Source organism: Monodelphis domestica, chromosome 7 (genome assembly GCF_027887165.1).
Source record: "Monodelphis domestica isolate mMonDom1 chromosome 7, mMonDom1.pri, whole genome shotgun sequence".
NCBI classification, from domain to species: Eukaryota; Metazoa; Chordata; class Mammalia; order Didelphimorphia; family Didelphidae; genus Monodelphis; species Monodelphis domestica.
In genome coordinates this window covers 52,564,810-52,708,988 of record NC_077233.1, presented here as the reverse complement: position 1 = coordinate 52,708,988, position 144,179 = coordinate 52,564,810, and the positions used below count along the sequence as shown (strand labels likewise).

The 144,179-nt window shown below is 40.6% G+C and overlaps 4 protein-coding genes and 1 long non-coding RNA gene across 6 annotated transcripts in view; 2 read left to right on the top strand and 3 right to left on the bottom strand.

Annotated features, from left to right (window-relative positions):
- Positions 1 to 3,818, top strand: part of GHRL (ghrelin and obestatin prepropeptide) — a 6,518-nt gene extending 2,700 nt beyond the window's left edge. Inside the window, exons 3-4 of the mRNA XM_007500225.3 lie at positions 605 to 713; positions 3,656 to 3,818. Coding sequence (XP_007500287.1) covers positions 605 to 713; positions 3,656 to 3,675 — 129 coding nt within the window. The 3' untranslated portion in view covers positions 3,676 to 3,818. The remainder of the gene's footprint in view (positions 1 to 604; positions 714 to 3,655) is intronic.
- Positions 3,819 to 5,290: 1,472 nt separating this feature from the next.
- On the top strand, positions 5,291 to 26,279 carry LOC130455452 (uncharacterized). Its single transcript, XR_008913424.1, has 3 exons — positions 5,291 to 5,360; positions 9,245 to 9,336; positions 25,946 to 26,279. It is a non-coding gene; the product is annotated as an uncharacterized LOC130455452 (long non-coding RNA).
- TATDN2 (TatD DNase domain containing 2) lies at positions 7,032 to 36,871 on the bottom strand. 2 transcript variants are annotated; one of them, XM_007500218.3, is made up of 7 exons: positions 36,606 to 36,871; positions 35,329 to 35,799; positions 31,527 to 31,946; positions 25,074 to 25,946; positions 10,930 to 11,057; positions 9,758 to 9,941; positions 7,032 to 9,286 (listed from the first exon to the last, which is right to left on the bottom strand). In XM_007500218.3, the coding sequence occupies exons 1-7, from the start codon at positions 36,792 to 36,794 to the stop codon at positions 9,146 to 9,148; spliced, it is 2,406 nt and encodes an 801-aa protein (XP_007500280.1). In that variant the 5' UTR covers positions 36,795 to 36,871; the 3' UTR covers positions 7,032 to 9,145. The 2 variants fall into 2 exon arrangements, with proteins under 2 accessions (XP_007500280.1, XP_007500283.1); XM_007500221.3 differs by lacking the exon at positions 36,606 to 36,871 and adding an exon at positions 36,499 to 36,587.
- A 30,814-nt stretch (positions 36,872 to 67,685) lies between these two features.
- Positions 67,686 to 125,251, bottom strand: IRAK2 (interleukin 1 receptor associated kinase 2). Its single transcript, XM_007500217.3, has 13 exons — positions 124,791 to 125,251; positions 115,416 to 115,598; positions 93,675 to 93,827; positions 91,080 to 91,183; positions 88,274 to 88,468; positions 88,085 to 88,149; positions 85,764 to 85,878; positions 82,591 to 82,700; positions 81,505 to 81,700; positions 76,381 to 76,443; positions 74,145 to 74,345; positions 71,513 to 71,804; positions 67,686 to 69,383 (listed from the first exon to the last, which is right to left on the bottom strand). Exons 1-13 carry the CDS (start codon positions 124,936 to 124,938, stop codon positions 69,262 to 69,264), a joined length of 1,947 nt encoding a protein of 648 aa, XP_007500279.2. The 5' UTR covers positions 124,939 to 125,251; the 3' UTR covers positions 67,686 to 69,261.
- A 7,661-nt stretch (positions 125,252 to 132,912) lies between these two features.
- Positions 132,913 to 142,149, bottom strand: VHL (von Hippel-Lindau tumor suppressor). Its single transcript, XM_001375572.5, has 3 exons — positions 140,908 to 142,149; positions 137,420 to 137,542; positions 132,913 to 135,274 (listed from the first exon to the last, which is right to left on the bottom strand). The coding sequence occupies exons 1-3, from the start codon at positions 141,080 to 141,082 to the stop codon at positions 135,096 to 135,098; spliced, it is 477 nt and encodes a 158-aa protein (XP_001375609.2). The 5' UTR covers positions 141,083 to 142,149; the 3' UTR covers positions 132,913 to 135,095.
- Between the last annotated feature and the right edge of the window lie 2,030 nt (positions 142,150 to 144,179).

Sequence of the window (144,179 nt, the reverse complement as noted above, 5' to 3'; positions counted from 1 at the left end):
GAGGAGAGTGGTCAGACCAGATGATCTCTTTCGGCCCCTTCTGGTTAGCTCTAAAAATGATTCCATTCAGGAAATATTTATTAAATGCCTGCCATGTACAAGACATTGTGCTATTCACTTGTTATACAAAAATGGAAATGAATTAGCTCCTGCCTTTGAAGAGTTTATAAGCTACGGGAGGAGAGAGTTTGGAGGTAGCAGATATAGATCTATACAAACAAGCACAGGACAAGGAAAATTGGGAGACAGAAAACTAATGGCTGGAGAGATCAGGGAGGGCTCCAAGGAGGAGGTGGTATTTTAATTCAGGCTTCAAGGAAGACAGAGATTGTAAGAAGTATAAATGAAAAGGGAGGATTATGAGGTATGCTACCAGGCAGGGGATCAGGGAAGAGCTTGGAACCCAAAGACAAACTTGGATCAAGGATGAGGCCAACACTTGCCAGCATCAATTACTGGTGTTAGTGCTAATCAATGACTGCTGTGTCCCTGGGCCATATTCCCTTCTCCAATAAGCATGATCTTGGGAAGAATCTGAGTGGAGGTACGTCTCTATGCTGAAACCTTCCTAAAAGAAACATTTGTTTCCGTCTCCTTTCCTTAGTTCAACGCTCCCTTTGACATTGGGATTAAAGTGGCTGAGGCTCAGTATCAGCAATATGGTCATGCCCTGGAAAAGGTCCTACAGGAGATCCTTTTGGAAGAGAACCAAGGTAATTACTTAAACATAGGATAATAATAATAATAATAAACACTTTCCAGCTGGATGACCCTGGACAAGTCACTTAACCCCCATTGCCTAGCCTTTACCATTATTCTGCCTTGGAACCAATACTTAGTATTGATTCTGAGATGAAAAATAAGTGTTTTTAAAATAATAATAATAATGACAACTAGAACTTCTTTGGGCTTTATATTATCTCATTTGATCCCAAGATTTTGAGCCAGAGGGAATCCTAGAAAGGTTCAAGTTCAACTCCCTCAGGTCAAGCTATCTGGGAAGATAATAGAAACCCTTGGTCATTCATTTAAACATTAAAATGGATATTTATTAAGTTCCTACTGAGTTGGGAACACTGGGCTAGCCTCAGGGCAAGATATAGGGTTAGGGAAGACATCTTCCTTTCTTTCTTGAAGCTTATGGGTCAGTGGGGAGATCAGAGAAGATGAAGGAGAAAGGAGAAAGAAGAGACTGGCCAATGAGGAGCCCCCTTCTGGCAGTTCATGATGGTGGAATGAAGGGGATCAACTCTATTATAGAAGAGTGTTCACCAATATTGAGAGCTGGGCCCTCAGTGGCCAGATCCCCATTACCCACAGAAAATTATGGTGTATATTACCTAACAAATACATTAGGGAAGGGCAAAAGGCTCTATCAAGTCTGCAAAGGGGAGTCATTATTGATCAGGGGAAATAGGAGAAAATTACCTGAAAAAAAAAAGGGCATAGGAGTCGGGTTTTAAAGGAAAGCAAAGGGGGCAGCTGGGTGGCTCAGTGGATGGAGAGCCAGGTCTAGAGATGGGAGGTCCTAGGTTCGAATCTGGCCTCAGACACTGCCTAGCTGTGTGCCCCTGGGCAAGTCACTTAACCCTTTACCACTCTTCTGCCTTGGAGCCAATACACAGTATTGACACTAAGATGGAAGGTAATTAAATTAATTAATTTTAAAAAATAAAGGAAAGCAAAGAATTCAACAGGCAAACATGGGCTGAGAGGCTACTTGGCATAGGCAACAGTGTGAGCAAGGGGAAAAGGAGGATGTCCAAGGTGTGCTGGGTTCAGAGTAGACTACATAGTTTAATTGAGCTGGAGAAGAGTGCAAGGGAGACAGTATAATGAAATAAGGCCAGGAAAGTAAGGTGCCCTGAGTCTAGGCAAGTACTCCAGTGCCAAGCAGGAATCTTAGCTGAATTTTCCAGGGTCCACTGAGATGAGGGTCTTGTAGAGAAGACTCACTCTCATCCAAGGTAGCCAAGCCTTCCTTAAGGATCAAATGAGGCTGGGTATGTAAAGTGCTGTCTATATGGCTAAACCATTAAGCTTCCTTTGGTGGGGAAGGGGGGAGAGGGAGGAGGGGTCTCCTTTTAAGGACGTTTGAGCCAGGTGTAGCTCTCACCAAAACTCTCAAGTAGGAAATCTTGTTGTTTGGAACTCCCCTTCTCCTTGTTGCCAGTTTCTTTGGTCCCAGACTTTCAGCACCTTGGCCAGGTCTGGTGTGATGCATCTCAAGCTTCTCCCTCGTAAGGGTGCCTATGCCATGACTGCATGGGGAACTTTTTTAGAGGAAATCCCCCATATCTGTCTGTGTGATCCATGGTGATCATCTCTGAGTTCCCTGGAGACCACATAACCTTCCCCCATCCCTGGAGGAGACTGGAGTAGCTAGAGGGAAGTAGGGAAGAAAGAGGGGATGGGATTGGACTCTCCCACTGCCAGCAGAGGGCACATTCTCCCGATAATTCCTCATTCCTGCCACCTCCAACCCCAACTGTATCAATACCAATCTCTGATCTGACTTTATTCTTTGCCTTCTGTTATATCATTTTCTCCTTACAACATCCCAGTGAGATAGGAAGGGAGGGAATGGGATTATTTCCTTTTATAGGAAACTGAGGCTAGCTTCTCAGTGATTGCTACCAAATGCTCCAATTTAACCTTTAGTCAGACTGAGTCCATTGGGGTGGGGTGGGGGTGGGGTATTTAATTATGATAAGAATTGATGAGGTTAGCAGCAGGAGAGGTCGGATGGAAGAGTAGATTCGGAGCCAGGAAGGCTCCCAACTCCCACCCAAATTGGCAGACTAAGAGCTCTAAGCAAATCTCTAACTGTAAATGGCAACTGTAATTGGTAAGTTTCCCCAACCTGGAGTTCCTTTACCAATAAATGGCATGTCCAGTTCTTATTATTTTAAAAAGCCTCCATTATTTATGTAAACACTCATGATACTTAGCATTCACAAAACTATAATCCAAAGCCAATTGAATTGTTCTTAATTCGCTTTACCCCTTCCTGCCCAATTTTAGGAACTTTTGTTGTTCATTAGCACTCCGGAATGATAAAGCAAAGTCCATCCTCTCACTCAGTGCAAGAATCCCCTCTACAACATCCCCAATGGCTACCCATCCAATACTCCTTCTCCACCCCAATGTGTCCAGTAAGACCTTCACTACTTTGCTAAGCAACCAGATGATGGTTGAAAGCACTTTGGATTATGTGAATGTAAGAGGCAATTAATACCATTCTCTAGACTTCTCAGCCTGATTCAACAGAGGTGCTGGCTTCGGCGGCCAGATGGGGCAATAGAGAGAAGGCTGGACTTGGAGTCTAAAAGATAAGAGTTCAAATTTGATGAGGAATTCCAATCCCACCTATAATGCTCAATAGGAGTCTGATCTTGAAAAAATCACTTAAGCTCTCCTAATATTCGTTTCCTCATATGTAAAGTGGGAATAATAATAGTACCTTCCTCAAGGGTTGTTGTGAGGATCAAATGAGATGATGTATAAGGTAATTTTCAAACCTTACAGCATTCTAAATGCTAGCAATCACTGAGAACAGAAGCTGTGCCATTTTGTTTTTTGTAATGGCATCAACGAGCAGAATTACACATGGGGATTTTTATTTGATCTAATCTACTTTTTCTTTCTTTTTCAGGACCTACAGGGGGGAAATGACACTCTGGAGAGATGACCGCACACATTTTTCTAAGCAACATGCATCATTTCTAGTCTTGCTTTCAGATTAGCTTCCCTGACAACTTCCTCTATTTGTGAATTATATGCCAGGGAATGAAATAAAAATTCCCATTGCAGACCAAGACCTCAAAAAGGAATTTATTTCATGACAGATAAGTACTCTGTTACATTCTTGGGAAAGAATTTGGGCTCTGGCCAATAGCAACAAAAAGACACATTCCATGGCCAGGGGGGTATGCACATTCAGTGAAAACCAGATAAAATTCATATTCTTTAAAACTGACAAACTAAGGATTGGTGGGATTCTTTTAAATATTAGAGCTCTCCCCAGATGCTTGTTTCTAGATAATGGCAAGCCACAGCTGAGAGAAACAGAAAGTTCAGAGGTCACAGACCACAATAGATGACTACGAAATACTTTGGAAGTCCATGAGAAAAAAGAAAAAAAAAACCTAGCTCACTGCACTTTCCTTTTCTCTCTATATTTTCTCTGTATCTATATCTTCTGGTTGGCATTGCAATCCATACTGAGGTTTTTTTTATATTGAACTTGATGGCCAGTGAGCTTTGCTGTTCAATAGCCACATGGGGGATTGGATTTTAAGGGAACAATGAGTATGTGTCCCCTCTCTATACCTCCTCCTGGTATCCTAGCTCTCTTCCTAAATGTACTGCAAAGAGCACTGGACTTGGGAGCAAGGAAAGACATGGGTTTGAATCCCAGTTCCTACACTTACTACTAGTGGGAGCCTGCCCAAGATTTTTCACCCTGATTAATTAGCTTCAGTTGTGTTCCATGGGGATGGTGACGCAGTACAGAAAATTGAGTAGAGACAGACTTAGACTCATGAAGATTTAGACTGAAATCCTCTGTTTGCTGTATACAAACCTGGTGATCAGAGACAGCCATGTGCCTGCATTGCTCCAGGCAACTCTCAAAATAATAAATTATGGATCAGTTAGGAGTTTCCATTCCTTCCAAAGGAAGCAGTCTAAACCCTCCCCAGATTAAAAAAAGGGGGGGGGTATTGCTTGATCTGCTTTCACAGGATTATGAGAGACAACACATCCTTAGCCTTTAAACACTCTATGAATGGGATTAGCAACATAGACCTTCCGCCATATGCATAGATCAAGTGGTATGATTTCAGGGAGTGGAAAATATCCTCCCTATTAATAGGATATTGCCTATTTGACCCTCTAACTTAAGGACCTCATCACAGTTCTTAAAAAAAAAAGGCATCCTTGAAAGTGTCTGCATTGACACCTCAATATTAGTATCACAGGGGGTAATAGGTTGGGGGGGGGGGACCAGACTACAATAAATAACCAATGAGGAACACAGTAGGACCTGTATCAAAGAGGTCATCAAGAGATTATTCAATAGGAGAAAAGATGGGAGACTTGTGGGAAGGGCAGTGAATGTCCATTCTGGACGGTGAAGAAGGCCTCTAGCATGTTGGCCCCATGTGCTGCACTTTGGGGAGGACATGGACAGTCACCATAGCACTGACACCAATATGGCTGGTTTGCAATCTGACTTTGGATGGAACTTCCAAATTAATGACATCATAATCCAGTTGAGTGAGTTAATCAAGAATTGAAGAAAAGATTTGTAAGGAACAGAGGCAAAAGGGAAGAGCGGACCACCAAGGGAGAAAAAGGTTTGTTTTGTTTTGTTTTAAAACCCATCTTCAGACTTAGAATCAATACCAAGTATTGGTTCCAAGGGAAAAAAGCGGTAAGGGCTAGGCAATTGGGGTAAAGTGGCTCACCTAACATTTTATCATAAAATAAGGTTGTTACATAATTCCCATTGCTTAGCCCTTATTGCTCCTCTGACTTGGACCCAAAACACGGTGTTGATTTAAGATGGAAAGTGAGTTTTTAAAAAATAAAATTAGGTTGTAGACTCAATTATCTCTAAGGGCCCTTCCAGCTTTGACACTGCTGTCAATGACATACCAATAATTCCAAGCATCTTTTCTCAATGTCTTTCCCATGCTTCCCAGGAGGCACCAACAGGGCTACAAATACTTTTGTACAAAATATCTTCCATTAACATCAGCACTGGTAGAAAAGAGCATTATGTGGGTAAAAATGGAAGCTATGTTTTTGTCCATTTCTTCTATTTCAGATAGATGTGAATCAATACAATTTGGACAGGTGTCTAGGGAGGATTACCTTTAATGCATTACTATTCTAAGGCAAATTATGGTTAATGCTTATCTTCCATACTCAAATTTGGCTAAAATTTCAATAAGGATGTGCTGTAGTCTTATTTCAGCAATTTAAATGAGATACAAAAAGAAAGGGCAGCATCCACTTTTCCTTCCTGTGTATGTCCTGGCAATTCACTTAACCTCTTGACTAGTTTCCTCCTCTAAAAGTGAAAGGTTTGGACAATTTTCGAGAGTGGGAGTTCTTAATTTGAGGTCTGTGAACTTAAAAAAAAATCTTTGTAGCTATTTAAACATAATTGTGTGAAGATAGGCTAGGGAAGAGTTAATTCTATTTTTAAATTAATCAACACAAACTGAAAACACCCCTACTTAAAACTAAGTAGGGGAGGTCCAGCAAGCCACTTACTAAAGTTGGTGACAACTCCAAAAGCAAATGACCACCTCCTGGGCAGTGCTAAGCAAATTTAAAGACTGAAATCGGCTCCCATAAAGTGGAAGAAGGGCCAGGAAGTGAAGTGGAAGAAGGGCTGTAAAAGTCCTGAACTTCCTGTCCAAGGGGGTCTTCGGCCTGAAGGATCCTGGACTGGGACTATGGCTTGGAGATATGACTTGGGACTTGGACCTGAAACTCTGGCTCTTGGACTGCTTCTGGTAAGACTGCTCCTGTATCTTCTCCTTTGGAGCTTCACTTGGGTGAGTGAGCGGACACTCCTTTCCTGGCTTCTAGAGAGATTAGTTCCAGAGAGGCCTTCCCCTCTCAGAAGCCATGTGGGTAAAACTCCTGTTTAATTCACCACCAGGTCCTCTGGCTGAGTATTAACAAACCCTCCAGAGCTGACCCAGGGACCAGAGCAACATTTAGGGTGATAGGCTAGACATCTTCTCTATCCTTTTTTTTTTTCATATATTTAGTCAAACCCTAAATTTTAATTCCTTACAATTGGTTCTTTTTGTAGTTGTAGGTATATTATTTTATGCATGTTCAATAGATTTCACAAGACTGCCCAAGTATTAAGAACTCCTGCTCTAAAGGTTCTTTCCAGTTCTAAATTTTGTGACATTCTATATCATCTATTCCATTCAGCACATCACTTATTCTATTCTACACATCACTTATACAACAATTGAAACAAACATGGAAAACAAGAAAGATATATCTCAAGGATCACTTTATTTTCAGAAAGAGTGAACCAGGAAACTCAGTGGATATTTTGGTGGCACAGAATTGCCTTTCCAAAAGCTGGATTGAAAATAATACCAATTATCTTCAACCTCAAATAACTGATTGACACTCTGAACAGGATTTATAAAATAATAATCAGGAAGACTACATAGCACCTTTCCCTCAAGGGGGAAATGCATGGGATTGCAAACTTCCATTCATTTCATTGTTTTAATCCTCTCAACCAGAAATAGTTCATTTCAGTTCTAGGCAGCAATTCACTTACAATGCTAACTAGAAGGTGAAACAGTGAGTTCACATCTGGTGATTAGGATTTAATATTTGCAGTTCACTTGGGTGACAATAAAAGCACTTTCAAATGGAGTTAGCTAGCTCCCATATCCTGTGTAAGAGAGCAGGACTGCCTTTAATTTTCCTCAGGAGAAAAGTGCGGCAGAGAGCAGTTAATGAATGGTGCAGCAAGCTGGCAGACCTGTCCACAGGACCCAAGTCTTCTGACAGTGCCAAATACACCAGACTGCAACGTCACATACACAGGATGGAAAATATCAGATATGATTTAAAAGGAAAAAAAAACATTTTTAGCTCACAAGAACACCTATCTTCTGAGACATCAGAAATCAAGTGAAGGCTAGATATTTGCAACTAAGATGAACTTATCTCTAAGAAACAGTGTGCTCAGGCCAGCTCATCTGTAAGGTGAAGGAGAGTTTAGATCAAAGATCCTTCTAAATATAGAGAACATGACTCAACCCTCAAGAATTTTAACTCTAGGGAGCCTGTTACGAATACACTCTAAATGAACACCAAACAGCAGGGCCAGACACAGTACAGAACACAGAATCACACCATCACTGGCCCAGCAGGCTCACAGTCTAACACCGAGAGGGAAGAGATACCGACACAAGGAAAAAGCTGAAGGAGATAGTCAGGGACAGAATGGGCTTCAGGATGTCTGCCATGCTTTCAAAGACAGCAGCAGGGCTTTTTGTTTTACATGGGAAAAACGCCTGAAGACACAAACATTTGGAGGAGTTACGCACCACTAAACTCAAGGAGAACAAAATACAGTTGCCACAGAGAGACATGGAAGCTGGATTTGGTCTCCGGTCCAATGGTCCAAGAAAAGAGTGAGAAGTGGGCAAGTAGAAGCCAGGGCAATCCAAAGGGAGGCCAAATGGCCGGCATTAGGGGGAGGGAACACAACCATTTTCAAATTTACCCAAAAGCAGCCCTTGGGTTTCTTGTGGGTAAGAGAGATGCCCTTCCTCCTGTGCAAAGCCTCTGTGACGTGTCCTCCTCCTGCACTGGATATCTACCAGTCAACATAATCACGCCTGGCCATCTGTGCGCCTCTGCACTGCCTAGTGATTGGGCCGAACACGGCACCTCGAACACTAGGAAGGCCAAAAGCGGCGTCTGATCCGAGGACAATCTCAATGGCTTTTCAATATAATTAGTATGAGAACACAAATCTCTAAATACAGAGTTATTTTCCTACAGAAAGATGTTCCTATTTAGGTGTGTTTTAAAGAGAAAAGTAGTGACATTACCCATACACTCCTGCTTTAGAAGATGACTTTATTGAAAAGCTTTATGCTGCTTAAACCACACTACAGTGTGTGGAGATCCAGTCCAGCAACCTTCTCTGCACCCTCTGCTGGAAATTCTCCTGAGCCCCCCACTTGCCTTCCCCTCAGGCACATTCTGGCTAGCAAGCTAGCTTCCGCTTCTCCTCCACTCAGGAGCTAAGGGCCGAGGAGGAGACTTCTAGGAAGACTCCCCTCCCTCTTCTACCACCCCATAGCAGGTTCTGCAGACCCCTCACAGTCCAGGCACGCTCGCGCTGGAATCTCAGGGGGCTGTGGTCAGGGCACTCGGTGGATCTCCCTGAAAGGTGCGAGGGAAATAGGAAGAAGGTTGTAAGCCACTGAAGTTCACCTCAAGGCAAATCTGGCTTAAACGGTAATCCTATGTTTACATTCTCTGCACTGGAAAAAAATGCAGTCAAAATTTTAGAAAATACAATTTGATGTCGATTTATGGCCTTTTCTAAGAAAAAACCCAAACGTCCCTCTTTCCCTTAAAGACTGTAAAGGCGGCTGGTATTCTGTCGCAGGGTGGCCAGGGTCTGGGAGAGTGGCTGATCTTTGACCTTAGCAATCTCTCGAACTGTGTGTAGGGCCAGACCCGGATGGGCGTACTGGCAAAGGCTCTTGGGAACCTGGAAGACAACGAGGGTTAGAACGACCATTTGTTTTCTGAATGATTCAGGTAACACAAAACTCCCACCCGCCCCCATCCCCAGCCAGACCCCTTCCCCAGCCAGGATCTCTTGGGATTGCCCTGTAGAGACCCCTTTACCTGCGGCTGCAGGGAGAGTCCTAGGTCATGTGGGGCTCTGGGTGAGAGGCAGGGTCCCATGTTTCCTTGGACTACCCTTTACAGGGTAGGACTTTGCACTGCCTGCAGCAGGAGGTGGGTGGAAGGGAAGAGAGTGGTTGCCCTTCATCTTCTCCTCCCCCTAGGCCTTTTGGTTCTGCAGAGCAACAAAAAGGAGAAATCTGCAAGGTCCCTGAGGGGGGTCCTGAGAAGTCACCTGGGCTCTCTCTGCTGCCCCTGTGGGGCACGACCACTCTCCGACCCCTCCGCCCCCACGAAGGCCCCAGCCCATGTCCCTCATGGAGGCCCTCACCTGACGAGGGAGGAAGTAGGGAGCGTCCGTTTCCACAATGATCCTCTCCAAGGGGATCTGCTTCAAGGCTTCCCTGACTTCCCAGGCGGAAGAATAGGTCACGAGGGCTGTGAATCCCACAGAGAGGTTGGGAAAGTGCTTCAACAGGGGCTCGATGACCGAATAGCTGCCAGTGAAGCAGTGCCTTTGGGAGAAAGAAAGAAAAATGCCAGTCACTCTTCTCTCCTGGTCACTTCCTCCATGTCCAACAAGGCTGTCAGAGAAGGGAAGGGCAAATGGCAGAGGGGATGCAAAGGCCCCCCACAGCAGGCACTTAGCACTGGCTCACATCCCTCCATACTTCCTCCTTTCCTCTCTGCCCTTCCTCATTCTTCTCTAGTTACACTTTAGGTCTGTTCACAGCACCCACAAGGGCTCAGAGCCTCACTTGGCTCTGTCTCTCTAACCAGCATCACCCCTACTAGGTGGAGGAAACATTTGGGGGCTAGTCTCACGGCTCCTTAGCCCTCTTTGCCCCAGAGCAAAGGCCGATCGAAATCTGAGCCTCCAGCTGCAGCTCCCTCTTCTAATTATGTTACCAAAGTAAGTCTTCCAAAAAAAAAAAAAAAGGGTTAAAACCAATCCAGATTGGGGTGCCTTTCTCCAGAAAGCAACCATACAAAAATCACTGCCAGGACCATCTGTGACTCAAAGTTCTGGGCATTTTACCCTCTACACAAGAGAACTCTGCTCAGACCTAGAAGATACTTTCTCACTTTCTCTTGATAGTAACTTGCAAAGATTGAATAAGGTGTCCTCCCTCCCTCCTTTTCTGGCTTTGTTCCTGTAGAGATAATCTTGGACCTTTGTCTTACCAAAATTAACTTTTGAAAAGGGGAATTGAATTTCTGACTCAAAAACAGTTGACAGAAAAAGAAATATTTTTTCAGTTCCCTTCAAACATACTAAAAAGTTTCCATTGAGAATTAACTCCTCCCAACTGTGCCACAGATGTAATGCTCAGGACTGAATCATTCATTCTGCAGGCTGATTCCTTAGACTTGCCCCAAGTTCTGAAACATTCGAAAACTCCCAGGGTTCCAAGGAGAATCTTGATGTGAAGTTTCCCAATTTCAGGGCTGCTACCCTGTTAGCTGTAGCATAGTCCCAGTGTTCCTAATGTTATTTATTACCTATGGATTTTATAATCAGTAGGAACAAATTTCTTCATGATTGAGAGTAAATCTTCATCTGCTTCTCGGCAGTGTATCACTAAAGGTTTCTTCAAAGCCACAGCCAATTGCAACTGCCTTTCAAATACCTGAAGGATTAAATCATGACAGAGAAGTTATTTAGGGAAAATGGTCCATCCAGCACAAATAAAATTTTGAAAAATAAATCAATTACAGCTTTCCAATATAGCAAGGACTATAATGTATTGATTGCTAATCAGATTTTAGTTCCTCTCATTAAAAAAAATTGATACAATACACAAAATGTACACACATCTATTTTAATAAAAATTTTAGTACTTAAAACCTACAGGACCTATTTCTTTTTTTTTTAATCCTTTCCTTCTGTCTTAGAATCAATATTATGTATTGGTTCTAAGGCAGAAAAATGAGTAAGGGCTAGACAATGAGGGTTAAGTGACTTGTCCAGGATCACATAGCTAGGAAGTATCTGAGGCCAGATTTGAATCCAAGCTGTCCCAGGTCCACGCCTGGCTCTATCCACTAAGCCACCTTGTTGCCCCCAAGACCTGCTTCAAAGGATGAAGCTCAAGAGCTTGAAAGAAACATCTGTCAACGTGGAATCTAGTTAACACATCCTAAGGGGCCGCTAGGTGGTTCAGTGTATAAAGAGGCAGACCTAGAGAAGGAAGGTCCTGGGTTTAAATCTGGCCTCAGACACTTCCTAGCTGTGTGACCCTGGGCAAGTGACTTAGCCCCCATTGCCTAGCCCTTACCACTTTTCTGCCTTGGAACCAATACATAATAAGACAGAAGGCGAGGGGGTTTAAAAAAAGAGAAACATCCTAAAATTAAGAACAAATTAATAAATTATAATTAATATAAATATTATTAATATGTTATATACTATAACCTACATACATGATATAATAATTACTATATTAATTAAATAATTAAATAAGAATGGTTGGGATATGGCTAAATAAACTTTAATATATTAATGTACATACAAAGAAGTCAAAGAAAAATATAAACTGATATAGAGGGAAGTAAACAGTTAACAGGGGGGGAAAGGACACAATAAGTATGACAATGCAATGCATAACACACACACACACACACAAATTAAACCAAACATTCTGTCATTAGAATAACCAAGCTTAGCACCAGCAAAAAGACAAGAAAATACACAAGTTCTTTGTAATGGAGGGGAAGGGGAATCTAGGAGTAAGGGACATTTCATACAGTCAGATCACATTTGTTAGTTGACTTTGCAGAACTACCTTTCCTCTCCCTTTTTATTCTTCTTTAAAAGAGACTGAACTACCAAAGTATTACTTTACAAGCCTAGAGTCAGAGGCAGAATTGATATATTTAATTAAGCCCCTACCATGTACCAGGCCCTGTGCTAAACATTGAAATGTAGAAGACAGTCCAGCCCTCAAGAAACTTGAAATCTAATGGAGACAACACATAGGAAGAAGCTGAAAAGGGGGATGGGAAAGGGTATGCAGCGAGAGCAGGATGAAGTCCTGAAGCTGAGTGGGTGGTCTAAGGAGGTGTAAGTTACAGAGCTGATAACATCTTGAAACCATAAAGTTCAGTAAAACATCCAAGGAGGAAATGGTGAGATGAAATGCCCCTGCTTCCTTCCTCAAACAGAATCTGGGAGGAACTCTTGGATGAACATTCCCTCCCAACTCCTACCCTCCTCTCCAAAAATGAGGGAGGGCCTCCTAGGGGAGGAAAGTGCTAAGGGGGTATAAGTTTCTGGAGATCATGAAGCCCATGAAAGCAGCCTGGTGGAAAATGAATAAATAACAACAAAAAGAAAGAAAGAAAAAATAGTAACCAAATTCATCTGAAGGAACAAAAGGTCAAGATTGCCAGGAAATGATGAAAAAAGTGGGCAGGAATGTCAGACTTCAAAGTGAGAGTTCAAACAAAGCAGTAATCATCAAAACAATTTGGTACTATTTAAAAATAATGAGATTGATTAATAAAATATAAAATGTATATTATAAGGAACCCAAAGACCCCACTTTAGGAGTAAGGATTCACTATTTGACAAAAACTGCTGAGAAAACTGTTTTTCCAAAAACTATACAATGGTCTGACAAATTAGATTTAAAACAACATATACCAAGATGTCACATCATAAACAAATGGATTTATTTGCATTTTAGTGATCTATGGTTAAGGAAAGAGGTCATGACCAAATAAGGAACAGAGAGGATTAGAGAAGATAAAATTTATAATTTTGATTAAATAAAATTTAAAAGCTTTTTGCCAAATATATCTATACAGCTAGGATTATAAAGAAAAGAACTAATTGGGGAAAAGAAATCTTTGTGGCAAGTTTCTCTGATAAAGGTTTTGCTTTCAAAAAGCTGATTTAAATTTTCAGAAGAGTTATTTCCCTAATTCATAAATGGTAAGCAAATATGAAGAGGCAGTTTTTTGGGGGAGAGGGAGGTAAGAAATGCAAGCTATTTATGGCCACATGAGAAAATTCTCTGTATCACCAATAATTGTGACAAAATACAAATTATAGCAACTTTTAAGATTTCATCTCACAACTATCTGATTGGCAAAGTTAAAGAAAATAAAAATATTAGAGAGGCTTCAGGAAAATAGGTATATTGATTGGTAGAACAGTAAAGTAGATCAGCCCTTCTGGAAAGCAATTTGGAACTCTGCCCAAAAAGTTATTAATTGTGTATACTCCTTTGCATATACATATTATTACTAGTTCTGTATCCCAAGGAGATCAAAGAAAGGAAAAAGCTTTATGTATGCCAAAACACTGACAGGAGTTTTCTTGTAATAGCAAAGAACTAGAAGATAAAGGACGCTCCTAATCTGAGGAAAGGCAAAACAAATGATATGTGAGTGAAATGGAATACTATGATGCTGTAAGAAATGAAAGAAGACAGTTTTAGAGAAGACTTGTATTGGATTGATCTCATGAAGTAAGCAGAACTAGAAAAATAATTTATACTACAACATCAAAATTGCAGAAAATGAACCATTCTGAAAAACTTTTTAAAACTAACTAAACAAAAAAAATGATCAATGATGATGGACTCTACTGATTTCTTGCCAGAGAGGTAATAAACTCTAGTGTGGAATGAAATAGAGTTTGGATACAGCCAATATGGGAAATTATTTTGCTTCAACATACTTTGTTATGAGGGTTTTAATTTACCTTTTTTTCTCTAGGTGGAGGAAGGTGAAAAAAGAAAAAAATTAAAAACTTTTAATTGAAAAATATGTCTCTGAGTAGAGGAAGGATGTATCTGGAAATGAAAGTGGGGATGATCCAATGAACATTTATTAAGTGCACACTGTGTGCCAGGCACTATGCTTCGTGCTAGGGATACAATGAATAATTTTAACAGACAGTTCCTACAAGGGAGGAAGAAAGATGGCAGAGTAGGACATGAGACTGCCTGCTCTCCAGACTCTTCCACAAAACAATCAGAAATAACTTCGTAGAATCCGTGCTAAAAGTAGCAAAAAACAGAAAAGAGTAGAGAGTAAAGCAGAGCAACCAGGGATAACTTGAAAGACAGATCTCTGATCTCCCTGGCCTTAGTATCATCTGGTGGTGCAGTGAGGAAACAAGCCAACAGCCCTGTGGGCAGCACAGGCAGCCTCACTTTGTCTACTTGGCCTGGGAATCGGTGGTAGTAGTAGAGTAGGCAGGCAGAGAGCCCTGGGAGCACCTGTGTGGACTGTGGCCTTGGCTCCAGAGGTCCCCATTCACCCCTGCTGGGGACAGAATGATGAACAGGGAAGGACTTCAAGGACCTGTCCTAGCTCTGTCCCAGCAGGAGTGGAAGAGCAAAGAGGGGGCACACACAAGTAAGTGTGGTTGCTGAGAGGCTAGGACCCTGCTGGCCTTGGTCACTCACAGGAAAGTAGAGTCATTGGTTGCCATCTTGGGGGTGCAAGCTGTCTGCCTACAGTTGGGGGGAGGGGTTGCTCCAGTTGGAACACCTAAAGGCCAATCACACACTGGGGCTTGAGTGGGAGGAGGAGCAGGAGCTACACCTGGCCCTGGAGCATAGAAACTGAAAGAACTAAGTAAGGTCCAGGAAATAAACACAAAAAATCCTGAAATTTGAAGCATCACCTTCCCATACCTTGGGAACAGAGCCCAACTTAAACATATTATGCCTATTGGTTTGGCAGATAAAGTTTGAAAAAAAAAGGAGTAAACCAAAATGAAAGAACCCAATTTTAGTGAGCTATTATGGGGACAAAGAAGACCTGGGTTCAAATTCAGATGACAACAAAGTAAATAAGCCTACTTCCAAAACAATAAAGGACCAAATGGTCATTAGTCCAAAAAGAGGTTTTGAAAGAACTTCAAAAAAATTTCAAAAATGAAAGAGGTTGAGAAAAAACTAGGAAAAAAATAAGAGCAATGCAAGAAAACTACAAAAGACATCCAACTGGAAAAGGAGATCCAGAAACTCATGGAAGAAAATAATTCATTATGAATTAGAATTGGACAGAGGGAAAGCTAATTACTTTCTTAAGGCAACAAGATATTTAAAAAAACAAAATCAAAAGAATGAAATAGAAAAGAATATGAAACATCTTATTACACCAACAAAAGACCTAGAAAAAAGATTGAGGAGAGAAAATATTCTAAGGATTGTCAGACTACCAGAAAGTTAAGGTCAAAAAAAAGAGTTTAGACACCATACTTAGAAATCATTAAGGAAAATTGCCCAGAAATTCTAGAACAAGAAGGTAAAATAGATATTGAAAAAAATCCACTGATCACCACCACAGAGAACCTAAGATGAAAATGCACAAGAACACCATTGCTAAGTTCCATAACTCTCAGGTTAAGGAGAAAATAATACCAGCAACAACAAAAAAAGAAGCAATTTAAATACTATGGAACTACAGTCGGAATAACACAGTCAGTAGCTTCAACATTAAAAGAATAGACATGAAATACAATATTCTGAAGAGCAAAGAAACTAAGCTTATAACCAAAAATAACAAACCCAGGAAAGCTGGGAAAAATTTGGCTTTTAACAAACTAAATCAGTCTCAAATATTCTTGGGGAAAAAATCCAGAACTCAGTAGAAAACCAGATCTACAAGAATTATAGGAAGGTAAATTTGAAAGACCAATTACAAGGGACCTGACAAAGTCAAACTTTATTTCTTATATAGGAAATGTTATCTATAACTCTTAAGAATACCATAACAAGTTCATATGTAGATAGAAAATTTTAGGTCAAGTTGAATATAATGGAGTGAGGGAGAAATAATCACAAAATAGGATAGGAAGAGGTAAAATGAAGTAATTATTTCATATTAAGAGAGGTATGTGGGGAAGAACTATTACCGAGCAGGGGAGGAAGGACTGGAGTCTATCCTTATCAGGTAAAAGAGGGAACAATAAACAAGCAAAGAAATAAGAGAGTGAGTGAGTGTGAGTGTGTGTGTGAGTGTGTGAGTGTGTGTGAGTGTGTGTTTGTGTGTGTGTAACTAAAAAGGTAAAAGTCTTCTTAATATCCAAAGAAAAAGGAAGATGAGAGGATAAGGGAGTGTCTCAGAGTCCCCTTAAAGAATTAAAGGACTAAGAGAAGGGAGTGCAAATTAAGAGAAAAGAGGGCAAGGAGATAAGAAGAGGGAGGGATTTCTAAAAGAAAATACATATCAAGAAATAAAAGGGCAAGATGAGATAAAGGGAGATTTCTCAGCACAGGACAAGGGAGAGATTTTTAGAAGGGAATTCATATCAAGAAATAAAAAGGGCAGCATGGGGAATAAAGAAGGGACTTTAAGGGACAAGGGAGGTCCACTTAGAAGGGTGGGTTAATTTAGAACTAGAAGGGCAAGGGGCAAGGACAAGGGAAAGGTTCTAAAAGGGGCACAAATTGGAGAGATAGTGGACAGAAGAAATTAGACTTATAAGGAAGAATACAGAAAAAGAAGAGGAAGAAAGATATAAACAGTGAGGAACAAGAGAGTGGAAGGAAATACACAACTAGTATTTGAACACTAATGGTAACGAATTCATCCATAAAATGGAAACAGCAGAATGGAATAAAAACCAAAACCTGGCAATATGTTGTTTATAAGAAGAACACTTAAAAATTAGAGGCACACATAGAGTAAAAATAAAGGGCTAGAGCAGAAAATACTATGTCTCCGCAGCTACAAAAAAAGCAGGGGTAGCAATTATGATCTCTGACAAAGTTAAAGCTAAAATAGATATAATCAAAACAGATAAATAGGGAAACTATATTATGTTAAAAGGGACTATAGATAATGAATCAGTCAATATTAAACCTATATGTACCAAATGTTCAAAAATCCAAATTTTTAAAGGAAAAGCTAAGTGAGTTACAAATAGAAATAGATAACAAAACAATAATAGTGGAGGACTTCAATTTTCCCCTCTCAGAATCAGATAAATCTAATAAAAAAATAAATAAGAAAAGTCAAGAAGATGAATAGACTCTTAGATAAGTTATATATAATTAATTAAATAGGAATAAAAAGGAGTATACCTTCTTCTCATCAGTACGTGGTACTTTACAAATCTTGATCATATATTAGAGCACAAAAATATTATACTTAAGTATAGGAAAGCAGAAATGTTGAATGTGTCCTTTTCTGACCATAATTCAATAAAAATTACATATAACATACCATGAAAACACAGAGTAAAAATTTACTGGAGACTACATAACTTAAAAAACAAGTGAGTTAAAGAACAAGTCATAAAAATAATAATTTCATTAAAGAGAATGGTAATAATGAGACAACATACCAAAATCTGTGGGATACAATAAAAATGATAGAGGAAAATTTCTATCTCTAAATGCTTACATTAATAAAGAACATCTCGATGAATTAGGAAGGCACTTTAAAAAACTAGAAAAATAATAAATTAAAAATCCCTAACTAAACACCACCAAATTAGACATCCTAAAATTTAAAGGCAAGATCAATAAAACTGAATGTAAGAAAACCAATTAATTTTCTTTTTGGACATAGCTATTGTAAGAATGTATTTCCCTTAGACAAGCATATTTATTATAATTTATGATATATTTATAAGAAATCATATGTATTTTTTCCAAAAAGTTTTTAGTGTTCCAAATGTTTAAACAACCAAAAAAGAAGATTTCTTCATATCTACATAATAATACCATCTACAAGTGTCCTTACCCTTCCCACATCTCAAAAGATAACATCAGGGAGGTCAACATGTTCATATAAATTAAGTCTTTCATGTTTTACTTTTCTGTTCTGTTTCTGGAGGTAACATTCTCAGTTTATTCTTCCAGCATTAGTTCTGTAGCTATATAATGTTCTCCTGGTTCTACTCATTTCACTGTTCACTATCTCATATAGTTCATTATATGCTTTTTTTTGTATCAGTCTATTCATCATTTCTTATCACACAAGAGTATTCCATCACAATCATATACCACAATGTGTTCAGCCATTCCCCAGCTGATAACATCTCATTTCTAATTCTTTGCCACCAAAAAGGGAGCTGCTATAAATATTTGGCAACATATTGGTTCTTTTCTTCTTTCTCTGATCTTCTTGAGAATAATGGTATTGGTGGACCTAGAGCCACACACAGTTTTCATAACTGTCTGGGTGTAATTCCAAATCGCTCTCCAAAATGGTCGGATCAATTCACAGATCCACCAATGGTGTCCTCATTTTTCCACATCCGGTCCAACATTTGTCACTCTGCCCTTTTGTCATTTTAGCCAGTATGGTGGGTATGAGGTGATATCTCTGGGTTGTCTTGGTCTGCATTTCTCTAATCAGTAGCAATTTGGAGCATTTTCTCATATACCAACATATAGCTTTGATTTCTTCATCTGAAAATTGCCTGTTCACATCTATTGCCCATTTATCACTTGGGGGAATGACTCTTATTCTTAAAAATTTGACAAAGTTCACTAAATATTTTAGATATGAGATCTCTGAGAAAAAAACATTGAATTAATAAAAAAAAATCTAGGGATTGATTGGGGGGAATCAACAAAATAAACTATTGATTAATATGATTTTTAAAAAAGAAAGAAAACCAAATCACTAACATTATAAAGAAAAAAAGTGACTATATACCACCAATGAAAATGAAATTAAAGCAATTACTGGAGTTATTTTGTTCACTGATGTGCCAACAAATTTAAAAATGGAAGTGAAATGGAAGAATACTTATAAAACTATAAACTGCCTAGAGTATCAGAAGATAAAATAGAATACCTAAATAAACCTATTTTAGAAAAAGAAATTGAATAGGCCATAAATGAACTTCCTTTTAAAAAAGCATCAGGACCAGATAGATTCACAATTAAATTCTACCAAACAGTTAAAGATCAACTAATTCCAATATTAAATAAATTATCTGAAATAATAATAAAGAAGTTTTACCAAACTCCTTATGAAACAAATATGATAATACCTAAACCAGGAAAAGTAAAAAGCAGAGAAAAAAAATTATAGACCAATTTCATTAATGAGTATGGGATACAAAAATACTAAATACTAGCTAGGAGACTACAACAATACATCAGAAAGATTACACATTGTGACCAAATAGGATTTATACCAGGAATGCAGAGATGATTTAATATAAGGGAAACTATCATCATAACTGATCATATTAGTAATAAAAATCATATGATAATATAGAGGAAAAGTCTCTGACAAAATACAACACTCATTCCTATTAAAACCAATGGAAAGCACAGGTTTGAGTTTTTCTTAAAATGATACAAAATGGGGGCAGCTAGATGGCTCAGTGGATAGAGAGACAGGCCTGGGGCAGGAAGTCTTGGGTTTAAATGTGACCTCAGACACTTCACTTCCTACCTCTGGGCAAGTCTCTTAACCCCCATTGCCTAGCCCTTGCCATTCTTCTGCCTTGGAACCAAAACACAGTACTGATTCTAAGACATAGAGTAAGGTTTAAAAAAAAAAAAGATATGAAGCATCTGCCTTAAGACCATTAGTTTTTATTTGTAACAGGGCTGAGCTATAAGATCAGGAATGAAATAAGGATGCCCATTATCACCAATATTATTTAACACTGTTATCAGAAACACTAGAAATCACAATAAGAAAAAGAAATTGAAAGAATCAGAAAGGGCAAAGAAGTAATAAAACTATCTCATTTTACAGACAATATGATAGTATATAAGAAAAATCCTAGAGATTCAACTACAAAGTTAGTTAAAACTATCAATAAGTTTAATAAAATAAACCTACATAAATCATTGACATTTTAATATATTTCTAAACTCTTGCAAGAAGAGATAGAAAGAGATACTCCATTTAAAATGACCACAGATAGAATAAGATACCTGAGAGTAATACCTGCCAAAACAAATCCAGGAACTACATGAATATAAATACAAAAAACTTTTTACACAAAAACAGTCATCTCTAATTATTTGGAAAAATATCAATTGCTCATGAATGGTCAAAGTCAATATCATTAAAATGACAATTCTACCTCAACAAATCTTTTTTTAAAAAGATATTTCATTTTATCAATTACTTGTAATAACAATCTTCCACATAAGTTTTCTGAAGTTATAAGATCCAAACTGTCTTCCTCCCTCTCTTCTCTCCCCACTCCTGGAGATGGTAAGCAATTTGATCTTACATGTATTATCATGCAATTTTTATCACTGTTGTAAAAAAAATAGCCATATAAAACTAAACCCCCAAAATAAAAACACAACTAATGTGAAGAATCATAAGCTTTGATCTGCATTCTAGCTCCAACAGTTCTTTCACTGGAGGTGGATAACATTCTCCACCCTTCGGAATTGTCCTGGATCATTGTATTGCTGAGAGTAACTACAATGTCCTGATCATCATACAATACTGTTGTTGTTGTGTTCAATATTCTGGTTCTGCCTATTTTACACTGCATCAGTTCATGTAGGTTTTTCCAGTTCTTTCTGAAATCATCCTGTTCATCATTCTTTGCAACACAATCGTGTTCCATCACCAACATTTACCACAACTTGTTCAGTCATTCCCCAGTTGACAGACATTCTCTCAATTTCCCATTCTTTGCCACCACAAAGAGCTGCTATAAATGTTTGTAGAAGTCTGTCCTTCCCTCTTTTTTAAAAAATCTCTTTTGTATATAGACCTAGTAGTAATATTCCTGGATCAAAGAGTATGAACAGTTTTATATCCCTTTGGACATTAATCTTTTTCAATGCTTTTTCAATGCTCTCCCAATCAAATTACTAAAAAGCATCTTATTGATCTAGAAAAAAATAATAAAATTTGGAAGAACAAATGATCAAGAATATCAAAAGCATTCATTTTAAAATGTAAATGAAGGTCTAGCAGTACTAGATTATGGTGGGTCAGTGGAACTGAAGAGACATGCAACAAACAGCCTTGTATTTGACAAAGGCAAAGATCCAGGCTATTGGTGGAAATTGCTGGGGTGGCTGAAAAGTAGTTTGGCTGAGACTAGGTATAGACCAATATCCTGTACCATTCACTAGTATAAAATCAAGGTAGATATGTGATCTATACATAAAAGGAGATCATGGACAGATCGGAAGAACAGGGAACACACTGCCTATCAGATTTATGTATAAGAGAAAAATTTATGAATAGGAAGGAAATGGAAAACACTGTACATTAAATTTAAAAGGTTTTGTACAAATACATGTTGCCAGGATTGGAGGGAAAGCAGAAAACTGAGAAGAAACTCTCCTGGACAGTCTCTCAGATAGAGGTCTTATATCTGAAGTATATAGAGAACTTTGTCAGATTTATGGAAGAGGAAGCCATCCCCCAGGTAGAGGATGGGCAGGGATGTGAACAAATGGGAGAATCGGGGCCATGTGTGGTTATGGGGTGTGGGGGAGGGAAGGGGGGGAAGAAATGCTCCAGATTGCTACTGACTGGGTAAATGCAAACCAAGGCAGTTCTGGGGTATCATCTCACACTCTTCAGAAGAGCAAGAACGGATGGGCGGGATAATGTTGGAGTGGATGTAGAAAGGTAAGGACACCAGTGCAGTGTTGGTGGAACTGTAGGCTGGGCTGGAGATCTGTTTGTAATTGCACCTTTGGACCCAGTGGTGCCACTGCTGGAACTGTTTCCTGGGGAGAAGTGGGGGGGAAAAGGGGAATCTCTATGTTCCAGAGCATTTGTAGCAGCTCTCTTTGTAGTGGAGGCAAACTGGAGGTCGAGGGGATTTAAAAAAAAAAAAAAACAGTTCCCGCCCTCAAAAAGCTGACAAACTAATGAGGAGAGGCAAGAGCAGAAAAGAAGAGGAAGGGGGAGGATCATCGGTGAGCAGATCAGGAGTCCAGGCAAGAATCTTACTCTGTGGAGTTAAAACCAGGAAGGGCAGCAGATGCAGAATGGAGGGAGCCAGGAAGTCCAGTTTCTGACCTTTATAAAGAACAGTATTGGGAGGAGTTTGGTGTGCTGCCCTCAGGCCTCTGATCAGAGAGACAAAGGCTGAGGGAGATGATGTCAGGCTAAACTGAAGTTGGCAGTAGGATGGTGCTGAGATTAGAAGTGGATGAGCTTACTTTAGGAAGGGCATCTTGTTCCATGGAGCTGAACCAGGGAGAGTAGCAGATGCAGAGAAGCATGATTATTAAAAAAAAAGGTATCCATTTTTTAAAGAACAAAAGAATGTAGCCATTCTCCAATAGATAAATGACTGAAGGATATGAACAAACAGTTCTCAGAAGAATTGCAAATTATTACAACCAGATGAACAAACGCTCCAAATTGCTAATAAGAGAAATACAAATCAAAACAATACTTCATACCCCTACAATTTGGCAATAGTACACTATTGGTAGAACTGTAAAATAGTATGACAATTTTTTTGGAATTATGCAAGTAAAGTGACTAAAACATCTATACCCTTTGAACTAGACTCCAGTATACCCCACTGGGCTTATATCCCTAGGAAGCCATTAATAAGAAGAGATCCCTATATATTCCAAAATACTTATAACAGCACTTTTTGTGGTCTCAAAGAACTGGAAATGAAGTAGGTGGCCATTAATTGGTAAATGGCTGAACAAACTGAGGCACATGAATGTAATGGGAATTAAGAAAGTATGAATGTGGTGAATCCAGAAAAGCATGGAAAGATAAGATAAGATAAGATAAGATAAGATAGATATAGATATAGATATAGATATGAACTGATGCAGAATGGAGAAAAAACAATATACACAATGACTACAACAACATAAAATGGAAAGAACCATACACCCCCCCAAAAAAGTTAATGTAACAAAAATTATAATTTTTAATTATAAAGTCCAAGCAGGACTTGGATGAAGGGATATGAGAAGACTCCCTCAACCTACTCTTTAATGGAGGTGGAAGACCCCATTATTGCACATATTTTCAGACTTCTTCAATATATTGATCAACTGAACTAATTTTTTTCCTCTTTAAAAAATACTTTTTATATATAGGACACCTCTCTGGGAGGGGAAGGGATGCATGGGATACTATATGATTTAAGAAACAGAAAACAAAAAAATTTTTTTAAAGAACAAGGGCATTAAAGTATGGTATAAAGGAAAAAACACTGAACTGAGGAAGAGTTCTCTTCCCAGTTGTCACCAATCTCAAGCAAATCACTCCATACTCTGATTTTGTTTCATCATATGTACAATCTGGCAAGCAGTGAGGTGCAATAATATATGTAAATAAATAAAGCTGGCATTTCTAATGTGCCTATTAAGTGCCAAGCATTGTGCTAAATGCATTTTTACAAATATTATTTCATTTGATCCTCACAAAAACCCTGGGAAGTAGGTGTAATTATTATCCCTGTTTTACAGTTGAGAAAATTGAGGGAAGTCAAGCAACTTGTCCAGAGTCACAGAGCTAATAAGGGTATGAAACTAAATTTGAATTCAGATCTTCCTGACTCCAAGTGTTGTGCTCTATCCACTGTGCCACCTCAATGCCTCAGAGGAAAGAGAAAAGTACAGGCTCAAATTCTGCCTCAGCTTCCTCATCTGTAAAATAGGAATAATAATACCCATAACACTTCACAGTATTGCTGTCAAGACACAATGACATATGAGATGTAAAGCACTTGGCAAATATTAATATGCTATAAACATATCAGTTATTACTATTATAAGAAGCAAACTGGACTAAATCTTAAAGGGACTCTTCCAGCTCTGTAATGGGCTACAAGCAGACTACTTCCACATAAAAACAGTCATTTTAAGTACTGAAAGTGTTGATAGTTTTCTTAAAGAATTGTAAATAAAGAGTAACTTTCAGCAATTTAATTAAGGTAATAGCTCATCCTCCAAAGAAAAATATATATGATTAGCTTTTTCAAATAGTTTGCCAGGTCTCTAATGAATAAAACTTTGAGCTAATATCAGTTTAGAGCATAACTTAAATCACCAACTGCCTATCCCTTAGTGCTCTTCTGTCTTGGAAATGACCCGAGACAGAAGGCAAGGGTTAAAAAAAGTATATAATTTTGAGGTCACGTGTGTTGTACGCATCATCCTCTTATCTGTGTAATTAGAATCTGCTCCCTAGGACTCCAATTCCCAGCATCCCACTTTCACTCTCTCATCACATCCTTGCGTTTTTAGAGATAAAGTGTGTGTGTGCCCCGCCTCTCTCTCTTCTCCCACTAACATGGTCAAGGAAAGCTTATCTTTGCTCAGGCTTCTACTTCCTCTACTTCAAATGATTATTAATAAATCTTATAAAATAAAATACTTGGAGTTTTTAGATATTAATTTTAACCTTACATACCCAATGTCTTTTCTCCCCAAAGGAAACAGGCAGCTAGCATGGTAATATGAGTGAATGCACAACATCAAAACGGTTTTTAAGGTTGGGAACTAAACTCCAGAGGCAGTGGGGTCTAGTGGGAGAAGCGCTGAATTTGGTGTCAGAAAAAGGGCCTGGCTTTGAATTTGTGATTAGCAACACAACCAGCTCTGTAGCATGGGGATCTGTAACCAACCTATCCTAGGGTGGGTGGTTGTGCCCATTTTAGAACACTAGATAAAAATATCTCGGCTATTATCATCACAGTTGGGTACAGGCTTACTAAAATGAAGGGGTGGGGAAGCACCTCTTACCTTGCGCTGATCTGAGACAGGAGAAGTACATTTATAAGAATAATCCAGTCCCATTTCTCCAAAGGCAACAGCCTTGGGATGCCTCAAAGCCTGAAGGAGGTTTCTTTCTTGACGTTCATTGTAGTATCGGGAAAAATGAGGGTGACAACCAAATGCCCCCCAGACAAGGTCCTCCTTCAACAAATCCTCCCATAGGTAATCCGTCAGGGTACGGGGGTCACAGAAGTCAGAGATGCAACCTTGGAATTCTTTTGGGAAGGAGCTGCTATAAATCTTTCTAAACTTAGAAAAAGTGCCCTGGAAAGACAACTTGGAATAAAGCATGTCCAAGTGACAGTGTGTGTCAATGAAGCCCACTGAACCTTGACTCCCCCTGATTCCCCTGTATGAGGAACTCAACGTGTGCTCTCGAGAAAAGCGAGGCACCTCTTCACGGAATGTTCTTTTCTCTCCCACCTTTTCTTCTTCCCACATCTGAGAGGAAGGAAGGGAGGAGGGCTTTTTGCCTGCCAACATTTCCAAGTCTTTGGAGGTATTCCTGGGGCTGCTGTTATTAGACTCAGCAGATCGATCACTGGGTTGGTTCCTATTACTGCCCACGATGTTCGAAGCATCCCCAATGCTGTTGGTGGTGGGATAACAGAAAGGCTTGGGACTGCTGGTCCAGTAACTGGCATAATCCCGCCAAGGGCTGCCATACAAGTGAGCTGGGTACATGACATAATCAGTAGTGGATGGAGAAGGCTCGGAAACCACAGAGATGTTCAAAGAAACAGAATCCTCTTGGGAGAACCTGACAGTGGAAATATCTTCCATGTCTGACCAGTCACTTTCTGAGGAAGGATTTTCCATCATCATTTCCCTCTCTTTAGGCTGTGGAAAGACAAGAAAAATAATCATGAATGCAATGAATTCCCTTTCGTGCAAGAAGAAGGCAGGTGCTTTGTAACTGGTCACCAAGTCCCCCTCGTGCAACGGAAGAACACGGCTGTCCCTGGCAATTCCCCAACAGCTGGCTCAGAATGAAGTTTGAACTTTGCACTCATGGCGCAAGCGGCACTAACTGGTAGGACCTGGAATTAAACCTGTTATCCAGGTCCGGACTAGTGCCAGGCTTGCTACAAATGAGGGGCCTTTCCTACTATCCTTTTGGGTGGTAACTCTTTTCAGAGGGTGACAAAAACAATAAATGCCATGCAAACTAAACTGAGTTTTGCTTAAAAGGTCCTGAAAGTGAGGGCAGTTAGATGGTTCACTGGATGGAAAGTCAGGCTTGGTGATAGAGTGGTCCTGGGTTCAAATATGATCTCAGATGCTTCCTCGTTAAGTGACCCTGATCAAGTCACCTAACCCCAATTGCCTAGCCCTTACTGCTCTTCTGCCTAGGAAAGATTCTATGACAGGAGGTAAGAGTTTAAAAAAAAAAAGACAATGTATCTTTGGTGAATACTGTTTCCCTGATGTGACTAAGTAAACCTCCTTTCGTTAAGTGTTAGAGTTTGACACGGGTCTCATTTGTCAGTCAATAAATATTAAGTTCCTTGTATATGCCAGGCATGGCATTAAAGGAGCTCAGAGCCTAATGGAGGAGACAACATGTAAGGGCAACATGTACACCAAATATTTACAAGGCTATATAGGAAACAGCCAGGGGGCTCAGTGGATCAAGAACCAGGCCTAGAGACAGGAGGTTCTGGGTTCAAATTTGACCTCAGCCACAACCTCGATGTGTGACCCTGGGCAAGTTACTTAACCCCTCACCATTGCCTAGCCATTACTGCTCTTCTGCTTTAGAACCAATACACAGTACTGATTCTAAGATGGAAGGTAAGGGTTAAAAAAAAAATATATATATATATATCATATACACACACAAATTGGAGATAATTTATCAACAGGGAAACCAATGGAATTAAGAGAGCTCAGGAAAGGTTTCCTATAGAAAGTGGAATTTATGTTTTTTCCACTTTTTTCAGTTATATGTAGAAACAATTTGTAACTATTATGTTCTGACATTTTAGAATTCAGATTTCTCTCCCTGCCTCCCCTCTCCCCAGTCCCAGACAGCGATATCAGCTTCAACACAATAGAAGGTGGGATTTTAAGTGGGGCTGGAAGGAAGCCGGGGCAGGAGATGGGGAGGAAGAGCGTTCTCTGCCTGGGAAAGCCGGGAGCCCAGGGTCCCTGGAACAGGGCAGATATGGGGAGGGGACCAGAGTGTCCTGGGATATGACAGGAGCCGCTGAGCAGGACGCAGGGGGATGGTCGGGCTCAGGAGCGGAGCGCAGGAGAGCTATCAGGGCCAGGCAGACCAGCAGGCTCCTGCTGTCCTCTGGGGAGAGCAGATACAAGTCTGCACCAGAATGGGCGGAGGGTCAGCGGAGAGATTGGGGTGGGGAGGAGAATGCAAGAGATGCTCCACCCAGATCACAGGCTGGCCGGGGCAGCGAAGCATCCCGGGAGTGTCCTCTGCAGTAATGGAGAGGTGTACAAGGAGGGAGGGTTTAGGGGAAAGATGCTGAGGCCAAACGTGGCCCCCGGGCCTTCGGAATCTCCAACTTCACCTAGCACACAGGCCCGCCTCAGGCTTGGCCTCCAGCAGGGCGTCAGAGACTAGCCAGGCTCACTGAAGCAGCAGGACCCCCTGGCCCAGAGAGGCCCGTCCAAATGCTGCCAGCACTCTCCCCTGGAACCACCAAGGAGAAAGTCCAGGACAACAATCTAAGAGCCTGGGGAGAGTGACGGGAGTCCAGACCGGCAGACTCTCCTGCTAGGTGGGCTCCAACAGCCGGGGAAAATCATGGTGGATAAGGGACCCGCCTGCCCCAACAGCCATAAACAGGCCTGTAAGCCCAAGAGCCCCAGGAGAAGGCTCACCAATCCCCCCAGAAAGCCAAACCAAAAAACCTACCAGACCTTTAAAACTTTTACTGATGAGTATTTTTTTAATTACTCTGTCCTCACTCCCCATGTCTGCTTCAATCCCTTCACACATAGCCACAGAGTCTGGCCAAACCAATTCCCAGGTGACTTCTTGCATTTGAAATCAGCACCCCTCTGTTGGCCAAATTCTCAGTGCTGGCCCAGGCCAGCCCTGGCTGCCGTCATCCCAGAGACAACCCTCGGGGAAAGGGGACAAGAAGCCTGACAAATACACCTTCGGATACTGTAGCTACGGAGAGCAAAGAAACAGAAGCTCTCCTGGAGGAAATCCCTGGTGATGTCAAATAGTTCACCCTCGGGAACGAACAGGATTTTCTCCATGGAAATGGCATTAAAGAAGAAACACTTCCATCCGCTTTGCAGCTGCTGTGGCATCCTAAGAAGCACAAGACCTGTGGCGGAAATCGAGGCACTGTCTGCGCTAACCATTAGTCAGGAGAGCAGAATCCCTCCTACTGCTTAGCCTGGTGCTCTGTACATAGTAACCACTTAACGCTTTTCATTTCATTCATAACATGGAACAGAGCTGGAAAGAGTCAGGAGCCACACTCCTGCAGGCGTTCGATACCAGGCTGAGAATTCTGAATGTTCTCCTGAGGCAATAGGGGCACAGAGGGTCTTTAAGCAGAAGGGGAGCTCCATCGGTTCTATGTTTTAGGAACTACTGATTTGGCAGGAGGATGGACTAGAGAAGAGAAACTGGAAGTAGGAAGAGCCATGGAGAAGTCATTTTGAAAGTCTAAGGAAGCCTGGAGAGGAGGACCTGAACTATGAACAGGGGTGTGAGAGTGGAGACGAGTCTGAATCAATAAGAAGAGAGGAAAGTTGGGGCTGATTTCCAAGATTACAAACTTGGGTAGCTGGAATGATGGTGGTGGTCTTAGTGCCCTTCACACACACATAGGAAAGTTGGGGAAAGAGATGGGTGGTTCTAAAAAAATATGAGTTCCACTTTGGACACATTAAGTTTGAGTTGCCAACCAGACATCCAGGGAGAGATTTCCAGCAGGCAATTGGTTAAGTGGAGCTGCACTTTAGGAAAGATTATATAGAGAGCAGGCATATAAATTTGGGGATCACCCAGCAGAGATAACTGAACAGCATATAGTATATCTCAAGCAATAAGTCTCTATACCATAAAAAAAAATGCAATAAATAATGTTAAATTGTTACTTCCCAAAGCCTTGGAGTAATCCATCAATAAACATTCATTTAAGTGCCTACTATGTGCCAGGCATTGTGCTAAAAGCAACATATTTCTTTTAGACATAATAATACTTTACATTAATCTACCAATTCATTGTTAAGATTTTTATCCTAAGTTATTTGAGCTTTGTAACTACTATATCAGACAGACGGCAAGAATTTTCTCCATTTTTCAGATTAAAAACTGAAGTCATTGAAGAAAATGATTTGTCACACAACTATAAGTGGCAGGACTGAGGATCAAACTCAGGTTTTTGGACTCTAGAAATCAAAAAATTTTTACCTCCTCTACCAGCTATCTCTAGTCATTAATCAACCTAGCTAGCTTTACTCTAGTCAGATAGCTTAAAGAAGACTTGGGAAGAGATTAAATGTTTAACTTTAAATTGATCTCAAAGGTAAGAAAATTAAATGATCACACTTTAGTCGCAGCAACTAGAAACCTAATGAAGCTCTAAGTAGATGTCTATAGACAGGATCTCTCTGTGGCCAGATGTGTTGAAAAAGGGCGATCAATTTGCACCCTGAAGTCATAGTGGACGAGCTTAAGATTGATAAAATAATCACCATCTATATCAGTGGTGTCAAACTCAAAAAGAAACAGAGGCCACATAAAGAACCTGAGTGAAGGCAGCAAGGTGGCCCAAGTGGATTGAAAGCCAGGCCTAGAGTTGGAAGGACCTGGGTTCAAATCTGAACAAGTCACTTAACCTTAACTTCCTGGCCCTTGTAGCTTTTCTTAGAATCAATTCTAAGAGGGCCGATTAAAAAAAAAAACGAAAACTCACATATTGACTTAGTTTTAAAATGTAACCTCATCTAGGTTTTCCTGTATTTTAATTGATTTTGTTAAATATTTCCCAATTACATTGTCATCTGGTTTGAGCCAGACCTCCTCCTCGTGTCTGGAACCTCTGGTGTAAGTCATCAATCGCCCCTCTTTCTCACGTCTTCATCCATTGTAATTTGGCTTCCCTACTACCATACTAAAATGACTCTCCTCCGGGTCAAAAATGAATAAGCCTCAATGGCCTTTTCTCAGTCTCTGCAGCCTCTGACATCTTTGACTACCCTCCCTTTCCCTTCGGAATATTCTCCTCTTCTCTGCTCCCTGGTTTTGACATTGCTCTGTCATGATTGACCCACAGTTACCAGTTTCCTTTTTCAGGCTTCTCCAGGTCGTCTCCCACAGGTTGTGAGTGTAACCTGGAGCTCCATCCAGAGCCCCTTGTCTTCTCTCTCCAAGATTTCATCACCTCACATGTGTTCGGGCTCTATGCAGTTAATCCCTACAACTCTCACCTCTCAAATTCCAATGTGACCTCTCCAACTGCCTCCTGCACATTCTTCCCCAGGTGTTCTATAGGAATCTCAAACTTGCCATGTCCAAAGCAAAACTCGTTCTCTTTCCCCCAAACTCATCGCCTCTTCCTCCCTTCCCTATCTATGTCTTTCAGAGATACTTCCATCAATCTAGTCATCTGAGTTTGAAATTTAGAAATCATCCCTCTCTTCCCTCACTCTCCCTAGCCATTCAGTTACCAAGTCTTGTTGATTTGAAGGCTATAAAATCTCTTGCCCTCTATCTCCTTTTCCCCCACTCATCCTACAACCACAATAATTCAGACCCTCATCCCCCAGACTACTGCAATTGTCTCCTACCTGGCCTCCCTGCGCCCATCCTCTCCTCACCTCATTTCATTCTTCACATTGCTGTAACTTCATACTCCTAAAAAGCACAAGTCTGGCCATGTCACCACTCCACTCAAGAAACTTCAGAAGCTCCTCACTGCTTCTCAGCAAAATATAAATTATTCTATTTGGTATTTACAATTTGGCCCATCTATCTTTCCATTTTCATTACACATTATTACCCCCTCATGGGCCAAAATCCAGCCAGACTGACCAATATGCTATACCTCATACTAGAAAATTCTATCCCCCTCAGACTTAAGTCCCTGCTTGGAATGCTCTCCCCGCTCACCTCTGCCTCTTGGAACCCCTAGATCCCTTCAAGGATCAGTTCAATGGCTATCTCCTATACTAAACCTTTCCTAATTTCCCAAATTGTTAGCTTCCCTCTTTCCAAAAATACTTCCGCATTTATTGTTTTATTTATCTGTGTGCATATTGTTCCCCTCCCCAGGAAGAATGGAAGTTCCTCACAAGTTAATATTTCATTCTTATTTTTCCATTATTCTCCAAGTATAGTATGCTTGTTGAACAGAATGTATCCGACTAAAAAGACCCAATGCCATCTAATCAAAGACAAGAAAGGGAATGCACCATGTGAGTCCTACTCACCCTCTGTCCTTCTGAGTGGGGCTCTTCACTTTTTTCAATGACTGTCCTCTGGTTACTCGGAGGCTTTTCACTTGAGTCACCTTGAGCATCCCTAACACTACTGAGATTCCCTTTTTCTGCTTTATCTACCTCCTTGCTGCTTTCTGGTAGCTGCTGCTGCTTTTCCTTAACTGGAAAAGGAACCGTGACACTCCTCTTGCCAGATTCTTCTCTCTTTCTAGGGCTGGAGTCCTGGACTTGTTCTGCTTTAACAGCCTCCTTATCTTTCTTTCTGGGTATGGATTTTCCCAGAATGCCCTGAAGGGCCTTCAGGTAGATCATTGTGGACCCCTGGTCCTTGACTCTCCTCTTCATCTTCTGGGTCACCACTGCTTCCTCCATAGAATTACTCTGACTCTCAGCCTCATCCTTGGAATCAACCTGCACAACAAGGGGGGAAAAAAGGCATTTCTATCATCATAATTTATCCGTGAAGACAGTCAGGATAAGAACCATAATAATTTCCTTCTGTTAGAATGTATAGAACCATCTGAATAGAGCAATATACAAGCCGAGGTGTCAAAATGGCAGTCCCCAAAGCTCCTGAGTAGCAGAATCAGGTTAAAATGCAGTTGGGAAATGTTTAACATAAATAAATTAAAATACAGTACAACAAAATAATGGCAATTTGTGGTTTATTTTGTGGTTGTTTTTATAAATCCTTACCTTCTTTCTCTCTTAGTATCAATTCTAAGACAGAAAAGTGACATGGGTTAAGCAATACAAGTTAAATGACTTGCCCAGGATCACACAACTAGGAAACGTCTGAGATCAATTTGAAGCGAGGCCCTCCCTACTCTGTCTTTTTTTTTTTTAAGTCAATATGTGGCCCACAGGGATCCATTTCTCCTTGAGTTTGACACTAGTGTACAAGGTCAAATGTTATTAGAGCTGACTTTAAGTTCATCATTTAAAATTTTTTTTCTTCTCTAGGAGATACCCCACACTGAAATGGAATACAAAGAAAGCAAAAGAAGAGTGAGTGAAGAGAAGGGACAGGGGTTGGTAGTTATTATTACTGCCCCCATTTTACAGGTAGGTAAACTAAAGTGTAAAAAATTTAAGCAATCTGCTTATTTAAGAGGCACATAGTGGGATAGTGGACAGAGGATGAGCCTCCTGAGTTATCTCAAATCCATCCTCCTGTCCCTATTCCCACCACCTCCAGGCAATTTGAAATCTTCTCTGCTCCACACATTACACAGTTGCACCAGTTAAATCATTTGATTACAAAAATTTATCTTAAAGTATAAGTACCTCCTGGGAAGCCACCATAAGTTTTAACGGCATTGGGGGAAAGGAGAAGACAAAGCCATACAAGATCTCAAAGTTGAAAGCCTAGAAATAAGAGAATGGTGATGCCATTAATAAGCATGGAGAAATTTAGGAGAGGAAGTAGCTTTTTGGAAGACATAAAATGTCATCCACATGGAGATGTAAAATCCAACTCTGATGGCTCTTTGGATAGCTGTGTGACTCTCAGCAAGTTACTTTACTGCTCTGTATTTCAGTTTCTCCTTTGTAAAATGGAAATAATAATACTTTATCTACCTTGGTAGGTTAAAATTCATAAAAAGCTTAGAAAGAAATTTGGAATTATGTCATTAAATGACTAAAATATCCATACACTTTGACCCAGAGAATCCCAAGGAGGCTATTAATGAGAAGAAAGTCCCTTCATACACCAAATATTTGGGGGGGGGGTATATCCCACTTTTGGGGATAGTAAATAATAGTATAAAGTAAGTAGCCACAACATTAATTGAGGAAACGGTTAAACAAACTATTGTACACAAATATAATGGAATGTTATTGTACTGTAAGAAATGATAAATATGATGAATCAGAGAAGCATGAGAAGACTTACATGAACTGATACAGTGTGAAGCAGAGTCAAGAAAACAATAGACACAATAACCACAACATTGTCAATGGAAGGAACAAACGCAAAACAATTAAATGCTATAAAATTCACAGAATAAATATAGCTTCACAGAAGAGACAATAGAAAACACCCATAACTATCTCTCTGCAAAGGTAAAAAAAACTACAAATGTAGAAATTGTACATATTATCTGAGTTACGCTATTATCAGTTGTGTTGATTTCTTCCCCTCTTCTTTTCCTTTTTTGTCTTTAAAAAATATTACTTGTATGAGATGACTCTCAGAGAGGGCAACAGATACTGGAGGAAATTATGATGATATTTTTTAAAAAGACATCAATAAAAACTTTTTTTAAAATACTTATAAAATGCTTCCCTTACAAAGGAGCATCTGATGTCATGAAACTGAGAATGAGGATCATGACCTAATCTAAACAAATGAGATTTAATTCTATATATCAAAGCAGATGGTCATCAGTCAGTCAATAAACACTCATTAAGCACATATTATATATATGCTAAGCGCTGAGGATACAAAGAAAAAAGGAAAAGACAGTTCCTGACCTCAAGGCCTAATCTAAAGGGGCAAGACAAAAAACAATAAAGCGGCTTAAGGGGGCAGAGGAAGAAGAGGGTGTCTGGTGTGGGACATGTTTTAAGTCCTGCAGCCAGGTGATGCCCTGGGTCCCCTCCTTACAAGGAATGGGGAAGGGTTGAGCCAAGGGCAGGGGTTACTAAGAAAAGTATGAATTTCAAACTGATTCCACCTGGCAGGAAGATGTTTTACTAGAGATGATGATGTATAGAACAGCTCAGTAGGAAAGGATGGGGTGGCTTTCCTTAGGTTCCCTCCTTAAATGAAAGATCTGAGCAGAGGATCCAGGAGACTTGACAAGAAGAGGCTCTCAAGGATTCATGATGGCACAAAAGGTCCACCTTCCTGGTACCTGAGATTGCAGGAAATCACTTTCTATGCATTATTTTGATGACCTAAATGTGGGCATGCAGGGACTCAGAGCCAATTTAAGATTGTAAAATCAAGGTGATGGTGCTCAATCCCATCCAGATCAACTTGCACTTCTAAAGTAAGCAGTCAGGTCCCAAAGTAAGCAGTTCAGTAGGGCCTTTATATAATAATAGCTAGCATATATATATATACATATATATATATATAATTTTAAGAATTGCAAAGCACTTTATAACTATGACCTCATTTTCGCCCAACAACCACCCTGGGAGAGAGGTGTTACTATTATTCCTATTTGACAGACTCGCCATGGGTCACATCTATGATGGGAGATCAAATTTGAATTCATTTTCTTGATTCTGGCCCAACACTCCATCTACTGCCTACCTCACAAGAGAAAAAAAGGAAAGAGAACCAAATGTGAATAAACAATAGGAGGTCCTGGGTTCAAGTCTGTCCTCAGACACTTCCTAGCTGTGTGACTCTAAGCAAGTCACTTAACCCCAAGAAGGCAAAGTTGTTTTTTAACGCCCTACAAATAAACAATTGGCACTCTCCCTCCCCTCCTGTCTTGCTTCACCCCAACCCAAACTGTGTATCCAGACTGAACCACCTCCTTTCTCAACGAAAAGCCCAGCTTGCAGTAATACACAAACTTCCCTAAAAGAAAGTTGCCTCAGTTCTTATCCTGAATATTTGCAGTTACAATGCTTCAGAATCTAACATGCACGGTGCAGCTCCAGCCTCCTACATTCCCAAGTGTGTGTGACCCTGGGCCAGTCACGTTCCTCCTCCCTACCCTACCCCCAGGACGGTGAGAGGGAGAAGGAATCTGTAAAAGGCTGGGTTAATAGCACTCCACCCACCCACCCTCCGGCAGTTAGAAGCCAGCCCCGAAAGGCGGTCACTCACCTTCCGGTGGGAGGCTTCATCCTGGAAGGTCCACATTTCTCTGGCCGAGGGGCTGCCAGGGAGGGGGGGGCTTTCTAGGGAAGAGTTAAGGCCTTCCGTCCTCTGGATGAGCAGGGTGCGGCTGCTAGCCCTACCCGCACCTGAGGAATCAGAACACCTGGGTTGGCGAGTAGGGCCGGGGCACTTCCGGCCAGGTGAGGATTTGGGGGTCACCTCTTCCTTGCCTTGGGCCTCCAGGTCCGGGGGCCTGCGGGGCCCTCTCCCATGGGCAGGGTTGCCCTTGCCCGGCCGGCTGGAGCCGGGAGGTGGGGGAGGTTTAGCATTCGGAGAGGCTGGGGGAGCCCCGGAGGAGGAGGCGGCAGCGGCGGCCACAGCCTCGGGCTCCCTGCAGCTGCGCTTGTTGGGGTAGCCGTCAGAGCCGCTGCCCCATTGGTACTTGACCTTGCGCAGTTGGTCGGACGCCATGGGTACCTGCAAGTTTAACGCGGGACCAACAGGTTACCCCCTGGCCCAGGCGCCAGGAACCCGCGCAGGCGTGACCCCTGCCCCGCGGCCGGAGGGAGGATCGGGCCCGGGCTGCGCGAGCCAGCTGGGAGCGACGTCGAGCCTGACTCAGCAGCCGCAAGCCGCCGCCTCCGCCGCCGCCGCCGCCGCCGCCACGGGACGGAGAGGGACGGGCGGGCCGGAAGACTACCCCGAGCGATGGTTAGAGGGTGGCATGGGCCCGGCCCCGGGAGCCTGCAGAACAGCCTCGGGGAGGGTGGGAGGGAGCCGCCTCCCTCAGCCCGGCCTCCGGCCTCCCACGCTCCCGTCAAGGCCCTGCGCGCCGGAGCCCGCGCGTCCCTCGCCGCCCCTCGTGGCCGGGCCGCGCATGGCCAAGTCGAGGCTCTGCTTCCACGCCTCCCACCCCCCACCCCCGTCCCCACCTCCCCATCCTCTGCCCCTAGGCCAGGCGCTCACAAGAGAGCAGCCCGGCTTTCCCCAGACTCCGGCGTTCCTGCCTCTCCGTCCTCCTTCTTCATGTTCTCTCCTCCCTTCCGCCTCCCTCTCCTTTCCTCCTCCTCCCGCTTTGTGCCTTCCCCCTCGTCCCCATTTCCCCCTCGTCCCCGCTTCTCCCTCGACCCCGCTTCCCCCTGGTCCCCTCCCATGCCCGCCTTCCCCGGCTCTCACGGGCTGGGCGGCAGCAGCCCCGGAATCACCCTAGTCCGGCCCTCAGGCCTCAGGCCCGGGATTCAGCGCAGAGGGGCGGGACCCACGAGGATCCCAGGGAGGCTTACCCTATGATTGGACGTCCGGGGGCGAGGCGGGGAAGGCGAGGGCCTGGGGGAGGCAGCCGGAGGGGAGCCGCTGGAGGAGCCCAGAGGTCGAAGGAGCTGTCCAGGGCATTCCTGCACCACGGGAAGTGGGGCTAGAGCGGTGGAGCCTGCTGCCAGCCCTGCCTCCTTCCCCACGCCCCACTGCAGCATCTTCTGCCCTCCACCCCGCCCCCATCCCGCTCTGCTTTCTGCTGGGAAGGCACAGGGCCCCGCTTCTGGGCTGCTGGGCTCTGCTCTGTTCTAGGATCTGAGCTTAACCACACCCCCACCCCAACCCACCCCCTGGAAAGGATTCCTTGAAGTACCTCAAAAATAGTCTGCATTTAAATAGCACTTTAAAGCTTGCAAAAGTACTTCACACATGATTTCATTTTACCTGCACTGCAAACCAGAGAAGTGCTAAGATTAGCCCATTTAAAGATGAGGAAATGGAGGCAGGCGGGCCTTTTCAGGTTCACATAGCTAATAAAACTTCTGAGTCTGGATTTGAACTCGGGCCTTTGTGACCCTAGCTAATCTCGCCCACACTGGAGTGTTGGGGGAAAGCCTAGTACCTCTGGTGTGAGGACTAGCCCAGCCCTTTTCTGGACTGCTTTTCTCCTTTGATGCCCCCCAGCTCTCACCTGTGGCTTCAAGGAGCTGGCGCATGATCAGGCAGTCATATTCCTTTACAGTAGCTCAGCTTCGATGAGTCTGGAAGAGGGGATGAAGCTGACACTATGAAACGTTGCCTCACTTAAACCCAGTTTATTCCAGAGTCCAGAGAAGACATCACCTGCTGTTACTTTGGTCCTCTTCAAGTCTGAAGATCAATAAGCAACCAACCATGAAGTACCTTCGGTGTGCTGTAGCTCCAAAAATGAAATAAAACAGTCCCTGTACCCTGTATTCAGAGATTATATCCTAGAAAGAAACCCACTAAATCTACAGAGAGGGAAACAAAACCCAAATAAATGAAGGGACAATGAGAATCGCAGGGTTGGGGAATTGCAATGTTGGGCTTTGAACCTAGGTCCTGAATGCCAAGACGATGACTCACAGTACCATGATATCCTTTATTTAATCCCCTTCTTTCTACTCCCTGAAATTCACTTCCTTTACCTGTTGTCCAAGGGAATTCCCCTCCTTTTATTCTTCCCTAAACTTCTGCTACCTCCTTGAAATCTGGGGAGTTTTCTCTTCTGCCCTTATTTACATTCTCTGTCCCCTTCAACACCTCATCATTCCCAACCCCCCTTTCCAGAGTACATCAAGCAAACAATTTCCTTTGGGTTCCGCCTTCCTTTGTACCAGTCCAAGTGATTCAATGCCAGAGAAGAAATTAGTGTGGATTCCTTTGGTGAGCAACTGGGTCCCTGCTGAAATGATTCTGCTTCCCTTTTGGAGCAGTCTCCTTGGTGTCATGGTCTCTGGACTTGTCCCAAACAGCTCCAGTATATGAATTCTCATCCCTGAGATGCCATCTCATCTTCACTTATTCCTAATTAGTATCAAAACTAAGGATGAGGAGAACTCCAAAGAGAATTTACACTAGAAGATTCACACCTTGCTAGGAGGCAGAAGGGAGAGATGGGGTTTTCCTTGTTCCTAGGCATATACCAAACTTTACCTATTAATTGCTAATGATAATCTTATTCCCCCTCCCCCCCCATCTAACAGATGCCTTCCTCAGAGTAGGTCCTCAATAATTTTTTGTTAAATTCAATGTGCATTTTGACAGGAACCTTCTGGAGAAAATTAGTGCCTTAACTTAGGGTTGGAAAGTGTTTACTTTAGATTTTATAAGATTTTCTATTGTTCTTCCCGTCCTTCATTAGTCCTCTGCTTCATAAACTCATAAAAATGGACTTCTGTATAGTTTCTCCTGATGAGAAAGATTCTTTATATGAGAGCCATAGTTCCTAGAATGGTTGCCCAAAGTTGAACAATAAACATTCAGTATAATTGGGCACTATGCCAAGTGCTAAAGAACAAGTTAAAATGCTAAAAAAAAAAGTCCCTGCACTCAAGGAGCTTGCATTCTAATAGGGAAAACAACATGCACATAAATATGTACATACAGACTACATATATACAAGATAACGTTGTGGTAGGGGGTAGCTGCCAGGAGATGGGGAGAGTTGGGGAAAGCCTTCTGTGGAAGGTGCATTTGATCTGAGTCCTGAAAGAAGCCAGGGATGCTAAGAGGCAGAGGGGACCAAGGAGAGTATTTTAGGCATGGTTGCACAGCAATACTCAAAGGTACAGAGATTGGAGATGAACCATACTTTGTGCAGAAGGAACAACAATGCATGGAAGGGAATAAAGTATAAAAATACTGGAAAGGTAGAAAGAAATTAAGTTATGAAGAACTTTGCATGCCTAACAATGGAATTTACATTTGATCAGAAGGGATAATAAAAAATAGGGAATCGCTGGGATTTGTTAAGCAGGGAGTGACATAATGAAACCTGTACTTTAGAAATCTCACTTTGGCAAATTGGGAGGAATGAATCAGAGTATGAGAAATACTTTGATATAAGGAAACTGATTAGGAAGCTTTTGAACACTACTAAGCCAATACCATCCCTCCCTCTGAAGAAAGAGGAAAAGGATCTAAGTGTACAAAATATTTATAGCAGCTCTTTTCGTGACAGTCAAAAACTCAAGGGAGTCCTCCTATTGCAGAATAGTTAAACAAATTGTGGAATATGGATGTAATAGAATTACGTTCCAATATTGGAGCTCCGGAGAGAAACTAGAATAATAGATCTGTGAGTCTGCTACAAATAAATGATCATTGAACCCATGGGAGCTGATGAAATCAGCAAATGAGATAAAATAGAGAGGAAAGAAGAGGGCCCAAGATAAAGCTTGAGAGTACATCTACAATTAGCAGCATGCCTTGGATGAAAAGCCAACAAAGGAGAGTAAGAAGGCAGGTGGGAGAGGTAGCAATAGGAAGTACTGGTATGATAACCAGTACTGAAGAGCGTATTCAGTAGAAAAGGTTGCTGAGCAGCATAAAATGCTACAGGGGGGATCAAGAAGTATGAAGACTGAGAAAAGATCAATAGAAATAACTATTAAGAAATCATTGGTAACTTTGGAAAGCAATTTCATTTGAATGATGAAAGGGTCCTCAGAGGCCATGTAATTAAATGACTCACATTTTACAGATGAGAAAACTAAGGTTTCGTGATTTGCTAAAGTCAAAGAGGTAATACATGTCAGAAGTAAGATTTCCAACCCCTAAGTCAGGACTCTTTCCATTGTATTATGTTGAGCATGTAGATTAGTTTCCTTCTGGGGTTGGTTAGTTTGTTTTTTTTTTTTTTTTATGAATTTATATGTCTGCTGCTGGGGCAAGGAAACAACATCAATCAACCAAGATTTATTAATCACCGACTAAATGCCAAACACTGGGGACAAAGAAAAAACAGGACACAGTCCCTGCCCTCAAGGAGCTTATGGTCTCTTGGAGGAGAGCTCATGCAAACAAAAAGATATAAAGAAAGCTGCATACAAGATAAATAGGAAATAACCTGCTAAGTGAAAGCACTACAATTAAGGAGATTCCCCTAGTTTTATGTTTATTTGGGCAGTGAAAAACCTGGTTGATTCCCTCCATTTATAAGAAGTAATATTCATGAAGCCTTCATTGCCACTGCTTGAGGGTTTTGTGTTAACCCCTTTTTCTTCCTCTCTCTGGATTTCTATATTTTTGTTAATGAAAAACTACAGCATCATGTCCTTCCTCTCACCCAGGCCACAGAGACACAAAACTCTGTTATATAAGTATCAGTGGAACAGGAAATTCCCTCTTTTGGTTTCATCTACAACTTATGCCTTGGCAATCACTCCAAAAAGGAGTATGGTATTCAGATTTTCTTGTCAAAATGGGAACTTTACCCAGTGAATGTGGAGGGTCTCTAAATGTTTGATGACTTTAGTTGTACCATCCACAGGCACATAAATTCAGACAATACCTAGAATTTATCTGTGTTAATTTCTTGGGTACTTTGGAGATATTTTAGTTAAGTTGTAAACCTCAAAATTCCTTAGACTTATAAATGTTGGAAATTTCACCATTGGGATATTTCATACTTGGAAAATTTCTTACTGATAGTCTATTGGAATGGGAACCCCATTGGCATGGGAGGTTCCTCCTCTTCCCTTCTTAAGATTACTTTAGGACAGAAACCCTTTGCTGAACAATGGAAAGGACTTTGACCTATGCTTAAGCATAGAACAGGAATTTCTTTGAGTCTTGATTGATTTTAGAATTGATACAATGGAGATACTTGGAATAAATCTCCACCCTATTCAGTCCTAATAGGATTGAGTAAGGGCTGCAGCCTAGATCAAAATTTAATTATTCCAATCTCTACCCTACTCAGGTTAACAGGATTTAGAAAGGGCTGTAGCAAAGGAGTAAAGATTTAATCATTTGAAAATATGACCTTCAACAGACATGTGCAAAAGCCAGAAACCTCTGGGCGGTCCTGGGTTAAGCTAGAGCCTCCATTGGCACAGGGAAATTGATGAACAGTGATTGGTAGATGGGAGAACGGAGGGGAGGAACTTGGATGGTTTCCTTAAAGATAGGGGGTCTAAAGACTCCAAAGGGAGAAGGAGGAGTCTTGGTCGGTGTGGTTCCTGGTGGCTCTGAGAAGGCTTGCTCTGAAGGAAGCTGAAGGTGAGGGCCTCTGAGACTGTTTCTCCATTTTGGTCACGTGAGTGATAGGGACTGATCTCTTTTCTTTGCCCCAGCTATCTACGGGCTTGGGCCTTTTGGCCCAGCCTAAACAGAAGGGGTATTTAAGCCCTATTCCCTTCTCTCCCTTTTTCTCTCTCTCTATCTCTAATTCCTTTCTTACTCCTATTGTAATTAAACTCCAAAAAAGGCTGACGGCTGACTTGAGTTTTTCAATTAGGAATTACATAGCTGATTCCTTGGCGACCTTAAATTAATATATATCAGTCTTTTAAAGTGATTCCCTTGTTACAAAGTTCACCTTCCCAGAAATTACCAACAAACTAATAATCCTTTTTAGGAAGGCAATATATTTACCAGACAACTCTAACAATGAGAATACTACTTCCTTCCTGTTTGCACATCACACCACTGGCCTGGGAATTCCCTGGGTCAAGGACAACCTCCCAGTGACTTCTCCCAGGCCTTTGCTCTTGTTTTGATTTCCTTGGTACAGTGTCCTCTGGTGGTAGGAAATGAACCTGATCCTGTCCCCGATGGCTTGTATTCTTCCTTTAACTCTCTGTGTGTCTCTTTGTCTCTATTTCTCTTTTTTTTTTTTAGCTTTTGTTCCAGTTCAAATTCATTTGAATGCTGGGATTTTTATAAAATCAAGCTTATTAGGAATCTTGAATTTATGATCTTTGGAACCAAGGATTCAGATCCAGACACAAGGAATTTAAAGATAAGACTTCATCACAGGTATACATAATATTCTTTTTTTTTAACCCTTACCTTCTATCCTAACATCAATTCTACACATTGCTTCCAAGGCAAAAGAGCAGTAAGGGTTAGGCAATAGTAGTTAAATATCTTGCCTATGGTCATCCAGCTAGGGATAGATTTGATATCTGAGGATAGATTTGAACCCGGAATCTCCTATCTCTAGGTCTCACTTGCAGTCCACTGAGTCACCTAGCTGCCCCCAGGTAAATATTTTTTTTTAATTTGTCAAACAACCCCAACCTTCCAATAGAATGTAAAATCCTTGAGAGTAAGGACCATTTTTGGTTGGACACCCCCAGCTTTGGATACTGTAGGTCTAGAATTGAATGCAATTTGTGAAAAAAGGAGGCAGCCTCTCAGCCTGGTTTTTATTAGGCAGATGTAATAGCTAGAAGACTTTAGAAGTCTCTTTTGTGATCTTGCATTTTTGAAAGGTCAGGAGAACTCCAAGAGTCAAGGAACTAGAGTCCATGCCAGAAGGTTGCAAGAAGAGGAACCTGGAATGCCAGAAAGGTCTTGAGAAACAGCAATCACATTAAACTGGCAGCTGTGATGCCATTTTATGAAATTACTATTTCCATTGGCTTTGGGGCATTCAGAAGTTCCCTTTCTGGGATGAAACACTTTATAGTAAACACTTTCAATTTGGGCTCACCACCCCTGGGACTGAAGTTGTATAGAATTTAGCATATTCATGGCTTGGGGAGAGGGACTTCCCCCAAATTCAATATTTAATAAACATCTGTGTACTTTTAATCTCAATAAATAACTGATGGACCTTGAGTAGATGTACCCTTGTAAAGATAACTAATGTCAATTGGCTAAATGGTAATGGGGCTGATCACTAGGGCAATCAATAATATAAGGGAAATACTAACTATAACTGGAAATTCATTCTGGAGAGGGGAGGGGAACACACCAGAATGGGGGCTTGAGTTAATAGTATTGGAAAAGAATTTCATTCGCTGTTAAGGATTTCATGCCCAAGATTGGTAAACAATTTACATACATATATGCTGGTGTGAATGTAAATGCCATTCCTTAATATCTTTTTTTTTTTTGAAAATTTTATTTAGTCAATTTAAAATATTACTCCTTGGTTACAAGAATCATGTTCTTTCCCTCCCCTCCTCCCACCCCTTCCCATAGCCGACACACAATTCCACTGGGTTTTACATGTGTCCTTGATCAGAACCTATTTCCATGTTGTTGATATTTGCACCACATTCCCGAATATATAACTGGGCAAATGACATGAACAAACAGTTCTCAGAGGAATTGCAGTGTATTGGCAATCACATGAAAGAATGCTCCAAATCCCTAACAAGAGAAATACGAGTCAAAACTACCATAACATTCCACCTTATATCCTGAAATGGCCAACGTGATCCCCGAAATGGCAATAGTCAATGTTGGAAGGGTCGGGGAATGATAGGAACGCTAAATGGCACAACCATTTTGGAAAGCAATTTGGAATTGTGTGAATAAAATATCTAATATGTCCCAACTAGAGACTCCGTTCAATCCTACTGGGCTTATACCCCAAGGGAACCACCAAGAAGAAGAAAATCCCCACACATAAAAAGATTTATGGCAGCTCTTTTTGTGACAGCAAGAACTGGAAACAAAATAGGTGTCTGTCAATAGGGAAATGGCTAAACAAATAGTAGAACATGAATGTAATGAAATCTTACTGTGCTCCAAGAACTGATGCGTGTGATGAATACAGAAAAACATGGAAACTTGAAATGATTCAGAATAAAGTAGGCAGAGCCAATTAAGCAGACACAATAACTACAATAATAACTACACACTAAAAAGTGAATATTGCAAAGTCATAAAGAGCAAGCAGTATCAAATGAAGGGATTTGAGAGAGAAGACAAGCCACATCCACCTCCTCATGGAGGTGGGAAGTCTAGTGTTACACACTGCAGGTAGTTTTGAACATTTTCAATACTTCAATCAGTTGTGCCGATTTTTTTTTCCTCTTTAGAAAATACTATTTGTTGATCCAAGGTAATCCCAAAGGACCCATGATGGAAAATGCTATCCACCTCCAGAGATAGAAGTATTCAGTTTTTCACTTTATTCTCTTCATGGTCTTTTTCAAATATGTGTCTTCTTCCACAACATGACAAATATGGAGATATCTTTTGCATGATAATACACGCACACACACATGCACACACACACACACACAAAGCCAATATTGCTTACCATCTCAGAGGGAGAAAGAAAGGCAGGGAAAGAATCTGGGACTCAGAATGATAAAAAAAAATGAATGTCAAAAATTGGGGCAGCTGGATGGCTCAGTGGATTGAGAGTCAGGCCCAGAGATGGGAGGGCCTGGGTTCAAATCTAGCCTCAGACACTTCCTAGCTGTGTGACCCTGAGCAAGACACTTGATCCCCATTGCCTAGCCTTTACCACTCTTCTGCCTTAGAATCAATATTGAATCTAAGACAGAAGGTAAGGGTTTTTTAAAATAATGGGGAAAAAATGAAACATTGAAGGAAAAAATAAATGTACAGAAGAAAAGGAAAGCTTGAAGGAATAACAGACAAACAGGACAGCTTTGAAAGTTCTATGTTAAATGTATAAGGTGCTTAAGGGGAAAAGGAAGCTATCTGTAATAGATTTTCAGTTTCATGAAAATTATATTTTACTGTATATATAAAAATGCTCATTTTATTTAGTATTTTAAGGAATAAGCATAACATTACTTTTACTTTAAAATTAAATTCTTTAAAAAATAAATAAAATATTTTAATTTAATTCAAAAATAATAAATAAAAATAATTTTAGAGAAAAAATACTACTTATTATACAGAATGGCTCTCAAGGAGGGGAAAGGAGAGGGAGACTAGGGACAGCTATGATGATGTAAGAAACAGAAGGCATCAATAAAAACTCATTGAAGAAAAGAATCTCAACCCTTTGGTCGTAGCCCTAAAACCCTGGTAGTCTTTTTTTTTTAATTTTTTTTTAAACCCTCACCTTCTGTCTTGGAATCAATACTGTGTATTGGCTCCAAGGCAGAAGAGTGGTAAGGGCTAGGCAATGGGGGTCAAGTGACTTGCCCAGGGTCACACAGCTGGGAAGTGTCTGAGGTCAGATTTGAACCTAGGACCTCCCGTCTCTAGGGCTGGTTCTCAATCCACTGAGCTACCCAACTGCCCCCCCTCCCCCCGGTAGTCTTACTCTTAAAATTGAACTTACAAATGAGAGTGGCATTTAGTATAAGGACCCAGGAGTATCCAAAGGGCTGAATTTGTATCCCCATACCACAGAACCTGACTCAGAGTAGATTTAATAAACATCTATGGATTGATGGATCTAGAAATTGATTGTTCTATGTGAATGGATCTATTGATTTATTGTTCTATTTGGTTCAAAAAAGGCAGAAGTGGGAAATAGCTAGAAAGTACAAAGGCAAATTTAGGCTTAATATAGGAAAAACTTCCTAAGGATTGTGAGGCAATTGGATCCCCTTCACCAAAAGTCTTCAGACAAATTCTGGATGGCCACATGTTGGCTATGTTGTACAGGAGTTCTTCCTTGGACTAGATAACCTTTGAGGACCCTTCCAACCCTGAGATTCTGTGATTCTGTGACTCTACAAACATTTATCCAGCATGTACCCTGTGGCAGTATTATGTTAAAACTTGGGGGGAAGTGGGAAGTGGGATAAGTGGCTCAGTGGATAGAGAGCCAGATCTGGAGACAGGAGGTCCTCAGACATTTCCTAGCTGTGCCCTAGGCAAGTCACTTGACTCCAATTGCCTAGCCTTTACCATGTATTATTTCTATGATAAGTATGAATTTTGTGATAGAAGATAAGGATTTGGTGGTGGTGGTGGTGGTGGTGGTTGTTTTACTAAAGATCCAGGAGGAGTTAGTTCTCCACCTTCCATAATGTTACCTAATGAAATTCTGGAAACTAATCAGAATGCTTACAAATGCAGAGAGGAAAATGGCCTTCGGATTTTCCCAGGTTTCCTGGTAGAGGCTGAAATTACATGAAGGGAGAAGGAAGGAAACTCTGGAAAATAATCGGGTCCTTCCTCGCTCATGCTCTGGAATAAAAGTTATACATATTGGGCCTGTGTGTGGGCCTGTGTGCTGTGTCCTTAGCTAAACTGTGAACTCCTTGAAAGCAGGAACAGAAAGTTCTCTCTACAACACCAAGCAAGCATACTGAGTATCATGAGCATAAGAGATGCTCAGTGTATGTATGAGGGCTGAATAAATGAACCTGAGTTAAAATCTAACTCAAGGAACTGAATCACTTCTTCCTATAAACTGTTTTGCCTCATAAAACCCCCAAAAAGGGCCCCCCCCAGCCAAACCATAAATTCTCTATTTAGTGAGTGTGGTCACCTCAGATCAACAGGGAGGGAAACAGAAGGGGATTTTGTGATGTTCTCTAAACTCACCCCACCCCCTTCCTTCCTTTGCCCTGTGACTTTGTGGTGGTTTGACCCAGAGGACAGTCTGATTTTTAGTCTTGAACTCCTACTCTGAGTCACAGGGTCACACATTTAAAATTTGAAGGGAAAAGAGGAATAAAATAAATATTTATTAAACACCTACTCTGTGCCACCCACTGTACTAACTGCTTTGCAAATATTATCTCATTTGATTGTCACAACTCTAGGAGGTGAGTAATATTACGATCCCCGTTTTACAATTGAGGAAACTAAGGCAGACAAAGGTTAAGTGATTTGTCCAAGGTCACACAATTAGTAAGTATTTGGGGCTGGATTTGAACTCAGATCTTTCTGACTCCTGACTCAGCGCTATATCCATTGTGCTTCCTAGCTGCCCCCGTAGGAAGGGACCTCATACATCATTAATTCAAATCCTGTATTCTAAGATGTCAGCAATTCTGCTACCCCACTATTTTCCATAGGGTAGAATGTCCCTTGGCCAGTATACAAGAAGACGAAGATCATGAAATAGACAAAGGATGTCTTTGTGCAGCAGATCCCCCTATAACCTAGTCCCACTGAGTGGACTCCAAGAGCAACACTATAACAGACTTTCATTTCAGTCATTCAGAGCAACCTAGGGTTTGAGCTTAGCTCCTTTACATGCAGCTTCTTCTCAAAACGTTTCACTCCCTCCAGAGGCCTCTCCCTAAAGAGTGTCTGAAGCCACATGTGCCCCCTCTCTAAGGCAGAAGCCAGAAGAAGGAACTCCTCTCTCAAGCCTTTGCCAACTCTGTCCCTCCCTCGAAGAGGGCTCTCCGCCCTTGATTATATCAGCTCCTTGACCCTCTACTGACCATGCTTCCTCATCCCTAACCCTAAATGGGCCGGGCTACCTATCCCCAAACTCCCGGGAGTTATTGGGAAGCACAGAATGATAGCTAGCCTTCATCTAGTGCATTAAGATTTGCAAAGTGCTTTCCAAATATCTCATTTTATCTGCAGAACAACCCTGAAGGCAGGTGCTTTCTACATGTTCCTTCCCTTCAATGTACGAAAGGGATCTGCCCTATCGTGATTTTTTTCCTTTTTAAAACCCATACCTTCTGCCTTAGAATCGATACCACTGATTCTAAAGCAGAAGAGCAGTAAGGGCTGGGCAATGAGGGTGAAGTGACCACATAGTTAGGAAGTGTCCAAGGTCCAATTCAAACCCAGGTCCCCCCAACACCAGGATGCCCCTCACCGACCTTATCACCTACTGATGCTCCCTCTTAACCGCCGCACTTCTAAACACCAAAGTGTGGCCCACTCAGTGCAGGTGAGTGTTCAATGGGCTGGTATCCCAGGTGCCAGTTAAAGTGTTCATCTGCATACAGTTCATATACTGCTTTCTGTTAGCCTCCAGAAAAACCGCCCATAACTTTACAAGAGACTCTCCCTGTGACCTTGCACATAAGATCCTCTCTAGTGGACCTGTGTTAGTTGCCTGTCCCACCAAGAAAACACAGAGTGATCCAGTTTCAATACTGATCTAGGTGTAATGTGAAATGTGACTCAGAATTATCAGAGAATTCCATGCGTTTCCATTATTTCTGGTTTAGGAATTTCCTAACTACATCAAACAAAAATTTTACTTTTCCATGATCATATGACATGTTGAACATAGTAAGGTAAAACTTAAAATAAGTTTTCAAGCTGTAATGATTAAAATAGTGAAAGACATAAACTGTGGCAGCTAAAAGAGTTGGAGCCTTAAATTGTGACCACAGAAAATATGGTTTCAAGACAGTGTCTTGTTTTTAAATCAAATATAAGGTGGTCGCCAGGGAAAAATTCCCAATTATTAAATATACCCAAGTCAGCTGGGTTTTATAGAGGTTTTAATTCATACAAATGAGGAATTAAAGAAAGAGAGAGAGAAAGGAAATAATGAGAAAAGGGCTATATCTAGGACTAAGCCTAGGAAGAGAGGGATAAGTCAGTCTTTTATCAACTCACCACAAGATCTCTGAGAGGAAGCCCCGAGAGAGTCCTTCAAGACAGCCTTTCCCAGCCGAATCCTGAATCTGAATGACCCCAGCTCTCTCTGAGCTCCCTTTTAAAGGGAATTTTCTCCTATGTCACCTCCCCTAAGTTCTTACATCTACCAATCACAGTAGACGTTTTCCAAAGGACAGACCATTCTTAATTCACAACTAAGAAGGCTTAAATTTTTTAAGTTCACACCAGAAAACCTCTGAGTAAATTCTTACCTCTTTGCTCCTTGTAAATTCACAAGTTGCCTGACCTTTATAGGTACTTAGCACCCTTTTGTATTAGATCTAAAAATAGGCACAGCTTAAGAGCTTTTTGCCTTATTATAAGTATGGGTTTAAGTACTTTTCATTGTTCAGCAAAGAGTTTACAACTTTATCTTCCCTAAAGTATGCTTAAGTAGGGGTGGAGTAGAGTTCCCACATTCCTGGTCAAGTACCTTCACTGCCCAAATGGGGAACGGTCTTAACCAAACCTTATGAAGTAGGGTCTGAGAATTTTTAAGGTTCACAAAGCCCTTATTTCCTTTGGAGCCCTTCACCTAGCCCTTCCTTCCCTTTTCCCACTTCTTTAGTGCCCATACTGCTCACTCCCACATGCATGGAGATGGAAGATGGCTGGAGGAGAAAGAGTAGAAGTAGAAGTTTGACCAAGGCACCAGTTCTAGGCCTCAGAGTTTAGGAAAGAAAGACCATCATAAGAAAGAAGGAACAAAGGAACAAAGGTAGGCAGGCAGGCAGGAAGGAAGGGGGAAAAGGAAAAAAGGAAGGAAGGAAGGGAGGGAAGGAAGGAAGGAGGGAGGAGGGTAAAAAGGAAAGGAGGGAGGAAAGAAGGGAAGAAAGGAAGGGAGGGAGAGAGGAAGGAAGAAATGGAGGGAAATGTAGGAATTAAAATTTATGGTTCAACTAAATATATGAGAATGTGGTCTCTGATATTATAACTTGTCAAAACGACTTTCAATAGTTTTTCTTTACAAAATAGGTGGAAAGAGTGAAAGTTGAGAAATACAAAAAGAGGATAGAGAAGATATTTAGCCTATCACACTAAATATTGCTCTGGTGCTCCACTAAGCAACTCAGCCCAGCATGACTTGTTAACCCCTCAACTGGAATTAATCTCTCTCCAGAAGTCAGGAAAGGAAAGTCAGCTATTCACTAACCCAAATTCCCTCCAAGAGGCAGTTCAAGCTGAAGACAACAACCTGTGGAAAATGACTCCTGAAGCCAACCTCTAGCCCCAGAAATTCAGGACTTTTATGGTGAATTCTTGTCCCTTCCCCTCTTTGCAAGGGCCAATCACAGCTTCCAAATTGCCTAGCCTTGCTGAGGGGTGGGGGTGGGGGGTGGGGTGCCAGGGCAGTGTCTTGTGGGATCCACTTCTCATCCTCTGGAGGTGTAAACTCTTATCAAAATAATTCACAATTTCCTGACTGATTGAGTTTTTAACCACTTTAGCAAATTACTTGCAATACTCTTACTTAGTGTCTGGTGAAGTACTAAGTAGGGGTACTAAAAGAAAGTCTGATTCACACTTCACTAAGTAGGGGTACTTAAGTTAGTGTTAACTCAAAATAGACAAAGAGAATAAAGAATTCCCTTTCACAGAAGGATTGAGTAATTAAGTGCCAACTGTATGCCAGGCCCTTAGATCCTCACTTCAACCATGGGAGGTATATTTTAAGTGCTATTATTATTTCCATTTTATAGTTGAAAAAACTGATGGCAAAGATTAAATGGCTTGTCCAGTCATATGACTAGTGTCTGAAGCTGGATTTTAACTCAGGTCATCCTGACTACAGGCTCAGCCCTCTACCACTACACCAGTTAACTGTCTCCTAGGGCATGGGGAGGAAGGTCAGTCTTCCCATCCCTCACTCCCACCCCAACTTCAGCCTCTTTATTTCTTAATAGCAGATAGTCTCTAGATAGGCTCCTCTTTTTTTATCTTCTTTTTTCAAATGTAATTTTTTCAATTAACAAAATTCTATTTTTGCCCCCTGACCATCCCCCCATAATATATATAGTATATTTGTATACAATGCATGAAAAATATGTTTATAATAAATATGCTACATAATCAAGCAAAACAAATTCCTTCATTGGCCATATCCTCTGCATGTGTGTGATTCTATATACCCTGAATCGATCACCTGTCAAAAGGTGGTTTGCAGAGAGTTCATCTTTTGTCCTCTATAATTCCAGGTGGTCATTATGTTGACCAGAATTCTTAGATCTTTCAAAGTTGTCTTTTAATGTTGTAATTATTATATAAATTGTTCTCCTGGATCTGCTCACTTCATTCTGCATCAGTTCATACAAGTCTTCCCAGTTGTTAAGGGTAAAAATTAGGATTGTTGACTGAATATATTATTTTAGTGGTTGCCAGGGATTTAAATTCAATCCCAATAAAATACTCAAGTCAGTTTGGGATTTTTATGGTGGTTTAATTACAATAGTAGGAAGAAATTAAGAAGAGAGAGAGGAAAGGGTATAAGATTTCTCTGGCATAGCCTAAGCTAAGGGAAATTCAGAGACCTCAACCACAAGGCCTCCTCCAAGATTTAATCTAGCTCGGCTTCCAGTCATGAGTACTCCTCCAAGATGAGGGATCTCCTTGGAGAATAGTGCTTTAGGAGGTAAAGGAAAGGAAGAATCAGCAGCCACTCACTAAGGTCACTCAGGGAAGATGTCTCACCTAAACCATGCTACAAAGCTTCTCTCAGCAACCTCGCCGCCAAGCCACAAACACCAAACTGCCACCATGAGCTCCCAACCTCACAGAGCTGCGAAAGCTCTGAGAGAGCCCAATGTCTCTGAGAGAGCAAGAGGAGAGAGGAAGTGCCACAAAATATATAGACCGTTCTTTACATCACTTCCTGCATCTCACATGTACCAATGGTAGCTGAAGCTTGGCTTAGGACAGCCCAGGGGGTCAGTCAGTTGTTCCTGATTTGTCACTTGCTAGCACATGTCAGTCATAGGCCATCCTCCTCACAGTTAATCCTTAAGTGGGGGTGTATGCATTCCTGGTTGCTAGAATTGTAAAGACTAAGCAGGGTGGAATAAATCTAAAATTCACACAGCCTTCCCTGAATCTGAACTTCTCTGGTCCCAGTGCCCTGCCCTGCTCCCATTCTGGGTCAAACCACTTTCACTGCTATGAGTCTATATTTATCCAGCCTCAGCGCTCTAGTTAAAACAACTACAGTACCTCAGTTGGGGAGTTGCAGCAAATTGGTTCTTAGTAAGCTTTATTGTGATAGTAAGAGCTTTATTATTATGTGGCACAATGAGGGGGGGGGCAGGAAATGATAATATGGAAATTAAGGTGAGGATGTTCAACTCTACTGAAGCAAAAAACTCACCCAGCTTGAGGGAGAAGGAGTTATGTCAGGGAAAGTGCATACACAAGATTGGAGTTCAAGCAGGAAAGTTTTATACCCCAAACAGGCTGGATTGAGATCAGGTAATTGGTGCCAAATGTGGGAAGGGGCATTCCTAATCAGAGCCAGACATGATCATGGAGAAATACCAGGGAGTCACATATCAGTATCAGGTTGGGTGGGGAAAGTTTCTTTATCAGGAATAGAAATTTGGAGAGGGTTTGAGTTGGCTATCTGAGGCAGCAGGAAAAAAAGGAGTGGCTCATAGGCCACCACAGTTGTCAGGAGTTTGGTCAACTTGGAAGCTGGTGGCATTAACTGCTTGACACAGGGTTAAAAACAGATCAGAGCGGTGGAAAAACCCCAACACTGTCTGTCGTTATCTATATGCTTTATGTGCATTAGGACCAGTTAGTCAAAGTGACTTGCATATAAGAGGTGCTTAATAAGTGCTTATTAAATTGAAGTTCTGCCAATTCTACTAGCACACTATCTTACGTCTCCTCCCCATTTATTATGTCATGACCTACAATGCTTTGAGAGTCAATTTCTTATACTAGTCCCTTAGCTATTTTCCTTGCTTCCAGTCTCTCTCCTCTCTAATCTCTTCTCCTCTGAGCTAGTCTCTGGCTCACTTCTATCATATGGCAGCTAGAGCAAAGGGACTCAACCAGTAGGAGTGACCCTGAGTCCCAAGCTGCCTTTTCCAAGTTGTGTTTCTTCCCCTACACAATTAAAGCAATACATGTGCACAAGCTTAACACCAAATTTGTGAGCTCAGAAGTCCCAAGATTCTGGTTCAACAAGATAGAATTAATTTTAAGACTTCTGCACTGGAGAATGTGACCATAAACAAAAGGGGGAGACCAAGCCCTGCACAGCTGGACAGATGGCACAGACTTTGGAGGTACAGTGCAGAGCTGAGGTAAAATGCAGCAATGCTATTCAGCAGCCCCACAAATCGCTTTGTGTTCTTATGAGGTTTAAGCCTCAAACTCACAGGAAAGTATCATCATTTTAAGTTAAGTTACTAAATTCTGTTCTTTCTGCCAATACGTGTTTATAAATGTTTTATGTTTAGAGTTTCCTTTGTGTTTAGGAAATAAATGCCTGATTCATATTGAATATCCATGCCATGCGACTCCTTCCCTTAGGGAGATCCAAGACAGTAGCCAAAATCTAAACTTGAAATAAATCACCCCCAGGGTACCGGATTGAGGGTGTAAAGATTCAAGGGGTGGAAGAGGAGAAGAACCCCTCTCCTAATCAATAAAACAGATATAGCGATACTCACCAATCAACCTCCCAGGATCAAAGATTTAGAGCTTACCAGGAGCTTAGAGGTCATCTGATCCCCGTTTCTCATTTTGCAAAAAACCGAGCTCCAAAGAAGCCAACTAATTTGCCCAGATTACAAGCAGGAAGTAAATGACAGAGTATGTGACAGAGGCAGTAACTGACAAAGCTATGATTCCAACTCAGAACTCTGTCACCAAATCCAGCTTTTTTTTCCAAACCTGTGAGAAAAGTATTTTGTAATCTTAAGGCACTTTATGAATATGCTTTATATGTACTCTTATTTAGTTTTGAACAAAATTGAATCTGCTTTTTTGAAAAAAATGTCTTTCTTTCTTCCATTTATCTCCCTTCAAATATGTTCATTTTGGCTTGTCAAATAAGCCATTCAGTTCAATGTCTCTTTTTGCTATGTTTATTATAATTTTATATCATGGAATGCTGGAGCCCTCATTATTGTTAATGTTATATCTATTTCCTCTTATAATGCTATCACTTTTTTCTTTTTAATTTGATTACCATGTTATTCAAGAGGATGTATAGTCCAATAATAGACTGTATGTCTAATGCTTGAAGACTATCCCAGCTTTATTGAGAAAAACTTATCACTACTATTGGCTTTGAAACAACTCATTTGTGGCTTATCTACTATGTAATAACCTCATGAGAAAAATATAAATCAGGGGCAGCTGGATGGCTCAATGGATTGAGAGCTAGGCCTAGAGATGGGAGGTCCTGGGTTCAGATCTGACCTGGGACACTTCCTAGCTGTGTGACCTTGGGCAAGTCACTTAATCTCCATTGCCTAGCCCTTACTATTCTTCTGCCTTGGAACCAGTATTGATTCTAAGATGGAAGATAGGGATTTTTAAAAAAAAAAGTGAATCATATTATCCAAATAAATAATTTGTGGCAAAAAAGTTTATCATTATACCTTCATTATTGACTATCTATTACCATGACACATAATTTATGCCTCTATACCTTCTGATTTATATTTGACTATATATCATAACAATATCACTGCTGTTTCTAAATTAATCAAGCTGGCCGGTGCATTATAGGTGTATCTGTCTTTTAGCTTTTCATTTGTCTATCTTTTTTATATAAAATTTCTTCTTGTAAGTAACTTGTTGATTTCAATTCCCTGATCTAATCTATGTCCCTTTTTCTTTAGCAGGAAATTTAGCCCATACATGTTTATAATAATAGTGTGTGGGACATTGTCTAACATTATTCTACCCTGATTGTTCATTTCTATCAGTAGAGTAGTGTCATAGAACGGAAAAAATACTAGATGTGGAATTAGATGATTTAGCTTTAAGTTCTGGCTCTTCTATAAACCACCTTAAACAAGCTGCTTCATCTGTTGGTCTCATTTTCTTTGTTTGGAAAATGAAGGATTTGAGCTACATTAATGGTTCTCAATATTTGAGATACCTGAAAGGTCAAAACTACTTTCATAATACTACTAAGATTTTATTTGCCTATTTAAATGCTTCTCTTTCTAACTATATGAAATTACTATAAAGTGTGAGCCCTTACCTACACATGTGTATTAAGTCAGGATGCCAGCAAGTCATGTGACTAAAGAGCTGCATGGGTACCCAAAGTCCTGACTTCTGGAACAAGTTGGCAGAAGTCCCTGTGTGGCAGATGATGTGTCTGGAAGTCAGGACTCAGGACCCAGACTGTCCAATCAGAGAGCTCCAGTAGGAGTGATGTCATTGGCCTTATAAAAATGGGGACTGAACAGTAGCTTGGTCTCTTTCACTCAGGACTCTCTGGCTAGACATGAAGTTTGCTCTGCTTGAGCCTTGGTAGAGAAGCATGGCAAGGCTTGAAGACTTTTTTTAGTTAGGGCAGCCTCCTCTCTCCCTCCCTCCTTCCCTCTCTCCCTCCCTCCCTCCCTCCCTCTCTCCCTCTCTCTCTCTCTCTCTCTCTCTCTCTCTCTCTCTCTCTCCATCTTTCTCTCCCTCTCTCTCCCTCTCTGTCTCTCTCTGTCTCTGTCTCTCCCCCTCCCTCTTCCTCCCTCTCTGTCCCCTCTGTCTCTGTCTCTCCTCCTCTCCCTTTCCTTCCCACTCTTTCTCTCCCTCCCTCTCTCTTTTACTAATAAATGATTATACATTAATATATTGTTTCTAAGGAATTTTAATCATTAATATAACTACACATCTGGGTGAGGCCTGATTTTCTTCATATACTTCAACCAAAACAATATATTATAAAAGATTGAATTCAGAAGCAGATGTGAGAATCCAGTTATTTTCTATTAAGTCAAACATTAAAGAGATTTACAAATATATAAAATTCTTGTTCAACCTCAGTATAAAATCAAAAACAATGACAATCTAATTAAATCTGACAAAGCCTGACCATGAAAAATCTTTTGCTCCACACATAATTTTTTTTTTAAACCCTAACCTTCCATCTTGGAGTCAATACTGTGTATTGGCTCCAAGGCAGAAGGGTGGTAAGGGCTAGGCAATGGGGGTCAAGTGACTTGCCCAGGGTCACACAGCTGGGAAGTGTCTGAGGCCAGATTTGAACCTAGGACCTCCAGTCTCTAGGCATGACTCTGAGCCACCCAGCTGCCCCCTCTCCACATATAATTTTGATTATATTCCATAACAAAGAGTCAAATATCTTAGAGATAAGTATTTTTCCTTTGCAAAAAAAAATTCCTTATTTGTTCATCTATTTCTGTGATAACAAGTGGTTCTAAGTAGAATGTTACCCAGTAGATACGGTACTTTCAAAAAATCAAACATCCTAACTTTTCAAGGTAAAGGTAACATTTTTTACCATGGGGTAAGAAAGTAACTGCTTTTTGAAAGAAACTCATTCTGAAGAGAACTTTTTGAAAACAAAAGTTTGGAAATGTTTCCACTTTCATGTGACTTTGTTGCCCAAAAAAAATGTAAGTGTGTCACCCTGAAAAACTCTCCAATTAACACACTTGGAAATAAAATTCTCCAACTTTATAAAAACGATTTAAGTTCTTCCCAGGTAATTTGCAAAAGCAAAACAAAACAAATGACATCAAAACAGAAAGAAATTTACTAGCTAAATGTTTCTTACAAGAATTTTGGTTTGGTTTGGTTTTAAGTTTTGGAGAGATGAAGAAACCAGCAAAACGTTTACCCCCAGAAAAAAAAAAGATTTTGTTTTTGTTCTTTGTTTTAAAGAATGCATAGAAAAGAACATAAGTAAGTCCAAAGAGATTGCAAACAAGCAGAAAATCTTTGAAAGCTACATGTTGCATTTACTATAGTCTTACAAGGAAAAATAAGTTCTATCTAATAAAGATTTACAGCATTATATACAATATAACCCTTTCTTTCTATTCTATTTTCTATTTGGAAATGTTCTTTTTAAGGAAAATGATAAATGATGGAGGGGTTGCAGGAAAATTGGGACACTAATACACTGCTGGTGGAGTTGCAATCTGGCCCAACTATTCTGGAGTTCAATTTGGATCTAGGTGTGAAAGACTCTAAAACTGTGCATACCCTTTGATCCATCAATACACATTACTAAGTCTTGTAAACCTCAAATTTCCTTAGACTTATAATTGTTGAAAATTTCACCATTGGGATATTTCATACTTGGAAAATTTCTTACTGATAGTCTATTGGAATGGGAACTCCATTGGCATGGGAGGTTCCTTCTCTTCCCTTCTTAAGATTACTTTAGGACAGAAACCCTTTGCTGAACAATGGAAAGGACTTTGACCTATGCTTAAGCATAGAACAGGAATTTCTTTGAGTCTTGATTGATTTTAGAATTGATACAATGGAGATACTCCACCCTATTCAGTCCTAATAGGATTGAGTAAGGGCTGCAGCCTAGATCAAAATTTAATTACTCCAATCTCTACCATACTCAAGTTAACAGGATTTAGAAAGGGCTGTAGCAAAGGAGTATAGATTTAATCATTTGAAAATATGACCTTCAACAGACATGTGCAAAAGCCAGAAACCTTTGGGCGGTCCTGGGTTAAGCGAGAGCCTCCATTGACAGGGAAATTGATGAAGAATGATTGGTAGATGTGAGGACTGAGGGGAGGCAACTTGGATGGTGTCCTTAAAGATAGGAGGGTCTGGAGACTGGAGGGGGGGTGGAGTTTTTGGTCGGTGTGGTTCCTGGGCTCTGAGGAAGCTTGCTCTGAAGGAAGCTGAAGGTGGGGGCCTCTGAGACTGTTTCTCCATTTTGGACACGTGAGTAATAGGGACTGATCTCTTTTCTTTGCCCCAGCTATCTAAGGGCTTGGGCCTTTTGGCCCAGCCTAAACAGAAGGGGTATTTAAGCCCTATTCCCTTCTCTCCCCTTTCTCTCTCTATATATATCTCTAATTCCTTTCTTGCTCCTATTGTAATTAAACTCCAAAAAAGGCTGACGGCTGACTTGAGTTTTTCAATTAGGAATTACATAGCTGATTCCTTGGCGACCTTAAATTAATATATATCAGTCTTTTAAAGTGATTCCCTTGTAACATTGTGGCTGACCACACGGGAGTCTAAAGAATCCTCTCAATAAAACTTTTGAAATTCCTTGCCTTTTTACTATACCGTCTCACCACTTAGTCCTTTTTCTTTTTAACAAAAAACTTGGCTTAAAGACACAGCTGCTAGAACACGTGAGTATGAAAAACTTTTTCTCTTTTCTCCTTAAGTTAAATTGGAATCAGCAGTTTTTTTCTTTTTCTTCCCTTTAATCTTAAGGGACAGCTGGGTAGCTCAGCGGATTGAGAGCCAGGCCTAGAGACAGAAGGTCCTGGGTTCAAATTGGACCTCTGATACTTCCCAGCTGTGTGACTCTGATAGACAGAAAACAGCTGTTTTAAATCTCAGCAACAGGACTCTAAAGTCCTGGCTGGAAGAACTGTTTCTAAATATCCTTTCCCTTAAGGAACAACTTCCTGGATTAGAAAAAAAAAAAACCCTGTGGAAAGTTTGTTGCTTTGCCCTGCTCCCCACGTGTTTTGTGAAATTACAAAATATACATATAAAAATGAGTACTACATTCTTTGACAATTATATGGCAGCTGAAGAAGTAGGGGCATTGAGGAATGAAGGATACCTCCAAATTTTTATATTAATAGGTACTGTCATTTTTGTACTCCTCAATACTATATTTAGAGATGAAAAAAATAAAAAATATTGAGGATAAAATAAAACAAAATGAGGATAAAATAAAACAAAATGAGGATAAAATAAAACAAAATGAGGATAAAATAGAAAATATTGAGGATAAAATAGAAAATGTTGAGGATAAAATAGAAAATATTGAGGATAAAATAGAAAATATTGAGGATAAAATAGAAAAAATTGAGGATAAAATAGAAAAAATTGAGGATAAAATAGGAAATATTGAGAATAAAATAGAAAAACTTGAGGATAAAATAGGAAATATTGAGAATAAAATAGGAAATATTGAGGATAAAATGGGAGATATGGAAGATAAAATAGGAAAAATTGAGGATAAAATGCAAGCCCAATTAGAAGATCTAAAATGTTTCTTACAGGATCAATGGGCAAACACCCACTCTACCAGAAACAGACCTGTTTCTGAACCTTTGAATGAGGAAATTTCCTTCCCTGAAATAGAGATGGAAAACACCTTCCCTATAGCCCAGTTAACAGACTGCTTCTCTCGTGTAGTGCAAATCTTGTCTGAATTTAATCCCCAAAACCCTTCCCCTGCAATCCCAGCTTCTCATGTTCCTTCTCCTACAGAAAACCAAATTCCAATGCAAGGGAGATCTTGTCCTCCTAGAGAAACCTGTCCTTGTCAAACTGACCCACAGGTGCAAAATTCAACTAGAGGCCTGTTTCCTCTAAGAGAAGTACCTGAAATAGGACGAAATGGGGATGTGGTGACTTTAAGACATAGGATAGATACCATTTACTCCCCAAGAAATAAATGAATTTACACGAAATATCCCCACATATGAACAAGATCCATTTCTAGTAACAAAAAAGATGGGAGACATATTTTTTCAGTATAATCCGTCTTACAAGGACGTTGAGAGATTACTACAGGCTTTTTTAAGTGAACGTGAAAAAAATAAAATAATTGCTCATGTCAACAAAACCCGGGGGCGTAATGCAGCACATTGGCCATCTCAGGATCCCGAATGGGACTATAATAATCCTGAGGACTATCTACAACTATACCGTTGTAGAGAGGCCATCCTCACGGCCATGAAGGAATGTGCGGACAGTACAGATAAGTGGATGGAACTGGAAAAAAATAAGCAAAAGGAAAACGAAACACCCTCCAGATTTATGGACAGAATTATCGAGTTTGGGGACAGATACTTAGATTGGGACTTAAATAAAGAGAATAGTTTAAGACAAGTTAGAAGAATCTTTGTAAACAATTCTTGCAAAGTAATTAAAAATTATTTTAAAACACAATGCCCAAGATGGTCAGATATGGACCTTGAAGAATTGCGAAAAACAGCTATATATGTTTTTAAGGGAAACGAAGAAAAGGAGAAAGAGAATAATGATGACATGGAGGAAATGAAGAAAAAAATGAGATGTGTAATAGATAGGATAACTAAATTAGAAAGTGGGCATGATAATGAACCAACGACAATTGCCCCTCTCCAGAAATCCAATTATCAATCCATTACTTGCCACTTCTGTAAGAAGAAGGGCCACAAAATGATAGAATGTAGAACCTTTCTTAAGATGTTTGGAAGGAATACACAGTTTAATAATGGTTTTAGAAATAATAACTATAGAAATTATGATAATGGTTATAGAAACCAGAATTCTAGAAATTATAATAATGACTATGGAAATAACTATAATGAATATAGAAATAAGAACTTTAGAAACCAGAATTATAGAAATAGGAATTGGGAATTTAATGACAATGCTCAAATTGAAGAAAATTTTAATGATAATACTCAACAATATATGAGAAATGGCGCTCGTCCAAAAATTACTCGAGGTACTAATGACCCTCAGAGAGGTGCCCTTCAGGGGGGTGCCCAAGGAATATCCCAAACACAATGATGGTGCCCGGGGGGGGGGGCTGGGGCACAGGAATCAGAGGATACAACCTTTGATTTCCCAGACCCTGATGTCCTACTACCCGTTGTCCCTATCCACTGCCCTCCCCATACTAATGAACCCCATGTTACCTTAAAAGTGGGTAACACCTATTATGATTGTCTATTAGACACCGGAGCTTCCTGGTCTGTATTAAAGAGAACACCTGATTTACAATGTTATTCTATTGGCTCAGAGAATGTAATGGGAGTATCAGGAATAACCCAAAGAGTTAAAAGACTTCCTCCTAGAATGGTGTCTGTAGGACCCCTAGAGGTACAACACTCCTTCCTTTTGATGCCTGACTCCCCTTTAAATTTGCTGGGGAGGGACCTTCTATGCAAACTCAGAGCCACAATAACCTGCTCCCCAGATGGCTCATTATCATTAGAAGTACCAGAGGAATCTTTAAATTTACTCCCTGTACTTCTCTCGGAAAACCAGGAGGCAAAAGAACCTTCCATTTTTGAAATACCTAAAGATATACCGGAGTCTCTTTGGGCCACATCTTCTTCTGATGTAGGCTTACTTAAATCTGTTGTTCCTGTGCAGATAAAAACTAAATCTAGCCCACCTCCTTCTATCCCTCAGTATCCCCTCTCAAAGGAGGCAATTGAGGGTATTACACCAGTTATTAACTCATTAATAGAACAGGGAATAATAATCCCTTGCAAATCTGAATACAACACGCCCATCCTGCCAATTAAAAAACCAAAAAAAGGACCCGATGGCAAACACATCTATAGATTCGTACAGGATCTAAGGGCAGTGAATAACCACGTTATAAAGAGACACTCCATAGTTTCTAACATACATACTATTATTTCATCTATTCCTAGCACAGCTACATACTTTACAGTAGTAGACTTGTGTTCAGCTTTCTTTTCCATACCAATACATGAAAACTCCAGGCATATTTTTGCTTTCACCTGGAAGGGCTCACAATATACCTGGTGTCGGCTGCCACAGGGTTATGTCGAAAGTCCGAGCTTATTTGAGCAAATTTTGAGCCAAGACACAGACAATATAACATTTAAAAATAGCAAATTAATCAAATATGTAGATGATCTACTCTTGGCTTCAACAGATGCAAAAACATGGCAAGAAGATAGCAAACACCTTCTTTTGGAATTGCACAAAAGAGGACATAAAATCTCTAAGGATAAAGTTCAATGGTGTCTCCAAAAAGTAGAATATTTGGGATTCATCTTGACTGCGGTTGCTCGTTATATTTCTCCAAAACGAATTGAGAACATTCAAAAATTGCGTGCTCCTACCACTAAGAAACAGCTGAGAGCAATTTTAGGAGCAACAGGGTTTTGTAGACAATGGATTCCTTGCTATGGGGAAATCACTAAACCCCTTATAGCATTAACAAAGGATTCGGTTCCTGAACCCCTCAAATTAGAGCCTGAACACTTGTCAGCTCTAACAGATCTGAAAAAGGCTATCATGTCTGCCCCTGCTCTAGGCATCCCAGATTACAACAAGCCATTTACTTTATATGTGCATGAGCGAAGAGGAGTAGCCTCTGGTGTGTTAACTCAGACTTTGGGACCTTCTCAGCGCCCAATTGCTTATTATTCTGCCCAGCTAGACCCAGTAGCAGCAGGAGCACCACCATGCCTTAGAGGAGTAGCTGCTACAGCCTTACTAGTAACAAAAACTGTTGATTTAGTATTGGGATGTCCATTAACAATAATGTGCCCACATGAGATTGAAGCATTATTGGTAAAACATAGAACACAGGCATTCTCGGATCAGAGAATTACAAGGTATGAAATAACCTTATTAAATAGTGAAAATATTACCTTGAAACGCTGTTCAACTCTTAACCCTGCCACCTTGCTTCCAGATTTACCTACTTCAGGAGAACCACTACATAACTGTGAAACATTAGTGTCCATGGCAGAAAAGCCTCGAGATAATCTCTTGGACACTCCTTTAGACAATGCAGATCTGATTTTATTTACCGATGGTTCCTCTTTTATGAGGGATGGCATATGTTACACTGGAGCTGCCGTAGTCTCAGAATTTGCCACTGAATGGTCAGCTTCACTACCTTCTAACATTAGCGCTCAAGGAGCAGAACTCATAGCTCTAAAACAAGCTTGTATAATTGCCAAGGATAAAAAGGCAACAATTTATACGGATTCTAGATATGCTTTCGGCATTTGTCACTCAGTCGGGATGCTATGGCTCCAAAGAGGATTTTTAACCTCAGCTGGAAAATCCATAGCTAATGCAGAAATTATTAATGAAGTTCTTTCTGCTCTCAAACTGCCTAAAGCCCTAGCTGTAGTTCATTGCTCTGCCCATACAGGTGGCTCTGACCCTGTCTCTAGAGGAAATGACCGAGCAGATGCTGCTGCAAAACTAGCAGCCATAGAAGGACCTGGATTAATTTTAACATTAACAACAACTGATAATTTAAATTTATCACTCTCCTATAATGAAAAGGAAGTGGAAAAATGGAAACACAAATTTAAAGCAAAACAAATTAATGGAGTATGGGTGTCACCTGAAGGAAAACCCCTGCTCCCTAGAAGTTTCTATAACCAAATTTGCCAATCTATTCATAAAAATGGTCATTTTGGCACCCAGGGCATCGTGGACTCTGTCAAGAGAGTATGGATAGCCCCTGGTATAACTACTGTAGCCTCTAAAGTATGTTCAGCCTGCCCTATTTGCCAGGAATATAACCAACATGCATATCGTGGAAAAGCCTTTGGGGGACGTCCCCTGGCTTACACACCTTTTGAACACCTACAGATAGATTTCATAACAATGCCAAAGGCTGGACGTTATAAATTTTGTCTAGTAATTGTAGATCAACTAACCAGATGGCCGGAAGCATTTCCTACGACCCGAGCCACAGCAGATTTTGTTGCAAAGATACTTTTAAAAGAAATTATTCCTCGTTTTGGCCTACCAGCATGTATTGACTCCGATAGAGGGAGTCATTTTACCGATTCTGTCTTAAATCAAATATATTCTTGCTTGGGGATAACTCCAAAATTCCATGTTCCATATCACCCCCAGAGCTCAGGCCAAGTGGAGAGGACGAATAAAGAACTTAAGACTATGATTGGCAAATTATGCACTGAGACCCATTTAAAATGGCCTGAAATTCTCCCTCTGGCCCTATTTTATCTTAGAAGCAGGCCTAGAGGAGACTTACATATTTCACCATTTGAGATGCTTTTTGGACATCCGCCTATACAGGCTAAGCCTTTCTCCCCGGCTTATACATCGCTATTAGGGGGAGATATTACTATTGCTTCCTATATACAGGAGTTACAGCACAAACTATGTGAACTTCATGAATCCGGAGCTGCAGTACAAGCTGGACCATTAGACTTTTCTCTGCATGACCTGAACCCAGGAGATAAAGTTTATATCAAGAATTTCAAGCGAACTGGAGCAACTGAACCTTCATGGGAAGGACCATTCCAAATATTATTAACTACTCCAACATCTATAAAGATTGGAGAAAGAGACTCTTGGATTCACTGCTCACATGTGAAGAAAGCATCTTCTGCTGAGACTGATTAACTCTATCTTATCATATGAATTGTGACTCTATCTTATCATAAGAATTGGAGATAATAATCCATAGACAAATGGATGCTGGTTTTTTTTCTTTCAAGAATATATTGAATTACTGATTTTTTTTCTTATTTTTTCTTATTTCTTTTCTTTTATTTTTTATCAGAATATTTGATTTTTTTTCTCATTTTTTGTACTGAAGGTACACATAATTAATATTAATATTTTTTTCCCTGCAGTAATACAAGTTAATATATATACTCTTGCTATAATATCAATATATGCCTAAAAGCTTTAAACTATGGGAACCTGCCATTTATTGATAAAATATTATAGGACTGTGATTAATGTTTGTGTCTGATTCCAGGAAAAGGGATAAAAACAAGGAGCACAGACTAAACCTGAATAGTGCCAATAGAGCACACAAGAAATATTAAAGTGAGACTCGAGGTTGCGACGCTGAACTTATGTTTAAGTTGTAGGACTTCCTTGTATCTACACTCTTTTCGAAATACTCAAACAAGTACAAAGCTTGACTATCATGCTGGCTCCCTATATCCCTGAGGAAAAATCAGACAAGGGAATGATATTTCCCCATCAAAATAGAATTCTAATTCTTTTCTTCTTATATTATGGCAACTTCCTGTAGTCTTGGCTACAAATGGCTAAGTGAAATATTACTGCATTCTGTCCTACATACTTGTGGGATAGAAATTACTTTAAACTGGACCTATACAAGGTCTATTTTGAATTTTTCTTATGTTTTTGATTATTTTTCTATTCTTTTGATAATTGACACATATACCCCCATAACTGAACATTGCATTCTGAGCTAAACTTGATTTTTTTTTAAAATACTTACTTCAGGGGGGATTGTATTTTAATTTAAAATCTAAGAATTTTTGAATTTTTTTTGCTTGAGATTGTATTTTTATAAAAATCCAAGACTTTTGTTTAAGATTTTACTGTTATAAAAAATTCAAAGACTTTGATTTGTTTGAGAAAAGATCTTCAAGAAAGAAGCTTGAAACTTTTATATCCAGAGAATGAACTGTTGCAGAAAGATGCCAAAAACCTACACTTCATCAAGAAGATCAAGAATGAACTTTGGATGTGATTGATTGGACTGAACTTTTGATTGAACATTTATTGTAACATTTATGCCAAAAGGGACTGCCCCTAATTTGGCTTTCTGTCAATGCACCTAGCAAACATTGGTTTTGCTTTCTTTTCTTTTCTATTTCCTCTCTCACTATTCTAATTTCTCCTAGAAAATTGAATATTGTGTATATCTTTAGTTAGAAGTGAATTTAGAACTACAAAATGATTATGTTAAATGATCAATGGGGAGACTAGTCTCCCAATGATCATCAGGGGGGATTGTAAACCTCAAATTTCCTTAGACTTATAATTGTTGAAAATTTCACCATTGGGATATTTCATACTTGGAAAATTTCTTACTGATAGTCTATTGGAATGGGAACTCCATTGGCATGGGAGGTTCCTTCTCTTCCCTTCTTAAGATTACTTTAGGACAGAAACCCTTTGCTGAACAATGGAAAGGACTTTGACCTATGCTTAAGCATAGAACAGGAATTTCTTTGAGTCTTGATTGATTTTAGAATTGATACAATGGAGATACTCCACCCTATTCAGTCCTAATAGGATTGAGTAAGGGCTGCAGCCTAGATCAAAATTTAATTACTCCAATCTCTACCATACTCAAGTTAACAGGATTTAGAAAGGGCTGTAACAAAGGAGTAAAGATTTAATCATTTGAAAAATATGACCTTCAACAGACATGTGCAAAAGCCAGAAAACTCTGGGCAGTCCTGGGTTAAGCGAGAGCCTCCATTGACAGGGAAATTGATGAAGAGTGATTGGTAGATGTGAGGACTGAGGGGAGGCAACTTGGATGGTTTCCTTAAAGATAGGAGGGTCTGGAGACTGGAGGTGTGGTTGAGTTTTTGGTCGGTGTGGTTCCTGGTCTCTGAGGAAGCTTGCTCTGAAGGAAGCTGAAGGTGGGGGCCTCTGAGACTGTTTCTCCATTTTGGACACGTGAGTAATAGGGACTGATCTCTTTTCTTTGCCCCAGCTATCTAAGGGCTTGGGCCTTTTGGCCCAGCCTAAACAGAGGGGGTATTTAAGCCCTATTCCCTTCTCTCCCCTTTCTCTCTCTATATATATCTCTAATTCCTTTCTTGCTCCTATTGTAATTAAACTCCAAAAAAGGCTGACGGCTGACTTGAGTTTTTCAATTAGGAATTACATAGCTGATTCCTTGGCGACCTTAAATTAATATATATCAGTCTTTTAAAGTGATTCCCTTGTTACAGTCTGTATCTCAAAGAGATTTTTTTTTTAAAGAAAAGGACGTTTTTGTACAAAAATATTTGTTGCAGTGCTTTTTGTGGTAGCAAAGAATTGGAAATTGAGAAGTTGTCCATCAATGGGGGAATAGCTGAACAAGTTGTGGTATATGATATATAGATATATAGTATATGGAATACTATTATGCTATAACAAATAACAAGCAGGATTATTTTTCTTTTTTTTCCACTTGAGAACTCTTCCACAAAATGACTAATATGGGGAAATGTTTTACATGACTACACATATAGAATCTGTATCAGATTGCTTTCTGTCCTGGTGGGATGGGGAAAGAGCAAGGAAGGAATGGGGGTTAGAAGAATGGAGAAATTTTGAAACAAAACTTTAATAAAATAAATGTTTAAAATAGTTTTACATGTAGTAGGAGGAACCAAAATATATATATTTTTAATGAAGTAGTTTATTAGGACAATTTGCAGTGAGTTCATCGTTAACTTAAAAGCACATTACATAGATGTGCTATCACTTTCAGTACATTAGACTTTTGTGTGATGAGAAAGTGGTTACTTGCTTCCAAATCTTCTTTCTTGTCTGGTTGTGTGCTGTAGGTCCATAGGATCATGGGACTAGAGGTAGAAGGAGCTCTAAAGGTCATCTAGTCCCACCTCCTTTTTATATACAACTGAGGCCTATATAGGTTAAATGACTAGCCCAATATCACACAAGTCATAAGCACCACACGCTGGAATTGAACTCAGGTCTTGTCTCTCTACAGTTCATACCTTTCTGCTGAGAAATTCTGGCTTTCTAAAATGACTGCCTTTTCCATTCTTTCTTCCATAAAAAAGGGTCACAGGATTTTCAAGTAAGAGGGTTGTTTTTATGGATGAAATAATAGCAAATTTTACTAAGTAAAAAATAGAGCTATTCTAGGTTTTGTTTACAAGTAAAATTTTAAAAAAGGAAATACTCTTTTTAGCTAGTATTTTAAAGATCAGAACAAAAAATGAAATTCAAAAAAAAAATCCTAGATGAATTTATTTGGAAAGAAAAACCAAAAATGCTTAATTTCTATGTTGGAGTCAATACTAAGTATCAAGTACAAGGCAGAAGAGACATGAGGGCAAGGAAATTGGGGTTAAGTGGCTTGCCAGAAGTCACACATCCAGGAAGGGTCTAAGGTCACATTTGAACCCAGGACCTCCCATCTCCAGGCCTGGCACTCTATCCACTGAGCCACCTACCTGCTTCTTTAGAAGAACTTCAACAAAAATCTAATTGGTAGTTAGGACTGAAAACTGAGGGTTATGATTTAATAAGGGCAGCCAATTTCTTCCACTTCAGTCTCTTTATGAGATATCTTTTTCATCCATGGTAACCATCAAGACCACAAATCAAATGAATTAAAATTAGAACCAGCCTTTGGAATTGATGTTTCACAAAGTGCTAAACCAAGATTTTTTAAAATAATGAAACACATTCAATCATTTATATTATTAAGTATATATTTTATTTCATTACAGCTAAATCCCAAAGAATATATTCAAATATGTACCATTCGAAGTTGCAGTTATGTAAAATATAGTCACTGGTTCGAGCACCATCAAAATATTCTGTACAAGTTCAAATAATGTGACTACTGCAGAGGATTCATTTTTTACATTAGTCAAGATTTAGCTGTATATATTAAATTATCAAATTGCATTAAATTAGTAATGATTTTAGGTAGAACAAAGAGTTTTTTCCTACCATTAATTTTTTTAATTCCAAATATTTATTTTAGTTTATCTCATCTTTTTCATTGTTCTGCTTCTATTTGTTTTATGCTTCACATAATATATGAATAAAATTATACAGGTATACACTTTATAAATAAATACATATACAGTGAGTAACTCAAAAATGTTTGTCTACAGGAATGTACAATCAAAGCAATTTGGAGACCACTGTCTTAGAGAGGTATGTGGAGCACTGAGAAGGTAAGTAATTTCTCTGTGGTCATCAGTTAGCCTATATCAGGAGGCAAGATTCAAATGGGCCAAGATCATCTTGACTTCAAAGTCACCCTCCTCCCCGCTGTGCCCCAATGCCTCTCAGAGCATTATGTGTACAAATGTTGCAAAAGGCAATAAATCAGAACCCTAGAATGCACAAATTGGAAAAGACCTTAAAGATTAACAATTCTCACTCCTTGATTTTTCAGATGGAGAAACTGAGACTTAGGGTGAGGATTAGTGACTTCTTTAAGGTTCATAGATAAAAACTAGCACTCAAACCCAGAGCCTCTGACTAAAACTAAACAACACATATTCTAAAAATAAAAAATCTTTCATTAGAAAATGTAGCTTAGAAAAAGAAGAGGGGGAAAGCTTTTTCCCTCCTCTAAATCACTGATGTCCCTTGGGGGCAGAGGTAGAGGGATAAAACATAGCATGGGTCAAAGCTAATGATAAATAATAAATATTTGACTCATTTCTAGCAAAGGAGATTCAGCCTGAAAGCATTCATATCTCCCATGTAATCAGAAGCTGTGCGATGAGAGCATTGAACAATGAATGCATTCTAACACAAACTGAAAAGGCAGCATGATCGGTTTTGCCTGGCATGGATGCAAAGTTCAACAAAGTCCTGAATGTTCCAAAATCAGGGGATGCTCCGTCAGTTATTCTGCTCAGACGCTGGAGGAAGTCTTTTCAAATCAAGTCCAGGGCTATTTTTGAGGCTTAAAAGATGAGCTCTAGACTTCTGATTCACCAAGAGGCACAATGATTAGTAACAGTTAAACTCAGGCTGAAATGGACAGTGTTCTTTGCTACAGAGAACTATTCCAAGGGCTTAATAAAGTGTTTTGTAGTTTCCTTCTTCCTGCTAGGGCTCCTCCATTCTGTTTCCCTTATCTCAGGTTTAAAACTTGAAGCTCAGACTTCAGACTGTGGAAAGCTAATGGACCAGGTAGACTTTTGTCTATAAAAGTAGAGGTTTTATCTTGTCCATGAAAAGTATCCTCTCACTCGTTCTTGTGACCTGAAAGTCTTTATCCATCTGGTGTCTCCCCTGCCCGATTTATGGTTCAAAAGATCCAAATAGCTCCTTGCTGTTTAACTTTTCTTCTTCATAGAGCAAAATATTTTCCATCAATTTCTTCTTGGCATCATTGACTTCAACTTCCCAAGAAGTTTCTGTTGCTAACATCAAAGAAAAATGAATATGAGTTAGGAGCAAAAGAGAAAATATTTGCAATTTTTAGATTTGCCAGTTGTCACTCCCCCCCAACTCCAAAAGTTTCAAACATTCAAGATCACAGAATTTCAGACTGGGAAGAGACCCTGGTGGTCACTGAGTCCAACTCATTCCTAAATAAGGATTCTTCCTCCAACATCCTCATTAAGTGACCCTCCAAACTCTGCCGAAAGACCTTCTATGAAGGAAAACTCGCTACCTTCCAAGGAAGCCCATTCTACTTGGGATATTTCCTTAAAATAAGGCAAATTCTTCCTTTCTACAATTTCTGTCCATTGCTCTAATTCCATTCTTCGGGGCCAAAAAACCCAAAACTAATGTTTTTCCCACATGACAGTAATTCAACTGCTTGAAGACAGCTCCTCTGTACTCCCTCCCCTTCACCACTCCTATCTCATTAATCTTCTTTTCAAGATTAAACATCCCCACTTTCTTCAACCGGTCTCCAGGAAGCATGAACACAAGGCCATTCACCATCCTGCTTATCTTCCTCTGAATGATCTCCAGCTCATAAAGACCCTTCCTAAAATATGGTGCCCAGAACACAATATTTCAGATGTGTCTGACCGGGATGTACCCAACAGCTACCAAATTAAATACAGAATATACATTCAGCTTAAAGAATCAAAGTCATTGGGACATGATAACTGTCTTCAAATACTTGAAGGGCAAAAATAAGACCAAAAACAAATGTTTAAAGAATTGTCATGTGGAGGGCAAACTGAGATTATTCTTCTTGTTCCCAGAAGCCAGAATTAGGCAGTGTGGGTTAAAGTTGAAGAAGGAGGTAGATTTTGTCTGGATATAAGAAAAAACTTCCCAACAATTAAATCAGTCTAAAAAGAGAATGAGCTACTTCCCTAGGTAGTTTTCTGTCACTGGACAGTTTCTAATTCCTCTGGTTACTTGTATTCCACCCATACCCCAACCCAAATCACCTGGCAGCTATATTTTTAAATACATTTATGTGTGTGTGACTGTGTATTTGTTTATATGTGGGTCTATATAGTTTAATATATATTTTATTTATATATCTCCTATATACATGTATATGTATGAAATATATCCTATATATGTTATGTATCTCTATATATTTTTAAATATACATACATACAAATACACACAGGCTGTCTCAAACGTCTTAGGGTAGGTTGAAGCCTTACTAGCTTGAAATCCTAATTAGTACTGGCATCTCTACTCTTCTGACACATGTCAGACAAAAGTATTGGTTCTATCACCTTGACTAGGGTAGAAAAAGTGGTAGGCCAAAGACTTAAAAATTAAGTTGGATCTAAATGTGGGTCTAATTATTGCCTAATTTAGGTAAACCTTCCTCCTCCAGAGGAGCTACTGTTAGGGTATCCCATTTGGGCTAAGGAAAGTCTTCAAGGATGGTCTCTTTTTATCCTTGGATGCCTCCATCCTTGTTGAGGCTGAGTTTGGGGGTTTCTTTTATAATTTTACCTCTGGTAAAAATGGGAACATCATTGGGCCAGGGAAGATATTCTGGCATAATCAGCCATCAACACATTAGCAAGAATTAGTTTATCTTGTTTAACCAATTATCTAGATGATAATAAGGATACTTTCTCCAACATTCCCAATAAGTGGTTGAGATAGTGGGCCAAATAATAGTCATGTTTCATATTAGGGAAAGAAAAACAAAAAAGGTCCAGAGAATGGGAATGGTTCTATATAGAGGGATGCCCAGATGTAGTTATAATCAGCAGCCCTCAGTAGGAATGAGAGCCCTGGGTATATGTGTAAGTAAGGGAGAGAATTTAAGAGAGAAAAAAAAAGGAAGACATCAAAATGAAGAAGGAGGACTGAAATCAAACCTCATCAACCTCACCATTTTTGCTGCCTAAACACCCAACTCCTGACCTCTTGGAAACAACTCTGAAATTCTGTAACCCTCTAGCAGAAAAGTAGGCAGAATAGCAGAAATGACTTGGGGGCATGATGCAAGGTGTCAGGAGACTCTACAAACCTTCCCTCCCCCTGAATCTGGGGCCAGGGAAAGCGTGTGGTCTTGCAATGGGGAAGGAAGGGATATAGGTTTCCTTGTTCTTACCATCTTGAGGATGTGAAGGGCCAGGACCCACTGAAGAGTCAGCCTCTATGCCATTGGTCAAACACCTTCCTTCCCTATACCCTGGTTGGGGTGACGAGGACCCTGCTCCTGCCCAGAGTCCATTCTTGTCAGGTTCATCTGAGGAAGAACCTTCCACGCTAACATTATCAACATCATCAGTTTCTTCTGGGGTGTTCACTGAAGAGTTCTTCAATTCCGAATTGCCACTGGGGCTGAGGAGGCTCTGGGGGTTTCTGATTTGCCGATTCAACTCTGCCACAATAGCACACACCTGTGGGAGAGGAGATGTGTTCTCTGATCAGCTCTTCTTCTTATTTTTATTTTTATTATCATGTAAAACATACTTCCATATTGGTCACTGTCGTAAGAGCAAATTCATACAAAGCCACCAACACCCCCAAGTAAAGCCACAAATGCACTGATGTGAAAGAGGACTCCAACAGATCTTTCTCTGGAAGCAGATAGCCTTCCCCATCATAAGTAACTCTTTCAGGATGGTCCCAGATCACTGCATTGCTCAGAGAAGCCAAGTAGTCAGAGTTTGCTCAGCTCCTCTTTATAAAGGAGCACTTGTGTGAGGAAGTCAAAAGACTTGGGCTCTGATCCTAATTCTGCTGTATGTGAGCTTGGACAAGTCGTTCCATCTTCCTGATCTCCATTTCCGTATTTAAAACTGGAATTTGCCCTTTCTGATTCACAGAGCTATTATGAGGATCAAATAAGATAATGAATCTGGGGAAGGAAAAGGGCATGTCATACACATTAATGTAGCCCTGACTACATGCCAGGCACTGGGCTAAGTGTTTTGTTGTCAACTATTATCTCATTTGATGGAGCATCTAAAAGGCGAAATGGATAGAGTCAGGAATGCCTGAGCTCAGACCTAGCCTCAGATACTTATTAGCTCTGTGACGCTGGGTAAGTCATTTAACCCTATTTGCCTCGCTCAATTTCCTCATCTGTAAAAATGAGCTGGAGAGAAAGGATAAACTGTGGGAGTGGAAACACCGAGGAAAAGCAACTGCCTGAATACAGAGGTTGAGGGGACATGACAGAGGATAGACTCTAAATGAACACTCTAATGCAAATACTATCAACATAGCAATGGGTTCAAATCAAGAAAACATCTAATGCCCAGTGGACTTACGCGTCGGCTATGGGGGGTGGGGGGGAGGAAAAGAAAATGATCTATGTCTTTAACGAATAATGCTTGGAAATGATCAAATAAAATATATTTTTTTTAAAAAATGAGCTGGAGAAGGAAATGGCCAACACTCCAGCGTCTTTGCCGAGAAGACTCCAAATAGGGTCTCAAAGGATGAGACACAATTGAAAAATGACTGAACAGCAGCACATCTCGTTTGATAAGGGCTCAAAGAGCCAAAGACTTAGAGCTGAAAGGGAGCTTTGAGGCCATCGAGTCCAATAATAACACGATGGCGTTTGTATGGCAATTCAAGGTTTGCAGAGTACATTCTCGCCTCAACTGAGGCTCACAGCAACGCTGGGGATTACTGACTCTCACCTCGGGTGACTGAGCTGTCTGAGATGTGTATTGGCGTGAGAGAGCTGAAGGATCAATCTGAAAGTGTGAAGAGTCGGTGCTATGGGGGCTTAGAATGTATATACAAATTGCATATTTTAGCTAAAGCCTGTGGGAGTGCAGAGAGCACTACATAGCACCTCCCCTGTACCAGGTACTGGATTAAGTGCTCATTCAGTAAATGCCTGTTGATTGACTGACTTGTAGAAAGTAGAAAGCAGGCTTCTCTTCGAGCCTGCTCTGTGAGAGCCTATCTCACCGCCTTCTCTCTCATTATGACGCACTTAACTGCATCGCCCTGGTACTGTTCTCCAAGACTGATCTCTTTTGATCCTTGGATGCCTCCATCTTTGTTGAGGCTGGCATTTGGATTTCTTTTATAATGATGATAAAATACTTAAATAATAAGTGTCTTATAGTGTACAAAACGCTGTGTGAATTTAGGCAAGTTTCTTAGTAACAACTCCAGGACAGAAGGGCAAGTGCTTGGGGAACAGGGTTAAGTGACCTGCCCAGGGTCACACCCGGCTAAGAAGTCATTGAAGCCAGACTGACTTCACTCTGTCCATGGTGCCACCTAGCAGCCCCCAGAATAGACTTCTGACAGGTCTTCTTACCCTTCTCCAATCTTACCTTCACACCTCTGCCAGATTACTCTTCATGCATTGGTCTGACCATAGCACTCTCCTGCCCCAAAACTTTAGAATATTTAGAATATATAACCCAAAAGCCTGACATCTTCACCTATCCCAGAGATGTGAAGTAAATAACCCAAGATCATACACATATGCAGTATCAGAGGCAGGATTCGAACTCAAATTCGCTAGCTCCAAACACAGTACTCTTCCTACTCTACGAAGTGTAACTATTTTGCAATTAAGGAATCAATTCTTGGCAAAGCCAATACTTGAGAAAAGTGGAATCTAGTCCAATGCTCTTGCCAGGATAGCCTGCTTACTCTCTGGAACTATGAAAATAAACATGCCAGATGCTCGACCCTGCTGGCTCACCAGCTCATTCCCCCAGCTGGTTAAGAGCATGAGTTTTGGGGAGGAAACTCAGTCTTACCTGGGTCAGGTTGGGGGTTTTTTTCTGCAGGCAGAGGTAGACAGCTGTAGCAAAGTCTACAGCGCAGTTCTCCGGTAGGTACCCAGCTTTGGCATCCTGGTATTTCTGGCAGATCTCCTTGGCAGCTAGCTTCTCCACACATTTGTTCTTGGAGCACAGTAGGGTTTTAGGGCTTGGGATTTCACTGATGAGTAAGTCCTTCTGTGGTAGGAAGAGATCCTTATGTGAGCTGATAGTGCTTAACGACAAGCCCCCCCCCAATCCCCACCCCAAACCATCTGCTATAGAACTTTCAAACTGCGGCAAGCTGGGGAATTTTTTTTTTTCTAAAAGTAATTCATGGAACCTTGATATCACAGAAAAACAAATGTCAGCATTTTCCTCTTATTCGGCCCTTTTATGGTCATGTTCTGACCACTTTCCGGTCCGGTCCTTGATTTGTCCTTGGAACAAATACATCACTGTAGGTTATGGGTAAGAGTATAATTTGGAAATAGAAATCCGAGAGAGTACATTTAAAAATCATAGTTATGTATAACCCAGATTGAATTGCTTGCTAGTTCCTGGAGGAGGGAGGGAAGGAAGAAGGGAGACAATTTGGACGTATAACTTCAGAAAATGTATGTGGAAATACGTTATTAAAATTAAAATTGCAATTATAAAAACTAAACTTAACTAAAAGTTAAAATAACGTTGTTGCTATTTAGTTGTAACCAACTCTTCGTGACCCCATTTGGGGTTTTCTATGCAAAAATGAAGTGGTTTGCCATTTCCTTCTCCAGCTCATTTTACAGATGAGGAACTGAGGCAAATGGGCTATTTCCTTACTAATATAAAATACAGACAGACAAAGGGAAATTCAAATATTTCCCCCAAATTCTGAAAATTCAACTCTACTTGCCAAATATTTCACTAAACTCCAGTGAACATCTGTGGAACCTTCCATGCCCCACAACAGAACCCAGTGTGATAGCCCCAAGGCCAGACAGTGAAGAGTTCCCTTTGGCCATGAGCCACATCCTGACCCTTCCAAAGTAGTCACTTTGTAGGCTGGGGATGAACAAGGGAGGCTACAGACTGCAGGGATGGGAGAAAATAAGTCTCTTCACAGCTAGACAGAGAAAGAGCTGCTTCTTGCCTATAGCCCTGATAGAGAGTGGACAGTGACAGTAGGGCCAGCAAAGGAGAGGAAGAGTTTTGATCCTAAACACAAGGAAATGACCAATTTCTAGTTCCATGCCACAAGCCACCATTTATAAGAGAAGATCTACCCCTGTGGGAATGGGGGGAAATGTAACTATCCAATATGATATGCTGACTCCATTTCCCCAGCCTGTAAGAGCCTGGGGAAGTGGAGTCAGCATTTCCACCATGACACCATGAAGTGTTGACCTTTGTGGAGGCTGAGTCAGTAGAGAAGGGGCTTTTGAATGATGTGTCCCTCAGAAAAGGGGCACATTTGTCCTGAATCTCCAAACTTATCCCAGTAACTAGGGGAACCCGAAAAACAAAGAAAGGGTAGAGATCAGATTTAGAGACTGATTATTGGTAGCAAAGGTATTTAGGTAGGAACCAGTCAGTGACCACACTCACTTAGAACCTACTGTCTCCAGGCCCCAGGACTAGACACTGTGAATCCCAAGAAAACAAATTCTCTTGAGGACTTTCTGTCCTATAAGGGGAAATAAGATGGGTACAAATGTAGAAATAATGGAAGGGAAGAAGAGCAGATGGCGTCAATTACTCAGAAGTAAGACTTACCACAGCCCTAGTGCTGCCTTGGAGCAGAATTGGTTTAAGCCTTTAGAGAAGACAACCCAAAAAGGTTTTCTGCAAATGGGGAAGGACCCAGTGGTGGCTGAATAGATGAACAATTTCATAATTTCTGGGCTCCACTGAAAGACTGTCCAGCTGGGAAGCATGACACATGTCTCTCCCCTCTCCTCTAACTTCCCCAAAACTGTGGCTGTGCTGGATACCAACTCTAGTCAACAATCAAGTCACTAAAAGGGTGAGTCTGTGATGCAGGGGAATTCAGGAACAGCCAAAGCTACATATGGGACTAAAACTGCCCTAGCCTTCGTTCCACTGGCATGTCTGAGAGCCCCAGTTTTAGCATCCATTCTCCCACTCAGGCCAGTCTAAGGTTAAAAAAAAAGGTTATTAATGAACCCAAAGGGAGATGAAGCCCATGAACCTGACTGTGTTAGTAGCAGAACCATAACCAGTGCCTTACCAGAAAAACTGGAGTTCTCTCTTTATCCATCGCTGGGATACTTGTCAGAATCTCTGCTAATACCTAGAGAGAACATTGCATTAGTCTTGAGTGCACTTACATAAAAGATCTATTCAAGATAGTTACCCTCTAATAAGGATAATGAGAACTAGCTAATAACAATTAGCTTTAATTATCTAATTAATTTAATTTAATTATTTTAATAATAATAACTAGATAACAACAAAAATTTGGGTAGTATTTTAGTATGTGTGTATGTTTTTAAAGCAATTTCCAATCAATTACTGAATTTGCATTTATTCCCAATAGCCTATGGTGGGTATAAAGTGGTGCAGTTATCATTACTTCCATTCTTTTAGGTGACAAAATTGGCACCACTATTATGCAAGCCGAAGCTATTGTTAAGATGGATCCTAATAGGTCTTCCAACCATTCATTTCTCTTTATTCAGTCCATACTGAATATCACTCCCAGACTCATCTCTTCTTTAAGCACTGCTTTCATTATATAATTCTATTACCCAAAAGCCTTCACAGGGTCATAGAATCAGAGCTAGAAGTGATCTTTGGAGCCATCTCATCCAACCATGTATTTTATAGATCTGGGGACTGAGGCTCAAGATAATACAAACTTAAACCACTGGGACTGATAGAGGTGGGATTGGCACCCAGGTCTTCTGATTCTAAAACCAGTGGTCTTTTCATTGTACCATGTTGCATCCAATGACCCTCCATTGCTTACAGACTAAACTCCTTACCTAGGTTCCAAGGCTCTCCAAAACTTGTTCCCAACCTAGCTGCTTACTCTTCTTTGACATCAACCTCTTCTTGATCCAAGTCATGCTCCTCATTGCTCCACAGACATGTTTGGCTCATTGCCCTCTTCATCTTTATTCTGATGTTGGCTCCCCTCTGCTCTGTCTGACTAAATCCCACCCAACCTTCAAAGTGTGACTCAAGTCCCACCTTGTAGAGAAAGTCTCAGTCACTCAAGCCCACCTTTCTGTGTTCTCTGAAATTCTATACCACTTCTAGGGGGTTGTTGTTCATCATGTCTGACACTTCATTATTACATGGACCATGCCAGACCCTTCTATCTTCCCCCATATCTCAAAATCTGTCCGAGCTCATATTTATTGTTTGCATTGCACTCTCTATCCATCTCATCCTCTGGAACCCTCTTTTCCCTTTGTCTTTGAATTTCCCCAATATCAAGGTCTTTTCTAATAAATCCTGATTTCTCATTATATGGTCAAATTATTTCATCTTCAGCTTCAGTATTTGACTTTCCAGGGAATAGTCTGAGTTAATTTCTTTACATATTGACTGATTCAATTTCCTTGCTGTCTAAAGGACTCTCAAAAGTCTTCTCCAGTACCACAATCCAAAAGCATCAATTATGTGGCACTTAGCTTTCCTTATAATCCAACTCTCAAATCACACACTGGAGAAAACCATAGCTTTGACTTACAGGCTTTTGTCAGCAAGGTGATGTCCCTGCTTTTTAGTATGCTCTCCAGATTTGCTCCTTTCCTACTACGGAGCAAGCATCTTTGAATGAATTTCATGGCTTCAGTCACCATCTACTGTGATCTTTGGGCCCAAGAATAAAAAATCTGACACTTCTCCCTTCCATGTCTTCTCCCTCTATTCGACTAGAAGTGATGGGATTTGTTGCCAAGATCTTCGTTTTTTTATGTTAAGCTTCAAACCAAGTTTTACACTCTCCTCTTTCACCCTCCTCAAGATGATTCTTAATTCTTCACTTTCTACCATCAAAGTGGTATCATCTGTATAACTGAGATTATTGCTATTTCTCCTAGCAATCTTAATTTCTGTTTTGTACTCATCCAGCCTGGCATTTCAGATGATGTATACTCTGCATATGTTAAATAAATAAGGTGACAATATATAGCCTTGCTTACTCCTTTTCCAATCTTAAATCAATCAGTTGTTTTATGTTCAGTTGTAACTGTTGCTTGTTGGCCCACCTACAGTAGGTTCCTATGGAGACACGTAAAATAATCTGATACTACCATTTCTTCAAGGATTTGCCACATTTTATTATGATCCACATAGCCAAAGGATTTTGTGTAGTCAATGAAGCAGAAGTAGATGCTTTTCTAGAACTCACTTGCTTTCTCCATAATCTAGTGAATGTTGGCAATTTGGTCTCTAGTTCCTCGGCCTCCTTGAAAACAAGCCTGCTCTTGGTTCACATTTTGCTGAAGCCTCACTTGCAGAATCTTAGAGTAATCTTGTTGGCATATGACACAAGCGCAGATGTATGATAATTTGAATGTTCTTAGCATTGTCTTTCTTTAGGATTGGGCTGCCATTGTTGAGTCTTCTACATGTGCTGGCATAGAGAGTGCTGCACTTTAACAACATCATCTTTTAGGAACTTAAATAGCTCAACTGGAATTCTGTCACCTCCACTAGCCTTATTGTTAGCAGTGCTTCCTAAAGACCACCTGACTTCACTCTCCAGAATGTTTGGCTCTAGATCAGTAACCACCCCATCCTAGTTATCAGTGATATTAAGCTCTTTCTTGTATAGCCCTTCTGTGTATACTTGTTGCCTCATCTTAATCACTTCTACTGTTAAATCTCTACAATTTTTGTCTTTTAATATGCCCATTTTTACATGAAATATTCCCTTCATATGTCCAATTTTCTGAAGAAATCTCTTGTCTTTCCCTTTCTTTTGTCTCTTCTATTTCTTTGCGTTGCTCATTTAAGAAAACCTTATCTCTCCTTGCTATTCTTTGAAGCTATTAATTCAGGTAGGCATATCTTTCCTTTTCTCCTTTCCCTTTTGCTTTCCTTCTTCCTGTAGCTATTTGTATTCCCTTAGCTTCCCTCATCAGAGAGCCATTCTATTTTCTTTGGGCTGATGTTGTTGTTGCTGCTGCCTCCTCTACAATATTGTGAATCTTTGCCCATAGTTCCTCAGGCATTTCCCCTACCAGGTCTAATCCCTTAAATCTGTTACAGTGGGTACCACTCTTTTTCCTATTACTAAATTTCTATCTTACATTGTAATGTTTCCATCTCTTCAATAAGATCTGTTTTTCTAACCTTTACTTTCTGTCTTAGAATCAATATTAAGTATTGGTTCCAAGGCAGAAGAGCAGTAAGAACTAGGGGCTAAGTGACAATTAGGGTTAAGTAGCATTTGCCTAGGGTCACAAAGCTGGAAGTGTCTGAGGCCACATTTGAATCCAGTTTCTCTTGACTCCAAGTCTGACTTTCTATCCACTAAGCCACCTAACTACCACATGGCCTACTTTTAAAATGTCTTTTTTTTAATGGACTTAATCATCAATAAACAAACATTACAATACTAAAAGAACCAAAATAAAGTTATATACTAAATCACAAACTATTAGGCATCAATTCTTTTTTAAACTGTATATTAAATTTAGCAAGGTAGTAACAAAGTTGCCCTGCTTGTACCAATAAGACCTTTAGGTCCTTGACAGCAAGACCATGGCTCTTAATTCTTTGAGATCCTCCTAAGCAAACTCTGAGTACTCATTAGATTCTTGCTGAATTTAATGAAAACAGAGTTCTGAGATACACAGCTAGGTTACAATAAAGGTAAGATAAGAACTCAGAACTTGAATCTGTATCTTTCCGCTGTGCCCAAAGACTTCTTAGAATATGCTACAGTGGAATACAATTTCTAAAGTACAAGAAGTTCCTTTTCAGAGAGGCCACCCTTCCAAAATGTTTCTCAAGATTATTGAGTTCAAAAAGGGCAAAATGTTTCATATATCACTGCTATTTGTTGTTTTTCTTAACTATTTTATTTTGTTATTGAGGATTAGTCCTAGAAGATGGGATTAGGAGAGAGGGGAATATCCTGAAATGGCTATGATATAAAAATAAAAGATATGAATAAAACTTATTTAAAAAAAGAAAAGATTGGTAAGTCCATTTCCATTCAATTCAAAAAGTCAGTCTGGTCCTAGACAAGGCATGATCCTGACTCTCAAGAAGCTTTCTGGTATCATAAATAATAGCTAGCCTCGAAGTTAGGAAGACTCCGTTCCTCCTCTAATATTTTTTAGCCTGTGTGACTATGAGAGCCTCAATTTCCTCATCTGTGAAATGGAAATGATAATATTTGCAGTACCTACCTCAAAGGATCATTGTAGCTTAGAGTCATAGTGCACAGAGCCCTGACTCTGGAGTCAAGAAGACCTGAGTTTAAATCCAGCCTCAGACCCCTACTATCTATGTGAACCAGGGCAAGTCACTTAACCTCAGGCTGCCACAGTTTCCCCATCTATAAAATGGGAATAATAATAATTTTCAGGGTTGTTAGGAGGATCAAATGAGATCATGTTTGTAGAATACTTAGCACAGTATCTGGCACATGGTAAACACAACATAAACATATATTCAGTCATTTTTCAATCATGTCCAACTCTTTATGACTGCATCTAGGGTTTCCTTGGCAAAGATACTAGAGTGGTTTGCCATTTCCTTCTCTAGATATAAATTATAGCTATCAATATTATGCTTATTATTATGATCAACTATAAAATTATATACAAAGTAATTTGCAAACTTTGATGCTCCGTGTCAGTTGCTATTAAGATTATTGGTGTTGCTGCTGCTGCTGCTATTGTGGTTAATGCCACAGATTAGTGCCTGGCACATAATAGGTGCTTCATGTTTGTTGACTTGGTCAAGTGATAACACTGTTCCATGATCCCAGATGAGTCATCTAACTCTCCTAAGCCTGGGAAAGGAGAACAGACTCAGAGTCACAAGGATTCCGAACAAGATGGAACCTGAGGGGTCATTTAATCCAATTTATACCGCTACCATATACCTGACAAGTCAGTATCCACAGAACTGGGAAAGAATCCTATTCATCATTTGCGTATCATCCCCCATTCTTCCCATCCACAAAAGAATCTATAACATGAAGTTGCCGAAGGCACATAAAGGTTAAGTGACTTTCTCAACCACAAAGCTAAAAAAATGTCAGAGGTAAGATCTGAATACAGTTCTTTCTGATGCCATACTTGGCATTCTACCCACTCTGCCATAGTACAAGGCAGAAAGAAATTTAGAAAGAGACCATTGCTATAAAGAATAGAAAACTTACTATTCCGCAACTAAAGATGTCAACTCTTTCTGTAAGCTGCCCCACTCTGAGGAAATCTTCAGGAACATATGCAGCCACAGCCTGGAAAAGCTGGGTGTTCATCATGGTATAGGAGGATTTTTTATCATTAGAGGATACGCGAACCCTTGGGTGTCCAAGTTTGGGAATGAAGTTTCTTTCCAGTAGAACATTGGAGCTATAGGAGATCAAGCAGAGGGCAAAGTTATCCTTCTGACTTGGTCGGAAAAAGGAACTCAAACCCAAATGGGATCAAAATTTGGGGTAGCCCAGCTCCTACTGCCTTTCCCTTGAACTACAATCAGTTTCGTTGGATTCCTCAGGAGTGGCCTCAAAGGGTCTAACCATAATGCTATCCTGGCAACAATCCTGTAAGGTCAGTGATATGAGTATGATTCTCCCCCATTTTACTACATCATTGAATGTCAGAACAGGAAGGAATTCTGGAGATTTTCTCATCCAATCAGAAGCTGAGAACAAGGGAGGTAAAGAGCCTTGTTCACACTATTAGTGAGAGGCAGTGTGCTATCAGGAAACTATCATTAGATGTGCAGTCGAGAGACATAAATTCTAATCATGGCTTTGCTATTTATGATCGGCATGGACTTGGACAAGTCACTAGAATAAGCTCAGTTTCCTCCTCTGTTAAACAAAGGGGATTCGATTAGAGGAACTCTTGGGCCCCTTCCAAAAACTTACAAGAATATAAGGACATCAAAAGTTGTAACTAAGACAAGTCAACTGGAGCCTTATCCCAAGGCATCAGTCTGCAAGGGGCAAACTTCCCTCCTCTTTCTGTAAATCCTCCAGGACTCCAGAAACTGTCATGTCTTAAAGCCTTCCCCCAGTCTCTATGACCCTGTTCCCATCCCTTTCTCCAACCCTTATTGGCATTCTGCGGAGATTTTCTGAAGGACAGACTTTTGGCTCTCATGGGCTACTGTACCCACTATTCTATTCCACTGTGGACACTGCCTTTGCCCCTGATGAAAGGATTCCAAGTTTGGGCTCCAAAGAAACCAAACTCAGGAACAGTCACTAACTGATCTTATTGGGTCCTGTTCTCACCTCTTGATATTGCCATGAATAATCTTGAGACCATGTAAGTATTCGATGGCTCCAAGAAATCCTAAGGAAATGTTAATCCGTTGTTCCCAGGACAGGGGATCAGTATTATCCTGAAGGAAGAAGAGAAGAAAATGAGTGACTTGTGACCTTTAACTTTAACTGAAAAGTAAAATCCACATCATAGGGACTCTCCCATCCTTAGGGCTTCTCATAGCATCAGACATAGAGCTCAGAGTCTAAGAACAGCTTGATATAAATTTGTCCTGTAATCGATCCCTGCAATCGAATCATCTCTACTTCTTTAATCCTAGATTTAAAGCTAAATGGGAACTTAGAGGTCATGATCTGACACTGGCCAAATCCACACACCTCATAGTTCCTCTCATTTTACATATGAAGTAACTGATGTGACTTGCCCAGGTCACAGAGGTAGTAAGAGACAGAGGCACGATTAGAACCCAGCTCTCCTAAGTCCAAAGCCCACTAACATTCTTTATCTTCTCCCGGTGTCTTTAATTACTACTTTGTTGTGTATCTCACACAGCAGGCACTTAATCAATGTCTATTTAGTTAAGTTGCAATGGTGTGAGCCTCCTCTCTCCAAGGTCACTGACCCTCTTGTACAGGATTCTTTTTTATCTCACATAATCACAGAATGTTACAACTTTAGAACCCAGAATGTTGAAAATCGGTGGCTATCAAAACATAGAATACAGGAGTTGGAAGGGACCTTAAAACACCAACTGTCTGAGCTGAAAGGGACCTTTGAACATGGACTATTCGAATGTAGAGAACATGGACTATTCGAATGTAGAATGTTCATGCTACTAGGGAACTTGGAACACAGAATATTAGAGCCAGAGGTGACTTTAGAAATAATCTAGCCCAAGAGTGAGCAAAACCAGAAAACACTGTACACAGGAACAGCAATCATGTACGATGATCAGTTGCAAATGACTTAGCTATCCTCAGCAATACAATGATCCAAGAAAATTCCAAAGGAGTCGCGCCGAAAAATGTCATTCACCTCCTAAGAAATGTAAGAATGGCAAAGGGACCTGGATAGGATCCTGCATGTTTGATGGACAAGCAGCTTTGTGGTAGTAGAGAGAGCGAAGGATTGTGACTAGAGAAGTGTGAGCTGGGGAGAATTCTGGCCAGCCCCAGGACTTCCAGCTCTGAGAGGGAAACAGAGAGGACTTTTTCTGGGTGGCTGAGGAGATCCAAAGCCACAAGAGGGAGAAGAGCCAAATTTTCCTGCCTATCTGTGAACCTGTTTCCATCAAGGAATTTTCTACTACCTTTCTTCTATCTGCCTACAAGAACTCTTGACTCAGAAGGAGTGTGGTTTGGACTCTCTCATCAGAGCCAATCTACCTACTCTTTCCTGGGTCTCCCTTTTGCCTTCTTTGAATCTGACTTGGACTTATAGAGACAAGAGATATAAGCTTGGACATAAAGAGGACTTACAGCTAGAAGAAGGCAGATTCCTTTGGAACTCGGACTCGAACCTCTAGATCCAGCTGTTGCGGGGTTTAGCTTATCAAGGCATCCTTTTCCCATTTCCCATCAATACCTTCCTTTCCCTTTTCCAAAATAAATCTTAGTTAAGTCAGATCTGGGTTTGGCCCATTTTCATTAACAGAAAGGGTTTGTTGAGAGATAGGGGACAGAATCCGAAGAATAAATCCTGTCCCATCTGTGGCAAACTAGACCTGGTCTGCCATCACCCTCCATAGATGAGGGCTTGATGACAAACCCTTTGCTCTGAAACAGCTATCTGCGATATAAAGATCTTTCCCTGCAGTTGTGCCCACATTAGGACTCCTATAGTTTGGGGCTATAGTTTGAAAAAATATCTTATGGAAAGAGAGATAGGAAAGTTTCTTTCTGTCTCTGTAAGGTTGCCTCAAACTCTGGTGTCAGCTAACCCTAGGGAAGGGAGAGATCTTGCCATCTTTTCCTCTATCCTTCAGCTTACACCTCAGCATCCATATTTCCCTTACCACATTTCCCCTCAACAGTTTCACTGAAGACCAAATCATACTTTTTTAAACTTTCTTTTTTCTTGTTTGTTGGTTGTTGTTTTTTGTTTTGGTTTGGTTTGGTTTATTGGCAGGGATGGGATGGGGATATCTGTGTTTTCTTTTATAACATGGCTAATAAAGAAATTGTTTTGCATGATTTCATATGTATAATTGATCAAATTGTTTGCCTTCTCAGGAAAGGGATTGGGGAGAAAGGAAGAAAATTTGGAACTCAAGAAAAAAATTAATAAATTAAATTTATTTAGACATAATTCATTAGGCATAATTTAATTAAATATTTCTGAATTGAGGAGGCAAGAAATCATCTAGCCCAACCCCCTTAACTTTCAGAAGAATTGACTAAGAATGAAAAAGGGGAGAGATTTCCCTCCAGAGAGGGGAAATTATTTCCCTGAGTTCACAACAGCTAATTAAATGCAGAGCTGGGACTCAAAAGGAAGATCTCCTGGTCCAGCATGACTTCCAATGCATCAGTTAACATCATGGATGGGTTCAGTGAATAGAGTCCTACATCAGGTAAATGCAGGTAAAAGCCCAACCACAATGAACATCATTGCAAAGAAGAGTTCAGTAGAGCAAATTTACAAATTTACAAATATTTGCTCTTTCCCTTTCACCAAGATATTTCTCTGGAGTTGCTTCATTGGAGACAGTCATTGAATGACAATGTCTTCCAAAGTTCCACTGAAGCCGTGATCTCATGTATGGACGTATTCCCTTCACATAAAGATTACAGCACAACTCATCGAGGATCAATAGGTAATAACAAGAGTGAATGGAAAAGAGGGGGAAAAAAGAGTGAATGGAGAGGAAGCAAGGTAGCTCAGTGGAAACAGGAGCTCCTGGGTTCAAATCTATCTTCAGATACTTCTTGGCTGTGTGTGACCCTGGGAAGTCATTTAACCCCAATTGCTTAGCCGGTGCTACTCTCCTGCCTTGCACCCAATCCTTGGTGTTGATTCTAGGACAGATGGTATGGGTTTTTTATTTTTTTAAGAGTGAATGCAGGACATCTGCATAATGTTTGCTATTATTATAAGCTCTGAATGCTTTCTTAAGAGACGAAATAGAAATGGTGAAACAATGACTTCACATGTTCACTTAGGAGCATCTGGAGGCTCTTACCTGACATCGGAGTCTGTCCTCGAGGGAGCCATTGGGCATATAGGGGTGTATCACACTGTGAAACACTTCCCCCGTACAGAAGCCGAGCAAGGGTAATATGTTTTGATGGGAGCACCTGGAAGCAAACACAAGATCAGGATTAAAGAATGAGAGGAGATGAGTTCTTTAATTCCCATACAGAATGCCAGAATCTTGGAGGTGGAGGTGGAGGGGACCTCAGAGCCCATCTAGCCCAAACTATACAGGAAAAAAAAAAAGGTATTCTACCTCCATCCTGCCCAAGAAATAGTCATTCAAGCATGGCATTGAAGCATTGAAGACCTCAAGTGGAGAGAACCTCCCGAGGCAGACCAGCTTTCCTCAACTGGATAACTCGTTGTCAGGAAGTTTTCCTTAGAACAATTCTAAAACTACCTCTCTGCAACTCATAATTCTGGTCTGGATCGCTGCTGAACCCTGCCAATAATCACTGGCATTTATATAATGTTTTAAGGTTTACAAAAAGCTTTTCAAATATTATCTCATTTTTCTCCTCACAACAACTCTGGGAGGTAGGTGCCATTGTCATCCTCATTTTACTTGAGGCAAACAGAAGCTAAGTGACTTGCCCAGGGTCACTCAACCAGCCAAATGTCTACGGTCAGGTTTGAACTCAAGTCTTCCTGACTCTGAGTCAAACGCTCTACCCACTCTGCCACCTCACTGCTCAGAACCATTTCCTAAGAACATTATGAAGTGGGCTCCCAAGCTCTGGCTGTTGTCAATACACAGAAAATCCCAAAGTCTGAAGGATACCTTGGAAACCCACATGGACATTGTATCTTACCCTGCTAATCTCCACCGAGAATAGAAATGACATTAAATTGTACAATATTTGTGAGTAAAAAAAAAGTACAAAAACCATATCAGCCTGCCACAAAGGCTCCTGCTACAATGGAAAGAGAGCCAGATGGAGCCAAGCGACCTGGGTTTGAGTCTCCCTCTGCCACTAATTTGCCTAGTGACACTGGGCAGGCCAGTCTATCTTCTCCCATCCCCAGCTTATTCACCCGTGACATAATACAGACACTACCTTCTGATCAAATGAGATAATAAAGTACTTTGTGAACCATGATGTAATCCATCAATGGCTGCTTTTATTAATGAATTAACAGCAGGAGTGAAGATCGAAGTAAAACATTTTGTAAACTTTTTTACTATTAAACATTCAGCTCTAGTTAATACTATTATTTTGTTATTAATAATGATTAGATGGACACTAAATCATTTCATAATCACTGCCATTGATACAGTAATTTAAGGGTTACAAATGACTATACACCTGTTTATCTCATTTGAACATCACAAAACCCCCAGGAAGGAGACGCCGCAAATGTTATACTCATTTTACATCTGAGAAAACTGAACCTCCAAGGAAGAAAAGGAATTGTCCAAAGCCCCATGGCTAGTGTCCGAGGCAGAATTTGAACACAGGACTGCATATTCTGTACTCTATGCTGCTCCAAATTTTCTTTTTTCTAAAGTCTTTTCGATTCTAAAATGCCATTTTAATGGGAGATTCACTCTCAGCTGAGCATCAATACAGCCAAGTTCTATTCCCAGGCTGCTGTCCAATTTCGGAAAAGTGACTGTGATGTTCCTGTTACAACCAAGTTCATGTGGGCTTTTCTATGCGTGGGTTTCTTTTTGTGAAATGAGACCGGTGTTATGAGTTACCTTCGAAATTGGGGCAGCTAGATGGTACAGCAGATGGAGCCGTGGATCTGGAGTCAGAAAATGGAGTCCCAACAGAGCAATTACTAATCGGGGGTGACTAGAGCTTGTTCTTCAGAGGGCACCACGTTTAGAAAGCAGCTAGATGGCACAGTGATAGAGCACTGGGCCCAGAGTCACTTACTAGCTGTGTGACCCTGGGCAAGTCATTCATCCTGTGTGCCTCAGTTTCCTCATCAGTAAAATGAGCTAGAGAAGGAAATGGCAAACCTCTCCAGTATCTTTGCCAAGAAAACCCCAAATGGGGTCACAAAGAGGTGGGCATGCCTCAAAATGACCAAATACAAGCCATTCAAATGTATATAGAAGTATAGGGTCTTTGTTTTCAAGATTAAAATTGAAAATCTATTAAAGTAACATTATAGCAACATTTACCATCAGAAGATGGTAAAATCTCATGGATATTTTGTAAGAGATTCATTCAAGAGATCTGGTTTCCAGTCCCGCGGGCAAACCTCTTTCAGTTTCTTCATTTGTAAATGTCCATCTCTATGACACTAGTATGGATGTGCCATTGTAATCGAAGCTCTTTCCAACCAGACACTTACCTAAGGCAAATCTGGACTTCCATGTGGAAGAAACTCTCAACGGATAGATTTCTTGGGCACCTGGTCTGTGGGAAGCAAAATGACATGGAAATGCTTTTTGAAAAGAGCCTCCATCATTGAACACCTTCTTGCCCATCTCTCCCTGCTCCAGTCCTGTCCCATTCGCTCATTTGGTAGACAAATACTTGCCTTTTGGAGCTTCTTAAAGACATACGTTATGTTGTGTCTTTGCCCTTTATAGACATCAGCAAACGTCCCTTGGCTGATTTTGTTCTCTTGGCCAAATCCATTGGTAGCCTTGATCACTTCCATTTCAGTCCAGTAAAGGCTCTCGCCATTTAGACTCAGGAGTGGTTGATGCTGAGTAATGTAGGCATGACAATTCTACGAACCCAGAGAGAAGAGATAAGCAGATCATAAAGTGCTGTTCTTCATGCAAGGAGGGGGAACCCTAAACACAGTCACCTCAAAATTTTCCTAGAGCTTAAACCATTTCAACTTAATCATTTTAAAAGGGAGAAGTGACTTGTCCAAGGTCACACAGAAAGATATTGGCAGAGACAGGATCCAAACCCAGATCTCCTGATACCTGACCAAGGCATATTTCTGCCTCTCTATTCCTGGAAGAAAAAGCAAGGAGGTTAGTACCATTAAGTGATGTTGAGGTCCAATGAGCATAGATCTGCAGAGATAGCAGTGTGGTATTATACAAGAAAAAAAAAATAACCTGTTGGATTGGAGTCCAAATATAAGTATTTGAACCCAAGCTATGTGACCCACTTACAACCATGGTGACCTTGAACAAGTCATTTTCCTCTTCTGAGTTTTGTTTTCTCAACCATAAAATAAAGAGCCAGGCAAGACTCTCTCTCCAAGTCTATCTAAATCCTGTTCTTCAAAGGGCTTTTTTTTAAAAACCCTCACATTCCATCTTAGATTCAATACTGTGTATTGGTTCCAAGGCAGAAGAGTGGTAAGGGCTAGGCAATGGGGGTTAAGTGACTTGCCCAGGGTCACACAGTTAGGAAGTGTTTGAGATTATATTTGAACCCAGGACCTCTTGTCTCTGGGCCTAGCTCTCAATCCATTGAGCCAACCAGATGCCCCCCCAAAACTTTTTAAATCTATTAATAATATTTTATTCCCCCAAATGACCTTTACAGGTTATTTTTTTTATATTTTATATATATATACATATAAAATAAATTTCAACTCAAATTTTGCCAGTTCCAGATCCAGCCCTCCAAGTCTATTGTAACACCTTAGTATATAGTTTGTTTGGGTATTCATTAGATAGTAAGTATCTCCTTCCAAAACAATTATTAATGACAATATTGAGATTATTATTCTAATTAATTATTAAATTTCACAAGCAAATAAGCAACACCACCATCTTACTCAAGCAAGTTTCTCCTGTGCTGTACAATATTATCAATTCAAACTCTACTCATTCAGAACTTGTGTGCACTCTGATGCAAGCTGGACAACGATTCAATAATGCAATAGATTGCAGAGGGAATGTTTTTATGACAATTTATTTCTAAGTTCTTAGCAATGATTTGTAGACAATGAATGAGCTTTAACTTTGGAATTCTGAATTAGTGTAGTATGAATTAATGTGGCTTAACTTTACAAAAGAAATTTCCTTGAATTTGGCTGGAGGTTGAGAGAGGGGCTGGGAAAATGTTTAAAGTAAAGTTATCTTTAAAAATGGATAGTCGAGGGGGCAGCTGGGTATCTCAGTGGATTGAGAGCCAGGCCTAGAGATGGGAGGTCCTAGGTTCAAACCTGGCCTCAGACACTTCCCAGCTGTGTGACCCTGGACAAGTCACTTGACCCCCATTGCCTAGCCCTTACCACTCTTCTGTCTTGGAGCCAATATACAGTAAGGGTTTAAAAAAAAAAATGGATAGTCGACAGATTCGTAATCATCAGATCTCCAAACTATGAATCAGAGAATCACTCAATAATATTTGTCTCCTCACTCTAGGGTTTTAGGAGCTAAATTAGGTATTATCTTAAGGAGTTGAGACATTTGTTCTTCTGTCTTCATAATAATGAAGAGAGAAGAATCAGTGATGAAAATAGTTCTTTTATGGGAATCCAGGCAGGTCCTAAGGGGCCTCCATTTGGTTCACCTTAATCTGGTGATATGCTTACAAATACTCAAAATTAATTTCTTTTAAAAAGATTCTATGGAGGAGGAGTCAAGATGGTAACATGGAGGCAGTGAACGTTCTGACCTCTGAAACCCCTTCCTCACTGATTAAAAACAAAATGCTCCTAGGGAAATGAAAACCAAATTTAATAACAGGACAGAGCTAAGGAACCTTCCTGCTGGACTCAACTTAAAAGATCCAGCACATAATGAGAGGATCAAGATGGGCAACTACCGGGAGGAAAAGAAGTGGAAAATATGAGCAAACAACAAAAAGAAAAAAGAAATTACAATCAACAGTTTCTATGCAGGCAATGAACAAAGAGCAAATGTAACAAAGGAAGATCAAGGAACACCAAGCAAAAACACAGAAACTCCAACAAACTGGACACAGGCTTTGGAAGAACTCAAAATACAATTCAAAACACAATTAAGAGAGGCTGAAGACAATTGGGAAAAGAACTTAAAATGCAGGATAAGTCATCTAGAAACAGAGGCACTTGAACAAGAAAATAGTGTCTTGAAATCCAAAATTAATCAGCTTGAAAATGAAGCAAAGGAGATGAATGATGAACTCCAAAGAAAATCAGACCATGAGGAGGATGACCAAAAAGCCAGGGATGAAATTAAGTCTTTAAAAACCAGAATACAACAATTAGAAGCAAGCAACTTCACAAGTCAGCAGGAAACTAAAAAGATTCTACGACTCAAACTTCCCACTAAGGCTGAAGGAAGTATTTCAAAAATAATGTTTTTTGTAGGGAGAAATGACAAATGATATTAGCTGTGAAAATAGCTGCCTTGAGATTTTAGTGGCAGCCATGGATGGGATTTTACCTTTATATCTGAAGTAGAAGGATTTGTCTTTAAGGAATGAGGGAGGTCATCTTCAATAAAAGGCAGCTGTAAGACTCGGTTTGAGCATCCACTTGGACCTGGCTCTGAAATTGAGAATGCATGAAATATGACTGCTTTGATCATATTCATTCATATCAGCTATAAGAAGGTAGATTTGTCATTCAGAGGAAGAACTGTGGGAGTAGAAACACAGAAGAAAAACAACTGCTTGATCACATGGGTCAATGGGGATATGATTGGGGACGTAGACTCTAAGCTATCACCCTAGTGCAATTATCAATAATATGGAAATAGGTCTTGATCAATGACACATGTAAAACCCAGTGGAAGTGTTCGTCAGTTAAGGGAAGGAGGTTGGGGGAAGGGGAGCGAAAGAACATGACTCTTGTAACCATAAAAAATATTCTAAATTAATAAAATTAAATATAAAAAAAGAAAGTAGATGTGTTAAGGGGGAAACACTCTATTCAATGTCCCATCCAGTGGCCAATAGTATTTTAAGACTAAGCTACGGTTCAATATGTTATTATCTATCCTCTACCCTGATCTACTTTACTCTCTCATACTTTGCAAATGACTCCTACTCACAAAATCCAATTGTCTTTCCTCAGCATTCATCCTCTTTGACTTTATTTTTTTTTAATAACTTCTGACAGTTCAGAATGATTTCTCCCTTGGCTTCCATGATACTGCATTTTCCTGATTCTCCTCCTTCCTCTCTGACCATTCCTTGATGAGCTTCTTTCCCTTCTCCAGATGACTATAAGTGATTCTCAAGATTTTGTTCTCAGGGTTATTTTCCTTTTCCTGTTTTGGCCCTCTCAGCCACCTCCATTGGCTTTGGTGACTTCTAGATCTATATCTCCAACCCCAGCTTCTAGCCTGAACTTCAACCCTTCATTTCCACTTATAAGTTGGACATTTTCATTTGGACGATCTACCAAAACCTCAGACTCAACATATCTAAGCCTGATCCCACCATCTGCCTCTCACCCCAACGAATTTTTCCTCCAGTCTTTCCCATTGTCATTAACAGCACCACCATTTTCCCATTCTTGTCTCTTACTCCTCCCAATCATCCCTTACATCTTATCAGTTGAGGAGTATAGTCCATTCTATCTCTGAAAAACTTTGAATATCTGGCCCCTTCCTTTTGACCCTACTGCCTTCTTTGTCTCTAAACTGAGTTATTTTAATAGCCTTCTAACATATCACTACATCTGATCTCTTTTCTCTCTTATCTAGTCTACAAATGGCTGCCAAAATCATTTTTAAATGTACAGTTCTCATCATTCGAGTGATCAAAAAGCATGACTGGCTCCTTGGTGCCTACTGGGCAAAGGTAAAACTTGGTAACTTAGTTTTTAAGATTTTACACAATCTGGCTCCAACCTGTACCTTCCCTGGCTTATCTGCAGCATCTTCTTGACAGACTCTACAATCCAGCTAAACTGGATTACTCCAGATCTCTCAAATATGCCCTCACATTTCCTAACTGTGTTTTTGTTCATGTCCGTCCTCTTCTCCTAGAATGTCTTCACCCTCTTCTCTTTTCCTGATGAAACTTGTTTCAGGCTGGGTTTGAACTTAAATCTGTCTTGACTCCAAGGTCAGGGCTCTAGCCACTGTGCCACTAAGCTGCCAAAGAACCATTAACAACTCCTCACTGAATTCAGATGCCAACCATTTCTGAATCTAAATGCACCATTTTCTAGCCCAAGTACTAAGTATACCATTCTCTAGGTGTCAAATTCAAATAGAAAAGGGGCCACTAATCTGTACCTAAAGATCCCTGTGGGTTACATATTGACTTAATTTTAAAGTATATATGGTGTATCTATAGTTTACTGTATTTGGATTTATTTTTTTTATATTTCCCATTTGCATTGGAAAAAAATTAAGAACCATTGGAAAAATCTAGCTCAGCCCCCCTTGGGCCATGCAGTCCAGTGCTCTGTGTTTAATACCTCTGCCCTAGCCCACCCATCTTCATCTTTTCCACAAGAATAGTGGTTCAGTTGACTAGACATCTTTCAGTTGTATCTGACTCTTTGTGACTCCATTTGAGACTTTCTTGGCAGAGATACTAAAGTAGTTTGCCATTTCCTTCTCCAGCTCATTTTTTACCAATGACAAAACTGAGGCAAACAGGTATAGTGACTTGTCCTGTGTCACACAGCTGGTAAATGTCTAAGGTCAGTTTTGAACCCAGGAAGCTGAGTCTTCCTGACTCTTTCCATTGTGCCACATAGCTGGCCAACAAGAATAACATGAGATGTTTAATCAAATTCTTTGCTAAACATCTAGGGAACTAAACTTGATGGTATTTCTTGATTTACTCATTTAATAATCTTACCAAAAAAGAAAGAAAAGATAAGTCAATATTGTTATTATCAACCTCATTCCTATTCTTGGGTATGGCACAGTGATGTGCCTAGAGCATCCTCTTAGGAACTATGAGACACAGGGGTGAATGTCAAGAGCTGACCTTTTCCAGACTGATTCTATCAGTGATTCTACACCCTAGAACATTTGCTTTTGTTCTAGGCCATCACATCTTGTTCCTGGAAGTACCTGAGCTGGAGGAGGGAGTCAATCCTGATGATTTCTGAAGACCTTTTTCTTGAGTTTCCTCAGGTTTTCTTAGTGAAGCCAGAGAGGACTTCCCAGGGTGCGTAGAGTCAGGAAGAACATGAGAAGCACTAGCAATTTCGGGAATGGCCCCCCCTAAAACAGGAGAAAATGAGAAGAGGATTTTCGTGATGTCAGTGAAGAGGAGCCAGATGATAGAGGAAAAGGACTGCTCACATTAGGAAGTTACCCTTTCCCTGCAACTCAGTTTCCTCATCTATAAGTGAGAAGGTTGTATTAGGGGATCTTTAAAGAACCTTTACTCCACACATCAAGCACCTAAGATTTTGAAAAGTACTTTTAAGCACTATTTAAATGTGAACTAGTAGTAGGAGAAGTAAGAGGAGGAGGAGGAGCATTTTGTTATGGTTGTAGGAATTCCCCCCATTGAGGCAGGAATCCACCTATGAGGTCTAGTCTTGGAATACAACCAGAAGCTGAGAGAGGCTCATAAAGAAAGTGGTAAGTGGGAGGTTGGGGTGATGGGAGTGAGCCTCATACTCCCTGACACCAAGGCTAACTCTCTGTCCCCTCTTCTCACACTGGCTCTCAAAGTCCCTTTAACACCATCTGATTCCAATTCACAACTCACTTCACACCATAGAATACGTTTAAGTTTCCCAATAGAACTACACATTCCAATTGGAGTATCTCATTCCAGAAAGGAGCTTAGAATTCAAAGTCTGTCCTTTGGTTTTGAAGGGGACCAATGGCATCGCTGGGTAATGTATGAGGCATGCATGGAGGATTAGAACCTCTGGTGGGAGGGAAAAGAATCCTGAACTAGTTTAGAGGTTTTGAACAAATCCTTTTACCCCTCTGGATCTCAACATCTTTATCTGTAAAAAAGAATGAATGAATGGAGGAGCGGGGGTTGGGGGGGGGCAGCTAGGTGGCATAGTAAAAAGAAGTCAGGTCTGAAGTCTGGAGGACCTGGGTTCAAATCTGCCCTAAAACACTTTTTACCTCTGTGACCCCAGCCAAGTCACTCAACCCATTTGCCTAGCCCTTCTATCTTAAGAGTCGTTACTAAAACAGAAAATAAGAGTTTTTTAAAAATGAATGAATGAAGCTATTGCGCTTAATAAGCTTTACAGTTCTTTTCAGCTCTAAAATCTTAAAAACACTTAAACATCTATCCTTATTTTACAGATGAGACAAACTGATTGCAAGGAAGAGTTCCAGGTTCCCAAATTAACTGTTGGCCTTACTGATCTAGTAAATTTCCCCTTGCCTCTCCCATGGAATTTCTGTCATCATTCAGTTCAGCACTTATTAAGCACCTACTATGTATAAAGTATACAATTAGTGGAGAATCTCAATCCTAGACAATTTCAAAAGCAAGTTGTTATTTTCAAACATGAACAATAACTGGGTCCTGAGTTGGTCACTTAATTTCTTGGTACCCCCAGGAGATTCTCTAAGCCTAGAAGTTGGAGAGAAGACGCCCAGCACTTTGAATTCCTCCCTGGGAGCTCCATCCACTGATGCAACCATACACACAACAACAAACAACTAAACAAAAAACTAGTGACTGGAATAAGCCAATTTGACCTAGTAAATTCTTCCTGGCAGGCAGATCCTGAAGGGGCCTGCTTGAATAAAAGGACTGAAAAGAATTTGGTCTATTAAAGCCTTGGAAATGGAAGGGAGTTCACAAGGCACAACGTTCAGCATTAGAGCGGTCTCTCAGCAAGTTAATAGCAATCTCAGGGACACCTCTTTGCCCATCTCTGAGCTACGTGAAAGTTTCTGGTGAAACCTCCCATCTGGCACTTGGGCAGCATAGCGAATAGGGCAAACAAGATCACAGGGTTCTTGGCATAAGGCTTGGTGGAGGGATTGAGGAAGTTATTAGTTCTATGAGAACAGAGTTCCCAGAGAGATCAGGGACCCATTCCAAGACTCAGCATGAGTTAATCCCAGAGATGGGAAGAGAAATCCTTCTCAAACTGGCACATCCTTCATCAGAGACTGAGAAGACCACGGGACAAGTTTAAAGTCCAGCTCGGACACATACTGTCTGTGTCACCTCCAACTGGTCACATTTCACCTCTTGAGACTGTTTGCTTTAATCCTAAAGCGTCATCGATACACATTTATTAAGTATCTCCTGTATGCTGGGCTTTGGGGATACGAAGAGCAATTAAAAGGTAAATTCTAACGGGGAGAGAACAGGTCCACATATAGGTATATTAAAAAAAAAAATCTAAAATAGGGGCAGCTCGTGATAATGCATGTATAACCCAGAAAAATTAAAATTAGGCAAATAAATAAAATAGGGGCAGTTGGGTGGCTCAGTAGATAGAGAGCCAGGTCTAGGGATGGGAAGTCCTGGGATCAATCTGACCTCAGACACTTCCTAGCTGTGTGACCTTATATGAAGACAGAAAGGAAAGAGTTTTGTTTCAGGTTTTTTTTTTTTAATCTAAAATAAATAATAAAGTAGCTGTTATAATGATATAAAATGATTTAAAAATAAATAAAAATAGATGATAAAAATTATTTTAAAAATAAATTATAAAATAAATATAAAATTAAATTAAATTTTAAAAAAGTAAGTTTTGAAGAAGGTTACGAATTCCAAGAGGAAAGAGAAGAAAGACAATTCAAAGCACAGAAACTCTGTGAAATATGTCTTAAATATCTGATGTACATTTGCATAGTACTTTAGAGTTTTCAAAGCCCTTTTTTGTACAACTCTGTGACATAACTAGTGAAAATATTATCATCTCCACATTACAGATGAGGAAACCAAGGCAGAGAGAAGTGACTAACCCAAAGTCACACATTTAGCAGTAAATGGCAGAGCCAGGATCCAAATTTAGACCTTCTGGCTCCAAGCCTACCCTGCTACCTTTCCCTCTTCTGCCTTCCCCTGCAGGTGTTCCATTTTCTGTCTCTAAACAGAAACCATGTAGTACATGGAGAGTTAGCTTGAAGAGAGTTAACCTGGGGGCAAGGGCACTGAATTTCTTACATACCTCAGTTTCCTCATCTGTAAAATGGGAATAATAATAATAATACCTGAAGTACCAGCTTCCCAGGTTTGTTGGGATTCATCATAAAGAATCAGTGCCAGGTAGACAGCAGCCAGAATAACTAGGGAGTGGGGCAGAGAGGCTTCCATTGGTGACCACCATCGTTCAAAGCTCAGTTCCTTCCCTCCCGGGTTTTTCCTTGCTAAGGACACTGGAAATTCCCGGGAGAATTTGTCTGGCTGATTCCTGATTCTTCCAATGGTGACTCATGTATGTTTTTGCTGTAAAAAAAAATCAGCTTCCAAGAACAATGGGTCTGAGTACCTCTCTGTCTCTGGAATAAGATGAGTCCCAGCTCTCAGGTCTCAGCAGTCACAACTTCTGACTCTGCCTGGGGACAGGAAACTTGACCACTCACTCTTTTGGAGACCAAGTTTAAGTTATTGATAGATCCAGCCACCATCAGAGCCTTTAGGACAATACACTGACCTTTTCTTGACTTCAAAAGTGCAGCTAATAGCTTGCATTTATGGAATTCATATATCAACAATGTTTTAAGGCTCACAAAGCTCTTCACAGTTTGCAAAGCTCTTCCCACCCTGCTCCAGGTAGGGCTAACATTAGTAGCCTCCTTTTTACAGCTAAATAATTCACCCATGATCCTACAGGTAGTAAGTGCCTGAATCAGAATTTGAACCCAGGGCTCCTGATTCCAATTCAGTATTCTTTCCACCATGTTCATTTGATTCCCAGAACAATTCTCTGAGTCCAATAATGCAAATAATATTTACCCCTCCTCTGCAGAAAAGGAAACAAAGATTGATAGGAATTGTGCTCATTTCCCTTTTATAAAGGGTTTAGCACAGTGCTTGGTACATAGTAGGTTCTATATAAATGTTAGGTGTTATTATTATTATTATTAGTCAATACACAGCTAGTCAGTGGAAGAAACAGAACTAAAATTCACAGACTTTATGTTGAAGATTTTTTAGCTTTTATGTTATTTAATTTAAACCCTTACCTTCTACCTTAGAATCAATACTAAGTAGCAGTTCCAAGGCAGAAGAGTGGTAAGGGCTAGGCAATGGGGGTTAAGTGACTTACCCAGGGTCACATAGCTAGGAAGTGTCTGAGGCCAAATTTGAACCCAGGACCTTCCATCTCCATACTAGGTCCTCTATCCACTGAGCTGCCCCTTCTTTTATTTTATTTTAAAATTTAAAAGCATTTATTTTTCTTTCTCTCCCACTCATCCTACAACTTAAGGGAAAAGAAAAGAAGAAAAACAAAGCCTTGTAATAAATACACATAATTCTGCAAATCAAACTCCCATATCAACCATGTCCAAAGCTGTCTGTATCCTAAGTCTTCATCATAAATCCAACCCTTCCTTCTCTATCAGCAGGCAGACAACATGGCTCGTCATTCCTCTGAAATCATAGCTGATCGTATTGTTCCGAGTTGTTTGCTTTAAAACGCTGGTTTTTATTATAAGAAACTGATCTGTTAGTTTGCTTACTTTGTTCTGTATTAGTTCACTTAAGTCCTCCAAAATTATTCTTCTCTTCATTCCTCATGGCACAATAGTATTCCAACCTACTATAATTTGCTCCATTTCCCCCCTGATGGGCATCCCTTTAGTTTCCACTTCTTTGCCACTACAAAAAGAGCAGCTATGGATATTTTTGTCCATATGGGTCATCTTCCTCTGGTTTCACACTCTTTGGGATATACGCCTATCTGTTCAGGTCAAAGAGTACACAGTTCAATGCCTTAGTCCCAAACGGCTCTCCAGAATAGCTGATTCAATTCCCAGCAATACCAGGTATGTACATAATATGCCCATTTTTCTGTAGTTCCCCCCATGATTGTTTGCTTGTTTGTTTTTATTAAAACGCTTACCTTCCAGCTTAGAATCAATACTGTGTATTGGTTCCAAGGCAGAAGAGCAAGGAGCTAACTGACTTGCCCAGGGTCACATAGCTAGGAACTGTAAGGATGGGGAGCAGGGAAGATTTGGAGCCCTGACATGAGGACTGAGACAGAACCAGGGCCAGTTGGAGAGCAAAGGCTTCTGGAAAGGAGAAAACGGACCGGAGAGAGTTCTGAGGAGCCACTGGAATTCTGGTCTGGGACTTGGACCTGACAGGACTGGTTCGGGGGCTGAGGTATCACCAAAGCCACCTGAGAGGATCCTGTTTGTACCTTCAAGCCTAAAATTGATCTTCCTTCAAACAAACATCTCCAACCTTCCTCAGTCTGAAGAAAAGCTATCAAAGACCCCTAAGGGGGCACTGTGGACTGTCAGAAAGGAGCACATAGCTCCCTTGATCTTTCCTGCCTTCCTGGACCTATTTCTTTGTAATCTCTTAGGACAAAGGGTTAATTAAGCTTTTAGAGGGATTATTTTAGCTGGGACAGGACAGAGAAATCTGATTGAGCAAGATTACATGCCTTTCAGATCAAGTACCATATAGGAAATAATAAGGCAGCCTGTTCCCTCTTACCCTCACCCAGTTACCTGAGACTCTATTAAACCCTTCTTAAAGCAGTCAGATATTTGTCAAGCCTCTCAATGTTGTGTGAAAGGGTTTACAATACAGAACCAGAGACAAACATCTCAGAGTGCCTGAGATCATCTCCTCAGAGGTAAGGCCCCTTTGCTGGGGTCCACCTCTAGATCCCCTCCAAGAGAGAGGCACTGAGGACATCCACAAGAGTAGCTGATAGGGGAGATTGTCTTCAGATTCCCTTCAGCCATTTCTTCAAGGGAAACAGAGTGATAACTGACAACCTTGTATATCACAAGAGAGAGGGTGGGAGACAACACACTGTTCCTGTTCCTGAAGCCATTTCCTACCCTCACTGATATGCCTTCATTATCAGTGGAGAAGAACATTTATTATAACATCAAGAATATCTATTTTTACAGAACTCTCAGGCTAGATTTGAACCCAGGACCTAGGGCTGGCTCTCAATCCACTGAGCCATCTAGCTATCCCTTGATCCTTTGCCCTTGTAAACAGAGACCAAAAATGGAGAGAAGGGGAAAAGGGAGTTTCTTTCCCTCAATCCCTTGTTTAGAGAATGGCTTTGTGAATTTCCAAAAGTCAGAAGATTTAGACTTCTTGTCTGTCTTATGTTGTTTACTCAATTAGTCTTGTCCTATTCTCCATGACCCCATTTGGAGATGTTGGGGGGCAAAGATTCTAGAGTGCTTCTCCATTTCCTCCTCCAACTCAGTTTACAGATAAGGGAACTGAGGCACTATTAAGTAACTTGTCTGGAGTCATAGCTAGGAAGTATCCGAGATCAGATTTGAACCGAGTCCTCCTGACTCTAGGATCATCCTTCTGTCCACTATCTTCTTATCTTATCCACTATCTTATCTTCTTATCTTAACAGTATCCCAGGACACCAGGGACTGATGGCCCCATCTAAACCTGAGACATTTACCCAAGACAACATAGGCATACCAAGGAAAGGCAGCTTGTGAAGGACCATCCGTACAGGTATCCCTTCCACGGTATGACTTTCCCCATCACAGTTTTAATAAAGCTCAGGTTAGCATCAGAAATTAAATGGGAATTTGGGGGAGTTTTGTGGAAACCTCAAATGACACACAGACCAGCAGATGACAGAGAAAAAGTTTAGAAACTCGGAAATGCATAAAATTTATGTTTAATTTTATAGAATAGCAACATATTTTATACCATCAATCTTACACAATTTCTCTTACTTAGAAATAGCCCTGTAAAAATGGAGATTTGAACCCCAGACTTCAATCCCCAGAAGTCCTTGGCACTTCCCAGAATGCCCTATAATCTCACCTGAGATCCCCACCTGGGCTGAGAACAAATTGGGTATTTAAACTGACTGTATCGTCTACTTGGGCTCTCTGCTTCCGCTTCTAAGCACACACATCTCTCTACCTGGCAGGCAAGATGTAGTGAGTAGGTTGCACCTGCTTTCTTATTCTGTATTTTCTTTATCCTTGATTTCTAATAATCTTTAATAAATCTCTAAAATATAATACTTTTAGTAGAAAAACTAATTTAACTGTTACAGCCCATAAAAGAAAAAGAAAGGCTTTAGACTTCTTCTCTGGAGGAAGAGGAAGCCAAAAGATTTTATAAGGATTTTCCAGACTGAGGGGGCATCGTACCTCTAACCCCTGCAATGGAGAAGGTATACTCATACTAGAGAAACCAGTTCTGGCCTCTGGCGCTACTTCTAGTACCCCAAAGGGGAAAATTAGTCAACCACCATCTGAGGACCCAGCCTGCCAGTCAGAATTGCCTTTGGGAGTTGGGAAGTAGCCCTGGTGGAGGTGCTACATCTTATCTAAGTGGTCATTCAATCTCAGAACAAAATCTCTATGAAGCTGAGGAGACAGTTCCTTATATGACTCTGTTCCCTCATGCTGTGTTTACTTGTTGACTATCCTTTAAGGTGATCCCCTCACTCCATGAAGTCTTCCCTGATATTCAGGTCAGAAATTCTCTTTCCTTCCTTTGTTCCTTGGTTAATATTTGGCTTAGATCTCTCCCATATTTCTAATGGGGCAGCTAGGTGATACAGTAGATAGAAAGCTAGGTTTAAGAGTCTGGAAGATCTGAATTCAAATCCAGGCTCAGACACTTAGCAGCTGTGTGACCCTGAGCAAGTCACTTCACCTTTTTGCCTCAGTTCTTCATCTGTAAAATGAGCGGGAGAAAGAAATGGCAAACCGCTCCAGTATCTTTGCCAAGAAAACCCCAAATCGGGTCATAAAGAGTCAGATTGGGCTAAAACAACTGAGCAACCACCTCTCCAGTATTCTTTACACCTTATTCATTCATACATACACTGCCATCTGGTGACACTGGCCTTCTAGCTGTTCCTCAGACACAACACTCCATCAAGGCAGCTAGATGGCAAGGAGCCAATAAAACCCAATGTCAAGTCCTTCCATAGCCATTTATTAGCTGCGTGATTCTGAACAAGTCATTAAGCTTCTTTTTGCCTCAGTTTCCTCATCTATAAAATGGGAATAGTAATAGCAACTACCTCCCAGGGTTGTTGTGAGGATAAAATGAGATAATATTTGTAAAAACACTTTGCATCTTTCTAGCACTATCTAAATGTTAGCTCTTATTTTTATCTCCTGATTCTGGGCATTTTCACTGACTTTCACTCAAGCCTAGAATTCTCTCCTTCCTCATCTCCACCTTTTAGTTTTGCTTGCTTCCTTCAAGTTCCAACTAAAATAACACCTTCAATTAAAAGGTTTCCCCCAATAACCACCTTTGAAATGTTCTCATTATATTTTTCTTTTCCAGATTACTTGCCAGTACAATTTTTAATTATCATTTTCTGATATTTTGTGATCCACATTCTCTCCCTCCCTCGGATCCCTCCCCACTCCACAAGATGGCAGGCGGTCTACACATGTGCTAACATGCAATAAATATTTCCATGTTCTTCATGTTGTAAAAAAAGGCATAGGTCAATTATTTAAGAAAAAAACTCATGAAGGAAATAAAGGGCAGGATGATGCGCTTCAATGTGCATGCAGATTCATCAGTTTCTTTTAGGGTGGTAGAGACACTTTTCCATCACGAGTCTTTCCAATCCTCCTTAACACAAATGCCTTCCCTCTGAGATTTTTCCCAGTTTGTCCTGTATACACTTTATTTGTACATTTGTTGTTCCATTGTTTCGGTTGTGTCCAATTCTCTGTGACCCCATTTGGAGTAACCTTGGCAAAGATCCCAGAATGATTTGCCATTTCCTTCTCCAGTTCATCTTAAAGATGACGAAACTGAAGCAAACAGATTTAACTGACTTGCCCTGGATCATATAACCAAATGTCTGAGGGTGGATTTGAACTCAGGTCCTCCCAACTCTAGGCTGGGTGCTCTGCCCACTGTGCCACCCAGCTGCCTGGATTAGTATATTTGTACATAGTTGTTTGCATACATTTCCTCATTAGACTTTGAGTTCCTTGAGTGCAGGGACTGTTTTGCCTTTCATAGGTTTGCTTAAATTCTTTTTGCCTCAGTTTCCTCAATTATAAAATGGGATAATAAGAGCACCCACCTCACAGAACTGCAAAAATCAAATAAGATGATATTTATAAAGCACTTAGTACAGCACCTGGTATATCCTAGGTGCTTATTGTTTATTGACTGACCTCTCCTGTGTTCTTTCCTTAATTTATTTTAGGATCCCCAGTGTATAATGCTTAAGAAGGGCTGGTTGATGATTGACTGATAGAGCAGGCTGTTTGTGTCAAAGTGCCTTTTCTGCCAACTAGGAATTCCATGAGAACAAGCCTGGATTATACATCATCTATGTATCCACCCTTTAGTTAGTGTTTAACACAGAAACTTGGGGAATAGCCAGGATTTCATCAGGATGACTTCCTCCTTCTGCTGATGCAAGTCACAACCCTAAAACATTTCATTAATTGCTGTGGGGGGAAAAAAACATCTTTTGGTAGGATTTACAACTCTCACTCAGGGTGCCCCAAAAGTGTTTGGGGGTGCCCTTTATACACTCTGTAGTCAACAAAGTACTTTACTCAACCTGTAAGGGAGAGAGTTCCATTACTATTAATCCTATTTTACAGATGGCAAAACTGAGGCTCAGAGACAAGACTTGCCAAAGATCATATAGCTATTAAAAGTCTGAACCCAGGAATCAGACACTACTTTCTTAACATCGAGTTTAATGTTTGTTTTCTCCCCACTAATCCATACTGGGGGTAGCTAAGTGGCACAGTGGTAGAGCTCTAGGCTAAGAGTCAAGAAGACCCATGTTCAAATCTGGCCTCATACTCATTAGCTGTGACTCTGAGCAGGTCACTTAACCCTGTTGGCCTCAGTTTCCTCATCTATAAATTGAGCTGGAGAAGGAAATGGCAAACCACTCCAGGATCTTTGCCAAGAAATCCCCAATGGGATCATAAAGAGTTGGGCACAACTGAAACAACTGTAAACAACAATTTATGCTATCTCAAGTTAACTGATTAATGCATCAAATGGAAATAAAAAGATGTTCAGAGAGGGAAGGGGTCTTGCCTACAATGACACCATCCCAGAACCAGGAATAGTTAGACAGACAGACAGACAGACAGACAGATAGATAGATAGATAGATAGATAGATAGATAGATAGATAGATAGATAGATAGATAGATAGATGAATGTTTGAATTACTACTATGGAGATTGGCACCATGATATAATGGGGGAAATGTTGGACTTGAGACCTTGGAGACCTTTCTAATTATGCCTCTGATACTTCTGGGTGACTGATATATCCAAATCACTTTAGCCCTTTTGAGCCTCAGATTTCATCTGAAAAAATAAAACCAAGACTAATAATATCTATATTATCTCCTTCAGAGGATTATTTTGAGGAATAAATGCATTTCCATTTGTAAAATGTTGTAGAAATGTCAGCTATTATCATCATCTTCACTTACTTTTCCTAGTAAAAGAGAGATAGGAAAAAAAGTATTAGTTTTGGCATTGGGGGACCTGTGTTCAAATCCTACTTTGCCACTTACTAGTTCTATTCACTGGAGGAAGTGATATCTATAAAATGAAGGGATTGGACAAACTGATCTGGAAGAGGCTCTTCAGCCAAAATCCAGTGAAATGACTACATTTTTCTCATAATAGGGAGAAGGAAAGTCCCTTCGAGTGAAATTTTACCCTCAGGAAGGAAATGTCTGATTCCCTGGGTCAAGATGAAATCTGGAAAGTCTGTTATTAGTTGTGCCATCAGAAGTGGCACAGAAGTAACACAAACAGGAAACAGGAGGAAAAAACCCAACTCTGAAAATTTCCTAAGAAAATTGTGGCTACATTCATCCAGACAAAAGTCCTTTTTGAGTCTGACACCACCTTCCTTCCTCTTACAAAGTACTCCAATCAGATCACTTACAACACAGCTAAATACTGGGAGGTGTGAATTTCAAAACTACTCAACCCTATTCAGACCATTCTTTAGAAGAGAGGATTTAGTTATTTCCTGATCAATAACAATAGAGATACTTGGAATAACAGAATCAGGTCTTGGAAACTACAATCTCCACCCTACTCAGGGTAACAAGGTCAGGAAGGGCTGCAGCAAAACTCAAGATTTAACTATTTGAGAATATGGCCTTCAACAGACATGTGCAAAAAGGACAGACCTCTGGGCGGTCCTAGGTCAAGCTAGAGCCACCATTGGCACATGTGAGAGACAGGAAGAGGTAGAGGACAGCTCAGGAGTTCTGGGGACTTCCTGTGTGGAGGGAAGAAGGTGCTTGGAGCCTGGTGCTTGGAGTGGAGGCCCTCAGACTGTTTCTCCATTTTGGTCACGTGAGTGATAGAGACTGATCTCTTTTCTTTGCCTCAGCTATCCAGGGCCTTGGGCCTTTGGCTCAGCCTAAGCAGAGGGCGGAGTCAAGATGGCAGCTTAGCAAGCAGCAAAAGACCTCGTGGAAGACCCTTCCTTACCAATACAGACTGAATGCTCCAAGGGCACCGAAATCCAAGCTGAACAACAGGACAGAAGCGGGGAACCCTCCTTCTGGACTCAAATCAAAAGGTAGGCCCCCCCCAAAAGCCAGAATCCGAGAATACTCAGGGCTAAGGGGAAGGCAGAGGGTAGGTCCCAGGACCCCTCCCCCACAACCCAGAGCGCTGAGCCCGCTGCGGCAGCATCAGGAACCTCTGAGCAGGCAAAGGTGCTGGTTTAGAGGGTCTACCTTGTGAGCAGCTGGGCTCCGGACTCAGAGCATCCAGCTTAGACAGCGGGGAGGAAGCCAGGGAGAGATGGGGCCATGGCTGGGTCCCTCCATCTGGCTCCAGCCTCACCTTTGCCTCGGGGCACATCCAGATCAATCCAGTTGAACCTAATTTAATCAGAACTCCTCAGAGTTTAGGGAGGCGGGCAAAGGCACTTGCGGACAGCAGAGAAGCAGCTGGAGAGAACTGGAGAGAGCCTTGGCGGCCCAGCCTTCCAGGAGTCTTCAGAGCCTCAGAGTTTCATACCACATACAGCCCAACCCACTTGAACTCAATCCAATCAAAAGCCCCCAGAGGACAGGGAAGCTAACATTCCTCCCCTAGAGACTGTACCAAGAGATCTGACAAAGCTCCAAGAGGGGAGACTGACAGCCCCAAAACCAAAACAAAATGAGAGGAGCAACAGCACAGCCAAATACAGGGAGCAAAGAAGGGATAAACTCGAGCAAACAACAGAAAAAGAAGAAAGAAATTACAATAGACAGCTTCTGCACAGGTAATGAGCAAAGAGTGAATGAAACAGAGGGGGAGGGATCAGCAAAGGAAAAATCAGAAATCCCAGCGAATTGGATACATACAGGTTTTGGAAGAACTCAAAATGCAATTCAAAACACAATTAAGAGAGGCTGAAGACAATTGGGAAAAGAACTTAAAAACTAAGATAAGTCATCTAGAAACAGAAAATAGTGTCTTGAAAGCCAAAATCAACCAGCTGGAAAATGAGGCAAAGGAGATGAAAGATGAGGCAAAGCAGATGAAAGATGAGGTGAAGAAGATGAAAGATGACTTCCAAAGAAAATCCGACCAAAAGGAAAAGGATGACCAAAAAACTAAGGATGAAATCCAGCCTTTAAGAACCAGAATACAACAATTAGAATCGAGCGACCTCACGAGGCAGCAGGACTCTATAAAACAAAACCAAAAGAATGAATAAATTGAGGAAAATATGAAGCATCTCATTCACAAAACAGAGGATTTAGAAAATCGTTCAAGGAGAGACAATTTAAGAATTATTAGCCTACCAGAAGACCATGACAAAAGAAAAAGCCTGGACATTATATTACAGGAAATTATTAAAGAAAACTGCCCTGAAATCCTTGAACAAGAGGGAAAAGTGGAGATTGATAGAATCCACAGATCACCTCCTGTACTTAATCCCCAACTGACAACACCCAGGAATGTTATAGCCAAATTCAGCCTAAGCAGAGTGGGTATTTAAGCCCTATTTCCTTCTCTCCCTTTTCCCTCTCTCTCTCTCTCTCTCTCTTTCTCTCTATCTATCTCTATCTCTAATACTTTTCTTCCTCCTGTTTGTAATTAAAACACCATAAAAAGGTTGACAGCTGACTTGAGTTTTCATTTAGGAATTACATAGCTGAATTCCTTGGCGACCTTAAATTAATATATATCAGTCTTTTAAAGTGATTTCCATATCACAGAGGGGGCTCAGATTCAAGAAAAAATGGGGGCAAAAAGTGGGTCCTGGCATTCCAAATGGAGAAAAATGAGGAGGACAAAAGGAAGAGGCAGATTTGAACACTGAGACTGAGCTCTCACCACTTGTAGGGACTCAAAAGTTTCTCCTTCAAAATAGTGGGAACTTGGTTCAACTATCAGCACAATTCTATCCAGCTTGATATTTTATTAGGTGCCAACTATGTGCAAGGAAGGACAGCTAGGTGTCACAGCAGAGAGAGCACTGGGTTTGGAATCAGGAGGACTCACATTTCTGAGTTCAAATCCAGCCTCATACATGTCCTAGATGTGTGACCTTGGGCAAGTCACTTTACCTGGTTTGCCTCAGTTTCCTCATCTGTAAAATGGGCTGGAGAAGGAAATGGCAAACCATTCCAGGATCTTTGCCAAGAAAACCTCAAATGGGGTCACAAAGAGACATGATTGAAACTATTGACAAACAACAAGAAATATGCAAAAAAAGGAAAGGCCTGTGTTAGGTACTCAATATGCAAAGATTAAAAACAACTCACTCCCTGACTTCAAGAAGCCCACGGTGTAATAGAGGAAGGGGAGACCTTCACAAATAAGCAGCCTAGAGAGTAGAATTAGCTGGGGTCCAAAAGGAGAAGGATAAACAAGGTGCTAGAAGAAATCTGAGATGTTGGAGGTGTTTTTTTGGGGGGGGAACAGTTAGGGATGAGGAGCCAGCTAACTTGAGCTAAGTTTTCTCAACAGATGAAATGTGGCAGAAGGGAGTTCTAAACATAGGGGAACCTCTTGAGTAGATACCAGATAGTGAGAAGGGGCAGGATGAGGTTCCCAGTTTAAGTTCAAGGCTCTGCCACTTCCTAACTGAACTTTAGGAAGCTATTTAGGATGATAGAATCACTGACTTAGATGTGAAAGGGATTTTATAAGCTGTCTAGACCAACTCCCTTATTTTACAGATGAGAAAGAGACCCGGGATGTTAAGTGACTTGTGCAATGACTTGCTTCAGTCGTGTCTGATTCTTTGTTACCCCATTTGGGGTCTTCTTGGCAAAGATCCTGAAATGTATTTGCTATTTCCTTCTCTAGATCATTTTACAGATCAGGAAACTGAGGCAGTATGAAGTGACTTTTCCCAGGTCACATATTTCCTACTCTCTAAATCATTTTACAGATGAGGAAACTGAGGCAAACAGCATGAAATGACTTGTCAAAGGTCACATATTTCTTTCTCTAAATTATTTTACAGATTGGGAAACTGAGACAAATGAGGTGAAATGACCTGCCCAGGTCACACAGCTAGTTAGTATCTGAGACTGGACTTAAATTCAGGAAAAGGAGTGACTTGAGGCCAAGCACTCTGTGCACTATGGCCCTAGCTAGCTGTCCTCTGTCCAAGATTACATAGCTAGTAAATCATGCCCTTACTCTTGTACCCCTAATACTTTGAGGCCCCAGAATAGGCTGTATGTCCTCAGTACCTAGAATGCTCTCCCACCTCCTTCCCTTGCTCCCTTCAAAACCCAACTCCAGAATCACTTCCTATAGAAGGTCTTTCCTCCTTTCCCCCAATGTCAATGCTCTATAAAAATATCAATAGTACAGAGCAGCAAGGTGGCTCAATGGATAGAAAATCAGAACCAGAGATGGAAGATCCTGGGTTCAAATGTGACCTCAGACACTTTCTAGCTGTGTGACCCTGGGCAAGTCACTTAACCCCCATTGCCTAACCCTTGCTGCTCTTCTGTCTTGGAACCAATACATAGTACTGATTCTAAGAAGGAAGATAAGGGTTGAAAGTATGTACAGCATCTTTAACCAAAAACTGGAAATAATCCATAAACCTACCAATGGAAATGGCAGATGTTTCAAAATGGGATACAATGTGATAATATGTGATATGAAAGAGAGAATAATTGATGTATGCAACATTTTGGCCCCAAAAGAAACAATGAACATGAAGAATACAAAGAAATATGGAACAATGTGTACCGAGTGATGAGACTGGACAATTCCAAGGCAGGAAAAATTGAGGCTGACTTCATTCAATATGGCTCTATGTAAATGATAATACCCACTAAATCTGATAATATACAAAAGGGAGCTCAGAAAGGGTAACAGAAACAAACTGAAAGACATTGTTGTTATTCTGCCTGTTCACATGCAGACTTTTAAAAAACAAACTGTAAATGGTTTTGTATTTGATGGTTTCTAGATGATTTCATCAGCTATACTGTCAAGTTTGAACCAGAATATAGAGACGATCTAATCCAACCTCCTGATTTTACAGAAGAACTCAGATCTCACTGAGAATAAAGGACATGAATGAATGAATGGATGGATGGATGGATGGATGGATGGATGAATGAATGAATGAATGAATGAATGAATGAATGAATGAATGAATGAATGAATGAATGAAGAGTGGGGGAAAGGCATTCATTATACTTTTCAATATACAAAGGACTGGGTATATAAGTAGAATGCCCTACAGAAGCTCACACTCCAATGGAGAGACAGCACATATGAAAGGTTTTAGCTTCATTTCCACTGATAAAATCAGATCAGTTTCAGATATTGAACCATCTAACAGTGCCAAGGAATTGGGGGTTTTAAGAACTTTCTTTTCTGGGTCTTCAGTAGCTATGGCTGTGGCACCTGCAGGAGCAGATTCCAGGCTGGCTCTCCACAAAGGAAGATTTGCCCAAGATTACTCAACCAGTACATAGTGGAGGTGGAATGTGAGCTGGGATCTTTCATGAAAAATACCACATTTTCCCACTTAACCACAGACTTGCCTTAGATTACTCAGGGAATAAGTAGCAGAGTTGCAAATTGGTTTAAAATTTTGTTTGTTTGAATGTTTGATTTTATGAATTCTTGCTGTTTATATTTTTAATACATTAACAGAAAAATCTAACATAAACAACTAGTTCATATATCTTCACCTAAAGGGGAGGAGAACGTGGGTGAGGGAAATATAATATAGGAAGAACTGGGAAAAAACCATAGATAAATGCCGCCTCCTCTATAATTAGCTGAGGGCAGTGGTTTTGTGCCCCAAATGCCAAGTAACTAATCAGAATTTTCAAGTAGCCTTCTAGGTTCTGGCAGCCTCACTCTCCTTTTAGCTGATGATACTCTTCTTTTCTTAGAAGATTCTTGGAGATTAGGATCCATTCATAGAAACAGCAAAAGTTCTCTGCCTGGCACTCAAACACGCCCTTAGTAAATGGAACAAAGGGGGATTTTCAGAACAAAATGCAGCCTAATTTGTATCTATCTGAGATTCCCTTATCAGGGAAAAAAAGGAAAAAAAGACACCCACTCTTATCACTACCACAGTAAACAGCACTGTTGCCTGGCACAGTTCCCCCAACCTCCAGGGAAGGAAAAACAGAAACATAGAATCCTGCTTCCTTCCCCAGCTCTTGGGTCTTACTTATAATGTAAAAAGAACATGATTCACCCAAAGGAAGGCAGCATGGTCGTGACCAGTGAAACATCCCTTCTACTTTATGAAATACCCCCAACCTGGGGCACCTTTGGGCACCCATGGAGCAGCAGCACCTGCAGCAGACCAGTGCTCCTGGCTATATACAATGGGTTCTCACCAAACCAGCCTTCTCAGTGTTCTTCTTCATATCATAAGATACCACTTTTTTTTAGTCATTCTGCCAGTGACAGCTGACTGCATTATCTCAAGAGCCTTTGGGTATATTAATTGATAAAAAGCAGTTAGACCAGGTGGTGGATATAGCTCTGGATCAGGAAGATCTGAGTTCAAACCCAGCCTCAGACACTTAGCTGTGTGACCCTGGGCAAGTCACTATAATGTCTGTTTGTCTCAGTTTCCTCAATTATAAAATGGACGTAATAATAGCACCAAAGATTGTTGTACAGTTCAGATGAGATCACAAGCTATTATGATAATGATATCAATTATGTTTCTTTAACATAGATAAGTTGGATCGTTTCTATTCTAAGTCCTGTGAGGCTTGAGATAGCCATAAATGCACTGAGTTCAGAGACAAGCTTAAACACTGATGTGTATTTATGTACTTTAGTATTCAAATAAATACAACAGAGAAAGGGAGGCAACAAGGGTGAAATAACAGTGAAAGAAGGAACTCTGAGAACTTCAAACTCTTCCTCTGTATATGGAAAATAAGGATTCCTGAAGTATTATTACCAGGTTGTCCTGAGGTTCAGATGAGATAATTATCTCCCATATATACTATCTATAGCTTGTTTTGTTGTTATTTTTCCTCAAAATCCTTATATTATATCTTAGTAACAACTTTAAGGCTCAAGGCGAGGGTTAGGCAAATGGGATTGACTTGCCTAGGATCACACCAGTGGGAAATGTTTGAGGCCACATTTGAACCCAGGTCCTCCAGTATTCAGGTTTTGTGCTCTATCCACTGAGACACCTTTTTTACCCCATCTTACTTTCAATTTTATTAATCTCTCCTTTGATTTGGGGGATTTCTAATTTCTAAAGACCAGGGCTTTTTCTGTTCCCTAGACAACAAGAAGGAATGGGTTCTAGAAGACCCATTCAAAAGAAGAATAGGTAAAAAGTTTTCAAATGAAGAATTGAATACTCTCAATAACCATATAAAAGGTTGGCTCATTGGATTGAGATCCAGGCCTGGAATTCATGGGTTCAAATCTGGCCTCAGACACTCCCCAGCTGTGTGACCCTAGGCAAGTCCCTTAACCCCCTTTTGCCCAGCCCTTAATGCTCTTTTGCCAATGCACACTGGTGGGTGTGTGTGGGTGTGGGTGTGTATGTGTATTTTATAACCACATGAAAGATTGTGCCAAATCCCTAATAATGAGACAAATGCAATTTTAAATGACTCTTAAGTTTTCACCTAATGCCCTGAAAATTAGGAAAGATGATCAATGACAGAAACAGTATTAGAGTAATGGTTGGTAGAGCTGAGAATTGGTCTCACCACTCTAGAAAAGATTTGGAATCATACAGCAAAAGTCACAAAACTGTTTATTCCTTTTGACTTGGCTATCCCCAAGTAAGCATATACCTTCAAAAAAGTTTAAAATAGAGAGAAAAGACACCATATACTTAAAACAGAGTAGTCCTAGTAGCACTTTTTATGGTAGCAAAAATCTATAGAAATAAAGCAAGTGGACAAGGAATTAGTAGAATACATTGTGACATGAATACTATTTAATATTATTGCCTTTCAAGAATCTACAAATGTAGGGGCAACTGGGTAGCTCAGTGGATTGAGAGCCAGGTTTAGAGATGGGAGGTCCTGGGTTCAAATCTGACTTCTGTAAAGATTAAAATTTGGGGGAAACTGAGGCAAGATAGAAATTAGTTTCTCTCTGCAAGGAGTATTATATTTTTAGGGATTTATTGAAGATTAAGGATTAAAGAAAATACAGGATAAGAAAGCATGTGTCTAGGCCCAGGGACCTAGACAACCTCACCTACATTATGAAAAGAGCCGCGTCTGCTTGCAAGTGGAAACAGAAAAAAAAGAAACCTGCCATGGGCGGAGAGCCTTTCAATAAAGATTTGCTCTGATTGTAAAAATTGTGACAAATATCCATCAATTCATAGGTTTTAAAAAATGCCATACAGCAACTTATGTGAAATATGATAGTGTGTTTGTTTGCTATTGTAATTAATTGGATTATTGAAAATTTGGGGGATATTGATATCTACATATTTGTACTACTGTTCTTTAACAATGAAAAATGTTACCTTGTTCAATTCATTTGCCTTATACTCACAGTGGAGCATGGCCAGACATGAAGAGGAAATGGATCTCATTTTTGTTGAGAAAGCCTTGTATTCTATATGATTATAAGCCATATTTTTTTATTTTTTAAGACTTTTATTATTATATTTTCTTGCATGTGCAATATACTATTTCAGGTTTTTTCTTCTTTTTCTGTCCCTTTTTATATTTGAAGCACATGTCACCAGCATCAAGATTTTCTTTTAACTTTTTGACTTTTCAGTACTATAAGTTTAAAATAACATTTGCTAATGCATGCGCAAAAAGCTAGAGACTATGAAAATGATGCCACTAATTGTTTAAAATAAGTTATGGGACTTTGCTTAATGATTCTGTCTGATTCCAGGACAAGATATACACACAAGAGCCATTGCACAGAGCCAAAGAAAAGCCAATCCAGGATGGATTGATGCACTTCCAGGCCAATACAAAGGCTTTGAACCTAGTGTGAAGACTGAGGTTACTGTGTTTAACATGTTGTTACGACATAGGCTTTCCTTGTGTCCACACTCACTCTGAAGATACTCACAGACGAGTATCCCTGAAACCTTGGCTCTGATAATCTGGTCCCTTTTCTGCCTTTCATAGTGTGGTACCTTTCTGTAGTCCTGGTTACTGACTGGGTAAATGCATCATTGCTTCGATCATTTTGATTGGACCCTGATTCAAGGGCCTGTTATAGATTTATTTTTCCTTTATATGGAATGTTTACACATAAGACTTTGATAGTCTATATTTTCATTTAGTATTTTCTTTTTTATTTGGATTTTTCTGATGTCTTTTTAATTTCTCTTGCCAATTGATTCATATACCTCATACCTCAGCCATGCATCCCTACATGATCCTGTATTTTTCAATCACCCTCTTAGTGGGGGAATGTAAAAATATCATTATTTAAATTGCAAAGTTTAAATTCCGTTTAGAAGAATTTTAGGTAAAGAAGATGCTACCTCTCTGAATCCAGAAACTGAACTGTTGGAGAAGCCACCATGAAGAAGCCTCCAGTCCACAAGCTGCACAAGAATGAACTTTGGGTGTAGTTGACCATTCATTTGTATGTATACTTTCATGCCAGAAAGAGGACTGCTCCCCTAACTGGCTTTTTGTCAATGCGTCCAGCAGTTATTGGTTTTGTTCTTCTCCTCATCCTCAAATTGTTGTAATGTTTAAGTTGATTGTTTTCATGATCCTTTTTGGAGAAACCTTTCCCAATAAGAATCATACGGGGGAATGAAAAAATGGACTTGAATCCAGGACTTCAATCCCCAGAATTCCTTGCTCCACTTCCCCAGAATGCTTTGTAATATCACTGAATTCTCACCTCGGCTGAGATCGAGAAGGGGTATTTAACCTGATTGGAAAGGCTTTTGCGGGTCTTTCCTGTTTCCGCTTGCAAACAGACATGGCTCTTTTCATAATGTAGGTGAGGTTGTCTAGGCCCCTGGGCCTAGACACGTGCTTTCTTATCCTGTATTTTCTTTAATCCTTAATCTTCAATAAACCTCTAAAAATATAATACTCCTTGCAGAGAGAACTAATTTCTACCTGCTTCAGCTTTCCCCAAATTTTAATCTTTACACCTCAGACACTTCCCAGCTGGGTGACCCTGGGCAAGTCACTTGACCCCCATTGCCTAGCCCTTACCACTCTTCTGCCTTGGAGCCAATACACAGTATTGATTCCAAGATGGAAGGTGAGAGTTTAAAAAAAAGAAAGAAAGAAACTACAAATTTAAGGAATTTAGAGAAGCATAGGAAGGGTATATAAACTCATCCAGGGTGTAGTAAATAGAATCAGAAGAGTGATATACACAAAAATACACAACTATCAGCGTGGAAATGAATAGAATCCAAAAATGCCGATAAGTGAGAAGTCATTATAATAATCATTCATTCCCTCCCATCAGGAAAAGATGAAGAATGATCTCCTAAGGACAGAGGGCTAAGGGTGTTAGATAAGCCCATAATCTAAGCTGATTCTATTTGTTGCAAAGAAAGCTTTGTTTGGGGAGGGAGGCACAGCCACTCTAGCTGTGGCTGCTAGATAGCACAATGGATAGAGCACCAGGTCTGGAATAGGAAGGACCTGAGTTCAAATTTGCACTCAATCATTTCATAGCTGTGAGACACTGGGTAAATCACTTAACCCCAATCACCTATCCCTTACTGCTCTTCTGTCTTAAAATTGTCACTAAAACAGAAGGTAAGAGATTTTTTTAATGCATCAACAAATTATTTTAAGTAATTAATTGCAGACTTGATATGATTTGAAGAATTCTAAGTCATTCTCTCATCCCCGACCCCAAAAAGCTTTCATTCATTAATTTCCATATCTGGAATCTCCACGAAGAGATTCATTCCTTTAGGCTGTTCACTCTTTCTAGAAGATTCATTAATAACAACTCCATCACTTGGCTGAGGTCCGGACCAATGAGCCCAACAGCTATCATTATACATGAGCATCAATCGGAGTACCAGAATGGCGCAATGACAGATGGTCGCGAGGTGGCGGAAATGCTTGTGTTGGGCTGGTTTGGGGAAGGCTATCTCTAAACTGTAAAGAACTCTCTCCAGGTGAACGGTGATGCCGAAGGCGGTCCTGGGTCCCTCACCGTCGAGGGGGACTGATGACAAGAGAGAGAAGACACGCCCCAGCGCCCTTCGCCAAAGCAAGGATAGGGCGCGGCGCCCGTTACTCACAGTCCAGGATGACTTGGGCGGCTCGGTAGAGCTCGAGTCGATACAGGAGGTCCAGGAGCTGCTGCACCGTGGCCTGCCTCATCCCCCACCACCACAGCAGCTCCCGGGTGATGCTGACTCCTTGGATCCTCTCCATGGACTTGATCTTCCTCAGCTGGGTCTGGTCCGTCATCACGTAGGAGGCTAAAGAGCGAACAGAGAGGATTTTCAGTTAGTGGGGCCGCTGGGCAGGGAGAATGTCGGAACGGGGCTGACCGGACCCACAGACCAGCCGGGGAGCTGTCCACGTGGAACGACCAGCGGAGGTGGCCAGGCTCAAGTCAACCACATCAAATCCCTCCTTTCCCCATCCTTCCACCTACTACGGAACCTCTAGGGTACCATTCCGCGTGCATGCCTTGGAGTTCAGCTCCTGGGAGCTTGGAGATAGTTCCTTGGGGAAATACAAATATGTTCTTCCCCCATGGCGAGGGCTTTCCCTCCCAGATTTCCTTCCTTTCGGCCTCTCTATACCTTCTATGCACTCAGCCATTTGCATGGTATCTCCTCTAATAAAATAAAAGATTCTAATAGATGAATTAAAAATAAAAATAAAATAGATCTAAACTAATCTTTAAAATCTAATAGATAAATAGTTAATAAATTTAAATTTTTTTTTAATTCCTAGAGATGTTTTTGCACTCTTTGCATGCCCAAAGCTTAGTGCAGTGCCTTCAGCTCCATTTTAGACTTTTTTTTTTAAACCCTTACTTTCTTTCTTAGTAATAACTCTAAGACAGAACAGTAAGGGCTTTGTAATTGTAATTATGTGACTTGTGCAGGGTCACACAACTAGGAAGTGCCTGAGGCCAGATTTGGGATGTTGTTTTTTAGTTTTATCTTTATTTTACTCCAATAACAAATTTACACATAAGTTTTCCAAAGTTATATGATTCATGTTGCCTCCCTCTCCTCTTCCTCCCACTTCCCAGAGTTGATAAGCAATTCAGTTGGATTATACATGTATTATCACTGAGGTCAGATTTGAACCCAAATCTTCTGGGGTCCAAGCCTAGCTACTCTGTTCCACCAAGTGTCTTTAGATGTAATTTTTTCCTTCATTAAAATGTAAGCTCTGGGGCAATTAGTGGCTCAGTGGATTGACAAAGATTCTAATATGACCTCAAACACTTCCTAACTGTTTGACTCGGGACAAATCACTTAACCCCCCCCCCCCCCATTGCCTAGCCATTACCCATCTTCTAACTTGGAACCAATACATACTATTGATTCTAAGACAAAAGGTAAGGGGTTTTTTGTTGTTTTTGTTTTTTGTTTAAATTTATTTATTTAGAATATTTTTCCATGGTTACATGATTCATATTCTTTTCCTCTCCCCTTCCCTCCCCCCTCCTGTAGCCAATGAGCAATTCAACTGGGTTTTACATGTGTCATTGATCAAGACTTATTTCCATATTATTAATATTTGCACTAGGATGTTCGTTTAGATTCTATATCCCCAATCATATCCCATCAACCCATGTGATCAAGCAGTTGTTTTTCTTGTGTTTCTGCTCCACAGTTCTTCCTCTGAATGTTGATAGCATCTTCCTCATAGATCCCTCAGAATTGTCCTGGATCATTGCATTGCCACTAATAGAGAAGCCCATTATATTTGATTGTACCACAGTATATCCATCTCTGTGTACAATGTTCTCCTGGTTCTGCTTCATTCGCTCTGTATCACTTCCTGGAGGTCGTTCCAGTTCACATGGAATTCCTCCACTTTATTATTCCTTTGAGCACAATAGTATTCCATCACCAACATATATCACAATTTGTTCAGCCATTCCTCAATTGGAGGGCATCCCTTCATTTTCAAATTTTTTACCACCACAAAGAGCACAACTATGAATATTTTGGTATGTCTTTTTCCTTATTATCTCTTTGGGGTACAGACCCAGCAGTGCTATGGCTGGATCAAAGGGCAGACAGTCTTTTAGTGCCCTTTGGGCATAGTTCCAAATTGCCTTCCAGAATGGTTGGATCAATTCACAACTCCACCAGCAGTGCATTAATATCCCGACTTTGCCACATCCCCTCCAGCATTCATTACTTTCCTTTGCTGTCATATTAGCCAACCTTCTAGGTATGAGGTGGTACCTCAGAGTTATTTTGATTTGCATTTCTCTAATTATGAGAGTTTTAGAACACTTATTCATGTGCTTATCGATAGTTTTTATTTCTTTATCTGAAAACTGCCTATCCATGTCCCTTGTCCATTTATCAATTGGGGAATGACTTGATTTTTTTTTTGTACAATTCACTTAGTTCCTTAAAAATTCCTTCGTCAGAAGTTTTTGTTATAAAGATTTTTTCCCCCAATTTGTTGCTTCCCTTCTAATTTTGGTTGCATTGGTTTTGTTTGTACAAAAACTTTTTAGTTTAAGTAATCAAAATTATTCATTTTACATTTTGTGATATTCTCTATTTCTTGTTTGGTCTTAAATTCTTTTCTTTCCCATAGATCTGACAGGTATACTAGTCTATGTTCACCTAACTTATTTACCGTTTCAGAAGGTAAGTATTTTTTTTTAAAGTATAAGCTCCTTCTGGGTAAATAATTTTTTTCTTAAATTTAGCACAATAGTAAACTCTTAATAAATGTGAGTTGGATAATCATAATAGGTCTTGTGTTTCTTGACTTCTCAAATGATGGGTAAGACAGAGGGGGGAGAGAAACAATGCAGAACTGAAAATTAAAATTGCATTTTAAAAGATGTTGGTTGGTTAAATTTACTATATCATCAGAGATTTGCATAGAAATCAATTAATCAATGCTCATCTAATAACATACTGAGCCACTAGGTGATAGATACAATTCCCAGCGTGGAATCCAGAAAACTCATCTTCCTGAGTTCAAATCTGGCCTCAGTTACTTACTAGCCCTGTGATCCTGAGCAAATCACTTCATTCTATTGGCCTCTGTTTCCTCATCTGTAAAATGAGCTCGGGAAGGAAATGGCAAACCATTCCAGTTACCCCTTGGAGGAATTTAATAGTCTTAAATACAGTGGCATTCTAGCATGGATTAAAAATGTCAAATTTGATCTGTCAGCACTTGATAGAGTGAAGAGGATACCAAAGAGGGGTTCTGCCTAGCCTGGGGCCCTGATGCCAACTGTATGCCTTTGGTTAAATTGCTTCCCCTATTGGTGCCAAGGATTCCTTCAATAGAAAATGGAAACAATAATATCTGCCCCACCAGACTCCCTGGGTTAGTGCAAAGTTCAAGTGGAATCCTGGATGTGAAAGTCTTTGGAAAAGCATCACGTGCCATGGAAATTGGAGCAGTCAGTAGAGTGGAAGGGAGCTAGTCCCAAGGAGGAAGGGAGAAAAGGGAGAAAGGCAATTTATTTTGCCTCCCACCAGTTTTGAAGTTTATCTAATCAGTGATTTCATCAGCATCCTGTGGTTTCCTCTTTGTGGGAATTCCCTAAGCCTAACCCAATTATAAATGGTTTTAGAGAGTTGCCTGAGACTCCTAAGTCCTTAGCCAAGTCACAGCTTTGACTGGGCCTTGATTAGGTGTGCCTTGGGGAGAATATTAAAGGGAAACAGAATGAAAATGTTCTCTTTTCTGATTCAGAAGATTGGCTCCACTTGGGAAAAAATCTAGAACTTCCAAGGAATCATTGTCCTCATCCTCATCATCATTTATATAGTGCTTCCAAAAAAAAAATGTTTAGATATATTAGCTCATTGGCATAACATCCCTGAGAAATAAACACTTTTAGGTATGATTATTCCCATTTTACAAATGAAAAAACTGAGGCTAGGAAAGGCTGTGTGGTACCTAATGGAAAAGAAGGAGTCAGAGGTTCTGAGTTCAAATCCTTCCCATGATTCTTACTAAATATGTGGTTTTAATTGGGCAAGTTGCCTCCTCTTTGGACTTAGTTTCATCTCTTTAAGGTGCTAAACTATTCTGCATTTTCAAGAATAAGGACAAGGAGAGGGCAACTAGGTGACTCAGTGGATTGAGAGCCAGGCCTAGAGACGAGAGGTTCTAGGTTCAAATTTGGCCTCAGACACTCCCCAGCTATGTGACCCTGGCCAAGTCACTTAACCCCCATTGCTTAGCCCTTACCACTCTTCTGCCTTAGAACCAATACACAGTATTGATTCTAAAGTGGAAGGTAAGGGTTTAAAAAAAATAGGGCCAAGGAATGTAAAATGATTACTCTGCATTTACAAATAATCTACCAAACTGGGGCAGGTAGGCAGCTCAGTGGATTGAGCACCATGCCCAGAGACAGGAGGTCCTGGGTTCAAATTTGACCTCAGGTATTTCCTACCTGTGCAAGTCTGGGCAAGTCATTTAACCCCCATTGCCTTCACAGCCCTCTAAATCACCAGCTAGATGCCACAGTAGATAGAGAGCTGGATCTGGACCTTAGAATCCTGCCACAGACACTTAAAAATTGTGTGACTCTGGACAAGTCATGGAATCACTATCTGCCTCAGTTTCCTCATTTGTAAAATGGAGATAATAATAGCACCTACCTCCCAGGGGTGTGGAGGACAAAGGAAGATAAAGGGCGATAGCTAACTATTTGGGATAACTGGGTTAACTTTTGGGTTCAGGTATCATATTTTAGGGCCAGTAATCTCGTTTGGGAAGGGTAGACAAGCCCAGAGCAGACCCTGAGCTAATAAACACAGCCCATATATAATCACAGGACAATTTGGGTTTAATAAATAAGGGAAAAGTGGGAAGGGGATTTGGGATTATCTAAACTAAATTTAATCTATCTATCCCCACCAGATCCAATAATCCCTTCACAGGAATTTCTTCTTAAAGGACTTCCTACTCTACTTCTCCCTAACCTCAATCTAGAGTCCCTAATCTTAACTAAAACCCTCCACTATAGCCCCCCCTTCGTTAGAATTAAGGAGAGGGTCTGCCTAAGGCTTTGCTAAGCCCAGGGAAGGTCTTAGATCCAAAAGGATCCAGACTTGATCTCCCAGGCTCTGTAGATGGATCCGCGTAACCAGGAACTGCCTCCAAGGAAAACAGCAAACAGGAATCAGGAAGAGGAGAACCCTGCAACTGACACCTCGTGAGATTCTCCAGAGAGAGCAGCTCGCTCACTGTCTTGGCCTCAGCCTAAACCCCTTCCAAAGCTCCATCCACAGCCTTCCGGCTGGCCTCATGCCACTTTTCTGCAAATGTCACCACTTTCCTTACAACACAAGGGAGGCGAAGCTGGCCAGGCCTAGGTTGCCAATAGCTCTGCAGCTATTCCTACCGCTCCCGCCCAGTTACCCATGAGCCTTGGGAAGCGAATTCAGAGCCCGGGGAGGGGAAGAGACAGGCCAAGAATCCCAGTTTACAGGCTCAACCACCCGAGTCACTGGGAGTCCCCAAACAGAAATCCTGTTCCTGTTTGGGGAATTTCATATCATCGCCGCAGGGCTGGGCAGTCTGCCCTCAATAAAGACAAAGGATCTTAAGAGGAATACCGACTGAACTGCACATGCCCAGAGGCCCCAGGCTTCTTCTAACTCCCCTTCCTCCCCAAGCTAGTGAGAAATGGTGGCATTGGGGAAAGAGCACCAGTCCGGGGAGTCAGAGGACTCTGGGCTTCTGACTGATTCTATTCATTAATATAATATTATATTTACATATATTTATATTTATAATTATATATACAAAATTAATATAACAGGGCCTTGAATGTCACACTGTTTGGGCTCTGAAAAACGGGATCTGGAGGACGCTGGGTTTCTGATTGATTCTATTCATTAATATAATATTATATTTATATATTTATTTTTATTTATATAATTATATTTATATATAATATTAATATAACAGGACCTTGAATGTCCCACTGTTTGGGCTCTGAAAAACAGGGGATCTGGAGGATGCTGGGTTTCTGACTGATTCTATTCATTCATATAATATATTTATTTATATTTCTATATATAATTATATATATATAATTAATATAACAGTGCCTTGAATGTCACACTGTTTGGGCTCTGAAAAACAGGGGATCTGGAGGACGCTGGGTTTCTGATTGATTCTATTAATTAATATAATATGATATTTATATATTTATTTTTATTTATATAATTATATTTATATATAATATTAATATAACAGGACCTTGAATGTCCCACTGTTTGGGCTCTGAAAAACAGGGGATTCAAACCCTAGGGCTTCTGAGGGTTCTTTCAAGAAGGAGGCTGGGATGGGAGAAGTCGCTAAGTCATCCAAAGTAAGTGCTGGAAATCTCAAAAGAGGCTAGAAGTAGAGGAGGGATCCTAATAAGCTCCTTGAGGGTAAAGGACCAAATTGTTTTTGCCTCTCTTTTCGCCCCCAGCACTCGGCACAGTGACAGCTGGCACTTGGTGATGACATCTAGAAAGCTCTCAATACGAGTCTATCGGCACTTCCTAGCTGGTGTCCCTGGCCAAGTCACCTACCTCACTGCCTAGCCCTTGCTGCTCTTCTGTCGGAGAATTGGTGAAGGTAAGAGTTTTATTGGGGGGGGGGGGGGGCGTCCCTCATCTCCAGCCTGTAGGAGGAAATCCAACGTCCCTTCTAGGAAAAGAGTGAGTAGATCGCTAGCTGAGGCTGGGAGCCCAAGGACAGTTTCATTTCACGGAATATCTCTCATCCACAACTATAAAGTGCCCATTCCTAGTCATCAGCAAGGAAGATTTCTTTCCCCTCCGTAAAGTGAATAAATCCTAGCCTGAGACCTGGGGGTCCCTGAGAATCCTTCCCTTCTGCTCCTTGCCTCTCCCAGCAAGGAGGGTTTCAAGCAGTCTGTTTGGGAGCCTGGCAGGATCACTGAGTAGGAGGTTAAAATAAGTTAATTATAGATTTATAGGATGATTTAGAAGCAGAAGAAACCTTAGAAAGCATCTAGTCCAAACGCCTCATTTGACAACTAATGAAAATGTATCAAACGCCATCAACATGGCAGGCATTGATGAGAAAGGCATACTTGGGTGATCTTGGGCAAGTCATGGCACCTCTTCAGCCTTGGTTCCTGGTCTGTAAAATGAAGGGGGTTGAACCAGATGGCCTCCAAGGCCCCTTCTCACTGGGAATCTATGATCCAAGAAGGCCAAAGGCTTATTGACTTGTCCAATATGCCTGGTTAATAAACTAGAGGCTGGACTCCATCCCAGCTCAAAGCAAACCCGAGGCTCTTTCAACGACTCACCAAAAACAGCCCAGAGATGCTCGCTTCTTTGACTGATAAACTCTTTTTACCTCCAGTGGCATAGACGAGCCTCCCAAGGAAGGAACGTGTGAGCAAGAATGAAAGAGAACAAAAGGTGCCCATTTGTAGACTCTTCCTCCCCCACCCCGTCCCAAGCCCTTACAAACAGCCCATTCTAGTTAGTACAAAACAATCTTTCCCAGTGAATGTTCCCACTCTTATCTAACTTAATTCTTTCTTCTTGTTCTTGTTCAGTTGTTCCTGACTCTTCGTGACCCCATTTGAAGCTTTCTTGGTGAAGATACTGGAGTGATTTGCCATTTCCTTCTCCAGCTCATTTTTTACATATTGGGAAACTAAGGCAAATGGGGAGAGGTGACTTGAGGTCACACAGCTACTAAGTGTTGGCGGCCAGATTGAACACAGAAAGATGACTCTTCTTGACTCCAAGCCCAGTGCTCTATCCACTGCATCTAGTCTAGTTGTCCCTCAATTCTCTGGTTAACCTTGTTGATGAATGCATTCCAAAATGTTCCAGAAATATCTGGTAAATTTGGTAGGCTGGGGGGTAGCTGGGTAGCTCAGTGGATTGAGAGCCAGCCCTAGAGACGGGAGGTCCTAGGTTCAAATCTGACCTCAGCCACTTCCCAGCTGTGTGACCCTGAGCAAGTCACTTAACCTTCATTGCCTAGCCCTGACCACTCTTCTGCCTTGGAGCCAATACACAGTATTGATTCTAAGACAGAAGGTGAGGGTTTAAAAAAAAAGAAAAGAAAGAAATATATGGTATGTTTGTTAAGCCAAAAGAAAGGATCTTGGGTCTTTTTTTGGAGGGAATTCGTCAAGTGCTCTCATCTTCACATGGTTTCTTTTCCTGTAAGGCTGAGGTTCACTTCCCCAAAGCTCTCAGACCTAATTCATTTCCCCAGCATTCTGGGGGCACATTTTCCAGTGCCTTCCCCATGCCACAAGAGTAGTATTTTATACACCAACATTTCCGTTCCTTCTGATCACCACCACGATTACTAAGCACAGGCTGACCTCGTAACCAGTTTTTCAATACCAAGCCCTGAGAAGCATGCCTAGGAGCGAACACCGTGGCACCACTGCCATGTAACACGTCTTTTTCTTGATCTGGACCTGAGATTTGGTCAGGCAGGTCATTGCGGGAGGAGGAAATTCCCACTCCCAATGGAGGCTAAGACCATCCCTTCATTAGAGTCTGTGAGAAATTCACAATAATATCAGCTAGCATTCTGGAGCCCTCAAAGGCTTGTAAAGCATTTTACCTCTATTATCTCACTTGATTCTCACACCAGCCCTGTGAAGTAGATGCTATGATTGTCATCTCCATTTTAGAGATGGGAAAACCGAGAAAAGGTCAATGATTTGCGCAAAGGTCATAGGAAGTGTTTACGGTTGGCTGTGAACTCAGGTTTTCTAGAGTTCAGGTCTAATTCTCTCTCCACTATGGCACAGAATACCCTAGGTTCTGAGGCTGGTCCAATTTCTTATAGCCAGCATGTATGAGAGGCAGGACTTGAATCCAGGTTTTTCTGTCCGTAGATCAGCTCTGACATAGCTCTTTGCCTCCATGGATTCGTTCCTCATTTGACAAGTTAACAAATCTCAGAATGTAAGAGATGAGACTCAAGAGACCCTCAAAATGCAGGATCCAGATCTCCTGACTATCATTCTGAAGTTCATTCACTGTTCTGGGTTAGGTGAAGCAAGCTAAAAATAGAGCTCAAAAGCAAAGAGTAGAATAATACTTAAACAAGCTAAAAGAGTTTATAAAGGGAGGTGGTAAATGTTCTGAATCAGAGGACTTGAGTTCAAATCCCAACTCTGCTCTGGACCACCTGTGTGACCTTAAAGTCATTTATCCTCCCTTTAGCCTCAGCTATCCCATTTTCCCTCTGTGAAAGCTTCTACTTTCTTCTCTGTAAAATGAAAAAGTTGGGCTAGATCATCACTAAGGTCCCTTCCAGTTCTAAAGCCTGTGTTCCCTGAGGGAATTAGGTCATACCTTCTTGGATGATCCCTCTCCACCCACCCTCGTGCCCAGTCAGCCTTGCCATTCCCGGGGCTCCCATCTTCCTAAGTCTCCAGCCTTCCCACTGTCCCCAGACCCCCTTGACACCTTTCTCACCAAATTGCATCCAGTCCCATTCACTCAAGCTGTCCATCTTGTGGCAGAAGTCCTCCAGCACCCAAGAAGGGAGCTGATAGATATATTGGGTAGTCCTGGGGCTCCGGAGAGCCGGTGGGGGTGGCAGCAAAGGTGGCTGCAAGGCCATTTTCCCTGCTTCCAGTAGTAGAAAGTATGAAACAGTCAAGACTCTCTTCTCTCCCGGGCCATCAGCTTGCTGGCACCGAAGATCTCTTCACCCCTCCTAGGAGAAGCAGCTGAGCCACACCTAGAGTAACGTGATCCCTCCTTGGGGGGAAGGAACCCAAACAAGGTGTCCCCTTTGTTAACAGCAAAGCATTGGGCTTTTTGCAGTACGTTCTGGGCTCCCACTTGTCAACAGGATGTCTGCTAGGCTGAGTTTCAGCCCAGAATGAGTCAGAAAGTGGCTGGCACCAAGCTTCTTACTCAGGGGAGGAGCCCCAATGGGAAGCACCCTTTGGTAACTAGCTACAATTTTCCAGGAAGTTGGGCTGAGCCAAGCTGGGCTGGAGTGAGGTGGACTGGGCAGCACTGCCACCAAGCTGTATCTAAGAGCCATGACAGGAGAGTTCTAGCCAAGGCTTTACTGCCTCAGGAACCCAAAAGATGGAAGGAAACCTAGAGATGAGGACAGCACCCTGGGTTCTAGTTCTACTTACTAATTAAAGCTACTAATTAGTGGGAGTCATGACTTCTTGGGGCCTCAATTTCCTTTGCTCTCAAACCAGGCTATTCGGCTGCTATCTCCTCTGTATTAAGGAAATGACTGGGATAATGTAAGCAGAAACATTTTTAAAAATAACTATCTAGTCCATACTTTTCATTTCTAGACAATAGATGGACTAAAGAAATTAAGACAAAAGATGGACTAAGGACAAATGAGGACTAAAGAAATTGAGTAATTCTTCCCAAGGACAAAGCTAATTAGTGGAATGCCTGTGGCTGAGAGTCCAATTGAGCAGGGGCTCAGTCTAGCAAACAGATTCAGTATACCCTAAAATGGGATTTATAGAATTGGAAGGAACTTTAGGTATCTTTTAACTAAGACCCTTCATTTTAACCATGATGAACCTGAGGCTAAGGGAAGTTTAGTGACTTACAAGTCAATAGTAGAAAAGCCAGGAATCAAACAGAGGTCATCCGCCCCCCAACCCCGTGCTTATATGCACCAGGCAGGACAGCCTCTGGGACTAAAAAGTCTTTGTTCTCAACTGGAAAGATTTAAGTTCTGTGTTGTGGGAATGTAACTGCTTTACACTGAATAGGCAAGGAGGAAATAAACAGGAAATATAATGGTTGGTTCCTTTTAAGCTGAAAGCAAAGCCTAGAAAGAGAACTGAAGGTAAAAAAGAATGAGGGAAGCTTGGAGTAAATCAAGAGAGTGGCTGATCCTAGAAATCTCTGGTTTGAGCAAATATACAAATTTTGTATATTTTGTATACAATCATGTTCTGACTACTCAACCACTTAGAGGCATTATTCAAATTTATACTGCTGATTTTCATTAGGCTAGAGCTTGGGCAGGTAGGTGGTGCAGTGAAATCAGGAAGACTTCTTGCTGAGTTCAAATCTGGCCCCAGACACTTACTAGCTGTGTGATCCAAGCCCTAGTTCCTCATATGTAAAATGAATTGGAGAAGGAAATGGTAAGCCATTCTTTGCTAAGCAAATCTCAGACAAGGTCATGAAGACCCAAGAACCCAAATCTGTCCTCAGACACTTCCTAGCTGTGTTACCCTGGGCAAGTCCATTACTTATCCCTTACTGCTCTTCTGCGTTAGATCCAATACACAGTATTGATTCTAAGATGGAAGGTAAGGGTTTTTTTTTTTAAGAACCAATTACCATATTTTATATAATAAAATATTTTAAAAATTTCAATACATGGGACTATGTCATAGGAATTATTATCTAAAATTTAACCATAACAAACTATATAATAACAAAATGTACATACATACGATATTCAGAACTATAACAAAATATACAAATATAGCATTATTGCATGGGAACAAAAAATAAAAACTAAACAAAACAAAAACATACTTAGATTGGGGAATAGCTAAACAAATTATGGTTCATGAATGTAATGGAATATCCTTATATACAAGAAACAAAGAATATGGGGCATTTAGGAAAACATGTATGTGTATTGAATGAAATGATGCATCTGCTACTCTCTCTGGTTTCAGCTCCCCTTTTCCTGCCTTCTTTTCTGTCTCATCTCCTTCCATTAGATTGGCAGTTCCTCAAGGGTAAGATTGTTTTTCTTTTTATTAATCATATTCCTGGCAGATATCCTCTTGACAAATCTAGACCATATCACAAAAAGTCCCACAATGCCCTGCTGTTAACAAAGGAGACACCCTGCTTGGGTTCATCCCTCCCAAGGAAGAATCCGGTTACCCCAGAAGCTGTGCAGGGTCTGGCACAGAGTTGGTACTTAATAAATGTTTGTAAAGAAAGCAGAATCCAGAGAACATACAAGTGCAATAATAGAAATAAAAGCCACTCCAAGGGAGCTGAACTCCCACAGTTACGGAAGTGAACAAAATCAGCAATCATGGAAGAGTACTTTGAGGAGATTTCCTTTGGATTTTGCCTCTGAAACTATTCAATGTAACTACTATATGTCTTAGAGGGCACAGCATAGTTTTTTCTAGAGATAATAGGCAGAGTCAATAAACATTTATTCAAGGACCTACCATGTGTGCTCTAAGAACTGACAATATAAATAGAAAAAAAAATAGCTCTCAAGGAGCTTACAATTTAAAGTAGGAAGAGGAAACACAAGAGAAAATGAGGTGAAGGGAGGGAGTAGAGTCCCCTGGCATGAAGGCATGATGGAAAAGGGAAAAAAATTCTAAATAAAAATAGGACAAAATTCTTAATAAAATTCTAATAAAAATGAAATAAATTCTAACTAAGCATAGCCAGAGAAATCATACATACACATAAAAAGCATACATCTACACACACACACACACACATATATGTATATATATACAAACACACATATATATGTATTTACATATCTTTTTATTCATATATATACATTTTTGGACATGGCCAATCAATGTGGGAATTTCTTTTGCTTGACTAAATTTATTACCAGTTTTCTTTCTTTTAGCTGCGAATAAAGGAAGACTGAAGCTAGGGACTGAGTAGCAAAAAACAAAAGAAAGACAAGATCCCTGAAGAACTTTTTTTAATGCACAGGCATCCTCGCTGAGCACGACAGCTTGGAAAGTGAAATGCCAAATGTATTCCACATCTCAAGAGAGAAGCAAGCTGTCCCTAGATTTGTAGCTGAGAGTACAACCTCTTCCTCTGTTCTACTCTGAGTATGGAAATGTGCTCCATTTCTTTGGCATTTGTTAATATTAGAACAAAATAATAAATCTAAAAAAAATTTTTTTGGATGAATTTCCCAGGAGTGGTAAAAACATCTTGCTGTAGCCTTATTAAGTAAATATACTTCCTTAACTATTAGCCAGCCTACAAGGGCCTTGTTTTGATTCTGAATCACTAGAGCCAGAATCAACTCTAGGCTTCCACAGAAAGTGATCCTTTTGCTCTCTGGGGAAAATCCCTACAGAAAACAGTCAACTTTATCTTCTGTTTTGTTTCAATTCTGCTTTTAAAAATATGATCTGGTATGACCCTGGGCAAGTCACTTAACCCCCATTACCTAGGCCTTAAGCTCTTCTGCCTTGGCACCAGTACACAATACTGATTCTAAGACAGAAGGTAAGGCTTAAAAAAAATTTTTTTTTGAAGTTTTAATCCCCTTCCCAACTTGATAGGACCCCAAAAGAACTTCCATAGGATCAGATCATGAGAAGTTCTTTTGGGGTCATATCAAGTTGAGAAGAGGATTAAAACTTCAAAAGGTACAACCTATATTGTATTACCTGCCTTCTCAGGAAGGAAGGAATATGGATTGCAAAATGTCAGATGATTTTTTAAATTCAAAGATATTATATTTTCCCAATTCCATGTAAAAACAATTTTCCACCTGCATTTTCCAGAATTATAAGATCTGAATGGTCTCTCTCCCTCCCTTCCTTCCCCTCTCTCATAGACAGAAAGCAATTTGATCTGGATTATTCACGAATTATCACGCAAAACATATTTCCATATTGGTCATTTTTGTAAGAAAATACTCATAGAAAACCAACCCCCCCAAATAAAACCATAAATAAACGAATGTGAAAGATGGTATGCTTTGATTTACATCTGACTCCTACAGTTTTCTCTGTAGGTGAATAGAATTCTTTGTCATAAGACAAATCATATTGATGTATAATATGGAAAAAATGTAAAACAAAAACAAAAGCATGTCAATAGAGGGGCGCTGAGTCATCAGTTTCCTTTTGAGTTATAGAAGCAGCAGCCTGAGAAAATGGTTAGGAAATCAGCGTTTCCCTCGTGGAGCAGCAGCAGAGCAGAGCCCTTCAAGCCATCTAGTCATCCAGTCAGCTGGGGTCACTTGGCAGGCCACATGCCCATTATAGACGCCCATGAGGGGAGGGTCAAAGCTGCCCCTGTGGCTCCCTCCACTCCCGCTGTGCCTCTTACAGGTGTTCATGGCTCACTGGTCCTGGGTCTGAGGCAGAACGAAGCTGTTTCACAGAGCTTCTGTTTCTGATGTTACTTTGGAGAAAACAACTCATTTCCTTATGAGCAAAGGGTCTCATCCACTTGTCCTCGATTCATGGTATTGGAACAAAACATTTTCCCTGGGTCTTGCAGCAAGGTGGCCCAGGGGACAGAGCCCTGGGCAGGTCACTTCTAACCTTGCTGAGCCTCAAGAATGGCGCCCAGGTGTGAATCTTGAAATTTCTCAGACTTGTGAATGTTAAAAATTTCCCCATCGGGGAATTCTCCATTGGAACAACTCCCTACTGGGAACATTCCCCATTTTGACAGTGAGAACTCTACTTGGATCAGAAGTGGGAGGACCTCTGCTCCACCCGTACTTGGGACTGCTTTGGGGGAGAGAACTCCTTGCTAAACAATGAAAGTACTTAAACCCATACTTATAATGAGGCAAAAAGTTCTTTAAGGGGGCAGCTGGGTAGCTCAGTGGATTGAGAGCCAGTCCTAGAGATGGGAGGTCCTAGGTTCAAATCTGGCCTCAGACACTTCCCAGCTGTGTGACCCTGGGCAAGTCACTTGACCCCCATTGCCTAGCCCTTACCACTCTTCTGCCTTGGAGCCAATACACAGTATTGACTCCAAGATGGAAGGTAAGGGTTTAAAAAAAAAAAAAGTTCTTTAAGCCATGACCATTTTTAGAATTAATACAATGGGGTGCTAAGTACCTATTAAAGGTCAGGCAACTTGTAAACTTGCCAGGAGCAAAGAGGTGAAAACTTATTCAGAAGTTTTTTCTGGTACAAACTTACTAAAGGGATTAGTCGACCCAGCAATGTTTTTAGAATGGATTGTCCTTTGGAAAACGTCTACTGTGATTGGTAGATGTAAGGACTTAGGGGAGATGACATAAGAGAAACCCCCCTATATAAGAAGAAGCAGAATCTCTTATGAAACTAAAGCTTCCTTAGAGGGGAGAGAGAAGCTTTAAGGTAGGAAGATAGAGAAAGGATAGAAGTTTTAGATACCACGAGGGGGATGACGGAGTCAAAGTAGAGATATGAGGTGGCAGGAATGAGTCTTTATTAATTACCAATGAGCCACAGCCAAGCTCTGATCAAAGGACCATTCCAAAGGCTTTTACCAGTCCAGAGATCCCATTTAATACCACACAGGTCGGAGAGATGATAGAGAAAGATTAGAGATGGAGCCTGGCCCAAGGCCAGGCTCCAGCAAGGACAGGCATCAGTGCGAGCTGGAAGGGAGGAAGAGCAGAAGAGAGAGAGATGGAGCTGGCTGGGCCCTATTTATATGTAAATATACCCAGTACATAGGGATGATCATCATTGGTTAATGACAAGGTATAGGTGTGGTTTCTCTCAACCAGGTGAGCACAAAGAAACCTGTGTTCCCGCCTAACCTGGGGGAAGCTGGGGTCAAGGGTCAGAGGCTTTCCCAGCCATGTGCAATACTGAGCATGCTCAAGACTGAGCATCCTCTCTTCTAAGGCAATCTGTACATACCAACTGTTCCCCTTGCCCATAGCTAGGGGTGGACTGCTACAGAAACAATCCTTTTGGAGAATCTTTTGAAGCTCTCTGGAGAAGGGAAGCTCTTGGAGGACAATCTCTAAGGAGGTCTCGCTGGAGCTCCTCTGAGGGGACTCTGTCCCTCTGGAGGCTCTTGAGAGAGGCCCTTTGAAACAGTCTCTGGCTGGAAGGCTCTTTGAGGAGGACTCTGGCTGGAACTCTCTCTGAGGAGACTCTGTCACTAGAATCCTTGCTTAGACAGACCTTGTGGTGAGTGATAAAAGACTGACTGACTGACTGATCTCTCTCTCTCTTAAGACTCAGTTCTAGGCCATGTTGGCTTAAGGCCCTTCATACTTATTTCCTTTTTCTCTTTTTCTCTCTTTTCTTTAATTCCTCATTGTATTATTAATTAAATTCTCTATAAAACCCAGTTGACTTGAGTATATTCTTAATCAGGAATATTTCCCTGGCGACCACCTTATATTTGATTTAAAACCAAGACACTGTAGTGAAACATATTTTCTGCTGTCACAAAATTTACTCACCCACTCTTATATCTACTATAATTTATATCTTCCACTATATTTTACTCACTACAGTTTATGACCCCAACTCTTTTAACTGCCACAGTTTATGGCAGACAACTATTTTAACTATTACAGTTTATGGCATATACTATTTATCTATCACAATTTATATCTTCAACTCTTTTAAATATAACACAGGTAAACAGATATTTGTCCAGCCTCGGTAAAAGATAGCTATCATCTCCCTGCTGCTCTGCTCTGACGTATTTAAACTTCTCATGTCCCTGAAGCACTAGTTCCATGTTGCTCAGTCAGACATCTTGTTGACGTTCTCCTGGGGAAGGAGGGGTTAAGACGGGATCGTTGGGTCTAGAAATAGACAAGGAACAAAATTATTTCCAGGATGGTGAGGACTAAGGATGGAGGGGATTGGGTCAGGCTTTAGCTAGAGCCTCAGAAGTCAGGAAGCCTACTTTCCATGTGCCAGACACCATGCCAAGCAGTTTACATACATGATCCCATCTGATCTTCAACAACACTGGGAGATGCTGCTGCTATTAGTTGAGGACGCTCGAAGGACCCTGGTTCAGTGACTTTCCCTGGGTCACCAGGCTAGGAAGGGTCTGAAGGTTCGATCTTCCTGACTCTGGCTGCCCCAACAACCCTACCTCTACTCAAATGAGTAATGTACGTAAGCTCTAAATACCACCTGAGTATTAGCTCATCACTCAAAGTTTTAGATATCCAACCATACTCTGTCAGGAATATAACCAAAGTTATCTGCTCAATTCAGTCCTTTAATTGCCATAAATGGTCATTTTCTCCATCTGTCCCTGGACTACCATAAGCCACTGCTTCCTAGGCTTCCTCCAGGCACTTCCTCCCTAGGAAGGGGGGCTTCTGTGTTCTTTATCTCTTAGGCTACAAGGTACTGCTTTCCAGTCAAAGTACTGGGGAGACAGAAGCTTCTGTTTGCCTGGGCCCGGGAGTCATGAAAGCTGAATGCAAATTGAACCTTTATTATCCTCTGACTGCACCTACCAGTTCATCCCTAGTCTTCCCCTCATTTCCAAGTCCATTTCTGCACCATTATTGGTCTTCTTCAGCATTTCCTAATCTTTCTCATTCCTAGAGAGGCCTTGCTTTTCTGTGACGTCATATTTGCAGAAATTTGTGGAGAAAGGGCAAGGAGGGGCATGTTAAAGGCTAGTGTCCTAAGATATGAGTGGAATATGACTGAGGAACCAAAGAAAATAGGATTTTTTTTTGTCCTAACAAAGAATAAAATAGTTGGTCATGAATAGATAAAGAATACAGCATGTAGATAGTACTGCTTCTGATAGAATTATGAATATGAAGGATTAAAAGCATGAGAAATAAATATAAACAGGAAAACAATGTACATAATAACTATGACAATTAAGAAAACAGAACAAGAGCCTGTCCATGGACCTAATTCTTTATTCTTCATAAATTAAAATATTAGTACTATTTAATGCCAAACTGTAGTTGAACAAAAAATTGTTTGTTGTTGTTGTTAATGACAAACTATAGCTGAGACAAAAAAGTATAATCTTATTAAAATTGATAAGTCACAGAAATAAGAAACTACTATATGACTAACAGAAGTGCTCCTTAAGACAGTCTATATTGGAAAACAATATTCAAATTGCATGATTTAATGAGAAAAAAAAACCCATCATGAAGGACTAGAAAGGCTTTAAGAAAATAGCAGGGAGGGGGATTGATTGGGGACAGAACCTACAACTTCCATGATGAGACAGGTTTTCATCAGAGTATCAGCCTTCTCTCCCACTGTTGTAGTTACCCAGGGCACTGAGCACTCTAAGGGACTTGCCTAGGGCCTGTCTGTGTCCTGATCCCATGATGCCATACTGTCTGAAAAAGGAAACTAAGAATAAACTCAGTGACTCTGGTTCGGACTCCCCTAAATTCCCTCTCTCTTTCAATATGAATATCTGTCTTTCCACTAGCACTCCAAAATTCTCTGTAAAATCTATGGAGTTCTTTTATCTTCCCAACACAAGAGCTATATGGCAAGTGAGGGGGAGGGGGGGGACGGGGACGGGACACAATTAAACCTGTCATGAAATAAGAAGTTGGGAAACACTAGAGACAAATTGCTCTAGCACTTAAAAAAGAAAGGAAAGAAAGTAGAATTTTTAACTCGACATTGTGGTGGAATGATTGCTCATTATTTCATTTAGCCTCCAAGTCCAGGTCAAGTCAGAGCATAAGAATTGAGTCTAAAGGTCAGTATTTGGTAACTCATTACCATAGGAAAAGGAAAATAAGGAAAAATCCAACACCAACCTTTAAGGATTGTCCCTTAGAGGATGTGTAATTAATGACATTGAGTCAAAGCCAGAACAAAGAAGTTAAGTTTATAAGGAATAAACCATTTCCGGCTTTGAAGTTAACTCACCATATTCCTATACATATACACATATATACATAGTACTTTAAAATACATAGTAGAGTAAAAATAGAAATACAAAAACATTTCCTCAGGTAGAAAAATTACAGTGGATGATTAAAAAATTGTGCTTTATGAAATATGATGGCATAAATGAATAAGTCATTAGATATATAAAAAAGAGAACAACAAAAACAATAACATTTACAGTACTATGAAGTTCTTGCCTTTGTAGTCATTTCTTCAGGCTAGGCTGAAATACAAATATTGATAATGCACCTTATTCACTGTGTAGAAACCAAGACAGTCACAGCTTAGAAATCCTTAGAATAGTACTGAAAAAATAGAACTTAAAAATTACCAAAAAAGTCCTCCACAAATGACTGCCCAACAAAATGAATAATCACCTTAATTTTTACAAGCCCCACCCACAATAAGCTTCCCAGACACTTCTGAATAACTTGTTCTTAAGCCTGGTGCTAGTATTCTCACAAGTAAAATGATATACTTTGTGTTGAGCATTCTGCTTTTCTGCAACAAAACAGCCTTGCACTACAAACAATCCTGAATCACTAGGAGTCACTTTTTCATCTCTCATAAGCATTATTCTTGATTTTTTCACATATATGTCTTTAAATTCTGTAATTGGGATTAATTACAACCTGACTAGATAAATTCTTATTTTCCATAAAGGTAAACAAATAGATTAATAATACTGTCTTACAGATTAAGAACCAGCCTAAATTGAGCCAAAGCCCCCTGTAAAGCTGGCCACAGTTCTAACTTCATAAATCATAATAGATCATATAGTTAAGAGTTGGAAGCTACTGGTCTGGGGTTTGGGGGTATCCCTATCCAAGGTAAGTTTGCATCCTATTAGTCAGAGGACCGAGACTCCCAAACAGCAGCCAACTCACTGAAGGTAGATGATATTCCCAAAGAGGACACTCATTAAAATGCATTTTGTGATCATAACTCCTAAACATCACAAAGTCCAATGAATCCAGTTACAGTTAACATCTCAGTTACAGACTTAAAATGTTAATGTTCTAATTCCTGAAGCAACCATTGCCATTAGAATATTTTACTTCTTGAGCACAAGATACTCTGAACTTGACAGTAAACAACAGAACCATGGTTAGATAAAATTACTCAAGGGCTTCCCCAGTAAAGCCTCAGAAGCAGTCTCTTAATCTTTATTCACTTGATTTTCAAGGTACTCCAATGAAAGCCTCCTAAGGTCCTTCTGGATATCAGGGTGGTCTTCAAGATCATCATACAATGACCTCACGATGTCCAGTTTCCTGTAGTCCTCAGGCTTGACCAGACAACGAACAACTTGAAGACATCTCTCTTTCAGTGTATAAACTGCAGGGGAACAAAACCTCAGTAACCACTCTGTAAGGGATTCATTCATTTGACTGTTTGATTTAAATCTAGCTTGCAAAGAGAAGTGCTTCTCTACAGCTGCCAGAAAATGGAATTTTTGTACAACAAATCATCCCTTTCTAACGTCTTAGACAGTTCTATTTAAGAAAATTGTTTCACATATTTGGCACTGCCCCATGCCATACATTAACAGTTTGATTGATGAACACAATAGAAAAAGGAATTTGTGTGCAGAAACTTTGCAGATAAAATGTAGAGTGAGACCATTGAGAGGGCAAGGTTAAAAACCACCACTCAGATATACTAACTGAGAGGACCTGTTTAAAGGCAAAAAATGACTGAGGCTGGTATTGTGGTATCTCAGCTCATTTGCATCTGACTATTTTTAGAGGTGGGAATGGATAAAACTCACAAAATGATGAAATAGAAAGAAAAAAAGACTGGGCACGTAGCAATAACCACTATTGGATTTATACAAGGATATTAAAGAAAAGTCTCCCCAAAGTATTTCTAGTTCTTTTTGTGGTAGCAAGAGATACTCCATCTATTATAAAAGAAGAGAATAAGCATTTATAGAGCACCTACTATATTCCAGGCCCCATAGCCCCAGGCCAATGCTCTAGCCACCTAGCTGCCTATCAATACACACAAGATATAAAAAGGTAAAAGGATATTATTGCTTATATGAAAAACCTGGGCAGACTCATGCAAACTGATGGGCAGTGGGCAGAACCAGAACAATTTATCCCATGACACATATTCATTCTAACTCATCTGCCTGCCTCTTGACTAAGACGTAGAACATGAACCACATTTTCAGACAGTCAATGTGAGAAATTATGTCATAAGGTAGGTGCTATTATACTCATTTTACCATTGAGGAAAATAAGGCTAAAATTATGTAACTTGCTCAGCACCGCTCATTGAGGAAGTGTCTGAGGCCAGATTAAAACTCTCATCTTCCTCACTGCAAGTCCAGAAATTGAACACGCAACTTTCAGAGTTATCCTACTTCTTTCTCCCCATAGTCCTTCTGGCATTTCTTATGTTTGGTTATCAAAAAAATGAGGGGAGAATGGAACAGGGTTATAATGCATCTTTTTTTTTAAAATGCTGTGAACATAAAGAATCAAGAAGAGACAAGCCACAAGTTTTTAAAGTTACAGGATGAAATTATGAATTTAATAAGAAAAGCAAGCTGCATATACTAAAGAACTGAAATTTCATGTGCAATCCTTTTTCAGTTCTATATGGAAATGTCCATTTTATTTGGTGTTATGGTCAAATAAAATAAGAGGGAAGAAAAAGCCCTAATAGAGTCTTGGAAAATGCCTTGTGAGCCAGATCAAGGTCAATGATTCAGGCTATTAATTGGGACATAATTAAATAGCTGTAGATTATAAATGTAATAAAAACAAATTTGCTTAACACCAGAAATGTAAAAAGATGAAAGTAATAAAATAGACACCGCTCACTTCTACTTCAGCATTTACCATGACAGCAACTCTGGAGATATGTAATAGGGAGGGTATTAGGAATTCACATAAACTTCAGATGCTCTAGGTCCCAACAGACTGGGTTTTTAATACCTCAGGCAACAAGAAAGCAATGTCAGGGGTCCAAAGCTCCCAGATCAGATAAAGTTTGAAAAGAGCACCTGTATATAGCTCCTTAAAAGAAAATCATCCATCAGCTCTGTGACCATGGATAAGTCACTTAACCCCAACTGCTTAGCCTTTACTGCTCTTCTGCCTTGACAGAAGGTAAAGGTCTAAAAAGAAAAAGAAAAAATATCTATGTCTATCTAAAGCAGATTCCCACCATACTGACTGAGTAGAGAGTAATATGTGTTCCAGAAAGGAAGACTAGCCAAAGGAGAGAATGTTGACAATGTCCAAAAAAAAGACAAAAAAGCAATGTGAAGACTGAGAAAAGTCATAACGGGAAGTACTGAAAGTGGACAATGCTGTCCAGGAGTTTGGTGATTAAGAGAAAAGCTATAGGATGCTGCCACTCTGAAGGGATGATGTTCTTTTGTTTTTGTTTTTTTAAAGGACGGCAACTATGTAGAAGAGTTTATGATGGTGGGGAAAGAGCTTTAAATAAAGGCATGTTCCATCTTACCTGGGAGTGTGATGTTGGCAAAAACAGGCTGCCCATTTTCATTTAGAGTCGGCACAAATAGTTCGGTCTGGTTAACAAGAAGTCCGTCCCCTGTGTTTGCATCTCTGAATAACCAAAAATGGCCTGTTGTAAAATAAGGAATTGCTGGTTAAGTTCCTTATACCTAATTATGAAGACACTAGTTTTCCCTCTCAACAATTTTAAGCTCAGTGCCTCAGAGGATACTTTCAAAGGCTTAAGTTAAAGGTGAGGAGAAATGCAAGGACATTTCCATTTTAGAGGCCAAGAAGCTAAGGCTCAGAACCAAGGCAATCAACAGCAAAGGTAAGAGGCCCAAAGCCTTGTGCTTCCTCTCACTTGGGGCTTCTTCACTTACCTCATGCACCACCTAAACTAACCCTGAAAACAATTATCTAGCAAACAGGGGATTCTAATGTCTCCTCAAATGATAGTGGAATGAGCATTTAACTTGGATTTAACTTGGAGCCTTAGTTTCAATCTTCAACACTTCTGAACTATTCTGGGAAGTTCCTTTTAACTCCTGAGCCCATTGCTTCATCTATAAAACGAGAGTCAATATTTGCACCACTCACCCCTTGAGATGGTTGGGAGAATGGAAAGCACTTTGTAATCATTAGATACTCCATTATGCCTGAGATGCTTAAATCTATCAGTGCCAGTAATATATACAAGGGAAGCTGCTACCCTTATTCTTATAAAGAATAGGAATATAGAATATTTAAGCATACAACCTAGTGGAAAAAGGACAAGTACCAATTCCCTTTAAGGGCGAATCATGTTGTTTGAGGAATAACATCGAGGAGTAAAGGCCAAATAAGAGAAGAAAAAGAAACTGAAGAAGTTAAAGCAGGCAAAGAGGAAACTAAACTATCACTCTTTGTGGATGATAGGATGGTATACTTTGAAAATCCTAGAGAATCAACTAAAAATAAGAGTAAAAAGGGGCATGAGAGGATGTAATCTAGACAGACCAGGTGAAAGGACCACCCTGAAGCCCATTTAAAAAGAAAAGCAGAACATTTAAATGTAAAAAAGTCAGTGAATGAGAGGAAAATAGCCATGCTTTAAAAAGGAACTTCCCAGTGTAATGAATCAACAAGATGGTGACTGTCTTCAGGAAAAAGTTAGAGCTAAAACAAAAATTAAAAAAAAAAACTACTACTCTCCCCTTATAGAAAACCAAGTTATAGCCAGACCTAGAATGCTCTAGTTCTGATCACTGGACTCTGAGATGTGCCAAACATTGGAGATTAGAGTACAGACTCAATGGCTCCTTTCTCAGACCACTATCCTAAGAAATCTTCATTTGAACCCTATCTCTCTTCTTACATCAGACTCCTAGAAAAAGCTATCTGGGGTAGCTAGGTAGCTCAGTGGATTGAAAGCCAGGCCTGGAATCAAGAGGTTCTGGGTTCAAATCTGTCCTGATACTTCCTAATTGTGTGACTAAGCAAATCACTTAACCCCCATTGTTTAGTCCTTACCACTCTTCTGCCTTGGAGTTGATACTTAGGGTTGATTCTAAGGTAAGGGTTTAAGAAAAAAAAGAAAGAAAAGAAAAAAGCAGTCTATACTCCTGGCTTCCATTTCTATTGGCCTGCTCATTTTTCAATCTCTTCTAATCTGGTTGCTGCCTGCTACCCTCAGTCAACTCAATTGCTCTGAATTTACCAATAACATAACTGCCAAATGCAATGGCCTGACTTCCTAGCCTTCTCCACCTCTCAAAAGCATCTGGCGTTGCTGACCACCCCTACCTCCACCTCCCGTCTCCTAGACACACTTTGCTCCCTGGGTTTTTTGACACTGTGTTCCTGTCTGGCCATTTCTTCCTCTCCTTTGCTGGATCATCAATCATATCCCTCTATTCAATGGATTCATTCCCTTCTGTCCTGGCCTCTATGGGCTCAATTATTATCCTCTATGTAGGTCTATGTGACCCAGTTAATAGAGTGCTAGGCCTAGAGTCATAAAGACATCTTTCTGAGTTTAAATCTGGCCTCAAACACTTATATCATTTGACTCTGAACACTTAATCCTATTTGCCTCAGTTTCCTGGGGTTTAAAATAAACTGGAGAAGAAAATGGCAAACAACTCTAGTATCTCTGCCAAGAAAACTCCAAAAAGGGGTCACAGGAAAATCTGACACATCTGAAAACTGAACAAGATGCAGTAGTTTCTGGGATTCCTTTTCCAACTGGATGTCCTAATAATCTAAAACTCATCATTTCCAAAACCAAATTCTTTCCACATGATCTCCCCTCTATCCCCTCCACTTACTTCCTTATTTTTATTTAGGGTATTTCCAGCCAGTCACTCAGGCCCCAAATCTAGCATAGGTCAGATTCTTCTACCCTCCCTCACCCAATCTAATTATTGCCAGGGTCTCAGATTCTACCTCCCCAATATCTCCCTTTGTCCCAGCCTAATTACCTTTCCCCTACACTATTGCAAAAACATCCTCCTACCATGCCCAACAGATATCCTCTCCCTCCCCCCCCCCCCAATTTCTTATAAATTCAATATATTTGCCATTTCTCTTACAAGAGACTCCATTGGGATAGCTAGTGGCTCAGTCCTTAGCCAGGCCTTAGATGGTCCTGAATTCAAATTTTACCTCAGACACTTCCTAGCTGGGTGACCATGGGCAAGTCACTTAACCCCAAAGACCAAAGGTAAGGGTTAAAAAACAACAACAACAACAAAAAAACAAGAGCACTTCTCCAGAGCTCTCCCATCTTCCCTTCCAAAATTACTGCATCTATTCGATTTCATATTTATAAAAAATAAAAATGACTTAACAGCATTATTAACACTGATTGCTGTGGGCTCCCACTAATTCTTTTTTTTTTTAACCCCTACTTTCTGTCTTCAAGGCTTTAGAGTGGTAAAAACTAAGTAGAGGTTAAGTGACGTAAAAGTGTCTGAGGTCAAATCTGAACCCAGGACCTCCAACCTCCTTGCCGGGCTCTCTATCCACTGAGCCATGTAGGACATGCTTCAATTAAAAAAAAAATGTTTTAGGCAAATAGAGTTAAGTGATTTGCGCAGGGTCACAGAGCTTAGGAAGTGTCTGAGGACACAGTTGAATCCCCGTCCTTCCGATTCCAGGCCGGCCCATCCACTGAGTTCCGCCCCTCCCCCCTCCATTAACTCTAAGAATCTCGAGGGGACTAGGGGCCCCCTTCTTTTCTATTTGTATCCCCAGCCAGGTGCCTGGCGCCTGGCAAGTGCTGCCTGGTACGTTTCCTGCCACAGAGCCTTATACTGTGCCGATGTCCCATTTTCTCTTGGTGTCGGGGTTGGAGGGCCTCCGGGAGAGCACAATTCCCCAATCAGGTCCCAGGTGGGGGAGGGAGTGACAGCTCGAGGACAAAAAGGATGGAGGAACCAAGCCCTCCGCGGCGGGGGGCGGGGCTCCAACACCAACCGCGGCCCGCGGCCCCCGTCCCCGCCCCGCCCGCACCGAGGTAGCTGCTCATCCTGCGGCCGGTGCCGGGCAGCAGCATCCGGTAGGGTGTCGGGTGCCCCTCGAAGTTGACCCAGAAGGGGAGCACCCGGCGGCAAGTACGGTTACAGAAGATCACGGATGACGGCTCCCGACTGTTCACGGAGCGGAGCCGGGGCGGCTCCCGCGGCATCCTCGGATCCCGCACGGCGGAGCCAGAGAAGAGGGAATGCACAGGGAGCGCACCTCATGGGCCCCAGACTCCCAAGCCCCCAGCTTCCTTCAGGGCGTGCAGCAGCGACGTGCCTGACGTGCTCCGACGCAGGGGCGGGGGCCTGCGCTGAGAGAGCGCTTGTGCGCACGCGTGGGGCGGAGCTAGCGGGAGTTGGGCCACCTGGAGGCTGAGCAACTCTACCATCCTGGACGTCTTCTGCTTCTCCCTGGGTGGCCGTGACTAACCCTCAGTGTCGGACAACTCAAGGGTCAAATCAAGTCCAAAAGCCCAATAAATGAGTAACAAAAATAACCATTCCACGTGTTTGGAGTGCTTTAAGGTTTATCAATAGTAGTGATGACAATTGAGAATTTCCCAGTAGTCCCTGTTATATCAAGCCAATTTTGGATGCTCAGGAGCAGAGATCTTCTCTGTGCCAGAGTCGACAAGCATTTATTAAGCGACAATTTTGCCAAACGCTGAGGACACAGAGAAACGGGATGGGGTGGGGGGAATGGGAGAGACAACAATCAATTAGCCTTTATTAAGTGGGAGCAAAAATACAAACAAAAATAGAATCCCTTCTCTCAAGGAGCTTACACTCTAATAGGCAAAGGTATCAAGAGGAGGAAAAAGAGGAACGTCAGAACTAGTACTCATTGTTTTCTTGTAGTAGTCCATGAAAAAAAATCCCTAAATCATTTTTGGGATTTGTTTGAGGATTTTTGGTCCTGATTTGTGATAACATCAGCATAGGTGTGGAAATTCCTTCCATCAAAACAAATTTTATATATATATTGGGGGGGGGGGAGCCACCTTTGATTGGCTTCCTAGCCTAAAGATTCAACCCCAGTTTGAATGAAACCCAGACACACACATATATATGCTGAGAGGGCTCAGCCTAGAGACTGGGAGACATGAGTTCAAATGTGGCCTCAGGCACTAGCTGTGTGATTTTAGGCAAATCACTTAACCTCTATTTGCCTAGGAGGCAGCAAAGTGGCTCAGTGATTAGAAAAACAAATACAAATATAATATATATAATATATACACATATATACACATATATATAAATTGTACACACATACATATATATGAGTGTCTGAATATGTGTATGTGTATGCCCACTGATACCTTTGTTTTTTGAAACCCCAAATTGACTCTTGTCTCTGACAACCTGGCCTTCTTACCTAATACCTATAATCCCTTCCAGCTCTAAATCTATTATTTTATTCATTTAGCAGGAAGAAGGAAGGGAGGGAGGGAGGGAGGGAGGGAGGGAGGGAGGGAGGGAGGAAGGAAGGAAGGAAGGAAGGAAGGAAGGAAGGAAGGAAGGAAGGAAGGAAGGAAGGAAGGAAGGAAGGAAGGAAGGAAGGAAGGAAGGAAGGAAGGAAGGAAGGAAGGAAGGAAGGAAGGAAGGAAGGAAGGAAGGAAGGAAGGAAGGAAGGAAGGAAGGAAGGAAGGAAGGAAGGAAGGAAGGAAGGGAAAAAAAGAAAAAAGGAAAGGAAGAGTAGAAAAAATAGGAGAGATTAGTGTCCAGAGTTTTTCCCTAAATTAATTTTATTTCTTAAACATCAACCTTCTTTGATGCTGAATGTCTATGAACCATAGAATGCTGTAATCTTTAAGGAATTAAATTTGTGCATTTCCCAAAGAGCAATGGATAGGTTCATGGTGGATATAAGCAAGCTACAGTTTGTTACCAACAAAGATTGTATATGAATTATATGCAATATATCATCAAAGAGCTTTATAATAAGAAAAGAAGATGAACTGGACAAGGGTAAGGCTTGTATCATGTATCAATAAACAGTCCATGAGCTCCATTGGTACCCACAAAATGTCAGGAGATATAAAAGAAAACCCCATTACATTGGATAGACATCCCATGGAGTACATATGGGAGGACACAAACCAGAAGCACTCATGTCCACATAATTATGGATTCATCAATGTTTTGAAGTAAGTGGTAAAATCTTACACTTGAGTTAAAAAATTAGATTCACAAATCCAAGATGGAGGCATGGGCCAACGGTCTGAGGAAGGGAGATCCATGCCTTTTAGTGTCCTTTAAGCTCAATATGATTCAATGGTATGAACTGGCAACCAAAACTGCTAATATCATTAGCTACTACATTAAAATTAGTAGACTAATTAGACTACATTAAAAGAGGCTTCGTATCCACAAGGAGAGAGATGAGGAGCCCAGCCTGAACTGTGTCCTTGCTCAGACCATGCCAGGTGCTTGGTGCAGTATGAGAAATACTTTATCTATTTAGACAGCTCTCTTAGCAAGAAATGGCTTGTATATTACATTAATGTTAAATTAATTTTTTGATATCAGGAACCATAAATTAAATAGTAACACTTTTAATTAGGACAGAAGAGCAAAGTAAAATAAAAAGGGGGAAATTCTTTGTTCCTCCATGTTCCCTATTTCACTGATAGTAGAGAAGATTCTAAGACAGTCTGCTTTCCTAGGATTGCAACGTTACTGAAAAATGTCTTAGAACTCCAGCTCCCAGCAAGCAGATTAGTAGACCTCCCTGCCCTATTCTGCCTCTAAAGCTGCCTTCCAGGGGCAGCTGGGTAGCTCAGTGGGTTGAGAGCCAGGCCTAGAGAAGGGAAGTCCTGGGTTCAAATCCAACCTCAGATGCTTTGTTCTTAGAATTTTGATTCTAGGGCAGAAGAGCAATAAAAACAAAGCAATGAGGTGTAAGTGACTTTCCCAGGGTCACATAGTTAGGAAGTATCTGAGGTCAGATCTGAACCCCAAACCTCCTATCCCTAGGCCTGGCTTCTATCCACTGAGCAACCTAGCTGTCCTCTGTAAAGAGTATTCTTGTTCAGATAAAGGTTGGTTTTGATTTCTTCTAAGGTCTCCTCCAACTCTGATATTCTATGACTTCCACAGATTCAACATTTCAGAATTAATAATGTTTCAGATGGTCTACGCTGGGAATTTTTAACCTTCTTTTGTGCCATTGACCCCTTGAACAAGCCTAAGAGCCCCTTCTCTTAGAAGAAGAAGACTATTTCATTTTATTTATTTTTTATAAATTTATATATTTTTATA

What these genes read in the sequence shown, in the direction of transcription:
- TATDN2 (XM_007500218.3), bottom strand. Translation starts at nt 36,794, where the DNA reads ATGCTGCAGTGGGGCGTGGGGAAGGAGGCAGGGCTGGCAGCAGGCTCC. An exon ending in CCCACTCAGAAGGACAGAGG is followed by an intron (nt 25,947 to 31,526) that starts GTGAGTAGGACT and finishes GTCTTTCCACAG; the next exon opens with CCTAAAGAGAGGGAAATGAT. An exon ending in CTGTCTCAGATCAGCGCAAG is followed by an intron (nt 11,058 to 25,073) that starts GTAAGAGGTGCT and finishes TTAATCCTTCAG; the next exon opens with GTATTTGAAAGGCAGTTGCA.
- VHL (XM_001375572.5), bottom strand. Translation starts at nt 141,082, where the DNA reads ATGCCGCGGGAGCCGCCCCGGCTCCGCTCCGTGAACAGTCGGGAGCCG. An exon ending in CAGGATGAGCAGCTACCTCG is followed by an intron (nt 137,543 to 140,907) that starts GTGCGGGCGGGG and finishes ATTTTACAACAG; the next exon opens with GCCATTTTTGGTTATTCAGA. An exon ending in TGCCAACATCACACTCCCAG is followed by an intron (nt 135,275 to 137,419) that starts GTAAGATGGAAC and finishes GTTCCCCTGCAG; the next exon opens with TTTATACACTGAAAGAGAGA.
- IRAK2 (XM_007500217.3), bottom strand. Translation starts at nt 124,938, where the DNA reads ATGGCCTTGCAGCCACCTTTGCTGCCACCCCCACCGGCTCTCCGGAGC. An exon ending in GACTCCCTCCTCCAGCTCAG is followed by an intron (nt 91,184 to 93,674) that starts GTACTTCCAGGA and finishes TCTCAATTTCAG; the next exon opens with AGCCAGGTCCAAGTGGATGC. An exon ending in AGGACAGACTCCGATGTCAG is followed by an intron (nt 82,701 to 85,763) that starts GTAAGAGCCTCC and finishes TTCTTCCTTCAG; the next exon opens with GATAATACTGATCCCCTGTC.